The 138465-nt window shown below is 42.9% G+C and overlaps 2 protein-coding genes, 1 long non-coding RNA gene and 1 pseudogene across 6 annotated transcripts in view; 2 read left to right on the top strand and 2 right to left on the bottom strand.

Annotated features, from left to right (window-relative positions):
- The first annotated feature begins 17191 nt into the window (after positions 1 to 17191).
- On the top strand, positions 17192 to 98141 carry Fbxo11 (F-box protein 11). 3 transcript variants are annotated; one of them, XM_052746520.1, is made up of 23 exons: positions 17192 to 17321; positions 68842 to 68966; positions 69082 to 69163; positions 70066 to 70207; positions 72738 to 72867; positions 73954 to 74037; positions 74276 to 74408; positions 76109 to 76215; positions 76298 to 76409; positions 76501 to 76607; positions 76684 to 76821; positions 84698 to 84915; positions 86684 to 86769; positions 88039 to 88133; positions 90482 to 90604; positions 90717 to 90802; positions 91786 to 91862; positions 91949 to 92092; positions 94554 to 94664; positions 95820 to 95927; positions 96134 to 96242; positions 96644 to 96742; positions 96820 to 98141. In XM_052746520.1, the coding sequence occupies exons 2-23, from the start codon at positions 68859 to 68861 to the stop codon at positions 96947 to 96949; spliced, it is 2529 nt and encodes an 842-aa protein (XP_052602480.1). In that variant the 5' UTR covers positions 17192 to 17321; positions 68842 to 68858; the 3' UTR covers positions 96950 to 98141. The 3 variants fall into 3 exon arrangements, with proteins under 3 accessions (XP_052602480.1, XP_052602479.1, XP_052602481.1); XM_052746519.1 differs by having other exon boundaries at positions 17193 to 17321; positions 70063 to 70207; XM_052746521.1 differs by lacking the exon at positions 17192 to 17321 and adding an exon at positions 17601 to 17712 and having other exon boundaries at positions 70063 to 70207.
- On the top strand, positions 58283 to 61920 carry LOC128115638 (40S ribosomal protein S17-like; annotated as a pseudogene).
- Positions 98108 to 116302, bottom strand: Msh6 (mutS homolog 6). Of its 2 annotated transcripts, XM_052746517.1 has the most exons (10): positions 115932 to 116299; positions 110465 to 110664; positions 106612 to 106781; positions 102983 to 105539; positions 100637 to 100905; positions 100059 to 100176; positions 99797 to 99886; positions 98644 to 98798; positions 98362 to 98561; positions 98108 to 98265 (listed from the first exon to the last, which is right to left on the bottom strand). In XM_052746517.1, the coding sequence occupies exons 1-10, from the start codon at positions 116216 to 116218 to the stop codon at positions 98184 to 98186; spliced, it is 4128 nt and encodes a 1375-aa protein (XP_052602477.1). In that variant the 5' UTR covers positions 116219 to 116299; the 3' UTR covers positions 98108 to 98183. The 2 variants fall into 2 exon arrangements, with proteins under 2 accessions (XP_052602477.1, XP_052602478.1); XM_052746518.1 differs by lacking the exon at positions 98108 to 98265 and having other exon boundaries at positions 98384 to 98548; positions 115932 to 116302.
- Positions 116303 to 131083: 14781 nt separating this feature from the next.
- Positions 131084 to 138465, bottom strand: part of LOC128115190 (uncharacterized) — an 8604-nt gene continuing 1222 nt past the window's right edge. Inside the window, exons 2-3 of the long non-coding RNA XR_008220036.1 lie at positions 138419 to 138465; positions 131084 to 132548 (exon numbers count right to left, since the gene is read on the bottom strand). The exon at positions 138419 to 138465 is cut by the window's right edge and continues 132 nt beyond it. This is a non-coding gene — a long non-coding RNA (uncharacterized LOC128115190). The remainder of the gene's footprint in view (positions 132549 to 138418) is intronic.

Genomic DNA, 138465 nt, shown 5'->3' with positions numbered 1-138465 from the left:
TGTAATGACTGGAGAGCTCTGGCTCCCTCTTGTTAGGACAAGATAGTTTCCGGGTAGTATCCTACTCACTCCCAAATCACATGCTTCTGCGCTAAAAGCGGTCCACCTTGATGAGTATCTCTGTTTATGGTCTAGCTAAGGGGTTTTAACGCAGGCTATTAGAACACGGGGAGGTGTTTAATCTGCCCATCTGTTTGTTCTCAGAAGTCTGACTCCCTTCATTTGTGGTCCGAGGTAAGTAGAAGCTTGAAGGGTTTCCCCTGTACACAAAAGATCAGCTCCCTAATTGTCCATTTCCATAATTTTTTAGTGTGTGTGTGTGGGGAGGTGGTCTTGAAATGGGGGAGCAGAAGTTATCAGGATGAACTGAGATTCCCCGCTGCTTGTAGTATAGGTTGCTGCCTTTTCTCAGTTCTTACCTTCATCCTCCTCTCTGCCCCCACCGCGCCTCTGAATTTTCAGGAGGAGCCTTGAAAGAAAAGAACTGTGTCACACTGAGCGGCCAGTCACACAAAGTAAGCAGCAGTAGCTAGACTGTAGGGTGACAGAAAAGATTGGTTAAAGGCACATGGGAGGGAGCTGTGGGTGAAGGAATACTCAGGCACCCCTTCATCCTTTAGATGGCTGAGGACAGAGAGAAATTCATTTTCTCATGATATAAAGTGTACAGCTCTTTATGGTTAAAATAATGTATTACACTCACTGACTAGAGTAATATTGCCATTGCTTTGGAATAGTCTCTCAGTTCACACTTTTTCTATCACTGGAATAGCAATAGTTACTCACCAAGCAGGGAGGCCATTTACAGTCGAAAAATCTTACTCAAACTGTATTTATAAGGGCTGGAGACATGGCTCAGTGGTTAAGAGCACTGGCTGCTCTTACAGAGTTCGCAGGTTCAATTCCCAGTACCGCATGGCTGCTTGCACCCAGCTGTAACTCTGGGTCCAGGGGATCTGATGCCCTCTTCTGACATCTGCAGGTACCAGGCATTCACATGGTACACACTCACAGGTAAAACCCTCATACACATAAAATAATATAGACATACATACATACGTTTTGCTAGTTTTCATGTCATAAAAACAGTTCTACAGGGCTAGAGAGATGGCTCAGAGGTTAAGAGCACTGGCTGCTCTCCCAGAGATCCTGAGTTCAATTCACAGCAACCACATGGTGGCTCACAACCATCTATAGTGAGATCTGGGACCCTCTTCTGGTGCGCAGACATACATTCAGACAGAACACTATTCAAAATAAAGAAATTTAAAAAAAAAGTTCTAACTTTTTCAAAGCTCTCATTCTTTCTTGATTTTTCTCTGGAGAATTTGTGAGCTGGACAACCTCTTGCAAGACATTTCCACAGCTTTCAAATGCAGAAAATAACCAGGTGAGGTACATACCTGTAATTCCAGCATTTGGGAGTGGAGGCAGGATCATCAGGGGCTCAAGGCCAGTCTAGGCTACTTAAGACCCTGTCCCCAAAGACGGAGAGATGGGGCCAGGAAGATGACTCAGCCAGTGTCTTGGTCACTGTCCTATTGCTGTGAAGAGACACCATGACCAAGGATACTCTTATGAAAGAAAGCATGTAATTAGGGCTTGCTCACAGTTTCAGAGGGTTAGTTTCATCCTCATCATGGTGGGGCATGAAGGCAGGCACTGGAGCAGGCTGAGAGCTACATCCCTATTCATAGGCAGAGAGAGACTCTGGGTTTGGGATGGGCTTATTTTATCCTCAAAGCCCACCCCCAGTGACACACAAAGCCCACCCCTGGTGACACACTTCCTCCAACCAGGCACACCTCTTAATCCCTTCTAAAGGGAAAATTCCACTCCCTGGTAACTAAGCACTCAATGGTGTGACCCTGTGGGGCCATTCCCTGGAAAACATGAGATCCTGAGTTCAATCTCCAGAACCCAGAGTGGAAGGAGAGAGCCAGATTCCCAACATTATCCTCTGACTTCCACATGTTTGCTGACAAGCACATGTGTGCAGTGCATGTGTGCACACACACACACACAAACACACACACACAACATACACACACACACACACAACATACACACACAACACACCAAACACACATACACCATACACACACCATACACACACCCACAAAACACACATACCATACACACACATACATACAATACACACAACACACACATACACACACACCAGATACACACACATACCACCACACACACACACAGCACACCACACACATACAACATACACATACCGTACACACAACACTAATAATAAATTAAATAAATGCAAAAAAAAAAAAAAAAAGATGGCAGGAAATAACCCACCCACCCCCCAAAAGTATTTGAACTTTGTAGTGAAGTTCCCAACCCGGACCCTATCAGGACCATTTCTCTCACTTGATCTCCCTGAGGAGTGAACACACCTGGTCCGTCCCAAGGAGAGCCCTGCGCCATTTTATTGGTACGAGCTGACAAACACCTGGATTTAAACTGAATCTTGGAGTCAGAGTCTCCAATTCTAAAACAAAAATCTTGGGACTCCTCTCAGGTGAGCCAGAAGAGTCCGAAGATAAGGTCAAGACTCAAGTGGAGTGGTCCCAACAGCCAAGCTGTAAGTCTACCTACCCTTCCTCAGGCCGGAATGACACTGGCTAGCCAGAGCCATGGGACTGGAAGCAGGGAGGGGCAAGAGGAGGAGGCCATCTTGCCTCGCCAGCTCCTGTCCCTAGATTTGCGCTGTGTGTGTGTGTGTGTGTGTGTGTGTGTGTGTTTCTGTAAGAAAGTCTGAGACATTTTCTTGTGGGAGTTCACGGCCAACAGTGGGTGATGCCACCTGAGGCAGGTGGTTGGTCCTGGGCTGTGTAAGAAAGCGTGCCATGGGATCAAGTCAGTAATCAGCATCCCACCATGACCTCTGCTTCCGCTCCTGCCTCCAGGAAGTCAGGTTCCTGCCCTGACTTCCTTCAGTGGTGGACAGTGACTGGGTTGTGAAAGCCAAATAAGCCCTTTCTTTCCCAAGTTGCTTTTGGTCATGATGTCTTTATCACAGCAACAGAAAGTGACTAGGATACCAGACTAGTACCTTTTTTTTCTAGTAAGAGTGCAGACGAGTGGCTGAGGTTTGGATGAATGTTTTCTGTCTCATGTGCTTTAGCAGAAATGTTGAGAGTCACACCAACCTTCCTAGGCGTCATTATTTTTAACAACTGAATTTGACTAAGTCCTCGTCACAGAGGACTGTCCAGCTAAGAGAGATTAACAGCCCCCTCGGTGCTTACCACTGGTTCTCACTGTCTCTTCCCGGGACCAAAGACCTATAAAGTTAAGCCATCCCTCTGAAGATACTCTATAATGGACCGTTATGGCGTCTAACGGGTCATTAATCAGCTTAACTTCAAGGCTATCCTACACCCTGGGATACATCCTCACTTTCTGGGTCTGTTTCCCATTTGAAATTACAACTAATCACAGTGTCCAAAATCTGTCAGCAGAGAAAAATACTTTCAAAAGTCCAAATAAAACAACAGCGGGGAAAAAAAAATGGCTGAGAATTGAACAACATGAAAGCCTTTCCCACTGGTAAATTCCCAGGAAAAGTCAATCCATAGTGAATTCCTCGTCTATCGTAAGCCGAACTCACTTGAAACGCATACGCCTCTCCTTGTTTGCTTTTCCAGTCTCATCAGATAGCTCACCCTCAAAAGTCTGGGGGCGTGCAGTCCTGCAGGGGCCCCCAAGTCTTCCTCCATCATAACAGCATTTCTGTTACTTTCACAATTAATCTACCCAGATCTCATGTCTCGTAGAAGTAGAAACAGTCTCTACAATAATAGCGGGATGCTGTTCTAGAACCCATGGAAGAGCCTTGTAACATTACCCATCAAAGACGATGGCCGCCCTTAGCATTCTATGGGGAACGGGAATCACATGGGGCGAGGAAGAGAAAGATGTCTCCCTACCTCCTTCCAGGGTGCCTGTGCGTCATTTGACATTCAGTGTGCCTTTCTCCCCATGGGGTTAGCACGTGACGCTATCCATTCCAAGGGCCTAGCTGACTTCCTGCATTAGTTATTTTTCTCATTGTGACAAACCACGTCACAAAAGCAACTCTAAGGACGGGTTTAGTCTGACTTGTGGCTTAAGAAGGGTGTGCTGGCTAGTTTTTGTAGCACTTTGACCACAAGCTAGATGCCTCTGAGAGGAGGCAGCCTCAGTGGAGAAAACGCCTCCGCTAAGATCAGCTGCAGGCAAGCTTGGAGGGCATTTTCTTAACTAGGGATTGATGGCGGAGGGCCCAGCCCATGGTGGGAATGGTGCCACCCCTGGCCTAGTGGTCCTGGGTTCTATAAGAAAGCAGGTTGAACAAGGCTCAAAGAGCAAGCCTGTAAGCAGCACCCCTCTACGGCCTCTTCAATAGCTCCTGACTCAGAGTTCCTGTCCTATTTGAATTCTGCCCTGACTTCCTTCAGTGATTTACCATGAGGAAATGTAAGGAGCATAAACCCTTTCCTCCCCAAGTGGCTTTTGGTCATGGTGTTTTGCCGCAGCACTAGAAACTTGACTAAGACAAAGGGATACAGCCAAACAGCCCGCGGAGGAACGGGAGGTAGCAGAGGTGAGGTCACATTGGTCACACTGCAGTCTGCAGGCAGGAAAAAGAAAATGGACGGGAAGAGGGGCGGGGTTATAAACCCGCAGAGCCCAATCCCATTCATCCCTTTCCTACAAAGAGGCCCCATCTCCTAAAGTTTCCATAACCTCTCAAAACATCACCACCACTTGAGAACGAAATGTTTAAACACATCATCTGTGGGATGTATTTCACTTTTCTTTCCTGGCCACCACAGGCTTAAGCCATGTCATAATGCAAATACATTCATTTCCATTTTTAAGTTCTTACATAGTCTTTGTAAGAAATTAATTAAATTTTATTTATTTATTTACTTTGTGTGTGTGTGTGTACCTCTGTGTGTGTGTGTGTGTGTCTGTGTGTGTATGTGACAGTGCACATGTGGAGGGCAGAGAACTTGTAGGAGTTGGTCTTTTCCTTGTACCATGTGAGTCCTGGGGATTGAATCAGGTCCTCAGCCTGAAGGTCATCTCACTGGCCCCATGCCTTTTAACAGTCCCTACACTTCAAAAATCCAAAGTCCGAGTCTCCTCTGACATTCAAGGTAATTTCTTAGCTGTGTGCCCCTTTAAAAGAAAATGAGCCCGTTTGCGGTGGCGCACGACTTTAATCCCAGCACTCGGGAGGCAGAGCCAGGCGGATCTCTGTGAGTTCGAGGCCAGCCTGGTCTACAGAGTGAGATCCAGGACAGGCACCAAAACTACACAGAGAAACCCTGTCTCAAAAAAAAAAAAAAAAAAAAAAAAAAGAAAGAAAATGAAAAAAATTACATTCTTCCAATATACAATGACACAGAGCACAGAGCAATCATTTCCATTCCAAAAGGGAGGAACAGGGGCATAGCAAGTTAAGATGAGACCAAAGCAAGACTGAAATCCAGCAAGGAAAACACCAAATCGTATAGCCCTGTGTCTGGTCCAAAGCCTGGTCCCCGGGGCCCCAATGGTTTGCACACTCCCACCACTCCAGATCTGCTGCCTACAGCACATGTGAACACTCAAGGCTGCTCAGCTCTGCCCCTAGCTTTCCTTGGCAGATGTCCCATAGTCCCGGCACCTCTAATATCCCGGGGCCACTTCTGACACTTAGATTTCACCTCCCAGCTCTATGTACTGGCCTCTCAGGGCCTCTCAGGGAATTCAAACCCTGCCACACATTGCCTGCCCTCGGCGGCTTTCTGGAACGTTGGCATGAGTCTCCACGATCCCCTCACTTGTGCATATTTAATGCACCGTGTAAGTGATGCTGCCAAGTTCTGCAGGTGCAGGCTTGAGATACAGCTGACCCTCTTGGACCACAGCTGGAGTGGTTTCTCTGTACCTTGGTGGCTGAATCTAAGAAAACACTTCCATAGTTGGCCATTTGGGATCAGGGACTCCTTTCAGCGGTATTCTCAGTTCAAGCCCCCTCTTTTCAAGTAGACTTGTAGTTTCACAAGCTAGAGCCTTTCTCTGTAGGTAGAGTCTTGCCTTCAGTACATCTAGCCTTCTGTCCCAGTGAAGAGCACTGGTTTTCTCTGTGATGGTGTTATCCTTCAATAATATCTGCTTTTGCATCCACCTTGTCTGCAACTTTAGTTATTTTTATTGTTTTTACACATAAACACACATACACACATACACACACACATACACACACACAGAGGGAGAGAGGGAGAGAGAGAGAGAGAAAGAGAGAGAGAGAGAGAGAGGCTTGTTTTTGCCAGCTTGACACAAACCAAAGGAATCTTAATTGAGAAAATGCATCCACAAGACTAGCCTGTAGACAAGTCTGTGAAGTACTTTCTTGATTAAGGATTGATGTGGGAGGGCCCAGCCCATTGTGGGTGGTGCCATCTCTGGGCAGGTGGTCTTTGATGGTCTAAGAAAGCAGGCTGAGCAAGCCATGAGGAGCAAGCCAGTAAGCAGCACTCCTCCATGGCCTCTGCATCAGCTCCTGCCTTCAGGTTCCTGCCTTGAGTTCCTGTCCTGACTTCCCTTGATAACGGACAATGATGTGGAAGTATATGCTAAAATAAACCCTTCCCTCCCCAAATGGCTTTTGTTCACTGTATTTTATCTCGGCAATAGACATTCCAACACACACACACAGACTTGCATGGGATGGTAGATGTGTGGAGGTCAGAGGACAACTTGCTGTAGTCATTTTTCTCTTATCATGTGGGTTCTGGGGACTGAATTCAGGTCGTGGGGCTTGGCAGCAAAGGCCTTACCAGCAGCACTCCATCACAGGCCTTTGTCTGCAACTTTAAATCTCCTTCTGTTTTCTTCACCAAACTGCAGGATTCTCTTATCTTTCCACTCTATGTCTTTCTTCCATAGACCTAGATAAGAGCAGGAGCAATAACCATGGCACCGCCTGAGTTATCCTACCTTTAGTTTTTCTCCACCAAACAAACTAGTCCATTACTTTTTAATTTTTTGTTTGTTTGTTTGTTTGTTTTTGTTTTGAGACAGGGTCTCTCTATATAGCCCTGAAAATCCTGGAACTCACTGTACAGTTGAGGCCGGCCTTGAGCTCTCAGAAATCCACATGCCTCTGCCTCCCAAGAGCTCAGATTAAAAGGTTTTGCCACCACACCTGGCTTTAGTCCTTTACTTTTGAAGCCAGCCTCACTCAAAATTTCAGGACATGGGCAGAACACTGAAAGATTCTTTGCCAGAATGTAACATGACGGCTTCTAACCCAGTTCCCAACAGAGTCCTTATTCCCTCCTGAAACCTCATGAGCTACATCTCTACTGTTTCCATTCTTCTAGAGCAGTGTTCTCAACCCTCCTAACACTACGACCCTTTAATACAGTTCCTCATGTTGTAGTAACCCCCAACCATAAAATTATTTTCGTTGCTACTTCATAACTCCTATTATGAATTGTAATGTAAATATCGGTGTTTTCTGAGGGTCTTAGGCGACCTCTGTGAAAGGGTCCATTGACCCAAAGAGGTCAAGACCCACAGGTTGAGAATCACCTTTCTAGGCATTCTGTCTTTCAAATTCCCACCCGAGTGGCCCATTAAGCTCTGCTTGCAGCCTTCTAGGACTTCACTAGCCCACAGCTCCAAACTCTTCTGTATCCCTCCCTCAGAACAGTTGCAAAGGCTTAAAATCCACAGTGAGCTTTGTCACTGGAACTCCTGGCTCCTGGTACTACTTCTCTATATTAGTTTCTTTCTTCACTGCTGTGGCACAGTTTAAGAAAAGCCGAGGCTATATCTCATGCTTGCCTAGCATGCACGAAGTTCTGTGTTCAAGTCTTCAACACGGTTTAAAAAGAAAAAGGAAGAAAGAGAGAAAAAGCAGCTTGAGGGGCTGAAGAGACGACTCAGCAGTTATGGTGTGCTTGCTTCTCTTTCCGACAACTGGAGTTTGGTTGTCGTCACCTGTAACATCAGCCCCCGGGGACCCAACACCCTCTTTTTGCCTTCACAGGCACCCACGCTTGAACATACCCACATAAATAAGAATATTTTTGAAGAAGAGAAGCCAGCAGGGTGTGGTGGCGCACACCTTCAGTCTCAGCGCTCGGGAGGCAGAGGCAGGCAGCTATCTATGAATCAGGCAGATAGATATTGGTGAACTCAAGGCCAGCCTGGTCTGCATAGTGAATTCGAAGCCAGGTAGAGTTACACAGTGAGACCCTGTCCCAACTCCCATCTCCCCCTCCCCCTAAAAAAAAATCAATGTAAGGAAGAGTTATTTGTTTCTTTATTATATTCTAACCTCAGTTTCCACTCCCTCGTCTGTTCCCAGATCCTCCTACCTGCCTACCCTTGTGATTCTATGCCTTCTTTCTCTCTCTTTAGGAAACAAACAAAAAACAATAAAACAAAACAAACAGTAAAAAAAAAAAAACAAAGAAAAAGCATATGCAGTACACACACCCACCCACCCACACACACACACACCATAAAAGCACAAAAAAACAGAAACCATAGAGTAGAAGCCAATGACCAGTAAAGCAAAAAACACCCAGGCAAAGCATTATGAGACAAAAATTCTCCAAAAATATCACTGAGTTCGTTTCCAGTTGGCTGTCTTCTGTTGGGCATGGGGCCCGACCTTAAGTGTGGTTTGTGTACCCAGTGAGTAAGGAGGTTTGTCTGGCCCGTCCATCATGGTGGGGAAGGCATGGTTCTGCCCTCAGAGAGAAGCTAGCAGGCAGACAGGCAGTAAGGCCAGGCTGTAAATCTTCAAGGCCCACACCTACTGACCCACTTCTTTCATCCAGACCCCCCTCTTAAAGGCTCTAGAATCTTCCAAAACAGCACTTCCCACTGGAGACCAAGTGTTTCACCATTTCACATTCAAGCCATTGCACTTTTAATACAACATCTTCCCTCTTCACCTCCCTAGACCCCAGCTCCAAACACTTCCATATTCCTCCCTCAAAACAGTGGCAAAGGCCCCAGAGCGACAGTCAGTAACCACCCCACTTCTGATACTATTCTATATTAGCTACTTTTCATGACTCTGACAAAAATATCCGACAAAGACTTTAAAATAGCTTCCGTTCTTCTTCTAAAGGCCTCCATCTCTTCATCCATTTCATTCCATAGGAAGATCAAGAGCCCGTCTGATTGGTCTGAGGCAATTCCCTCTCCTTTGCCAGAGATCAAGAACTGTCATGAAGACAGTGATGGATGTGAGGGTTTCGTCTGGTAGCATTTCAATGTCTAGCTCATTCTCTAGCCTCCTTTTCCCCCCTTGGAATCCTCTCCATATCTTGAATGCTTATTTCCCTTTTCCCTTTCAGCCTGGTGTTTCTGGCATGGAAACACAACGTTGAACTTATTCTGGTTTCTGCCCAATGACATGACTTCTCCCACATGTGAATCCAGCACTCCACGTTTACAGTAGTCAACTCTACAATCCATGCTTACAGCCCGACCGCTGATTTTTCCAGGATGTGCCCATTTCCAAAAAGAACTGGAGACTTTTTCAACTGCAGGGCATAGCTGCTGCCACCGTTTCTTTTTCTAGACGGCTGTGTTAACCCTGTTTCCAAGGCCTCTTTCCGACAGTGTGTCCTAGCGGCACAGATCCTGAATCTGGTTACCACTTCAAACGGCCATAATCACAGGAACACAGTCGGGGGGGGGGGGGGGGGGGGGGGTAGGGGGTGGAGGTAGGGTTAGGGGTGGGGGCTGACATGTCTGTGTTTGAGTGTGAATGACTTAGCTCACGAAGACATATGCTTGTCTCCAAACAGCCTTCTTCTGTTAGTTGTTAGACCCTTGTGTGCGTTCATTTCTGCCTCTTTTCTTCTCCTGTTGCATTTTTTCTATCATTTTCTACTCTCGATGGGGCTGAATTAGAGTTTTGTTGTGGTGGTATCTTGAAGAGACAGGATCTTGTTCTGTAGCTTGCCTAGAACTGGATATACAGACCCAGGTGGCTTCCAAATCAAAGATCCTCCAGTCTCTGCCTCATGAGTGCTGCTGGGACTGAAGTCATGCACCATCTTGCTAGGATGAGTATGCAGATTTTAACCTGCTACTTAAGTGGGTCCAATTCTCCCTCTAACACAAATAAACCTTCAACTGCTACCCCCCCCACCCCCACACCCCAGCCCTATTTGCTTCTTGACCTTGACCTGTCCCCAGCAGTTCATCCTTCATCTCCAGGTCCAGGTATTGCTTGAGTGGAGAAACCCTTCACAGGATTCTCCTCTCATCAATTTCAATCTGTGTCAAGTTCATGCCTATAGCCAAACAAAGTTGCCCTGCCTCTTTCTTTTGTGTGTTTCTTGAACCTTAAAAAAGTTCTCGTAACATTCATTTTCTTGGCACATTTCCTTACAAGAGCATACCTGCTCCCCTATGCCCCTCCACAAAAAACGGACCTTCACATTGATCAGATAATGTGTGAAGTAAATTCATCGCCAGCAGCAGCAAGCACCAGAATGGCCCACCATGGACTGGACTTCTACTAGGCATTAGGCACGGGTTTAAGCATAGACGCTTTGTTTTTATAGACACTGATTTCTTTAGTCCTGGTGATGAGCCTGCACAATGAGAACTATTATCATAACTCCCCACCCCCACTTTGTAGATGTAGAAACAAACCCAGAGAGGCCAAGGAATTTGCCCAAGGTCATCCAGCCAGGGACTGCACTTCCTGCGGCCTTCTCCCTCACAGCTCCTTATGCTTCTGTCGCCTCCCAGGCCCTCCATAGGACAACTTCCACACAGTACTTTGGACTAGTCTTCTCAACACTGAGCAATTGGGTTCTCCCTTTTAAAAGCAAAATATAAAGATATATAAATATGGACCATCATCCACCTTAAATCTTGAATATAGTTCATTTCTTCTACTGTGTTGGCTGCGTTATTCTATGGGGAAGGGTATTAAAGTTACTCTGCAATTCTTTAACGATGACCTCTAGTGTAAGTATAGCTGTATGGAGGTCACCAGGCTTTTCCATGTAGACATACACTTCAAGCCTTAGTTCCGAGTTAATTTTCACTACCTGATAAAGTATTATCTGAGCATGTGCTAAAGAATGACTTTCTGGAATTTAGCGAGATAAGTCATTCATACTCCAACACGGATATCTTAAACAGAGCTGGTTATTCCTGTAGGGGAACTATATTCAGATCAAACTAATTTCTTAAATGACATAAAAGGAGCGTGAGGCTTTGAGGTGTCTTATGTAACTGACTGAGTGCTGACGGCTTGGGACTAGATGGTAGCTGACAGGGAAGCTGAATCTTAGAAATGGCAGAAATTATAATCTAAAAATTACAATAAATATCACCTGCCAGGTATTAAAATGATTAAAGGGCTTATTTTTCTACACTCCTATTGTGGTAGGTTTCATAAGCAAATAATTTTAAAAACACTAACCTGTTAAGCACTAGTAATTAGTTGAGAAAAACAAACACAAACGTTCTTGAAGATGAGTGAACCCTGAGGGAATTCAGTCCTCTGAAATTATACTAAGTGTTACTGAAGTAATTCTTGAAGACTGCTACCCCAGATGAAAACCCCCTTTACATTTTCTTCTGTTTCCCGTCATCTAACACCAATGTCTGGAAAAACAAAATCAAAAACCAACCAAACAAACAAACAAGCATCCCAGGGGATTTGGCTCAGTAGGTAAGAGTGCTGAGCAAAAATGAGAAGCAGCATCCATGTAAATAGTTGGGTTCATGTCACTCACCCACGTGTAGCCCCGGGGACATGGGAGGCAGGCACAGCCGTCAGAGCACTTGGGCCTGCTGGCCACCAGCCTGGCTCCAGGTGAAGTGAGAGACCCCGCCTCAAAGAAGATGTGATAAAGCTCAGGTGATAAAGCAGGACACCTGGCGTCTTTCTCAGGCCTTTGCATGTGCACGCTGGTGCACAGCATACCTGCCTACGCCCCCCCAACACACACACACACACACACACACACACACACACACACACAAAACAGGGTCTTTCTGTAGCCCAGACTCTCCTAGAAATCAGTATGGAGCTCATGATGGTCTTGAACTCACAACAATCCTCCTACCTCAGCTTTCCGAGTTGAGATTACAGGTGTGAGCTACCATGCCCACACTCATCGACAATTTCTATGGCAGCTGTCAGGATCAGCTGCTAATCTAGGCGGGTCTGGTGATGGATGAAAACCCTTTGGAATGTTTTGGGTTTTCACCAGAAGCATTAAATGTTTGTGAATGGAAGGACATTGGACTGGCAGACAGTGGCTGTTACTGAGTAGTTAATGGGATATGGTTTTGTCATCTCATGTCTCTGAACTTTGGTTTTGCAGCCTGTCAGATACAGAAATGAGATGAAATGGTCTCCAAAGCCCACCCTAAAATCTCCGAGTTCCACAATTTTAAGACGTTTTTGAACACTGTTGCACAAACAAGACTCTAAGGCTTAATTCCATGAAATAAACTAAAAATACGTCTAAACCAGTGACATGGGAATAGGATATTTAAAAAAATATCTCCCCAAAGATCTATTATTGTTAAACTAGTTTCTCTCTCACTCTCTGTCCCTTCACCCAAGAAACAGAGCAGAGCAGATGCCATTTCAAGGAGGAAGAGGCACCTGTGTTCTCAGTAATGCAGGAAGGATGTAAGTTCAAGGCCAGCCTGAATACAACATAGATCATATCTTTAAAAAAAAAAAAAAAAAAAAAGAATGTAGTACGTAAGGGATGTTTCCAAAAGAAAAGAAATCCATCCTTTGTTGGCCCTGGAGGACGAGGGAAAGAAGACAGGGGACAGGGAAGAGCTGATTTACTTTCCATGCCCTCCCATGGTGGAAAGGGAAGTTGGAAGTAGGCCGCTGACAGACTCACATACATAGGGAGACATTCAGGGAGCCTGAGATAAAGGGTTGCTTTTTTGGGCATGCCTGTGAAAGGCCAAGGCCTCTCTCTGAGTGCGCTTGCAGCCTTAAAGCATGTTCAACGCGACTCAGGGAGAACAGGGCAGCATTGGGAGAGAGGTGGCCCTGGAAGTGCAAAGCAAGTCCCCTACCTCATCAAGACCTGCATGGGGGATTCCGGAAGTCCAGAAGTAAGGGTGTGCTTCAGTGAGAAGACAAAGTGTCACTCTGAGGATGGACCTGGAGACTTGAGTTCCATACAGACACTGGGGTGTGGGGGAGGGGAGAAAGGAGACAAATACCTCCAAATGAATTACCATGAAAGGAAATCGCATAATATCTCAAAAATGATAGAAATGACCAGTTTTACCTTTGGGGTTAGTGCTCCTTCTGAAACACAGTAGGGACCACACTAGAGAACAATACATGGCGTGGCGTTTGTGGCTCAGACATCCTTTCCTCCTGCCTGCCGTGAAAACCTCCCTATCCCTCAGTCACTGTTATTAGAAAAGGGTGTTCCTGGGTGAGCAGTATACGGCACATGGCCTTAGTATTTGGGAGACAGAAGCAGATAGATCTTTGTGAGTTCAAGACCGGCCTGGTTTTACATGGTAAGGTTCCAGGTCATCCAAGACCACATAGTGAGACCCTGTCTGGAAGGAAGAAGGGGTGTTTCTTTTCTTAGAACACTTAATTTTTATGTATTGGGAAACTGTCATAAGAAAACAAGAAATGCTATGTTATAAACAAGGCACGTTGCCCTCACTGGCCAGATAACAGTCACAGTTGATTCAGAAATCTAGGATATGCAGAAGACAGCCTCCGTAACTTTATTCCCAAACATACTTTGAAATAAGCAAATTGTGAAACAAAATCTAAACGACGGTATTTATGTAGAAGATGGAGAGATGCATGGAGCTGAGGGTAAAACGGACAGGAAACAGGGATGAGTTTGGTCCTCAGAACCCATGACAGCAGAGGACCAACTCTGCCTGGGAGTTGTCCTTTGACCAGGCCATTGCACACATGTGCTCACACACATACACATCTACGCACACAAACTAAGAGGAAATAAGCTACCGTTTCTCTCTACATCTGATTAATATGAACAAATCTTCAATTCTACTACATCAGAATTCAAACTCATCACGGCTAAGGTTTGGTCTTTGGTGTTTTTCTGTAGTACCTTACGTACTATGCTTACATCAGAGGAACTCGTGTGTACTTGTTGAGCCCCATATTTTTTCTTTCTTGAGACAGGGTTTCTGTGTAATAGCCCCGGCTGTCCTAGAACTAGCTCTGTAGACCAGGCTGGCCTCAGACTCACAGAGACTTGCCTGCCTCTGCTTCCTTAATGCTGGGATCAAAGGTGTGCGCCACCACTGCCTGCCTCTCTTCCCTCAATTTTTATTTTCGCTAAATACTAATGCTTATTTTTACCTAGTTAACCATAACATTTTTAGTATTTATTTATGTATTTACTTAGAGATGGGCCTTGTTATGCAGTCCAGGATGGCCTAGAACTTGCCATTCTTTTGCTTCAAGCTTCAAAATTCTGAGGTTATAGGCTGAACTTCTCATGAACAACTCAAGTTGTTTTTTTTTTTAATAAAAAAAAGTTTAAGAGTATAGATGTTTTGCCTGCATGTCTGTGTACCACGTGCATCCTAGTGCTTTCAGAGGCCAGAAGAGGGTGGGTGACAGGTGCCCTGAAATTGGAGTTACAGACAGTTGTGATCTGCCATGTCGATGTCGTGAACAGAACCTGGGTCCTCTGGAAGGGCAGTCAGTTCTCTTAAGGGTTGAGCCATCTTTCTAGCTCCTCAAGACATTTTTCAAACAGCTGTCTTCACATAAGAGGTTTTGAAAGGATTATGTTCAGGAGTCTCCATTTTCCAGACTAACAAGAGAGCATCTCAAAAATCACACGATCCAAACAATAAAGAAAAACAACAATGGTATATCATATGGTAGTTTTATTTAAATGGCAGGAGAGATGTCTGATATTCAGAAAGGTGACCTGCCTAGAGTCACATAAGAAGTCTGGGTCTCACACGGCACAATATTGGCTCCTCTCCTTGAGTTTATCTCAGAATTCACTTTTCTCGCTCTCGCTCTTATCAAGCTTTGTAATGTCTTATCTATCTTAAGCCTAGAAAGTAATCAATGAAATTCAAGTAGGAAATCACTGAAAGCTCTGAAAATAAGGGAATCCAGATGTAAACTACTAGCTATGCCGTAATGAATAAATAGTGAGAAGAGTACATTCTCAGCCATCACAACGGCAGCCAGGGAATAGAAACACGATTTCCTTGGGGAGAGATTATGCTAAGGGGACCAGATACAGATACAAAAGATAATTCCTCTTGGGAGTTTCTCTTTTTTGAGTGTGTGGGACCTAAAAAAACAATGAAATAGTCAATCACGAACACAATCTTCACACATTTATTTCTTCCGGAACATCATGTAGCTCACTCCCCCCCCCCAAAAAAAAAAAAAAAAAACAAACAACCAAAGCCAACTAACTGGCCAAGATCTAAAACGTTCGGTTTGGGCGACAGAAACTGGAACCGACTCTAAACTTCCAAGCTTTCAGCTCCGTCCGAGCAGATCTCTAAGGTTTTTTACCCCCAGCTGGGCTAAAGGGCACAGAGCCTGTGGCGCTCCCTACAGCTCAGAGTTAGAACCTCCCCGAGCACAGAAATGCCGAGTTACCAAAGACGGACTCCCTCACTCCACTTTCCGTTTAAGAAAACCAGGTGAAGGTTGGGGTGGAGGGAGGCTGAAACGGCAACATACAGGATTAATCACTTCTCCCAATTACATCAGCAGCCCCCGCCCTTTCTTCCGAGCACCTCCTCTCCTCGAATCTTCGCTACGTACTGGCGCTCCTTCGCCTCCCCCCAGCTCCATTATATGCCCCGATACCTCCCCATTATCACCCGCCCTGCCACACTCCCCCTTTCCTCTTTCCTCCTCCTCCTCCGCGGGGGAAGGAGGAAACCCGAGAGAGGAAACAGGGCGTTGGAGGAAGGGACTTCGTGATAAGAGAGGAGGCCCCATTGGCCCGCGGACTGTACGGGCGCTCCCCATTGGTCAGGCCCGGCCGGAATCCCCGCCCCTCCGGCCCCGCCCCCTCCGCCCCTCCCCCGCCGGCCCCCCGGCCCTCCCCCCCGCGCCCCCCGGCCAGCCCCACGGCGGGGAGGGACCGACTCGGCTCGAGTGGAGGCTCCGGCGGTGTCAATGGCTCCTCCTGCCACGGAGCAGCAGCAGCAGCAGCAGCAGCGGCGGCAGCAGCGGCGGCGGCGGCGCTGGGGCTGAGGAGGAAAGGTTCCTTTAAGGAGGAGGAACGACGACGCCTCTTTTTGCCCCTATCTCCTCCCTTTACACTCATTTCCCCTTCGCTGAGGAGGAGGGGGGGGGCGGAGGAGAGAGAGAGGGAGAGAGAAGAGGCCGAAGAAAGAGAAAAATTCCTCGCAGGGCGCTCTTTCAGGGGGTGTGGGGGGAGGAAGAGGAACGGAGGAGCCGGGCGCCCCCCGCGCGCTCCCGCCCCGCTCGCCCTCTCCGAGATCGCCCGCCCGCCCGCCCGCCCACTCCCCCCCGCCGCCGCCGCCGGAGACGCCGCTCGGGAGTCGGCGGGCCCGGCTCGTCTGCTCGGCCGCAGACGCCGCCGCGCTTCGCCTCGGGCTCGCCAGGCGGACGGACGCCCTTTCTTTCTTTCTCTCGCCCGGCCCCGTCTTTTCTGTCTGCGTCCCTCGCGGCCGCCCCGCCCGGCGGCCTCGGCCTTGCCCGTGCGCCAGGCCCGGCCGGCCGGCCTCGCTCGAGCTCCGGCTGTGTACCCCGGCCTTCCCCGCGGCCCCGGGGGCTCACGCCCGTCCCGGGCCCTCCCCTCCTGTGTCCCCCTCGTGTGTCGTCCTCCCCCCCCCCCCCACCACCGCCACCCCACCCCGGCCGCCCCTGCTCCTTCCCGCTCCCCACCCCCTTCCCCGGCCCCCGGAGCTCGCGGTGCGTGTGCGCGTGAGTGTGTGTGTGTGTGTGTGTCCCTCCGCCAACGCCGCCACCTCAGCCCGGCAAATGAACTCCGTCCGAGCCGCCAACCGGAGACCCAGGCGAGTGTCGCGGCCGCGCCCGGTGCAGCAACAGCAGCAGCAGCCCCCGCAGCAGCAGCCGCCGCCGCCGCAGCCGCCTCAGCAGCCCCAGCCGCCGCAGCCGCCCCAGCAGCCGCAGCCGCCGCAGCAGCAGCAGCAGGCGCCGCCGCCGCCGCCGCAGCAGCAGCAGCAGCCCCCGCCGCCGCCACAGCAGCAGCCTCCGCCGCCGCCGCCACCGCCGCCGCCGCCGCCGCCTCAGGAGCGGAACAACGCCGGCGAGAGGGGTAAGGCCGCGCTCGGGGCCGGGCCGGGCGGGCGGGCGAGCGGGCGGGGAGGCCGGGCGGGGGCGGCGGCGGCGGCGGCGGCGGCGCGCCCGGGGTGGGAGACGGAGGCCGAGCGGAGGCGGGTCCCACCGTGCCGCAGTGTTCGCTTGGGGCCCGGCCTGGCCCGGCCTGGCCGGCAGGAAAAGCCGCGGCTGCGCGATTCGCCCGGGCTGCGGCTCAGGCCGCGCTTTGTTTGGTTTCGGGGCCGGCACCCTCCGTCCCCACCCCTCCTTGGGCTTCCCGGCTGGCTCACCCACCCCACGGGAGTCTGTTGGCGGCCGGGGACGGGCAGAGGGTGGGATTTCCCCCCCTTGCTGCCGCCGGGCTCGGTCTGGGCTCCCCCTTTCTCGTGGTAGGTGGGGGGGGACGGCCGGCAGCGTGGGGCGGTGAGGCTGGCTGGGGAACTTGTTTTCCCCTTCTCTGTGGACTCCCCCTTGCCCTGGAGGAGGGGGAGAGGGGCACCCGAGTGGTCCGCGGCTCTGGCTAGGGAACTTGTGCTGCTCCCCCCCCACCCCCACCCCCAGGTCACGGGGCAGGGGGAGCAGCGGCTCCTCTCCCAACCCCACGATGTTTGCTGCGCAGTTTGCCTTTAGTTACAGAGCCCCTGGGAAGGACCCGTTAAATCAATACCTTTAAATAAATAAATATAGAAGCCATCGGCCATTTCCAGCCCCCTCCCTCGTGTGCGGTGCAGTTACCCTTCCTCTGTGTCGTCCCCCTCACCTCTCCTCCCCACTACGCCGCGGTGCTCCCCTCTATCGCCTGGTGGGTTTGAGCACCCCTGTCGTAGAACCGGCCCCTTGGGATCGTGTGTGTATCTGTATGTAGACTCGCGCGCGCGCGTGTGTGTTGTGACCAAGGCCTAGTGAAATGTGTCATTTGGACCCAACTGTGCTGCGCTGTCTGGTAACCACCATTGTCTAAGGGCTGAGGCTCCCTGGGGTTGGATTCCTGCTTTAGCAAAAATAATGTTCGGCTTTGCCTGGATGATGTGGTTATTTGGAGAGGTTTGTGAGATGAGAGTGTTGCACCTTGATCTCCGAACATAACTAGTCTATTAATGAGCTGCTTTCAGTGGGTGTAAGTCAGCACGGTATTTTTGTGTATGGTTGTTTAAAGGAGACTTGTTAGGAGACATTTTGCGTGTTTTGGTTGGCGGATTAAGGTTAATTTTTCATGCGTTGCGTTGGTTGTCACACCTCCTTTGATTAAGTAGACTGCGTTTAAATGTATTTTTTAGATTGTACATTCTTTCCTTAACTGTTTCATTGTATTTGATCAAAATATTGATTAGGTGAAGGAAATTGTTAGTTTGAAAAACAAATGTAAAAGGTTTGCATTAGTCACTGTTACAATAGTCTTTGAGAAAGCAGTTTGCTGTATGTTGTTTGAGAGAAGGGGATGTTTCCAGCCAACTAGAGGTCTTTTGCAACATGGTTGGTAAAAATGTTTTAGCGATTCTTTGATACGTTTACCAATTTTTGACAAATTTAAAAAAAAAAATTGTATCTCATCGTTACCATTCAGTTATACATACCAGAGTTGTACCGTGTTCCATTCAGATAATTACTATGTCTTCTAGAATTGACATTAGGGGAAACAAGCAAAATTGAAATGTTACGTGTTTAATGTTAAGGATTCTGTCGTTACAGTAAGCCTGATGTCCTGATCTGTTAATAGCAGATCACTGAAAGTGTCAGCCACACTCAATTCACTCCCATTGTGTATTTTTAAACGTTTATTCTGCATTCCCGGCTCACCACTTGTTCTAGTTTCCAATCTAGTTGAGGTAGACCCTGGGCATTGTCTTCATTTATTCTAAATTATTAGTTACCAAAGTCTATTTCTACTTGCATCTTGGTCATTGATGGTCACATGCCAGAGTGTCAGTTTTCTTTTTATTGTTGTTCAAACACTGACAAAGATGTTCTTGAATCGTGGCTTCATTATGTACTTAACCAAACAGTAATTGAAGTGCACTGGGCTTGTTGCTGTGTTGTAGGAGTAGGAACTGTTCTTGAGGTTCAGTATTGGTACAGAGGGGATATTGCTGATTAGCCTTGGGGGAGACTGGTGTGAGTCTTTCAGTAGGCAAATATATGGCCTCAAAATGAATAAAACATTAAGATAAATTAAGACTAAAATAGTGAAGATTTTGCTAGGCTTGTGCAAAAATAATATTCTTTGAAACATTAGCATTTTTATTACATTTTTAAATGTACGTAAAAGTTTTAGAGAGTATACAGATGATTTCTAGTTTAAGAATATATCCACACTCATTTAGGAATATACTGTAATTAGTAATTTTATAAGGGGGCTAGAAAAATGGTTCAGTGGATAAAGGAGCTTGTCACTAAGCCTTGATGACCTACCTGAGTGTTCCATTCTGAGACCCACATGATGGAAGGAGAGGACCAACTCCTTTGGGTGATTTTCTGACCTTATATACCACCATAGACATACGCACATTAAATAAACGAATAATAAAATTATAAATGATTTTATAAGGGAATTAGGGAACTAAAGCAATGTGTTTATGGTTATTTTTCTTTAAGTCTTGATGAGTATGTAACTTATATTAGTCTTGGTTAGAGTTACATAATAGTGGTTCAGGTAGTAAATCAAAGTGAGAATTAGTTTTTAGACAAATTAGTTAAATCTGTGTACAATTAACTTCATAGGAAGATGTACTGTAAGCTTTTTAGTTGGAATACAGTTAAAGATATTTTTCCAACAAAAATTCCTTCAGATTGTTTTTTAGTTGCTTTTTTATCCACAAGTTTAACTAGAATACAAAGTTCTTGGCAGTGTTATTAAATATGTATCTACAAATATTTGTTTGTCTCTTTTGTACACACACATTTTCTCTTGTATGTAATGACTAGTATTTGAAGGGCAGTAGAAACTTGGGTGGCATCTTAGCAGGATTCTATGCCAGACCTGGAGAATTTTTAATAGGCTACACTGCGAGAGGGAGTTGGTGTTGGATTTTGTGTTTGGTTTGTTCATCTATTTTACTTGTTTGCTTAATTTATTTAGCGGTTCTCCTTTGTAACTCTGACAGGCCTGGAACTCACTATGTAGACCAGGCTGACCACCTACTCACAGAGATCCACTTGCCACTGACTCCCGATTCTGGGATTAAAGGCATGCACCACCATACTAGGCTATATCATATATTCATATATATATATATATATATATATATATTTAGCTTAATTTTATGTTCATTGGTGTGAAGGTGTCAGATCCCCTGGAACTGGAGTTACAGATAGTTGTGAGCTGCCATGTGGGTGCTCGGAATTGAACCCAGGTCCTCTAGAAGAGCAGTCAGTGCTTTTAACCGCTGAACCATCTCCACACCTTATACTTGTAATTTACATATTTATAGGATACTCAGTTTTAGTATGTGTATATGTCATGTGTAAAGTTCAGATCAGGATAAGCATCAAATATATCTCTCCTTGAATATTTATAATTTCTTTCTGATTAAAAACAGACCTTCTAGTTTTTTGAGATCCATAATACATTGCTGTTCTCTGTAGTCACCCTACTATAACAGTGGAGCACCAGTGCTCAGTTCTCTTCCTGTGTCAGATTGTTGACCCACCTTCCTCACCCTCCTCCCTCCAGCTCTCCTGGTGTCACGGATTCTGCAGCAGTGAGGTCAACTTTTGAAGTTCCACATATCTGTTTGTCTTTCTGTGCTTGGGTTGTCTCACTTAGCATCATAAAAACAGCAGATTTCATCCCCCTTTCTCTCTGAGAAATGTGTATGCGTGGGTATGTACGTACCTGGTGTTCATCAGTTGATAGGTTCTTGAGTTGTTTGCATCTCCTGACTCCTAAGAACAGTGAACGAACGAGGCAGTGGAGGTTTAGCATACTGAATTTAACTTCCTTTGTTTATGCATGCATGTTTGTTCTAAAATTCTAAAAAGGACTTAGCTTTTGCAACCTGTCCCACAGATTTCATCCTCTTTATCCTTAGAACTTATTTTCTACTTTTTCTAGAAATATAGGGAAAACAAATCTGCAGATGTGCTATATAGATATTCTAACTAGTAGTTTTTTTAAAAAAAATTTTAATAACATTTCTCTGTGTGTAGGTATGTGTGTCTGTATGTGTGTATATGTCTGTATATGGGTTATGTACATGTATGAGTACAGAAGAGGGTGTCAGATCCTCAGGAGTAGGTACTGGTAGTTATGAGCCACTTAACATGGGTTCTGGGAATAGAACTTGGGTCCTCAAGAGTAGCAAGTGCTCTTAACGGCTGAGCCATCTCTCTAGCCCTTTTTTTTTTTTTTTTTTTTTTTTTAAACAGTCTCATTATGTAGCCTTGGATGGACTGGGACTCGCAGATACCTGCCTGCCACTAGCTCCCAAGCACTGGGATCCAGGGTGTGTACCACCATGCTCAGTTTCTTAGTTACTTTTCTGTTACTATGGTAAGGTATGATGACCAAGGCAACTTACAAAAGCGTTTATTTGGGGCTTATAGCTTCAGAGGGTTAGAGTCCATGACAGTCATGGGTGATATTGCAGCAGGCAGGGCACTAGAGCAATAGCTGAGCACTTACATCTTGTCTACAAACACCAGGCAGAGAGAGCTAACTGGGGATGGTGTGGGCTTTTGAAACCTCAAAGCTGGGCTCCCATGACATACTTCCTCCAGCAAGGCTCCACCTCCTAATCATTCTCAGACAGTTCCACCAACTAGGGACTAAGCTTTGAAACATGAGCCTATGGGGGGCATTCTAATTCAAACCACCATACCTGGTTAACCAGTACTTTTTTAGATGCTAAAATTATTTTTTTAACTGGATATGACTGACTCATTCTTATAGTCCCAGCTGTAGGGAGGCAGACACAGGATCATGATTTGTAGGCTTGCCTGGGCTACAAAGCAAGACTCAAATAAAAATAGTTAATACATGTGCACAGTTTAAAATTCAATTCCTTTTTTATTAAATGTTTTTATTTATTTGGGTTTACATGTAAATGTCTGTATGAGGTCAGAAGGGTGTCAGATCCCCCCAGAGCTGGAGAAACAAGCAGTTGTGAACTGCCTGATGTAGGTGCTGGGAACTGAACTTGGGTTCTCTGCAAGAACAATATGTGCTCTTAGCTACTGAGCCGTCCAGCCAGCCCTGAAAGTCCCTTTTTATATGTGCCTTCACCTACTAAATTCTACTTGCAATCAGTCACTCTTCCTAGCTTCTCCATCATGATGTTACAAGAGAATTTGAGTTGTGTAAATATATTTATATAGAAGTTTCTGAAAGTAGTGGTAATATCTAGTATGTAGGAAAGAACGTGACCATTTTAGGTGCTGAAATTTTAACTATAAAGTATTATTCAAGAAATGTACTAATTCTGTATATTAGTAGATGTTGCTATTTATCATCTGAAATAAGTTCATAGCACAAAAGTTTAGTCTTAGCCTGGTGGTGGTGACACATGCCTTTAATCCCAGCACTTGGGAGGCAGAGGCAGGTGGATCTCTTGAGTTTGAGGCCAGCCTGGTCTACAGAGCGAGTTCCTGGACAGGCTCCAAAGCTTCACAGAGAAACCCTGTCTTGAAAAACCAAAAAAGAAAAGAAAGAAAGGAAGGAAAAATTATTGTTTATCCTCATACTTGCATGATAAAAATCTCATCTGTGACTGTGGGCTCTGGTCATGTGTGCTGGGTGTACATTCTCTTTCACTGTTTTGGCTTATAGAAGGAGCCTCTGAGACCTATTTTTGGATCCAAAGTATGATTTTCCTTTTTTGAGGAATTAAGTGCCCTGGGACACTATCTAGTGACATAATCCTCACCAAAGCTCCCATGAGAGGAGTGTTGTTCTTTATTCCTTTCTTAAGGGAGACTGTTTTCCCAAAGCTTAGACATTGAGGGGTACCAAACGGTAATGTTAAAGTTGTGCTGGTGAGGCCTCAAGGCTGTCACTGCAGTTCTTTTTTCTTTCTTTGACGCTCTTTGAGACCCTGGCAAACCCAAGGAAAGGCCACCTAGCTTGGGAACCCCTTGGGTAGACAAGAAGCACCAGCAGCAGGTGCTGTCCAGTAGTGAAGCCTGCCTTCCACACCTCACATTTGGCAGAATTCAAGGTGCATCCTGCAGTATCCTGAGGGAGCGGGGCTAGTTGTAAGACCCTATACCAAAATCTGGGTCCTAAAGTTTCTTCTACAAAATGGCCTAGTACAGAATCTGCATATAAACTTGACATATCCTTCCGCAGACAAGAAGTTGTCTCTGGGTTACTCATAATAATGCCAGTGAAGTGCTGTGCAGACTGCCACACTGTTATCTGGAATAGTAATAAGGAAAGGCTTCTATATACGACAGTTTTCAGTGTGGATGCAGTTTCCTCTCCAGATAAAACAATCTGTTTTGTTGAAATAGGGCCTTATTATGTGGCTCTGGCAATCGTGGAACTTACTATGCAGGTTGGTCATTTGGGGGACTTAGTTTTTTTCTTAGTGTTGGAAATAGCTTACTTAAGGTCTGGCATGGTAGCTTCGTATGCCTTTAATGTTAGCACTCAGGAGGCAGAGGCAGGCTGATCTCAGGGTTCCTGCCAGGCAGTTTTATACTGAAACCGGATCTTTAAAACAAAAGAAGGAAGGAAAATAACCAGCCTGTGGGTTATTTCAGTGTAAGAGTTCTTGACTTCCTGTTTCTCTGTCACTAATAAGTGACTCTTAATTTGTATATAATTTGTACAAATCTGTTGTACCTGTCTCTGAAGAATTCTGATTTTTACTTTCCATTTCACTTTATTAGCTTGAATTACATTCTTCCAAATGAGTAACTCAGATTAGTGACAAGGTGGTACTCCTCAAATTGCATTTGTTGTCCATTGGAAACAAAATTAGGGAAACATAAAATAGAAGGGGTGTGACAGATAGCAGCATAGTGTGACACGATTAGCTGTTGGAGGGCAAGCAGCACACTGCTGTGCCTTACTTTATAGTCTGAAGAGAGGGGAGTGTAAGAATGAAGATACAGAGGACCTATGATACGTACATATGATAATCGCTCAGTAGTGACAACTCTTTCAAATAATTTTTAAAAAGAAGAGGTTCTGATCAGTTGTCAAAATTAGATGCAAGAAAATAAGTGCCTGTGAAACATTAAAGACTTTAGTAGATCCAAAAGTTTTGATCTACATGATTTGGTATAAACTGAGCAACACTGATTTCTTTTTTAAGCTATTCTTTTTTTTTTTTTAATAGATGTATTTATTTGGCCTACATGTATGTATGTGCACTATGTGCGTGCTTGATGTCTATGAAAGTTAGAAGAGGGCATTAAATCTCCTGGAACTGAAGTGACAGATGGCTGTAAGCTGCTATGTGGGTGCTGGTAATCGAACCTGGGTTCTCTGCAAGAGCAAGAAGTGCTCTTAACTGCTAAGCCCGTCTCTTCAGCCCCAGTTACACTGTTTTTTTTTAAATTGTAAATAAGTAATCCTAAATATAGTGAATTGAATTAGTTTTTAAGATTTATTTTTTATTATATGTAGATGTGTCTTCATGTAGGTGTGTACACATGAGTGCAGGCGCTGAGGCCAGTGGCATTGGGTTCCTTGGATGTAGAGTTAACAGCTGGCTGTAAACCTCCTGACATGGGTACTGGGAATTGAACTTGAGTCCTCAGGGAGAGCAGCAAGTACTCTTAACCACTGAGTCATCTCTCCAGCCCCAGGTTGTTTTTGTTTGTTGTTTTTAAGTAGGAAACAAGCAATAGGGATTGAACAATAAACATTAACTTTCTGCTGTGCACTAATCTACAGGCACGTACATAATACTGTCTCATTGAACTGTTCATTCAGCAAGTCTGGAAAGTACATTTCATTATTCATTTTTCAACAAAACAACCAGGAATCAACATTTCCATGCATAGGAAGTAACAAAAAAGGAATTTCTCGATTGACTTTTGTCACCGACTCCATATAAAGGGAAATGGCCAGAACATGTGTGGTTGAATGCCCCCATCATGTTGAGAGGAGGGTTGACCTAGCCCTACAGCAGATCGCCCTTTATCTAATCTCACCTAGTTTTTCCAGGTCAGTATGTTAGTTTTGTACTGTTAATGCATCACGTAGCTTCACATGTTCCCAAATAACCTAATGATAACTTGTCTCATTTGTGGACTAGTTAGTAAGGTGCTGTTCTGCTTGACCAACATGGCTTTTTTTTTCTTCCCAACATGTTGATGACAACACTAACAATTACTGTACAAAGAAGTGTCGATTTTCTCTGAATTTCATATAACTTAAGAGTAAAAGATTTCAAGCCGTTTTAGCTCTTGGTTGCAGGAGCTAAATATTTCAGGAGGGGAAAAATGTGAGTTAAATAATAGTGTTAGACAGTAATTTTAACTGGTTTATGAACTGGACATGCTTTCCTTACCAGAGGATTTTTGTTTTGTTTTAATTTTTGGTTATTATAATAGATGTACTTAAACTTAATGTTAGAGAACAAAGAAATGAAATTAACTAACTTCCTTCATATAATTTACTTGGTTTTAGGCAGATTCCCAAAATAATTTGTTTCATTGGTTTTACTTTAAAGTGGACACTAATTGCGTTTATTTATTTTAAAACACTTTGAATGAGATATGTTAAAGCGAGTGTAGGTTCTGTATGATTATTGCTTACCTCTCAGTTTCTAAAACTTCACTTTCAAACGGTCTGTTCTTTAACACGTAGGACACTGAAAAGTTGGCGATTAAAAGGAGTGAAGGAGCCGGGCGGTGGTGGCGCACGCCTTTAATCCCAGCACTCGGGAGGCAGAGCCAGGCGGATCTCTGTGAGTTCGAGGCCAGCCTGGGCTACCAAGTGAGTTCCAGGAAAGGCGCAAAGCTACACAGAGAAACCCTGTCTCGAAAAACCAAAAAAAAAAAAAAAAAAAAAAAGGAGTGAAGGAAAGATTACTAAAAGCTGTTTTATTTGGTGACTAAACATTAAAAAAACGATTACTGCTACTATATTATGAGAAAAGAAGGACTATTTAAATCTTTTTCTTTGTTTCATGAGAAGAAAGATTACAGAGTTTGTTTTTTTTATATGTATGAAAGTTTTGTCTGTATGTATGTATGTGCACTTTGTGTGTGTGCCTATGAATGGTTGTGAGCCACAGTGTGGGTGCTGGGAATTGAACTCAGGTCCTCTGCAAGAACAGCAAGTGCTCATGACTACTAAGCTATCTCTCTAGCCCAGATTCTAGTTTTTTTCAAGTGTAAAATTTGAAGGGTAGAACTAGAGTTAGGAACTTGTGCTTTAAACTATTCTTCAATAGTAATGGTAACCTTAGGTTCACTATTTCCTGATTGAACAACACTGTTTTCCAGATGGCTGAGTTGGATTGTGGCAGAATCTATGTTGAAGGTTTTTCTTTGATCTGGAATTAACTGGCTATGATGTGGGTTCAACCCTTTACGTTACTTCTTTAGTATTCTGATACACCCATCTGATTTGAATTAGATTAGTCTGCTAGTTGGCCAGCTCCACTTGGGTTTAGATGCTTTCTTGCCTGGTGTTCAGAGTTTATGAAATTCTGTTTTCTGTGCCTAAGCATTGATTTTATATCTTGTACACATAATATATAACAGTGCATGCATATAGGGGCATGTTGTTTTTAAGAAACTATCATCTGGGGCTGGAGAGATGGCTCAGTGCTTAAGAGCATGTGGTACAGAGACAAATAAAACACCTATAACACATAAAATGATAATTTTTAAGAAAGGATTTATATCTAAGAGGAAGTAGCTGGAGAAAGGAAGAACATAAAACCTTTTAATGCACTTTTTTAAAAGTTCCTTTATTTTATTTTTTATGTGTATGAGGGTTTGCCTGCTTGTATGTGTGTGTGTGTGTGTGTGCCATGTGCATATGTGTTGCCCATGGAGACTAGAAGAGTGTGTTCACCTTCAGTGATCACCTGAACTTGGAGTTGCACATGGTTATGACCTCCCATGTGGTGCTGGGAATTGAACCCTGATCCTCTCCTAACCATCACTTGTTATGTTTTGAGATGGACAGAATTAGTATAAATGTGTCACTAGTAATTATTTCTTCCCACGTAACTGGTCATATACCATTTTGAAAAGAGAAAGAAAACAAAACAGAAAACCCACTTTAAAAAGTGAGTTTAAGCCGGGCATAGTGGTGCATGCCTCTAATCCCAGCTCTCAGAAGCCATAAAGAAAGGCAGGTGGATCTCTGAGTTGGGGCCAGCCTGGGCTACACAGTGAGTTCTAGGACAGCCAGAACTACATAGTGAAACTCCCCAACCCCCCAAAAAAAAGTAAAGGTGAGTTTAATTTAACAAATGAAAACTAGGGGTCTGTACAAACTTGTATCTTCCAGCTAAGAAAGATCAAGGATTTATTTGAATGAGACAGAAAGAAAAGACTTTTGAATCTGTTTTAACAACGTGGTTTTATAGTATAAGAAATTGTGAAAACATTTGTTTCTTCTTTTTACATGCTCTACATTACTACGTTAACGCAGCCATTGAATTAACTCACAGTTGTGTGGGAATGACTGATAACGCTCTGAGGGCATTTACATTTAAAGATCTTGAATACTGGGTACTTTAGTATTTTACGCCCAGGTTGAAGCAGAAAGTTAAATTCAGTGATCGGAGGAAGGGAGAGTGGAAAAGTCGTGCAAGCACATTCCACTCGGCTTTTCTGAATGCCCTTTGACTTTAGCTCTTAAGGTTTCCCTCTCTGAAACTAATTTTAGTTTAAGCATTGGGATTTGTAATAGGTGGCAGTGATAGTACATATGGATGAGTCATTTGAACCAGTAAAGGACATTTGGATCAAGAGTCTTTTTTAAGTAATTTATTTTTATGTTATGTGCATTGGTGTTTTGTTACGTTCCAGGATGTCAGATTCCCTGGAACTAGAGTTTCAGACAGTTGTGAGCTGCCATGTGGTGCTAGAAATTGAACCCAGGGTCCTCTGGTAGAGTGCTCTTATCCGCTGAGCCATCTCCCCAACCCCATTAGAGTCTATTCTACACACACACACACACACACACACACACACACACACACACACACACACACACGGGGTGGGGGGGGAAAGGAGAGAGAATATACATTACAGAAATGATTTTTGTTAATTAAAAAAAAAAAAGTCTTGTGCCAGGTGGTAGTGGCACATGCTTTTTACCCTAGCACTCAGGAGGCAGAGGCAGGCGGATCTCTGAGTTGAAGGCCAGCCTGGTCTGCAGATCGAGTTTCAGGACAGCCAGGACTACACAGAGACACCCTGTCTCAGAAAACAACCCCCCAAAAAACAAACAAAAAATCAGACTTGTAATCAAAGTCTGTTAAATGCACAAATAGTGTCCAGTTTGATGCCTCCTGACAAGTGTGTAAGGAGGTGATAACACCTACATGAAGAAATAAACACTACTGGCATCCTAGAAGTTCCTTTAAGGTCTGTCTGTCTACTCCCAACTCTTTCTAATTCTTTGGATTACTTGCACGTGTTTTTAACTTATGTAAATAAAATGACCCTGTGTGCACTCCTTTGTTCCTTACTACTTGCCTCTAGTATCTGGGTTTCATCCCTGTGCCGTTAGCCTGTTCATTCTTATTACATTGTTTAAATATGTTGCAACGTATCCGTTCTACAGTTCAACCTAGAGACAAACATAGAAACTGTTTTTGTATTTAGATGTCAGTGAACGTTATTATGTGTATCATTTAGTACACATACGTTCACAAACCAGGGCCAACAATATATGTCAACATATATTGTTGCATTTTCCCAAAGAAATTGACAAGAAATGGAAGATAGGACATTTTGAAGACAAGTAAACCTTCTCATGATTGTCACTAAAACCTTATCATTTCAATCTGAGGCGGATAATCCAAAAATATAGTGGAGGAGAATGCTCTGTCCTGTTTTCATTTTTGCAGGTGGCAAAATTATTAAAAAATTTAATATTAAAATATTAAAGGTATTAAAATAAAATAGCTGAGTTATGCCAGAGACATTACTATAAACATGTTGGTGCTTGTTCCCCACCACCACCTTCTTTTTGTTTGATTTTGTGAAACAGGGTTTCCTCTGTCTAGCTGTGACTGTCCTGTCCTGGAACTCTGGAACTCACTCTGAGACCAGGCTGGCCTTGAACTCAGAGATCTGCCTGCTTCTGCCTTCCAAGTGCTGGGATTAAAGGTGTGCACCACCACCAACCCAAGTGACTTTTTCCCCCTCTCTTACATTACATCCTGACTGCAGTTTCCCTGCCTCCACTCTTCCTTCTCCCTTCCCCCACCTCCACTCTCCTTCAGATCCATTCCTCTTCTGTTTCTCTTCAAAAGAGGAAGAAAAAAAAGGAACAGGCCTCCCAGGGATATCCACTGAATATGACCTAACAAGTTACACTAAGACTCATCCCCTCATATCAAGGTTTGGCAAGGTGACCCAATAGGTGGAAAAGGGCCCCAAGCACAGGCAGAAGAGTCAGAGACACCCCCCCCACTCCCCCTGTTAGGAGTCCCACAAGAACATCAAGCTATACAACCATAAGCTATATACAGAGGACCTAGCTCAAACCCATACAGGGTCCCTATTTGTCGCTTCAGTTTCTGTGAGTCCTGTTTAGTTGATTCTGTGGGCTAGGTTGTCCTGGTGTCCTCAACTCTTCTGGCTCCTACAATCCTTCCTCCCCCTCTTCTGCGGGGTTCCCCTGATTCTACCTAGTGTTTGGCTGTGGATCTCTGCATCTGCTCCCATCAGCTGCTAGAGGAAGCCTCTTTGATGACAACTGAACTAGGCTCTGATGTATGAGTGTAGCAGAATATCATTAGAAATCATTTCATTGACCTTTTTTTGAAGAGGGGGGTGCTGTCATGTTTGGTTTTATCCTAGCTCCTTCTGGGCTGTCCTGCCTCGGGGTCCAGGCAGTGTCAGGTATGGGCTCCCTCTCAGTCCTCCTGGCTTTTTTTTTTTTTCCTTAAGGGTTAGGGATCACTATGAAATCTGCTTGGCAAGGTTTGGCCATGAATTCTTGGGCTCAAGCAATCCTCCTTCAGCCTCTTAAGTAGCTGGGATTTAACATTTGTGCACTACTGTGCCTACTTTGTGTGTGTGTATGGGTGTGTCTGTGTGTGTGCATGAATGCATGCACATACATTTTTATGTGTGAACGTGGGTGCATGCATGCCATAGCATGTGTGTGGAGGTCAGAGGATATTCTTGAATGCCAGTCTTCACCTCCACCTTGTTAGAGACAGTGTCTTTTTGTGGTTTTTCCCAGTTATACACACCACCTAGCTGCAAGCTTCAGAGATTGATTTGTGTCCACCTCCATTTTCCTGTAGGAATGCTGGGACTACAGGTGCTCAGGGTACTTGTCCAGCTTTCACCTGGGTTCTGGGAATTGTAACTCAGGCTTTTACCCACTACGCTCTTTTCTAGTGCATAAGAACTGCATTGTCACAGAGTTTACCTATCAGTGCCTGAAATTCCATTTACTTGGGAGGCTGAGGCAGGAGGATTATAAATTTTAGGTCACCCTGGGCAATTTGGGGAGTTTCTATCTGAAAATACAACTTTGTAAAGAGAATTGGAGATATGTCTCAGTAGTCCTGAGTTTAATTCCCAGTACTGTTTTCCCCTCTCTCCAAAAAATTTACCTACAAAAGTAAATAAACTTCATGTTCCACTCATAAATTACAGGTTTAAGTGGTTGCGGGAGAGCGTCTTTTTATCTTTAGAAATTTAAAAATATTGTAGACTTTGACGTGATTTTTAAGTACTCACCCAAGAACTAATGGCTACTGAAGTGGTACTGAGTATTTTTGTTTTCACATTAAAGTTTGAAACATGTTTCTAGCTGCTTTTAAGCTTATCCTTTTTAATGGCTTTCAAGTGTCTTGCATTGGACAGGTACCACATGTGGAGGCCGAAGGATTGAGTTCAACACCAGCCTGGGCACAGAATTGAGTTCCAGACCAACTTGGACTATATAGTGAGAAACAACCCCCTCCTCCGCCCCGCCCCCCAGGATAGTCTTAAGTAGCCCTGGTTGGTCTGGAACTCAGTGCTGGGATTAAAGGCATCACACCCAGCAAAGAAGCACTTTTCTTTTATCTGGCTTTCTGCTTGTTCTTAATTGCTCTTTATTGTCTTATAATCAGCATATACTAAGAATTGTAGAAAGTTGGGGCTGGAGTGATGACTCAGCAGTTAGCAACACTGGCTGTTCTTCCAGAGGACCTGGGTTTGGTTCTCAGCACTCACAGGGTGCTTCACAACCGTCTGTGCTCTGCCTCTGTGGGTACCAGACATACACAGTGTGCAGAGACATGTGTGCAAGCAAAAGACCCGTACACATCAATAAATCCTAAAATATTTTTGTAAAGAATTCTGAACTTTTTTGGTTTTTCGAGGCAGGGTTTCACTGTAGCCCTAGCTGTCCTGGAACTCACTCTATAGACCAGGCTGGCCTTGAACTCAGAGATCAGCCTGCCTCCCTCATGCTGGGATTAAAGGTGTGTACCACCATTGCCTGGCTAAGAATTTTAAACTTTAACCGAAAAAATGAGGCATATTTTGCTATCTGTTTTTCTAGTCCTTGACCTTATCATTCCTGACATACAGGGAAAAGGTGAAAATCAACATCCTTGGTAAGTTCCCAGGTAAAAGCTTGTGCTAAGTGACTTGTAAGCTTGTGTCCCCTAAGATACAGGTGTCCCCTAAGAATGACTACTTGATTGAAATGGACAATATGATAGCCTTAGATAACAAAGGAGAAGGGGTTATAAAAGTCTATTTTTACTTGGCAGGCTGAGGCAGGAGGATTATCTAAAAGCATCTAACAGTCTGTCTTATTTTTTGCCAGTCTAAGCTGAGGTTATCTTTCTTGCCCACAAGAGCAGGTTAGAAAGGATTGCTATCTTCCTTTCCTGGACTTACTTTTTTCCAGACAGGGTCTTACCTTCTTTGTTTCTATTTGCTTGTTTGTTTTACTGAGCTGTGTTTTGTAAATGTTGCCTAAAAAATTTGGAGATAAGAATCTTCCCCACCCCCCAAGAATAATTTCTTCTTTACATTTACTCTTTTTCTTTCTTTTTTTTGGAGGGGGGGGAGGGAGGGGGCGGTGATCTCATTTGTAGATCAGGCTGGTCTCATATTTCTGGCAGTTTCAATCCCTGGAATTCTAGGATTACAGGTATGAATCATCACGTCCTACTGAGAAGGATTTCTTAATTAGGGGCTTTTTGAAGAGAAGGATTTCTGAGACCTCTTAAAATTCTTTGTGTAGTTTTTTAGTTACTAATATAAGTCAGTGGGGTTTTAATTTATTAGTCATTATTATGTATACATAATTCTTGCCTTACGAAACTTAAGGTTGAGTTAAGAAGGTGACTTTAAAATAAAATACAGGATCAAGATGGACTGTAAATAAAGATATTGCTTTCAGATAGGGACTTACTGTGTAGCCCTGGCTGGCTATGAACTCAGAGATCTACCTGCCTCTGCTTCCCAAGTGCTGGGATTAAAAGCTTGCACCACCACTGTCCTGCTTTTTACTTGTGTCAACCCATATTTTTCTGCTTAAATCAGATACATATACATTTTTGAGTATGGTGACTGATGTAGAGTCTGTGTGTGTCTTCAGTTCTGTGGGGGGGGGTCTATTGGGACCCCTGCTGTCTAGTAATATTTTTGCCTTTTAATGGCCTTTGTGCCATATTTCAAAAGTTGTTTTAGGGCCGGGCGGTGGTGGCGCACACCTTTAATCCCAGCACTCGGGAGGCAGAGCCAGGCGGATCTCTGTGAGTTCGAGGCCAGCCTGGGCTACCAAGTGAGCTCCAGGAAAAGGCGCAAAGCTACACAGAGAAACCCTGTCTCAAAAAAAAAAAAAAAAAAAAAAGTTGTTTTAACCTAACAATTAAATTTTAGGGGTTCTGTGTATATACATTGTTTTTTTTTTTTTAAAGTATACCAGCTAAGGAAATGCCTACAGAATTAGAGTCACTCACTTTATTTTCATGGTATTATCCTTTTTTATTATACTTTCTTTGATCTTATTTAGGAATTAAAGGTAGGAAGATGGGTTTAAATTAAATTGTATGTTGCAAGAGTTCAAATACCTCAACTGCAAAGATTAAAAAAACACTTGAGGTTCCTCACATATGAAATAGTAGTTAACCTCCCAGGGCCTTTATGGAGCTTTTGGATTTCACAGGAAACCTTTGCTTTATTTCTGAGTTATTGATTTGGAAGTTTACTTGGAATCACTAAGAGTTGAAAAACTAAAAACTAAAATGTCAGGAACTTGAACCAAAGCTGCTACATAAAAACTCTGGGTTTAGGGGGCTAGAAAAATTCCACATACCTATTATAGACATGTTTTAACATAGAAACAGAAGCTGAGAAATATGCATTCTTTTTATTTTATTTTATTTTTTGGTTTTTCAAGACAGTGTTTCTCTGTGTAGCTTTGGAGCCTGTCCTGGAACTCACTCTGTAGCCCAGGCTGGCCTCAAACTCACAGAGAGCTTCCTGCCTCTGCCTCCTAGTGCTGCGATTAAGGGCGTGTGCCACCACCACCCGGCAAAGTGTGCATTCTTGAGTTGATAAACTATCTGAAATGTTTTAATGAGAAACTTGGTAAGAAGTCATGATGGTAGAGGTGGAATACCTTGTTACTCTTTTACATTTATTTTTCAGGTAGTATATATGTAACCTAAAGAGAAGGAATCTGTGTGACACTGGTTTTGTCATCATAGATAAGACAGCAAAAGTGAAAGTAAATGTAATACTACATCAGATTAAAAGGCTTCTGCATGCCAAGAGACTGAAAAAAGTCTATGAAATGGGAAAAAAATATTTGCTTAACATTTATCTGATAGGCAGTTAATTCCCAAAATATATAAAGTATTACTACAACTTGATAGCAGAAAAACTAGTAACTGTACTAGAAATGGGCAGAGGACTGAAGAGGTTTCTCCAGAGAAGACATACAAATTAGCAAGCAAGTTGGTGAAAAAAGACGATGTCTCTAGCCCTCAGGGAAATACGAGTCAAAACTGATGGTTTCTCACCTCTGCTATTTGAAACAACAGCAGCAAAAATGAGGGGGCTGGAAAGGTGGCTCAGTGGGCTAGGAGTGCTCACTGCTCTTGCAAATGACCCGACCCCAACCTTTCTGTCACCCATGTGGCAACTGACAACTTGCCACTCTAGTTCCAGGTTATCTGATGCCTTCTTCTGACCTATGAGGACTCCTGCATGCATGTGGTGCACATAAACTCATGCAAGCTTGTATACATTAGAAAAGAAAATAGACAAGGCTACAAGGGTAGCTCAGTGGTAGAGTACTTGGCTAGCCTGTGCAAGGCCCTGTATGCAGTCCTTAGCACCTCATTCCCTAAAAGACAAGTAGTGGGGAGTGGGGGCGTGTAGAGGACTGGAGCCTTATTAATCACTGTTCTTAGAATGTAAAATAGTGCCGTCTTGTAGAAGACAACAGGCCAGAGGTTTCCAAAAAGTAGAACTAGTGTGTTACCCAGAAATTCTACTTCTGGTTGTTGACTCAGAAGAGGGTTGAAACCAATACCTCCCCTCCGCTCTCATACTGGGAGTTATACCCAGAGTCTCTTGCCCAGCAGGCAAGCACTTTCCAGATGAACTCTTTCTCAGCCACAGACAGCCTCGGTATCTTGAAGAGATGCTGACTTTCTTGTGTTCATAGCAGTAATGATCCATAGTAAGGAAGGTATGAAAACAGTCCACCTTTTATTGACAAGTGAATGGAGAAACAATGTATACACACACAGAGGAATGTTATTCAACCTTAAAGAAAGATACTGTGCAATATGCAATGACATTGATATACTGTGAGAATATTAGCCAGTCACAGAAGATAAGCACTGCCTAATTTCATTTTATATATATTTATATGAAGTATCTAAAATAGTTTCCTAGAATCAACAAGTCTTGGAATGGGCTTGCCAGAAAATACGGGAGGGTTCGTGGAGAGTTAGTATCAACAGACATAACGTTTCAGTTCAGCAGTACAAGTAAGTGCTGGAACTCTGTGTGTCCTCAGCACAGATTAAAACAACAAAACTCACCTCAAGTGATCTTGACCAAATAAAAGGAACTATACAGGAAGTTGTGATTTAGTAGGTTTTGTTTTTTTTTTTTTTTTTGAGACAGGCTCTATGTAGCTGAGTCTGTTCTGGAACTCCCAGTGTAGACCAGGCTGACCTAGAACTCAAAAACAGCCTCCTGCCTCTAGGCCTCCTGAGTGCCGAGATTAAAGGCATGCACTACCACACCTGGCCAGTGTTTTTGATTATGATATGAAGTCACACTACTTGGTTAGTTGTGTAATCCTCAATATAATTCTTTTTAAATTAGAAAAGCTTTATATTTTTCAGCACAGTTTTAAATACTTACTAATTTATGAACAGTTTTGGTATTTGTAACCACAGTAACTTTACAGTGGCAATTGGCTAAAGTTATTGTGATTAGGAACTGAGTAGAACTAATACCAGAAACCTAGTTGAGAATTTAAAGATTAAATATTTGGGACTTTGAGCAGACATCTCTTTCCAGAGTAAACTTGGTGAGTGTAGCATAAAAATCTTTTTGTATCAATTAGATTATGATAGCAAATACAAAGAAATTTAGTTTCTAATTAAACTGAATGGTTTGAAAGGAAAATGTATTTTTGTTACAATAATTGACTTTCTTTCCCTAGATACCAGTGATATAGATGGTGCTTTTCATAAAACTGGGTTTGACTCTAGAGAAATTAATGACTACCAGTTCATGAGGTTTTGAAACAGATTGATAAAAGAAATTGTTTTGTCATCAATTTACACACACACACTCACACACACACACACACACACACACACACACACACACACACTCACACACGCATGTACCCTTTTTTGTGCGTGTGTATGTTGTATGTGCATACTAGACCATGTCTGAGGTGGTCAGAGGACAGACAGCCTTGGGTGTTGGTCCTTGCAGCCTCCTTTGAGACAGGGTTCTTGTTCACTCTGTATACCAGGCCTGCTGGTTCCACAAGCTTCCACAGGTTGTTCTGTGTCTGTCTCTCATCTCCCTTAGAGCACTGGTGGACAGATTAGAACTACAGCACCTAGATTTATGTGGATTCTGGGAATACAGCCAGAGATCCTCCTTCTTGTTACCTGCTGAGCTGTCTCTGTAGCATGCCCCTTACTTCTGGTTGGTGAGACCTAGCCTGGTTGAGAATAAGTAACCATTTCAATAAAATAAGGGCCTTTGAAATAGAATAAGTCACTAGATTTTTTTAAAAATCTTTTACTTATTTTTATTATATCATGTGCTTTGCTGTTTTGCCTGCATGTATGTTTGTGTGTGTTAGGTCCCTTGGAACTGAAGTTACAGACAGTTGTGAGCTACCATGTGGGTGCTGAGAATTGAACCTGGATCCTCTGGAAGAGAAGCTGGTGCTTTTAACCACTGAGCCATCTCTCCAGCCCCTCACTAGATTTTTTTTTAATTGATTCATATATTCAATTATCTGTAGGATTAATTATCTCTAGGATTCTTTTTTGTTTGTTTTGTTTTTTGAGACAGGGTTTCTCCATGTAGTTTTGGTGCCTGTCCTGGATCTTGCTCTGTAGACCAGGCTGGCCTCGAACTCACAGAGATCCGCCTGGCTCTGCCTCCTGAGTGCTGGGATTAAAGGTGTGCGCCACCACCGCCCAGCGTAGGATTCTTACGAACCTAGACCAATAGAAAACAAGCACTTACCTGTTTTAAATACACTAGATACCTACCAAAAGTAGTGAAAGATGTTTGTCTTAAAATAAAGGTTAATGACCTGGGAATGTAGCTTAGTGATGGACTACTTGTAGAGCATGCTCAAGTGCTAAGTTTAATAATTAGTAACATTAAAAACTTAAGTAGCTAGACGTCGTGGAGCACACGTGCGGATCTCTGTGAGTTCCAGACTAGCCAGATCTACATGATACCCTGTCTGAAGAAAAAAAATTAGAGGCCACTGATTGATTTAGGAAAAATCATTAAGAGTAGATTCTAGGTAATAATTTATATGGGTATAAACTTGATGTGTTTCTCTGAAACTTTTTTTTTTTTTTGCCAAAAAATTAGTAAGAGAAACAAATTCAAATAAAATTTTTATGAAACAGTTATATTTGTTTTTTTTGTTTTTTCAGTTGCAGGAAACTTCTAAAAGTGTTTTTAGGAAAGCTATAACTTAAAAGTAATGCTAGCATTTGCAGCAGATACTTAGATTGTTTTCCTTTCACTTCCGTCTCCGGACCCAGCTTTGTTCATATAATTCCTGATTTACACTACTGAACATTTTGAGTATATACTAGATAACAAATTTGAAATTTTGTTCTTGAAGAAAACAAGAAATCAAAGTATTTGTTATTTTTAAGACAAATATACTTTTGATGTGTACAAGCAAAAAAGTAGATTCAGAAACTATCTGGAGAGAACTAAGTATTGCAGATACGGCTCCAGGTAAAGGTAGAGAGCGAGTATGCGCTCGAGCACAGACAGGCCATTACAGCAGTAAGTTTGCAGATTTTTTCATGTCCTGACTGGGTATGGAGCTCTGTTACAGTGTATGCCAGCACCTGCACAGCCCTGGGTGTGATGTCCAGCGTCCTGTAAAGTAGGCAGGGTGGTACATCCTTGACACTAGTACTGCAGCCTTGGGAAGGCAGGAGGACCCAAGTTCACAGTCATCCTCAGCTGTCCATGGAGTTCGAGGACACCCTGGAGTACATAAGGTCCTATCTATCTCAGAAAACGAAAGTTGGATGCAGGGATGAATGCCTCTGCTCTCAGCACTCAAGAGGTTAATGGAGGATTCCAAGTTTTCGGTTTGAGTGTTTATGATTGCTTTCCTATTTCATTTAAAAAGAAGCCACAAGCTACACAGGAATTAGTTGGTGATTTAAGTTTTGCTTTTTAGTTAAGATACCCAGGATATTCATTCCTCCATATCCATCACTCATGCTTTTTTAAAAGTTGCTGAGTAGCCTATATAAATACACTGTATTTATTAGAATATTTTTCTACTAATAGATACTTAAGTCTTTAATTTTTGCCTTTATTATTGAACTGTAGCAATTAACCTTATGCCAGTATCTTTGCATGTTTTATGTCACAATCTCAGGAAACAGATTCATAAAATTGGGTCAAAAGGACCTGGGAGGCAGAGGCAGGCAGATCTCAGTGAGTTTGAGGCCAGCTTGGACTACAAAGTGAGGTCCAGGACAGCCAGGGTTACACAGAGAAACCTTGCCTCAAAAAAAAAAAAAACCCAAAAAAACAAAAAAAGGGGGGTGAGGGGAGTCGGTGTACAATTTATAATTCCCATTAATGTAAAAGATTAAATATAATTGAATGAATTAATACATCAGATACTTAGGGAACAGCTAGGCCTGGGGTTGAAATGATTTCCCAAGTTGCTCAGAGAAAGTGGATAAAGTAGATTTGCTGGTTTGGGATTGGTTCGGTTTGGCTGGATACTAGGTTTAGTAGGGTGGTCCTTCTGTCTTCACTTCCCAAATCCTGGGATTATAGGCCACCCCTTCTGGCAAGTAAATTTTGAAGAATGAGTATATACCACAGATAGAGGAAAGAGAAAAAGAAATTTAAGGAAAAAAAAAAAAAACAACCAAAAAATCTCTGTTAGTGAGAGGATATGGGTAAAATGTAGAGATTAGGAGAGTTACCAATACTGTCTTTTCACTTTGTTATGCTCTGTTAATTTCTCGGTTCACTTTTATGGGTACTTTCTTGTCTTCATGGTTTTTGCTACATGGAACATCTAAATACTTCAAACCAGAACTCAAAGTCTTCCATTGCTTTCATGGGATTCTTCCCTAAGTAGACCATTCATTTATACATTGTTCTTAAGTGAACCACAAAGATGGCAACTGACATTCTTTCGGTACTGCTGGAAGATTTTTAACTCAGTAGTCATCTTCATAGTAGGTACTCATATCACAACCTCAGGTACTTACTGTCCCATAGAAGGATCGTTTTGTTCACTGTCTTGAGTATGCCCTCTTACATAATCGTAAAGTCCAGAGAGCTCTGAACTCAAAACTTTTGTGTTAGCTTGTGTTGTTACTCAAAAATTTAAGATTTCTGACCCTTTGGAATTCTGGGTTTTTGGAATAGCAGTGTTGAGTTGGTAATGCCGGCAGGTAGAAGTCAGAAATTTGTGGTGACTGTAGTGAGTGGTGCATGCTTATGATCCCAGAACCTGGTAGGTAGGGGCAGGAGGAGCTGGCATGCAGAATCATCAAGACCAGCCTCTACCTCTAATGAATATTCCAGATAGTTTGAGACCTTATCTCGAAAAGAACTTGAGGGTTGGAGGAGCCAAACTCTTATCCCAAGCATTTCAGATAAAGATTTCTGCCAGGCCATGGTAGCATGCCTTTTATCGCAACAGAGGCAGGTAGATCTCTGAGTTTAAGGTCAGCCTGGTCTATATAGAGAGTTTAAGGACTACAGAGAGAGATCCTGTCTTGGAAGAACAACAACAAAAGATTTCTAAGCAGTAATGCTGTTTGATAATTAAGTTGATAAATATTTAACTGGAGTATATTTTCCTTGTTTAAAAGTGTATAATATCAATGCCTGGACTTGTAATACCCAATAGAAACCGTATAGTTTCTGTTAAGTGTGATAAGATTGTTTGGAAGTATTTTTGTGTGTTCCAGTTATTTAACTTGACACATGGGAAAACAAAGTAGAAATTTTCTAATAATGGTAACAAACACTACTTATAGCAGTAATGATAACCATTACTTATTGGTCATTGTTCTATGGAAGCACTAAATGCGTCTTGTAACAGCCCTCATTAGACAGATAGTATTTTATACAGTTTACATTTAACAGACAGAAGTTTAGGAAATGTAAAGGAATTAAAAACTGTGCCTGTCTTTCTGATTAAACAGCCTGGGTAAACCTTTAGTTGCTATATTATACTGTACCAGTAATGATTATCTCATGTAAAAGATATAAAAATATTTCTAAGAAATGTAGTCTTTTTGTTACATAAAATTTATCACTAATTATGCTGCAGTTACTTGCCTTTTTCTGAAAGGCAGAGAAATTATCACATCACTTGGGAGGCAGAGACAGGCGGATCTCCGAGTTCGAGGCCAACCTGGTCAACAGATTGAGTTCCAGGATTGCCAAGACTACACAGAGAAACCCTGTCTCAAAAAACCAGGGGGGGGGGGGGGCGGGGTAAAAAAATTAGATGCTTACAATTTTTTTTTTAATTCAGAATGTTTAAAAATTGAAAAATTGCAGCAATTTAACAAACTAGAAGAAAGCTGTACTCCTTTCATTTGGTAAAAGTAAATATCTGAAACATAGAAATATGTAAAATTGTGTCTACTAGAGTCATTTAATGTTTACTTTCATATTGCTATTTATTTTCCCACTATAAATGTACATGCATATGTATTCTTTCAAGATATTTTTGTTTTGGTTTTGGTGGTTTTCAAGACAGACTGCTCTGTGTGGCCCTCGATGTCCTGGAACTCCCTTTGTAGACCAGGCTGGCCTCAGACTCACAGAGATCCACCTGGCTCTGCCTCCCAAGTACTGGGATTGAAGGCATGGGCCACCACTCCCTGGTTGGAAACGATTCTTAATGGGTTCTTCATAATCCTTTACATGTATACTGAAGCTCATGTTGTCACTAGACCTGTGAATGACCATTACTTCTGCATTTGAAGTTGTGCTGTAGCTAGAAGGAGACCAAAAGAATAGTGCTGTGGATTCAACGCTGTCTCAACAGAGTGTTGACAAATGAAGCTTTCACAGCTAACAGTCTTCTGGAACAAATAACAGCTGCCTTTGCTGTGTCTTTTTTTCTCTAGAAATTCTAAAAAGGAAAGAGTGAGAAAAACCTTAACCTTCATTCTCAGTGAAACTAAAGATTATGATTATTAAAGGCTATCAGAAGTGTCTGAGAAGGGCAGAAGCTGTAAGCCTAAGTGTATTTGCTAAAGGGGAGGCTTCACCTTGAAGTTATTTGTGATGAGAGAGTTAGTGGCAGAAATCTCTGGTTTGGTTTAAGAAGGAAGAGAAAATACAGCAATACAGAAGCATACACAGCCCCAGGTTCACAAACAGTCATTCTCTGGTTTGCATTGGAACATCTGCCTCCTTCCCACCTACTGCCTGCCCTGCCTAGTCACTAGGAACCAGTATGTTCGTGTCAAAATGGTAGCAGAAATTTACCAGAGCACAAAAGGACACATTAGGAAAGCGTTCTACAGAGCGTGTGTGTGTGTGTGTGTGTGTGTGTGTGTGTGTGTGTGTGTGTGTGTTTGCGTGCGCGCACTCGCACGTGCATACATGTGTATGTGAGTGCGGAATTGAGGATCTTACTTTACCACCATGTCTGGCTCCTCATCCTCACCCCAAATCCATTTTGATTTTTGAGACAAAGTCCTCACTGTATACCCTGGATGTCTTGAAATTCACTATGCAAACCAGACTGTCCTCAAATTTGGAGTGGTCCTCTTGGCCTTTGCCTCACAAGAGCTAGGATTATAGGTGTACACAGCTGTGCCTGGTTTGTTTTTGAGTTGAAAACGCTGTAAAAAGTTCTACCAAAGATGACCAAAGATCAAGAATACAGGAACTCAGGGAAAAAATGGTAAACTAACAAAGAGATGGAATTGAGAAAGCTTAGAAAAGAGTTTGAAAAGGCAAAAATCCAGAAATTCACTTGGAATTAGAAAGGAGATAGCCTTGAAAAGCAGTAAAGAGATAAGCAGATAAAAATAAGAGAAGCTGGGCTTGGCAGCACATTCTAGCATTTGGGAGGTGGAAGCAGAAGATCATGAGCTCAGCATCATCCTTAGTTCCACAGTGAGTTTAAGGCCAGCTTGAGCTCTCCCAGACCATGTCTCAGAAGGGAGAGGAGGAGAGCTAATGGAAGGAAAGATAAATGATGGTCCTTGTCTATAATCCCAGTATGCCTGTAATCTCCATTATGTGATAAAGAAGGAAGATTGTAAATTTGAGGTCAATCTGAGCTGTGAAGTGAATTCCAAGACAGCCTTAGCTGTGAGACAAAATAGTATAAAAAAGAGATGTTAACAGTTGTAAAAGATGATCAGAAACTCTGGATATACTGTATACCCAGCACTGAGAAGCAGGATTTGAGGCCATCTTGGGCAGCATACAAACATGTCTCAAAAAGCAAAACAAAACAGATAGAAAATAAAACTGATAGAAACCGCTGTAGATCCAATACTTAATCGGAACCTCTGTCGAGAACCAAGAAAGTCCAACAAGATGACTGGTGAGAGATAAGGCTGAAGAGAAGCTAACTGACTGAAATGTATACATTAAAGACTGTCTGTGCCGAGAAAAACTGATCATCTTATAGCAGGTAGATAGCCACATCTCCACAAATCTGCCCAAGTAATATATAAGCTGTTGAAATTAGGCTGGCCTTCTGTAACACTGAATAAATTGTAAAGCTACATTTATAACATACAGGAGGAGTAGGGTAGGAACTAAAGATTTCTCATGTCCAATCACATTGTTCTTGAAGTAACACACGGAGCTCAAAGAACAGTGTTTTTGGTTTTTTTTCGAGACAGGGTTTCTCTGTATAGTTTTGGTGCCTGTCCTCTGTAGACCAGGCTGGCCTCAAACTCACAGAGATTCTCCTGGCTCTGCCTCCCAAGTGCTGGGACTAAAGGCATGTGCCACCACCGCTGGGCAAGAACACTGTTTTTTGTTGCTTGTTTGGTTGAGTTTTTGGAGACAGGATTTCTCTGTGTAGCCCTGGCTGTCCTGGAACTCGCTCTGTAGACCAGGCTGGTCTCAAATTCAGAGATCCGCCTGCCTCTGTCTCCTGAGTGCTGGGATTAAAGGCATGCACCACTATGTCCAGCCAAGAACACTGTATGAACCCTTCTGCAGAAGCACAGGACAAACTTGAACTAACAGACATCTGGAAGAAACTTTGGTGGTAAGTATTGAATGTAGATACACTCCTAAGGACTCAGAAATACAGAGGCCGCAATGGCAGAACGGCCATATAATCCTGAAGGTGACTAGTCTTGTCAGAACATGATGTTGATGTTATGGAACTCAGTAAGACAGAAATGATAGAAATAGTAAAACACAGGCCTGTAATCCCCCAGCTACTCTGGAGTCTGGGGCAAGAGGATCACAAATTCAAGGCTGCCTAGACAGACCACAGAGAAAAAAGAAGGCCTTATCAGAATAACTGATAACCAAAAAGATAAAGATCACAAATCAAGTAATAAATTCAGTCAGTGGAAGTATAAACATACAAAAGAAACATTAAAGATACCCACAATTAAATGTTATTAAACCAGTGGATGGATAGGGGAACATCCTAGTTTTAACTTTGTCCTGTTGAATTGAGAAATATAGGTGAATTATGGAAATTAGTTAATCATGCGCCATATAAGATTATAACCTGGTGGTACTGCACATGACTGTTATTTCCCTAATCCATGGGCAGAACTAGTTTTGCCTGGAAAATGTAACCTCAGAATATTTCTCTTGTTAAGACTAAGTCCACTACCTGTTCTGTTTGAGTTTTTCAGCAAGGGGATTGAATCCAGGCCTTCCAGCATGCTAGACAAGTTAGACAATGAGCTAACCTCACTCAATCAAGCCCTTTGTGTTTTCTTTCTTATTAGTAAGGCGGCATGCAGGGGTCATAAGACTCCATGTTTTGCTCCATGTACAGTTGCATGTAAATTTTCTTTCACTAGATTTTAATGGATTTTTGGTTCTTTCAATATTAAAGAAAGCTTATATTTTTGTTCTGAAAGTTTAATTTAACAGTTCTGAGTCACCTAACTAGGATATTTCCTAAGAAATGTGTTATTAGGCAATTTTGGTGCATGGACATCACGTGTTCTTCCATGTCCTCACAAAACAAGCTTTGAACAAATGAGGGAACATACTGTTTTTTGGAATGGCAAAGTGACATCAAAGATAGCAGTTCTCATTGAGGAGCTTTGTATAAATTAATTTTAAATAATAGACATGCTATTTTCCAAAGTATAAGAGGAAAATGAATTGAATGTTGTTTTTTCATAAGATCCACATGGATCATTGTATGCCTCTAATCCCAGCACTCAGGAGGCAGAGGCAGGTGGATCTCTGTGAGTTCGAGAGCAGCCTGGTCTACAGACTAAGTTCCAGGACAGCCAGGACTACATAGAGAAACCCTGTCCTGAACAACAACAACAACAAAAGAGCCACAAAAAAAACAAACAAAAACATGGAATCATGTAGAATAAATACTCATGCATAAAATAAATTTAAAAAATTTAAAAATACATGGAAATGTCTTTTTATAATCTTAGTAAGGGAAAGCATTTAAGTGATCTGAGCTAGGTATAGGTTGGTGGTAGAGTGCCTCTTTAGCCTGCACAAGATTCTGGTGCTATCCCAGAACCAACAAACCAACCACCTCAATTAAGAAGTAATAAATTAACAAGTGTGTACAGAAAGTAAATACATTTTAAAAAATAAATAAAAGAGCACTGCTCTTCCGGAGGCTCTGGCTTCAGTTCCCAGCACCTAATGATGCCTCACAACCCTCTGTCACTCCCACCCCAGGGAGTCTGATGCCCCCTTCTGGAGATGCCTCTGTGGGCAATGCATGCATGTGGTGGTCAGACACACATGCTGGCAGAACTCTTGTACACATCAAATGACAAGTACTAAAGCAATTAACATGGTTTACTACATTAAAAGTGCTCTTGCAGCTGGTGAGATGGCTCAGCATGTGAAGGTGCTTGCTGTGCAGATCTTGTGACCTGAGTTTGATTCCCAGATCCCAGGTAAGGGTGAAAGGAGAGAATGGATTCCACAGTTGTCCACTCCTTCACATGCTCCCCACCTTATCATTTGTATATACACACAATAATAATACATTTAAAAACACGCACTATTTTTTTAAAGCAACTGTTGCAATCCCAGCACTTGGGAGGCAGAGGCAGGAGAAACTGCAAGGCCAGGGTGGGTAGGAATCTTATTTCCAAAGAACAAAAACTAAAGGCAAGCTGGCTCAGTGGTTAAGAGCACTGACAGCTCTTCCAAAGGTCATGAGTTCAGTTCCCAGCAACCACATGGTGGCTCACAACCACCTGCAATGAGATCTGGTGCCCTCTTCTGGCCTGCAGGGACACATGCAGGCAGAATGCTGTATACTTAATAAATCTTAAAAAACAAAAAACAAAAAACTAAAGGCAAACAGATGCCTGTCTGAATGGATAAGGAAGATGTGGTTTGTGTATTGTGTAATACTCAGCTTTCCAACCTTTAAGAAGCGTGGGACACACTAGGAATAAAGCTTGAAGATGCTGTGCTGACCAAGCCACTCATAAATTGGCAGATACTGCTGAGCATCTTGGTATAGTGAGAGGCCACAATGGAAGGAGTGCTGTGAGTTCCAGGCCAGCCTGGGTTGCATAGCAAGGCACAGTCTCCAAATTTAAAAAAAAAAAAAAAAAAGACAAATACTGGGCAGGGTTTACTTAACTGAGTAGAATGCTTGTCTATTGTGTTCAGTTGGTTTATGATTGCATTTGTACCAGGTATCTTGATTAGAATTAGTTACTCATAGAAAGCAGAATGGTTATTGTTGGGTTGTTCAGTATATATGGATTTTTAGCAAAAATATATTTGCATCCTAAAACTTACAATTAAAAGTGAATGGACTGGGTGGTGATGGTGTATACCTTTAATCCCAGCACTCGGGAGTCAGAGGCAGCGCGGCTGTGAGAGTTCAGGGCTAGCCTGGTCTACGGAGCTAGTTCCAGGATGACCAGGGCTACACAGAGAAACCCTGTTTTGAAAAAACAACAACAAAAAGTAAATAAATCATATCATAGTCATATACAGTGCGTCTCCAGACAGTGGGTAATAATTCAAATAGGTAGTTCTTAGGAGATTAAGTTGTTTTTAAGTATATGAGAAGTTGCCAGTCTCATTCACAGAAAGAAAAATTAAATTTACAATGTTAGAGTTTACTTAGGCCTAAACATAAAGGTTGGGTGACATGTTCTGCTGGTTGTGGTGGAAATGGTGTGTACAGTGTAATGTATGCATTACGGAATATTCAGCCTTTAGAAGATTGGCTTCAAACCCAGAGATCAACCTTGTCTTTGCCTCCAGAGTGCTGAGATTTAAGACATGCACCACTATGCCCAGCTTATGAGTCTTAATATTATATCCTATATGAATTTTATCAAGAGAACTCATCAGTGGGCAAGGTTGTTCTGATGAATGAATTTCCTTTTTGAGACAGAGTCTCACTATGTGAACAAGATTGGCCTTAGACTCAGAGAAATATGGAGTTATATTCTGGAATTACAGACTTGTACCACCATACCCATCCCACACAATATGTCTCTAAGGATAAAAATAAAATAATCTACTTAGTCATTCAGAAATATTTGCAAAATAAACCCCAGCCATCTCTGAAGAGAAAAGATGTCATGAGAGTGCCCTTGCACTTTATATGATGTTGTGTGCAAAACTTTACCAGAGACTTGTTATGCTTAAATCCTTCCTACTAACATTTACAGCCAAGCATAGTGCCAAATGCCTAGAATCTCAGTCATCAGGAGGCTGAGACAGCTAGACTGAGTTTGAGGCTAGTTTAGGCTTCATAGTTGAGATTTTATCTCAGAAAAGATAAAGGGGAAAAAAATAAAGATCATTTTGTACTTTCCCTTTATTTTTCTTTATAAAATGATAGAAAACCTTTCCTGAGGAGGACCATTTGCGAACACATAGTAAACGATATGCTGAGGCAAAAGTATGAGGAACGTTGGAAGAGAGACAGTAGGAAGTTTAAAAGGATAGTTGTAACAAGGTAGTAGAAATACACTCAGTCACAATTAATGGACTAGCAGTGTGAATTTAAGATCACGGTCTTCACACCTAAGATGGTGACTGAAGTGGGAAGTGTGTATATGAAAAGGTGAAAATCCTAGTGCCTTAATGGTCACCCAGTTAAATACTAGGTTTCTAGGTTTGTCTCTTTCTTTGTTTTTTTTTTTTTTTTTTTTGGTTTGGTTGGTTTTTTGTTTTTTGTTTTTGTTTTCGAGACAGAGTTTCTCTGTGTAGCTTTGAGCCTCTCCTGGAACTCACTCTGTAGCCCAGACTGGCCTTGAACTCACAGAGATCCGCCTGGCTCTGCCTCCCGAGTGCTGGGATTAAAGGCGTGCGCCACCACCACCCGGCTTTAGATTTGTCTTTCAAAGATGACATGTCTTCCTACCATGACATTGAAAGAGATAAGTTGAGGGGTTGGCAATTTAGTTCAGTGGTAGAGCTTGCAAGGCTCTGGGTTCGGTCCTCAGCTCCAGGAGAAAAAAAAAAAGAGGTAAGTTGAGCTGTCTAGAAACAATGTGAGAGCTGTGGATGTACTTCAGTATTAGAGCATTTGCCTACCATACACACAGCCCTGGAGTCGGTCTGTAGTACCCTACAATATCCTCTCCGTAAACACTAGGAAGGTGATAAACTTGCCAGTGTTTGTCCTGAAACTTCATTATGACCCTGTTTTATTACTCTGCAGTAGCACTATCAAGCTTTTCTATGTCAAGACTTGTAATTATCTCAGTTATCAAGGTACCCCTAGTAAAATTCAAGTGTTGATATAACAGCTGTAGCATAAAACAAGGGCAAGCAAGGTGGCTCAGTGGCTAGTGGCACCTGTCACCAAGCTCATCAGGTTAGATCCCCAGGTCCCACATGGTAGGAGGAGGGGGTGAATGACTTGCAGATTGTCCTCTGACCTTCACACACATGCTGTAGAATGAAGCACACAAATACAAAAACAGAAGCATACAAACAAAAGAACAATATTTTTTTAGAAACTATAACAATAAACTTAGGTGTCAACATGGTATACTTTCTATGAAAAGTAATGCTTTGAGTCTAAAATTTCTCCTACAGGATTGTGTACTCACTGAGGGCTCCGTTCTCAGCCTGTGGCACTGTTTTGGAATACCGTGGAGCTTTTTGGAAGTGCAACTGGGCTGTCTGAAGGTATAGCCCAGCCCTAGTTTCCATCTGGCTTTTCTCAAAGATGTGACATGAGCAAGCATGTGCCACATGTTCTTTCTGCCACAGAGATATTTCACCCCAGCTTCCCTACCATTATGAGCTGTGTACCCTTTGAAGTCACAGCCCAAACAAATCTTTCCCCATAAGTTTTGTATGTTAGGTTTTTTTTGGTCATGGTAATGAGAAAATAAGTAATACACTAACTTCTCCACTAATACATTTATAGTAACATTGTTTAATAGTCTTGTGAATCACTATCCAACTTAACAAATACTTAATTTAATACCTGCTTCTGTATTTTTGTTTCTCTTATTATCAAGTATGTGTGTATTTATACATGTATTTATTATTAAGGAACTGGCTCATGTAGTTATGTGGTCTGTGGCATTTAAAATCTGTGTATAGTCCAGCAGGCTTCGGACTCATGAAAGTTGATGGTACAGATGAAGGCTGGAGGCTGGAGATCTTTTTGTTCCTGGGATGAAACCCACTCAGCACTTATGGAGAGCTATTTATTTACTCAAGAGTTTGCTGGTTTAATTTTCATCTTACCCCAAGACACTCTCCAAATTAATACATTGGCACCCAAATTTATTTTCTTAAGACATACATAATGTCTGACTGTCCTGGAACTCACAGAAATCCACCTGCTTCTGCTTCCTGAGTGCTGGGATCAAAGGAATGTGCCACCACACCCACCCAACATAAATCAGCGTGATTTATTTATTTATTTGTTTGTTTGTTTGTTTATTTTTAAGTCAGGACATGTAGGCAGGGTGGTGTACACTTTTAATACAAGCACTAGGGGGACAGAGGCAGCTGGATCTCTGAGGTCCAGGCCATACTGGTTCCAGGACAGCCAGAGCTGCATAGAAGACCTTACCTCAGAACAAAAAAAAAAAAAAAACAGGGAATGAGCTATAGTTCAGTGGTAGTGTGTTTATCTTGCATGTCTTGAGTTCAGTCTACTCACCACCCTCCCCAAAGGACCATATATGTTTCTCTCACACACACACACACACACACACACACACACACACACACACACACACACGAGAAAGAAATACTTCATTTCTGTAACTACTTAGATGATTATAGCTGCTGCTCATACCAGTTTCCTTTTTGCTGCTTATTCTGTATTCTCTTGGCTTTTAGCAAGCGCTAGGTGTCATTCTTTCTGATTTCTGAAGGATCTGGGCTATTTGTAGTCCTGATTAATTGGGTCATGGTTTTCTGTTGACTTTGATTACATGAACAGTGATACTGGGATATAACCTGGGGAATCTCCTACATGCCAGACATGCTCTTTCTTTTTCCCTTGTGAGTGAGTAGTAACAGACCAATTGCCTCTCAGTAGTCCAGGTAAAATACTCAGGCAGCCTAATAACTCCATTGCTTTTTGATTCAGATATATGAGTGTTTGGAATGGCCAGATGGCAATGGTAACTTGCATTTCAGTGGAATATTTCATCTCCTGATGGAAGCCTTCCTTCCTTTGGAGCTAAGATCTCCAGGCTGGGAGAGTATGTGACATACTCACAGTGACACAAAGCAAAAGTGTTGTTAGTGTGTCACTAAAAGCAAAAGAGGTATCACTCTTGTTTCTCTCTTAATTCTTAGGCCTGTCGATTCTGACTACTGAAGAAACAGTACCATGTGTTAAACACTGATGCAGGGAATACATAGTTGCTTGTAGATCATCATCCCATCCCTACAAAGTATTAACCTAACAACCTTCAAAAGCCTATTATTCTATGAAGCCAAGCTGTCTTAGGATGGTATATTCAGTGAATTTCAAAAGCATTTGCTGGGTTGTGTCTAAGGCAGATAAGATGCTGCTCTTCCATTATGAAAGTGCTCCAATGATACTCAGACTTGAGTGACCTTAACCTTCTACTGTAGGAAACTGCCACGTCAAGTCTAAGTATCGATCTCCACTGTGGACAGACTAGGCACTCAACAGTAGCCTTCCTTCTCCCCTCTAAGCCCAAGTATAACCTCCATCCTTGCTACTTGCTTAGTGGACACTTTATTCGTGAGTCCATGATCACTAACAGGGAAAGCCACCACTTGAATATTTATTAAAAATCCTTCTCTCTTGATGCCACTTTTGGTGGCATTTATCTACATGTTAACACAAATATCTTGGGGTTTGCCCACTTGGGTTTAGCTGCATACCTGTCCCCCAGGTTTCTTCATCCCCAACTTTAAGTCGCATATCTCCAAGTTGCTGATCATCTAGCCATTGACCACAGCCCATGGATTGGTTGGTATATAATTGTGTATCTGGCTGTATTCTTCATCACTGCCCCTCAGTGGGTGGCCCAGAATAGAGTTGCAGTGCTGTATCTATCCACCCAGAACTGATTTCTGTATGTTATACAGGAACATCCTATAAAGTAAGCCCTCGCTTCCTCTGTCAGCTGATGAAGCGACTTCCCGCTGGGGTCACGTGTGCAGGTGATGGCAGTGGCGGGGGTGACGGTGGGAGTAAGAATCATCGTGAGACATTTCATCTAAGTTGTTTGCACCCTAGGGCCTGGTTGGGCACAATCCTAACAGTGTCACTTCCATTTGATGACAGAACCTTGCTGCTCTTGCCCTTTCATCTGCCACTCTCTGGGCCACTGTCATTGGCCCATATAAGCAGTTCTGGCCAAAGATCTGTGAATGGACATCTGTTTGTCAGTTCCAGTCTATCAATTAGTTTCAGTGTGAGACTTTGAGAGCTCTCTTCTTTTGTTGCTCCTTCAGCTAGCAATTAGCAGTGCTAAGGAGTGTGTGCTTGCACGTGTGTGTGTGTGTGTGTGTGTGTGTGTATGTATGCGCGTGCGTGCCTGCGTGTGTGCGCGTGTGTGCGCACATCACCCACATCACCCACAGGCTGAAGAGAGTGTCAGCTCCCTTGCAAGTGGACTTACAGATGCTCATGCCCTGCCCCCCTGGGAACTGGGGACTGAACTTGGGTGTTTGCAAGAGCGGCAAGTTTTCTTAACCACTGACCCATCTCTCCAAGTCCTGTTTTTAGCTTTTAAAATGACTTGGTTTTTTGAGACAGGGTTTCTCTGGGTAACAGCCCGAGCTGCCTGGAACTCACTATGTAGACCAGGCTGACCTTGAACTCACAGAGATCCACCTGCCTCTGTCTCACAAGTGCTGGGATTATTGGCCTGCACCACCACCACCACCACCCAGCCAACAGGTCTACTTTCGAGCTAATTTAACAAGAGCTTGGTTTGGATTATATTTCCTAGATTGCAACAGACTTCAGTGCAGCACAAATCCTTGTATTTGAAACTGTTAAGTCTTTGAACCAATTGTTTTAGATTTGTCATAGTTACTAATTAGGAGTCGTATGTCTGGTACTGTGATAATTGATGTTAAAGGAGAATCCAAAAGAAAGAATTATACATTGTGCATGTTTTGAGGTTTGGACTTGAATTGTTATTCTTTGCCCTGTAGATTAGGTTTTGATTTTCACTATTCCTTTTTAGTTACTCCACGTTACTCCACTTTGCTGAATTCCTCTAATAACGTGGGGTTTCATGTTATTACTCCTTGTTTTATATCATGAATGGTGGAACACTTTCAAAATTCAAGGTGCTTTTGGATGTAAATTCAATTAAACTCAGTGTTTTAAAAATAAGAAATATTTCATACAGCAAGTTTTATTTCTGATTTTCCACAGTTGTATCTTTGCCCTTGTTGGTTTGTCAACCTGGCATTCTGGTTGGGTGTCCTCAAAGAGTAGGATGATTACCTACTGTAGACAGTACAGCACTCACCTGTTTTGTTTTGTTTTTCCCCGAGACAGGGTTTCTCTGTGTAGTTTTGGTGCCCTCCTGGATCTTGCTCTGTAGACCAGGCTGGCCTCGAACTCACAGAGATCCACCTGGCTCTGCCTCCAAGTGCAGGGATTAAAGGTGTGCGCCACCACCGCCTGGCACTCAACCTGTTTTTGATTCTGTTAGCAGGAATAAAAAGAACACTGCTATCTTACAACCTTCCTCTTCTCTTCCAAAAAATAAACAAATGCTGCATAGGATCAGCTTGGGCTTGCCTACCCTGAAATAGATGTACATCTGCCGTGGGAGGTGGGTGTGTGAAATCAGGTATAGTGGCTAGTCATGTTTTTACAGAGTCTGCAGGTGACTCAGGCTTAGAAATGGGGTGCGGACCCCTCATTTTCCAGTGGAGCAAAGTGACTCTGTGTGATGGTGTATCATACCTTTTTTAAGTCTTTTCTGACATATCTTGGCTTTTTCATGGGTGGGGGCAGGACCACAAGTGGAGGTCAACAACTTCCTGCAGCTGTGTCTCTCATGCCACCTTTATGTGGATCCCGGCGTCAAAGCTCCGATCTCCAGGCTTGTTCAGCAGTGTTTTAGCTACTGAGGACCCCAAGGCCCAAGTTTTTAGATTAGTGTTGGTTAGAGTCCAGGGTAAAATGTTTAATTAAAGATGAGGATTGAAATCTTACATTCACAATTGCCATTTACATTTACTAGCCATCAATATGAAATAGTTAATGCCCTGGTTGTGATTTCTGGCAAGAACTAACCAGTTGGAACAGTGGTGGGAGTTCTCTAAGTGTGTGTGTGTGTGTGTGTGTGTGTGTGTGTGTGTGTTTGTGCTCGCGCATGTGGGTGTCTGCATGCACAAGTGCACATGGGCCATGTGCTTGTGGAGGTCAGACCTCTTCGTGGGTCTCAGGGATCAGATTGAGATCTGAGTTTGCCAGGCTTGCATAGCAAGTGCCTTTAGCTGCCTAGCCCTCTGCTGCCCCAGAAAACACTGTAATTATTTGAAATGCAGTACTCAAATTCCATAATACTAAGAAATAGAAGTAATAAGACTTCTGTGCAACCTAACATAGTTTTAAACGCTGTGTACTTTATTATTGGGAGTGGGGAGCACAAAGTTTCCCATTACGTGTGTGTTTACTTTAAAAATAGATATAGATGTTTTGTTTTGTTGGTTTATTAGAAAAAAGATATTCTGTACTGTTGGTGGACAGCTAGAAAAATTGACAGCATGACAGCAAGAAAAGGAGAACCCCAGCACTTAGGAGACGGGGAGTAACTAGTGAGGCCCTCTCTTACGGTGTTTCAGCACCACGTGAAAACTTGCATGGTTATTGTTCTAACTTACATTCTTCAGTTTTACTAGGATGGGTCCTGGCTCCACCTCCTGCCTTTGCCTTCCGTTAATCATGAATTCATTTGTAGTTACCCCAAAGCAGTATTTTTATTGACATTTTGGCGCCATCTGCTGTTCTTTAATGTGATGCTCCATTTACTTTGGTAAAACTTGTAAGAGGTTAAAATATGTTATTTGTTTTTGCTCATATAAACACAAAATGGAATTTAAGAAGAGAATATGCTTTATCTGCCTTGATTTCTATATCCCGTCTGACATGACTGTGGACTTGAGTAAAAATATTTTTGTACTCTTGCCTCTGTTGGTTTGGCATGTTCAACCAGTGCCTTTTAAGTTCCCCTTTTTTTGTTGTTTTGTTTTTTGAGACGGAGTTTCTCAGTGTATCCCTAGCTGTTCTTTAACTTGATCTATATAGGTGAGGCTGGCCTTGAACTCAGAGATTCAACTGCCTCTGTCTCCCAGGTGCTGGGATTAAAGGCATGTGCCACCACCACCTGCTTACATTTACTTCTTAACACCTTTCTCCAACCCCCAAACAGGGTTTTCTTTTTTGCTTAATTTTTTTATTGATTTAATTTTTTTTTTTTTTTTGGTTTTTTTCGAGACAGGGTTTCTCTGTGTAGCTTTGCGCCTTTCCTGGAACTCGATTTGGAGACCAGGCTGGCCTCGAACTCACAGAGATCCGCCTGGCTCTGCCTCCCGAGTGCTGGGATTAAAGGCGTGCGCCACCACCGCCCGGCTGATTTAATTATTTTTGTTTTATGTGTGTGTGTTGCTTACAAGTATATGTGCACCATGTGCATGCTTGGTGCCCACAAAGATCAGAAGAGATCCCCTGGAACTGGAGTAACATGGTTGTGAACCACCATGTAGGTTCTGGGAATTGAATCCAGTAGTCTGCAAGAGCAGCAGGTCTCTTAACTTATCTGAGTCAGCTCTCCAGACCTTGGAAACAGGGTTTTCATTTAGCTCAGGCTAGCTTCCAATCTAACTATGTAGCTGAGACTAGCCTTAACTCCTAATCATCCTTCCTTCTCTTCTGTGATAGCATATGCCTGTGTATAGCTTCTTTTATATAAATCATTTCTACTACAAATGCAGCATCTTATTTTATATTCATAGTCTTTTAACTGTCTTACATGATCTGGTTCCTTGTCTAATGTAGCAGTTTGTATATATGGGAATATAAATGACTATTCCAGGTATGTCTTTTCTTTCTCAACAGATGTCTCCGTGTCTATATGAGTATAGGTGCCTTCAGTGACTAGAGGAATGTTGTGAGTAACTAGATGTGGATGTTAGGAATGAACTCAGAACCTCTGCAAAAGCAGTACACACCCTTAACTGCTGTGCAGTTTCTGTGGCTCCCTAGTTTTGTAATCTCTACAAAGTAAATCTGCTTGTACTATTAGGTATGTAGGTTTATGCATAAAGACAGATGGCTACAAGTGGTAGCTTTTGAGTAACGTAGATCATTTGGCCATTCAGAGCTCATTCAGTCAGCTCTATGTTACTTTGAGATGTTGTCTTTTGAGTTCTGCTGTGGTGATCAACTTAATTCCCATAAACCTTTTGGTTGATAGCTATAGATCCTGTCTTTAGTACAATGATGACATTCTCAGTTCTTGCTTTTCATTGAAACACTGTCCTAGATAAGTTCTGCATTTGCATTGTACTGGCTGGTTTTGTGTCGACTTGATACAAGCTAGAGTCATAAGAGAGGAAGGAACCTGGGTTGAGGAAATGCCTCCATGAGACCCACCTGTAAAGCATTATCTCAATTAGTGATCAGTTGGGGAAGGCCCAGCCTATTGTGGTGGTGCCATCCCTGGGCTGGTGGTCCTGGGTTCTGTAAGAAAGCAGGCTGAGCAAGCCGTGGGAAGTACCTCCATGACCTCTAGGTTCTGACCCTGCCTCTAGGTTCTGACCCTGCTTGAGTTCCTGTTCTGACTTCCTCCAGTGATGGACTATGATCTGGAAGTGTAAGCTAAATAAGCCTTTTCCTCCTCAACTTGCTTTTTGGTTATGCTATTTCATTGCAGCAATAGAAGCCCTGAGACATGTATTTTGAAGGTTAAGAATGTCTATATTGGGGACTGGAGAGATGACTCAGAGGTTAAAAGCACCAGCTGCTCTTCCAAAAGACCCGGGTTCAATTCCCAGCGCCCACATAGTAGCTCATAAATGTTTATAACTTTGGTCCCAGGGGATCTGGCTGGCTCGCGCACGTGCGCACGCGCGCACACACACACACACACACACACACACACACACACACACAAATAAATGCGGGTAAAACCCCAATGTACATTAAAAAGTAAATAAGTAAATCTAAAAAAAGAGTGTCTATATTGGTAATATGTACAAACTTTAAGTTTTTCAGTAAATTGTGTGTGCATTGAGTGTAGAAGCTAAAAATACACTTGTGTTCACCTTATGAATATGGATGTATGTAATACTTCTGTAACACTAAATATGTACCAGAAGTGTATTTTCTTTTCCAGTACATAGTATTACCTATCTCTGGGCCACTCCAAAGGGATTCTTCCCAGTTACGTTGATGGGCTGTTGTTTTCTGTATATGAGTGTTTTGCCTGTGTGTATGCATTTACACCTACACCACTTTACATGCCTGAAGCCCTCAGAGGCCAGTAGAATGTGTCAGATCTCCTGGGGCCAGAGTTGCAAAAATGTATGAGCTACTCTGTGGCTACTGAGAATTGAACCCGAGTCCTTTGGAACAGCAGCCCGTGCTTTAACAAACTCTGAGCCATTGCTTCAGCCCCAATGGACTGTCTTTAAGTCTGTGTGTTGCTTTTACCATTTTATCTAACACTCCTGGAAAAACATTGTTTGATTCTTCTTTGAAGACAGAGTGGCTACTGTTTATCTTGGAGCTTTTTTCCTCTCTGGCTTCTTCAGTAAGGTGACTGCGTTACCTCCTGGATACTGTGTCCTCGTCTGACTGCTGTATTTACTCTTCAGTTTGGCTGAAATAGGTCTGCATGTCTGGAATATTTTTTATTCTCTCTTCCCTGTGTTTGATAGTTCAGTGAAGAGGCATTGCTTCCTTTGTGACCTACAATGAAGGCCATTGTTTTGACATTCACTGTGACAGTTGTCCTTTGTTGTATTTGTGCTTTTATAATGAATAAATAAATAAATACATACATACATACATACATACATACATACATACATACACTAACTGGCAACATTGTTGACCTTTTTACAGCTTATAAACAAACAAATAAATAAATAAATACACTAACTGGCAACATTGTTGACCATTTTACAGCTTTACCAAATGCCTTACGTTGTTGACTATTCTACAACCTTACAAAATGACTGCTGGAGTTAAAGGAGACAATGTTTGTTTTTACCTGTAGTCAGCCCTTGGCCTTTATCAATTTAACTCTATAAATTTTGCTCTTTGAGACCTAATGAGATGTATTTTGTAATCATTATTTCTGCCACATAGAATTTTCCAAATATTAGATGGAGTAATTTTTAAAAAAAATTTTTTCCCTGGGATTTGAAATAAATTTTGAATACATTTTGTAACTTACAGTGTCTCATCTCAGTTATGATAATAATAGCTGATACTGAGATGTTGTCTTCATCAGGTACTAACTGATCAGTCATTGCAACAAATCCTAAGGTGGACAACCCTGACACGTCTCCACTTTTTAAAATTTCAGATGATTTGTGGTGTGTGATGTATGTGACTGAGTGAGTAGAGGTGTGCAGGTGGTCAGGACATCTTTCAGTAGTTCTTCCATCCTGGGCTTTGGGCATTAAACTCGGGTTGTCAGCCTTGTACAGTGAGTCCTTTCACCTAATGAACTGTCTTGCTGGCCTGCTTACTTATCTCCATTTTGTAGATGAACTGAAAGTCAGTAAAGGAAGTTGAAGTTTAAAAGTGAGAAACTGGCTGGGCGGTGGTGGCGCACGCCTTTAACCCCAGCACTTGGGAGGCAGAGGCAGGCGGATCTTTGTGAGTTCGAGGCCAGCCTGGTCTAGAGAGCGAGATCCAGGAAAGGCACAAAGCTGCACAGAGAAACCCTGTCTCGAAAAACCTAAAAAAAAAAAAAAAAGTGAGAAACTGAGGCCAGGGAGGTGCCTCGGTTGGTTAAGGTACTTTACCATGTAAGCATGAAGACCTAAGTTCAGATCTTCAGTAGCCATACCAATCAACTAGGCCCAGCAGCATGTATGTGTAAGCCCAGTATTGGAGAGGCAGAGATGGGGACCCCAAGGCTTACTGTAAGGCCAGCTAGGCTAGACAACCAGGGAGCTTCAAGGTCAGTGAGAGACACTGTCACACATTTTTTAAAAATAATTTAAAAAAGAGTGCCGGGCGGTGGTGGCGCACGCCTTTAATCCCAGCACTCGGGAGGCAGAGCCAGGCGGATCTCTGTGAGTTCGAGGCCAGCCTGGGCTACCAAGTGAGTCCCAGGAAAGGCACAAAGCTACACAGAGAAACCCTGTCTCGAAAAACCAAAAAAAAAAAAAAAAAAAAAAAAGAGTAGAAAAGCCATTCCATATATCATGTGTGTACACACACACACACACACACACACACACACACACACACACGGCACTTTCTGAACAGAACAGGGCTAATACTGAGTGCTAAACAAAAGCCAGTCTGTCTGGAACTCTTGTATCTTTACATTGTACTGTACTGTCCCCACTTAATGTTGATACTCTTTTACTAAATGAAAATATCTAAGGAACTACTTCTTTAGAAAATGATTAAAAGGTGTGTGTACCACCGCATTGTATTTTCTACAAGCCTCTAAAATACTGGTAACAAGTATACTTAATTATACTAGTACAAACAATTGGTATTTAGATAGTGCCTTAGTTAGCAATATAAGCTGTAAAACCTCAGCTGGTCATGAACTGATTATCTTCCTGCCTTAGCCATCTGAGTGCTGAAGCACGAGTGTGGCCTTGTGCTCCTATGACTGCCTTGCTAGGGGATACTGGTGTTTTGGTTTTTGTTTTGTGTCATTTGTAGAAACATTACTAGACATTGTTCTATAATTATAGTTTACTATAATACTATGGAAAGAAGAACTGATCCTGCCTCTTCCCATTCGCTTTTCTTCTTCCAAATAAAGTAGTTGTCTTAGTGGCATTCACAAAGCAGAGGTGATATATTTCTGTGTACCACTTGTGTGTGTGCCCGGTCTCAAGGAGGCCAAAAGGAGGATCTGGAGTTACAGATGCTTGAGAGCTGCGGTGTGGGTGCTGGGAATCAAATCTGGGTCCTCTGTAAGAACAGCAAGTGCTCTTAACCGCCGAGCCCTCTCTCCAGCCTGGGGTAAATAGTTAATGCTTGTAAGAGTAAAATAGGAGCCAGACAGATGGCTCAGCGCTCAAGAGCATTTGTTGTTCACGAAGAGGATCTGAGTTCTGTTCCTAGCAACCACATCCTTCATAACCCTGTGTACCTCTAATTTCAGGGGCTCCCCAACCTTTTCTGATCTCAATAGGTTAGCGTACATACCACAACACCCACACATACACTTAATAAATCTTAAAAACAATAAAAGAAATCTTCTTGCTCTTCCTACTTTGCTGCTCTTGGTTATTCTTTCTCCAGTAAATACAAACCAATAAAAGATCATTTCTAGAAATTTCTAAACTTAATGTGGAAATAAAATTAGGGACAGGCTAACTGTTTTTCCCTTAAGCTGTATGCTAAGATTGAGCTCATTGTTAATTTGGAGCAACGGTCATTCTAATGATAAATTTGATACTTAGTCACATCAGCTTCCACACAGCTGTAACACTGCTTTTAATTACCTTGTTAACTAGTTAATATTGAACTTGGAGATAATTAAAATATACACAAGTTGCTGGACATGGTGGTTTGCACCTTTAATCTCAGCACTAAGGAAGGAGAGACAGGAGGAACTCTGTGAGTTCAAGGCTAGCCTTGGCTACATAGTGAGTTCCAGGCCAGCCTAGGCTACGTAATGAGACATTGTCTCAAAACAACCTTAGAAAAGTCACTAACTTTAAAAATACTTTCTTGTTCAATAGAATAGGAATATATTTATGAATGTTGACAGTTGGGGTGATGAAGATTCAAAACTGAATGAACAGTATAAAAGGAGAAGAAGTCCTGTTTCCTCTTTTACCGGAACCCGTCAACATGGCCGCGTTCGCACCAGGACTGTGAAGAAGGCGGCCCGGGTCATCATCGAGAAGTACTACACGTGCCTGGGTAATGACTTCCACACCAACAGCACGTGTGCGAGGAGATGGCCATTTTCCCCAGCAAGAAACTCCGCAACAAGATAGCCGGCTATGTCACGCAGCTGATGAAGAGGAGTCAGAGAGGCCCTGTGAGAGGTGTCTCTGTCAAGTTGCAGGAAGAAGAGAGAGAAAGGAGAGAGAATTATGTTCCTGAGGTCTCAGCCCTGGATCAGGAGATCATTGAGGTAGATCCTGACACCAAGGACATGCTGAAGCTTCTGGACTTCGGCAGCCTCTCTAACCTGCAGGTTACCCAGCCTACAGTTGGGATGAATTTCAAAACACCACGTGGAGCCATTTGAATCTATTCTGTCATAGTTTCAATAAACCTGAAAACAACAACAACAAAAAAAAAAAAAAGGAGAAGAAACCTCTTTTGAAAGAAAGAATTTTAGGCTTGCAAGATGGCTTGGCAGGTTAAAATGCTTACCACGGAAGGAAACCTGATAGTTTGAGTTCAGTCCCTGGAACCCATGTTAGAAGGAGGGAACCAGCTCTCAAAAGTTCTCAAAAGACATACACTAAGAAATAAAAATAAATCCAAGAATTTTTATGATGTTCATTTTACAGAGAAGGGGCTGTTGTACACTCTTCTCCCTCAAAGCCTAAGAGGTTGTGGTATGTAACAGGGAAGAGCTGAGTTGTTCCCAAGGAAATGTAAACTTGGATTAGTAGTTGTCAAAAATTGAGAGATTTTATTTTTCAATTTAAGGCTATAAAATTTAATCAGTTCTGGAACAGAGGTTTTCTTTATAGACACTATCAGTAATTTTGACATAAAAATAATAAGACTAGTCCATTGAGCATAAATACTCTTTATCACTTATAATGCAGTTTTCTCATGAATTGGATGACACATCATATGTGAAACATCAATGTTGTGCTATACAACAGACTGCAGGCATGCTGCAGTGTATCTTCAGGTTGACAAAATGCAGCAGTAGCAGCAGCAGCCGCAGCCGCAGCCGCAGCTTCTTTGGTAGCACACACTTGTCTCGCCTTAGGTCTGGCTGTTTTTGGACTATAGCTAGCACCAGGCGTGGCACAGCCGTTCCTTCTTCCACTCGTTCAGCAGAGACTTGTTAGTAAACCATGCTTTGTGCTGCTGTGCACTTCACCACAGAAAGTTGTGAACTCTGCAGGAGAGATGAATCCTCATGGGGTCTCTGATAGTCATAACAGCGACGATTGGGCGGCTCTAAGTTGGTAGAAAGTAGCCCAAGTGTGTGTGTTTTTATCTTTTTTTAAGAAGGGTTCAGCTAATCTCTACAGTTACGTGATGGTGAAATTTAATAGACATATGTACCTGTTTATATAAATAAATATATTACTGCAGGGTGTCAAGTAGCATTGTATCAAATAGTTAAATGTTGAGAATTTGTAGCCTAAGTATAACCAAGATCTGATTACATTATACGGCAGGTCAAGCTTTGTAAAACGAACTTAACATACTTATTTTTAGATTCTCTATCTTAAAATACCTCTGCTTTAGGTAAAAATATTAAATTAAAGAATATTTAAAATAAGTGTGCTCTTGATTTCAATGTATTCATGGATAGGTTTAATTGGAAAAAGCAGTAGTGTTTCCCAACTGTGTTAGAAACAGTTGTCAGGTGGTAGTGCTTTGCACTGTGAGACTCGGAGCTGTTCTAAACACACGGTTGTTAGCAGCACAGCCCTCACTGCTGCCATCCAGTCTGGGTCTCTTTAAGTAGTCTGTGTGTGTGGAGGGGATGACTCCTGTACATTAATCTCCATAAACTACATTCTGCAAACCTTTGAGATGGCCACAAATATATATAAAAATCAAGGTGTTCTAGCCTCAGACTGGAGAGACACCAGATTGTTACTTGCATCCTAATACATTTTCATTGCTACTTAATTATAAAGTTGTTAAATATTTACTTTTAAATTAAGAAACCTATTTATTTTCTGAGGGCCTTCCTTATCCTAGTGGTTCCAATTCATAGTGAAAATTCTAGAATATACATACATACATACACACACACACACACACACACACACACACACACATACACACACACACACATATATATATATATATATATATATAGGATTTGAAGGAAAGTCTAGAAATGTAAAAATAAAATTTGATTACGTGTGTATATATATATTATATATGTACATGTAGCTTTCTGTTGAATTGCATATTAACATTTTGTTGCTGTTCTTACTTTTGAGATTACATGTATATCTAAGTGGAGGGTTACATAGCAAAGTCCTAATTGAATTAGTCACTCGGTATTTGGTAGTTACCATAACCATTGGCTTTATATATTGTTTTGCTTATTTATATAATAAATCATATTTTATCTATTCTTGTATGCCAGATCTGTCTTGGGGAATGCTTCTCTATAATTTTAGGAAGGAACAAAAAATAATGTAAAAAAAAAAATTGTAAATCTGAAAAAACAAAAAGTTAAGTCAGTTCCTATCTGTTCATTCTTCAGTAAAGATCATTATAGTTCTTATTAGTTGTGGAAATTAAGTCTTCTCTATGGAGAGGAATCAACATTTACTGAGTCTTTATAGGTACTAAGCTGAAACAGTGCAGGTATAACCCTCAGAGGTAATAATTTTGTTAAAATACGATATAGCAAAGGTAAAAATAATTAAGGCAACTGTCTTAGTCACTGTTCTATTGCTGTGAAGAAAAACATCACCAAGGCTACTTCTTTGTTTTTGGTTGTTTTGTTTTTTTGGTTGTTTTGTTTTGTTTTAAAGACAGGGTTTCTCTATGGATCCCTAGCTGTTCTGGAACTCACTCTGTAAACCAGGCTGGCCTCAAGCTCAAAGATCTGCCTGCCTCTGCCTCCCAAGTGCTGGGATTAAAGACTCACCACCACACCTGGTTCCAAGGCAACTCTTCGGAAAGAAAGCATTTAATTGGGCGTTTGCTTATGGTTTCAGAGGTTTAGCCAGTTATCATCATGGTGGGGAGCATGGTGTCATGCAGATGTGATACTAGAGAAGCAGCTGAGAACTGCATCCTGATCTGCAAGCAGAGTGAGAGATGCACTGGGCCTGGCTTTTGAACTTTCAAAGCCCACTCCCAGTGACACACTTCCTCCAAGAAGGCCACACCTCCTAATCCTTCTAATCCTATCAAAGAGTTCCTCTCCCTGGTAACTAAACAGTCAAGTATATGAGCCTCTGGTGGTAATCTTATTCAAACCACCACAGCAACTATACTATAGTGAGGAAGATGTACATGATCCTTCAAAGACAAAATAGAGAGACATTGATGACTAGAAAACAAAGTTGATACTGTAGCTGGAAGTTTCCCTGTGTCCCTCCCAGTCCTGCAGCTGCTCAGACCAAGTAAACACACAGAGGCTTCCATCAGTTACAAACTGGATGGCCTATGGCTCAAGCTTCTTGCTAGCTAGCTCTTATATCTTAAATTAACCCATTTCTATTAATCTATAAGTTGCCACGCAGCTGTGGCTGACCGGTATTTTCACATCTTGTTTCTCTTGCTGGTGGCTGGCAGCGTCTCCTTCCTCTCCTTCCTCTCCTTCCTCTCCTTCCTCTCCTTTCTCCTCCCACTATCTCTCTAGGATTTTCCCACCTGGCTCCATCCTGCCCCGCCATAGGCCAATGCAGCTTTATTTATCAACCAATCAGAGCATCACATATTCACAGCATACAGAAAGATATCCCACGGCATGATACTGTATTTTGAGTGTTCAGAACATTACTCTGAAGCATGACTAAACTAAGCTGATAGAAATACCAGTCCAGTGTGTGCATAGACTGAAACATAGCAGAGTGACGTCACAGAACTGTAGCTGAACCCCAAGGAAGGAGGAGGGGAGTCATGGGTGCTGGAAATGAGAGGACCCCAAGGCAATGAGTAGGAGAGAGTGCTACGATACGGTAGCACAGGGTCTTGTGTGGTCCTGGCTGTCCATTCTATGACACTCAGGTAGAACTCTAGTACACACATGGGGTTAAGCAGACTTGTTGCTCTTGAAGAGAACCTGGGTTCAATTCCAAGCTCACAGCCATCTCCAGTTCCATGATATCCAAAGCCGCCTTCTGACTTCCATAGACACCAGACATGCACATAGTGCACATACATTTATGCAAGTAAGACATTTCATGCACACAAAAAATAAGTATTTTTAACTGTGACATTGGGACTTTTTAAAACAGCTTGCACAGACCCAGATATTTGGCCTAGAAAGTGAAAAAAATCCCTAATTTTTCGTAGTGACTAGAAAAAGAACCTACTAGGCCAACACTCAAGAACAAACTCAATGATAGAGAGAACTTAAAGATAATATAAAACGTTTATGAAGTAATTAGGAGGGGTGAGATGGTGAAGGACTTGGTGTACAAGCCTGACATGGGTTCAGGAACTCATGGTGGATGGGATAACTCCTGTGAATTCATGTACAATAAGAAACAAAATTAAACCAAAAATAAGTATTCTAAGAGATTAAAGGAAATAAAGCATGATGAAAGTTTTAACAGACCAGTGTGAAAAGGTAAGCCAAATCAACTTTCAAAAATTTAGGTTGATAGTGTATGCCTTTAACCATAGGGAGGAATGGGTGGGAGGGTCATCCCAAGTTTGAGGCCAACCTGGTCTACATCACTAGTTCCAAGGATATGTGGCTATATAACACAACCCTGTCTCAGAAAGGGTGGTGGTATAGCCTGAGACAATCCTTATATTAGGATGCTTGTCTATATTTTTATGAAAAGAATAAAGAGAGCTATCACATAATGATAAGTTGAATAATTCACCAGGAATTAGTAACCTTGATCTGTATTCAGTTAACATCTTGGAGTATAAAATAAAGGTTTATAGGTTAAATAGACTACCTAGTGATGCAATGGGAGGTTTTAGTGTATTTCTTTCTGAAGCCAGTAGATAACCATATTAGTTCTACTCACAAGAAAGGACAGATAGACTATTTAAACAACATATTAAAAACTTGCTTTTTAGAGATTTTAAAATTGTATTGTAAAATGTAACTATATTGTACTCTAAAATGTAGGCTCTAGGGGCTGGAGATAACCTCAGTTGAGAGAGTTCCTGCCTGATATGTCTCAAAGCTTGTTTAAAAGACAAAAGACTATACATGTTCCTTTTAGACACAGATAAACTCACCACACTAAAGCACAAAAGAATGGCTCCACACATACCTAGTAAGTCACATTTGCTGTATTTTCTGACTCCAGTGCAAAACTTGGTTTTCAGAGTTTTATTTGAAAATGGTGTTAAAAGAACACTTTGCTGGGCGGTGATGGCACACACCTTTAATCCCAGCACTCGGAAGCAGAGGCAGGTGGATCTCTGTGTTCAAAGTCAGCCTGGTCTACAAAGTGAGTTCCAGGACAGCTAGGACCACACAGAGAACCCTGTCTCGAAAAACAGAAACAAAAACAACAGAAACGACATCTGTATCCCAGAGAAGCCTCAAACTCTTGATCTTCTAGCTTTAGCCCCCTGCATGCTAAGGTAATAAGCATGTGCCTGAGACCCAGCTAAAAACAATGTTTAAGTGAAATAATAACAGCTAAGCTTTCAGCTCAATTTGGTGCTCTTTCCCAGGCTTCTATTCTTTCTGGAGGAAATATAAAATCTGGTTTCTCTTTTAGTTATACTAGGGATGATTGATGTTCAGTGTCTAAGTCTGTTAACATTAAGAATTGCAAAGTAGTGATTCTGCAGTTTTATTATTTTCTTCTGGAGTGTGTGTCTGTAGGGGAGCCATTTTTTGTCTGTTGGTCATTTGATGGTTCAGGTTAAGCCAAGAAGAAAGAGTTTTTTATTTTTATAAATTTGAGTATTTTGTCTGCATGTATGTCTATGCACCACACGCATGCCTAGTGCCTGAAAAAGCCAGAAGGTGCCAGATCACCTGAAACTGGAGTTGATAACCCTGTGTAGGTGCTAGGAATTGAACCTGAGTCATCTGGAAGAGTAGCCAGTGTTCTTAACCACTGAGCCATCGCTCCAATCACATCTTCTCTTTAGCCAATAAGAGCCTCTTCAAGTTGACTCTCTGTCCCATGGAGAGTATGTGTGTTCCCTGAACAAGTTCCACATGTACATAGATGTACAGGGTTTATGTTTGGTTGTTTGTTTTTTTAATTGTTTTGTCTGAGTTTTGCAGTTTGGGCCTTGTACATAATAGACACTCTTAGTAAGCTACAATCCCCAGCCCTGATTTGTTTATTTGTTGTTTTTTGTTTTGAGTTTTTATTTGTTTTTGTTTTTTTCAAACAGGGTTTCTCTGTGTAGCTCTAGCTGTCCTGGAACTCACTCTTTTATACCAGTCTGGCCTTGAACTCACAGAGATCTGCCTGCCTCTGCCCCCTCTCCCCCGAGTGCTGGCAGCCCTGATTTGTATGCCAACTTGTACATTGGGGGTAGTGCTTCATCACACTGTATAGAATCTCTTTATGTTTGTAGCAGCCACACATTAGTCCATCGTGAGCTGGCCTGCAGTAGGACAGCTACTGTGGTGACTGTCTTGGTACATGCTACTGCTTTGCTGTGCGTGATGACAGCTGCAGGGTCAGCTGTCAGAAATGGATAGCTAAGTTACAGTGTGCCACACTGCCTTCGGAAAGCAGTGAAGAGTCTTTCCTCTTAGCCTTGATGGCTCTAGTATGCAGATTGTCTTTTGTGGTTTTTGTAATGTGGTAGATAAACAAAAATTATCAGCCGTGTGGTGGCAGAAGCATGCCTTTAGGCAGAGAGGCAGGTGGATCTCTGAGTTCAAGGCCAGCCTGGTCTACAGAGTGAGTTCCAGGATAGCCTGGAATACACAGAGAAACCCTGTCTTGAAATCCTGTCTGTGTGTGTGTGCGCGTGTGTTATATTTATTCATTTATCTTACCTTTTTTTGTTTTTTTCCGAGACAGGGTTTCTCTGTGTAGCTTTGGTGCCTGTCTGCATCTCGGCTCTGTAGACCAGGCTGGCCTCGAACTCACAGAGATCCGCCTGCCTCTGCCTCCCGAGTGCTGGGATTAAAGGCGTGCGCCGCCGCCCATCTCTTACTGTTGTTTTTATTTGTATTTCCTTAATTTAGAACTGTCTGTGTACATCTTATGTACCACCACATGATTGTGTACCACCATAAATCATGTATTGATTTGTGAACAAATTGCCCCTTTTGTTATTGCAGTCATTTTTTCCTGTCTATCTTCTTTTGGCTTGTTTGGATTGAAATTTTTAAGATTTTTTTTTTTTTAAACCCAAACTTAGAGAATGAGCTGTAGTAGAGGTCCCCAGTACTTTAAACGTTAAATTACCTTTTTATGTCCTACCTAGTGAGTATCTGTGTCCTACAAACAAGACTCTCCTAAAGAAGTATGGAATTAACACGAGCACATCCTGCTTTCCAGTCTCTAGGTTTCAGGTCTCAGTAATGGGTGGGGGTGGGAAGGTAGTGTTCTTTGCACAAGAGCCACGGGTTGATTTAGTTGTCCTATCTCTTTGAATCCTACAGAACAACTTCTTCCTCTCTGTTCTAACAGAAACCATTTTACTTCACAGAACAAATCTGGGCTTGTTTGATTCTTCGTAATTCAGTTCATGTTATGCATCTTTGTACGGGATATCATAGAAATTCTGTTAAATGCTATTGGGTGGGGCAGTTTCAGTTTGTCTTCCTAATGACCTGAACTTCGAGCTCTCAACACAGTTGGCATCCTGTTTCACTCCTTAATCTCTAGGGAAATAACTTTAAGTACTTGTCATCATACTCTTCAGTGTATTTATATATATCAGGGTTTATTTATGGAGTATACCTTTGCTTTGGTTACTTCTTTCCATGCTCCAGCATAATTTGCCTTTTCAAGCTCACTTCTACCTTATTTTATATGACCTCATCATTTTTGAGTACTTTGGTTCTGCCACAAGATATTCTAGGCTTATTTTGTACTTTTCCTGCCCGAGCCCTGGGATCTATCATTTTTCCAATGAGTATGAAAACTTTCTTTTATTAAAAATGTTAATCAGAAGCAAGATCCAAATATTAGTCATGCTCATTACTTTGAGAAGCTTTGTATTCTTGGATGTGGAGAGAGCTAAGGATGATAAGCACATTTTCCATGAACATCTAAATATTTACATCTGTATTTCTATATCTGTGGTTGAAAATCATGAGTTCACACTTTATACCTTTAACTCCAGTCTCGACATCAGAGGGCTTACCCGTGCTTTCTGTTTGTGTATTTATAGCTGTTTCGTTGAACAGAAATACAGCTTCCATTATCCTGTGTACTTATTTGGCCATCGTGTCACTCCGTTGTTACATGTAATCCATCTCTGCCATCACCTCCACTGTGTGAGACTCAGCCTCTCCCTTCCCCCTCCTGGCAGATTTCTTTCGTGTTCTTACTCTCTAGCACCAGATCACAGACCACCCTCTGTGGGTGTCCATTCCACCCTAGTGTGTCTAGTCCACAGTACTGACCTGCCTCTCTTCAGAGGTGACACCTCCCCTTCTCTGCTTTGCGATGGCACCCTTGCCAGTCTGCTGGCCTCACCTCACTCTTCGATCCTGCTCCTCTCCTTGACTAGGTGTCTCTTCACTTTCTTTCCCTTTCTTTTTTAGTGTATTCCAAGCTTTATAAGACGTCTAACATCTGTCAGATAGTCATCTAGTTGGCTGGAATTCCACATAAAAATTTGGTTGTTCTTTTCTCTTGCCAAATTTGAATTTTTTTTAAATAATTTATTCAACTTTTATTTTATTTTACAGCTGTCTTGTGAGCTGCCATGTGGGTACTGGGAATTGAACCTGGGTCCTCTGGAAGAGCAGCCAGTGCTCCTAACCACTGAGCCATTTCCCCAGCCCCTGAAATTTTTATTAAAAAGATGGGTATCATTTTTCTTTTATCTTTTACAGATGATGTTCCTGCAGATATGGTTGCAGAAGAATCAGGTCCTGGTGCACAAAATAGTCCATACCAACTTCGTAGAAAAACTCTTTTGCCAAAAAGAACAGCGTGTCCTACAAAGAACAGTATGGAGGTCAGTTCACTGTGATGGTTTTTGTAATGAGAGAATTGGGGGGGGGGCAGTTTTTGAGAGGTAATTATATAGTGTAGAAATACTTGATGGATGAGTTTTCTCTCTGGTTTTCAAGGGTGCCTCAACTTCAACTACAGAAAACTTTGGTCATCGAGCAAAGCGCGCAAGAGTGTCCGGGAAGTCACAGGATCTATCAGGTATTTTGAATGGAAAGCGAAGGAGTAAGAAACAGTGAGTTTTAAAACTTACATTTGAGCCCACAAATAGTGGCGCACGCCTTTAATTCCAGCACTCAAGAGGCAGAAGCAGGTGGATCACTGTGAGTTCAAAGCCATCCTGGTCTACATAGAGGTTTCCAGGACAGCCGAGGCTACATAAGAGACATGAATGAATGAATGAATGAATGAATGAATGAATGAATAAATTTGATGCCAAAAATTTAAATTAAATATTATCTGAATATGTTAAGAGTAGCTACTATTAAAAATATATTAGGACCCTAACCTTTCCCTCTTTAACTTTTTTTTAAGATTTATTTTTTTATTTTTAATTATGGGTGTGTGTGTTTCCATGGGGAGGGTATTAAAATTGCCTGAATGGGCTAGAAGAAGGCATCAGATTTCCTGGAGCTGGATTTCCAGGAGTTGTGAGCTTCTGGTTATGGGTGCTGAGAACCAAACATGGGTCCTCTGCAAGAGCAGTACCAACCCTTAAATGCTAAGCCATCTCTCCAGCCCCTTTCTTATTTGTATATAAAAGTACTTTTTTTATAGCCAGGCCAAGTGGTATAACCATAAACCCAAGCTACTTCGGAGGCTAATAAGGGCGTGTGTGGATGTTAGAGGGTTGGAAAATTAAGTGCCTGCCTAAGTTAATGAGTTCAAGGCCAGCCTAGGAAACTTTTCAAGTCTGCCTTTAACATAAAACAAACAAAAAACCATTTTGTGTGTGTGTGTGTGTACACATATATGTAAGATAAAAGGAAAACATAACTCATCAAAAAATACAAGCTATTTGTTAGATAAAATATTCTTTAATGATGAAGTCATTGCTTGATAATGAATTGTTTACATTTTGTTTGTTAATTTCTTTTTAGCAGCACCTGCTGAACAGTATCTTCAGGAGAAACTGCCAGATGAAGTAGTTTTAAAAATCTTCTCTTATTTGCTGGAACAGGATCTTTGTAGAGCCGCTTGTGTGTGTAAACGCTTCAGTGAACTTGCTAATGATCCAATTTTGTGGTAAGTGAACACCTTGTTATCTTGAAATATAGTATGTGATACCTAAAATGCCAAGTAAAAGTGTAAAATTCTAGTTACAGCTAAGTAGTTAAAATTAAAATGTTTGTAAATTCTGTTACCTGAATATCATAAATGTGGAGGACTTGTCAATCCAAGAAATATTTATAGACCAGTAAATGAAATTTGTTTCTGCTATTTACAAGTTGATAACAGTTGAGTGATTTGGGAGGAAATGTTTTATTTGTGGAGTCTGGTGGGGTGTTGAAGACAGAATCTTGTGTAGCTGAGGCTGCCCTTGAACTCCTGGTCCTCCTGTTCCAGCCTGGGATGCAGGTATATGCCACCACACCTAACTCATTTCATTTTACCTTTTTTTTTCCTTTAATGAAGCAGTTAGGGTTTAACAAAGATATTTTGGTATAGACTTAAGTACCAGGGTCAGGAAAGATGCTCACAGAGATCTGCCTGCCTCTGCCTCCTGAGTGCTGGGATTAAAGGCGTGCGCTACCACTGCCTGGCCAGCCTGGTCTACAGTGAGTTCCAGGACAACCAAGGCTACATAGAGAAACCCTGTCTCCAAACACACACACACACACACACACACACACACACACACACACACACACACACACACACACAGAGAGAGAGATGCTCAGAAGACATAAAGACATACCCAAGTGTTCGTACAGACTCCTCAAAGAAGTGTTGCCTGGTTTTTGAAAGCAGGGCAGGCAGAGTTCAAGGCCAGTTTGGTCTTCAAATAGAATTCCAGGCCAGCAAAAGAAAAAAGGTCAGCTGGGCAGTGGTGGTGCACGCTTTTTATCCCAGCTCTCAGGAGGCAGAGGCAGGTGGATCTCTGTAAGTTCGAGGCCAGCCTGGTCTACAGAGTGAGTTCCAGGACAGCCAGGGCTACACGGGAAAACTGTGTCAAAAACTGAAATTTAAAATAGTTCCTTAAATCTTATAGTTCAGTGAGTGAGTGAGTGAGTGAGTGAGAGAGAGAGATACACATACCTGAAAAATGATTATATTCGTAAACTTTAAACACACATTCCCTTTGGCCCAGTCATTCTGTCTATGAAAATGTTTTCACTTTTGCACACTTTTTCCTAACAACATGTAGTTAATGAGTAGGGAACTGGAGGTCATTTCCTTCCAGCAGTAAGGAAATGAGGTAAGGGCTACAGCGCTCACCCTCCTCTCAGAGGACCTGGTTGGGTGCCGGCACCACTCTGGTGCACATACAAAACTCATGCAAGTAAGTCACCCCAGCACACCTTCTGCAAGAAGGAAGAAGTGAGTGAGCTGTCTGTATAATGTCTGGTTGGGATATTGAGACCGGTCGCCAACAGTGACTTTGACTTTAGAAAAAGCCAGGGGTTGTACACCCCTGAAATTTTAGCACTTGGGTGGTAGAGGCAAGAGACTCAGTTCCCCAGCTACCTAGGAGATGTGAGGTTACATGTGACTCTGTCCAAAAGAAAGAGGGAAAAACCAAAGGAAAGGACACGAAACAAAAAGTGAACTGAGCAGGGTAAGCTTGTTACCCCAAGCTGCTGCTGAGACGGCTCAGACGGGAAGACGCTTACCACCAGGCCGCACCGCTTCATTTGATCTCCAGAACCCACGTGGTGGAAGGAGGGAGCTGGCTTCCACAAATTGTGTTTGACCTCCACATGTACATGACATGTACACACTCCCTCCAACCCACACAACAATAAATCAAATTTATAAAACCTTTAAAAAAAAGATGCTTTATGCTGATTAATCAAAGTAAACGAATGATCTGTAGATAAAAAGACTGGAAGGAAAATACATCAAACCATCAATAACAAGTACATTGAAGCTATGTACTATCTTTTATGCTGTGTTTTATGGAGAGGGGGAGGAGAGAGTGTAGGCAGGATCTTTTTTGGTGTTTTGAGATTGAATTTCCCTGTGTAGCAGCATTGGCTGTCCTGATCTCACTCTGTAGACCAGGCTGGCCTCGAACTCACACAGATCTACCTGCCTCTGCCTCCCGAGTACTTGAATTAAAGGCGTATGTCACCACTGCCGGCTTTTTTAAATTAACAATTTTTTTAAATTATACTTTGTCAGCTAGATGTAGTGGCACATGCTTTAAATCCCAGCACTTGGGAGGCAGAGGCAGGTGGATCTTTCATTCATTCCAGCCTGCTCTATAGAGTAAGTTCCAGGACAGCCAGGGCTACATAGTAGACCCTGTCTTGAAGGAAAAAAGGAAGATACTTTGTCTGCACGATGGTACATGTCTGTGGTCCCAGCTACTCAGAAGGGTAAGAAGGCAGGAGGTTCCTTTGAGCCCAGGAGTTTGGAGCCAGCCTGGACAACAGAGAAGCCCTGCGCCTCCAGTACCATCTCAGGAACTAATCAGTTAATTGATTTCTATATTTTGATATTTAAGTCATCTGTCCTTATTGAAATTTTGGTCATTCAGATAACATTTAATATTTTATTAATATAGAGAGTATTTTTATAAGGAAATCTTTAATTCCTTTTTTCCCTTCAGGAAACGATTATATATGGAAGTATTTGAATATACCCGCCCTATGATGCATCCTGAACCTGGTAAATTCTACCAGATTAATCCAGAAGAATACGAACATCCAAATCCATGGAAAGAGAGTTTTCAGCAGTTGGTATGAAATACAGAAAATACAGATTTATGTTATGTATCTGTAAATACATTTCTTTATAAAAATTAAATAAATCCAGAACTAAAGTGATGGTTCAGGGTTAGAGCATGTACTACTTTTCTAAAGGACCTGAGTTTGAATCCTACCACCCACATAGGCAGCGGCGCACAGCTTCCTGTAACTCCAGCTCCAGGGGATCTGGTGCCCTCTTCTGGACTACTGAGCCAACTGCACTCACATACACATACCCACACACAACTATGCATTAGAGCTTTTAATTGAATAAATAAATGTATTCAAGAATAGATTGTGAACTGGACACGGTGGTGCATGCACACACCTGAAATCCCAGTGCTCAGGATGCTCAGGAAGGAGGATCCTAAATTGAAGGGCAGCCTCTGTCACAGAGTAAGACTGTCTCAAAGGGAAGAAAATATAAACAGCAGAAAGCATCAGTAGCATAAACAGTTATGACTCCAATGGATCTGCTTACATTTGTACATAGATTAGTAGGTTTTAGTCATTTTAAAATTCCATGTAAGACCTTACTTTTCTTGTTTTTTTAACTGGGGTCTTGCTGTGTCGTCCTGGCTGGCCTAGAACTCTCAAAGATCCACCTGTCTCTATCTCCACTTGTGCTGGGATTAAAGGCATACGCCACACCACACCCTTCATATTTCAGTTTTCTTACAGTCCATTCTGAGTGGTTCCCAGCTGGGGGTGATTGCTTTCTCAGATGTCAGGGAACATGTGGCAGTCTTGAGATGCTTTGTCAGAGCAGAAGAGGGCACTTACCTTTGGTGTCGAGTGTGGTAGAGGTTTCAGATGTTACTGAACAGCCTCTGCTTCAGGGGACAGCTCCCATCTCAAAGAATTCTGTAGCCCCAAATAATAGTAGTGGTGAAATTGAAAGTCGGCCTATCTTACTAGGTAGTAATGAATAGCCTCTTCATTCTACTGTATGACTGAAAATTAGTTGAGATAGTTGAGAGTTGTTTTATATTTAGTAAATGTTACACTGGTACATTGACTTAAAATACTATGTTTCTATGACAGTAGACAATGTTTGTCTTGTTTTTGACATCTTAGTATAAAGGTGCACATGTAAAGCCGGGATTTGCGGAACATTTCTATAGTAACCCTGCAAGATACAAAGGAAGAGAAAATATGTTGGTATGTTTGTTTTTATCTTTTAATTGGCATGTGGGGTTTTGCTACAGTGTTTTCAAATAGAATGTGTTTCTGTTGACCTCCCCCCTTGTCTCCCTTTCCATTGTTTCGTGACATCTGGTCTGTGCTACTGTGAACAGGCCTAGTCCTATCTAGTTTGTATTTTTATGACTTTAGATAGTAACTTTCTGTTCTGTATGATAGTAACTGTTCTGTACTGATACTTTTATTTTTTTTCTAGTATTATGATACTATTGAAGATGCCCTTGGTGGAGTACAGGAAGCACATTTTGATGGGCTTATCTTTGTTCATTCTGGAATATATACTGATGAATGGATATATATTGAATCTCCAATCACTATGATTGGTGCAGGTATTTTGAAACTCATTATTGTTAGCATTTTGTTCATATTCTTTAACTTACGTGTTGGCTTTTTTTAGTGCTAGTGACTTAAAATCCACTTTACCTTTGTTAACGTATCTTAATGGTAGGAAAGCACAGCAGTGAAGATACTTTGAATACTCTATATGCCAGGGAAAGGGAAACGAAAGCAGGAAAGGTTATGTTACAAATGTGTATGTTTTGATGTCACTGGTTCTTCCAGTTGCCGTCAGTTACTCAGTGAAAGAGAAAACATAGTTATGTGATTTTTTTTTTCCTTTGAAAACAAGCATGCTGGGTGTTTGGGGTTTTTTGTTTTGGTTTTTTGTTTTGGTTTTCTGCTGGGGCTCAAACTCCAGACCTTGCTAATACTCATTCTGCAAGTGTTTACCACTGAGTTACCTCCCTAACACCAATGCTTACGTTTTTATTGCTGTGCTATTTTATATTTAGATTTATTTATCTTATTTTGTGTGTTCCTGTATGTATGTATATATGTGCACCACGTACATACCTGGTGCCTGCAGAGGTCAGAAGAGGCTATCAGATCCTCTGAAGCTGGAGTTAGAAATGGTTGTGAGCCTCATGTGAGTGCTGGGACCTGGACCCAAGTCACCTGCAAGGGCTTTTAACCACTGAGCCACCTGCAAGGGCTTTTAACCACTGAGCCATCTCCCTATCTCTTGCACCCATTGCTGGATTTTTAAAGAAACAAATTACAGATTTTAAATGCTTTGTGTACTAGTCAAGTTTCTAACACTAAATGCAATAAGGGTTTTATTTAAAATACTAATGAGTTTTTTCAAGATTTGACTCCATCTTTGATTTTCATTTTTGGGAATGCAGTTGGTAGACCACGTTAACCCCTCTGCTTCCCTCCATCTCCATCATAAAGAAGAGGAGGGTGGAGAGTATAGTGTTCGTCTAGCATGTGTGAGGACCTGTTGAAGCCCTAACCACAGCACCACCACCCCCAAAAAGAGAGAAGCTTTGCTCCTTTTAGCTTTAAACTTAGAACTTTAAAAGCTGAGGTCCCCATTGAAAATTAATTGAAAGAAGAGATCTTTTCTCCCGCTCTGGGCTGCTGCTTCTGCCACTGCTGCTGGTGGTGACTGTTTATTTCTTAATATTTACTGCATTTGATATTTATACTGGTTATAGTTGAATCTTACCAGAAGTATTACTATTCATGAGTTTGGGTGTAGTGTTAATCAAACAGTATCTCAAATAGATATGATTATTTGTCATAAATACTAATGAAGCATGTAACTAAAAGATCACTATTAGTCTTGCTGCTTAATATTGATATCTTTTTAATTCATGTACTCATATTTGTGTGTTTGAGTACGGGCATGTGTGTATGGAGTTTAGAAGAGAGGGCCAGATCCCTGGAGCTGGAGTCACAGGCAGTTGTGAGCCACCTGGTGTGGGAACTGGGAATTGAACTTGGGTCCTCTATAAGAGCATGAAGTACTCTTAACCACTGAGCTGTTTCTCCAGTTCAATACTAAAAGTCCCCTCTCAGCTGGACATGGTGATGTAGGCGTGTCCTGAGCACTTGGGAAGAGGAATTGGGAGTTTGAGGCTGTCCTGAGCTAGACACTGAGGGCTTGCCCTGGTGGGGTATCCTCTACACAAACACCTCACTGGTTGAATAGAATAAAGCTGTGTGCTTCAAATGTCTTCTACAGCGCCTGGGAAAGTTGCAGACAAAGTTATCATTGAAAACACTAGAGATTCAACTTTTGTTTTTATGGAAGGTTCTGAAGATGCTTATGTTGGATATATGACAATAAGAGTAAGACATTTTTCATCTTGAAATATTTTTTGAATTAGGTAATGCAGTAGCTGTTATTTCAATTACAATGTCTACTTTTCAGTTCAACCCCGATGACAAATCTGCTCAGCACCACAATGCACACCACTGCTTAGAGATCACAGTAAACTGTAGCCCTATTATTGACCACTGCATCATCCGAAGTACTTGCACAGGTTTGTGTTTCTTTATACAGGTTTTGTATAAAATGGAGCCATTGTCTTGTCCCTCAGGAGGGTTTTAATGAATCAATAATTTTTCTTACAGTTGGTTCTGCAGTATGTGTTAGTGGTCAAGGAGCATGTCCCACTATCAAGCATTGTAACATCAGTGACTGTGAAAATGTTGGACTTTATATAACAGATCATGCACAGGTATTTTTGTAGTTTGAACTTCTTTTTTAATTAATTTTTTTGAAACTGCACTAATGCTTGTTTCTCATTGTTGTAGGGAATATATGAAGATAATGAAATTTCTAATAATGCATTAGCTGGGATTTGGGTTAAAAATCATGGAAATCCAATTATTAGACGGAATCACATTCATCATGGACGTGATGTTGGTGTGTTCACATTCGATCATGGCATGGTAAGGTTTATCTTTAAGATAAAAAGCTGGCTCTGCCAATTAACATTTCATACGTCAGCATTATTTTTCATCAGATTATTTGAGTTGAAGAGTATCATTATATTCTTAAAGTCATACAGTATTCATTCTGTAAATTCATGTACCCAGAAAAATATGTTTGTGATAGAGTGTATCAAGAATTGATGTGCTCTTTGAAGTTTAATCCAGTAGTTAGTTCTCAAGTCTGAATGCAGGTAAATGGGAACCTATGGGGTTTTTTTGTTGTTGTTGAGGGTGTGTGTGTGTGTGTGTGTTTGTTTGTGAATTTCTGTGCCCACATCAGGTACAATAACGATTTCCAAAAATGAAGCCAAAGAAAAGCAGTTTTGATCAGCAGCAGAGTGAGTCTAATACAGCTTATCTGTAATGTGTTTACTTTGGAAACAGTCTCACTTGTTTAGGTTTGTTTGTTTGTTTATAGGGAGCAGTGTTGGGGTCAAACCTGGGACATGGGTAATAGTAGTAGGCAAGTTTTCTACACAGCCTCTCATTGTTAATTTGGTTTCCATTTTATTTCTCAAAAAAAAAAAAATTGTTAGGCAGTGTATATACCATAGACCGATATCCCATAATCCCAACCTTGCAAGGCAAAGCAGTGGGTTCTGGAGTCAAGGCCCACCTTGGATACATTAGAACAGAGCTAGGGAAGAAGAAAAAACACCCACAAAACCATCTTTCAACTTTCATACATTCACAGCCAATATAAATAACAGGATATCAGTTCTAAAACAGGCAGAAATTACTGAGCATCTAAATTTGGCTCTTTATTTTACATAATTTTCTAGACTTGACTTTTGAGTTCTCTAAGGTCATTACTCCAAAATAGTGTTAATAGCAGACTGATGTAATGGCACATGCCTGTAATCCCAACACTGTGGAAGCAGGAGGATCACCACAAGTTTTAAGACCAGCCTGGGCCGTATAGCAAGTTCCAAGCAGGTCAGGGCTACACAGTAAGACTGTTTCAGTAGACAACAACAGCGACAAATACTTAGAGATATTCCTTTAGATGTGCTTTTGATTAGTGTCTTGAGGTAATTTTCAGGTTCTCGGGCAAGCATTGCCAACAGTTTGTATTGTAGGCATCAGAGAAATTGGAGAAAAGTGGTGACAAATAGAACTATATTGAGATTTGATTACTGTTAGGTATAATTAAACTACCTGAGAACATTGGGTTCATAGATACATATTGTCTATGGCAAAGAAAAATTGTCTTTGCTTATACCTGACACCCTAATACAGATCCCAGATGAATTAAGCCAGGATGAGTGACATTTTTCAAATGCTGGTTAGTCCTAAAGTGTTTAGTTCAGAAGCTAAGTTCCTCGATCAGTTTATCCATTTTACTACTATAGTCTGAGAAAACTGATCCACTTATAATTCAGGCTGTGGCTGGAGTCTGTATATAAGAAATAAAAGTAGAGTCCAGTCATGGTGGTGCAAGCCTTTCATCCCAGCACTTGGGGGGCAGAGGCAGACTGATCTCTGTGAGTTCAAGGACAGCCTGGTCTACAGAGTGAGTTCCAGGACAACCAGGGTTACCCAGAGAAACTCTGTCTTGGGAAGAAAAGAAAGAAAAGTAGAATGGGGAGGGTACAGTGGGGCACACCTATGTCAGCACTCAGGAGGAAGAAGCAGGAGGGTCACAGACTTGAGGCCAGCCTGCACGTCATAGCAACTCCCTAACTGGAAAAAGAGATAACAGTTTTACTGAATAATGTAGCTCTTTTACTGACAGATGAGAGAGTGAAGGACATTGAAACAAGACTATTAGGAAGTTGTTCTCCCTTGGAGAGACATATTGGTAATAAGTCCTAAATAGAATTCTTCATTTTGTAATGGAACTAACTGTGTGCTGATAGTTTTGCCTGTGTTTTCTTCAGGCTGTGTCCAGAAGTTATATACAATTCAAGTATCATATTTATGAATACTTATGTCTCATTCACAAATGATTAGAGGTACAAAGGTAATTTAGCCTGAGTACAAGTTCCTCATTTATGAAGCATCTATGGTGATAGTTAACTAAAGCTCACTTTAGTAATTTACTCCACAGCTTATACCCCGTAGGCAGGTTTTTGAGGTGTTTACATATTTGGGTTTACAAGTATTATAACAGCATTTTAAATTGATTGGTAGTTCCATTAGGGTTAATGAGAGGTTTTCTAAATAATCAAATTTGTGAGGGAAAAGCAGTGTATCTTTGCCATCATATCTTTGGGTTAGTTTGAGTACTGCAACACAATCTAAAATCCTTTGGAGCTGTGCTCCTCCGGTCCAGTTCTGTTGTCTTGTTGGCAAGCTCATAATTGTTGGTCACCTCCTATTCCAGGTACCTTTTCTATAGAGCTCCAAAGAACATCGCAATAAACATTTAAACCACCTCCTGGGCTGTCCCTTACCTTTGAATACATTCATATTTAGTGTTCGTTTTTGAAGTGTCTATTGCATTCCTAGAATTTAAATCCCTCTATTCCTAAAATGAGTCACAAGAGATGTTAAGGGCTGGGGAGACGGTTCAGTGTGTAAAGTGCATGCTGCACGAGCTTGAGTTTGGATCCCTGAACCCATCTAAAACTGGGGACTGCATTACTTGCCTGTAATCCCAGTCCTGGGGAGGCAGAGACAGGGTGGCAGCAGAGGCTCACTAGGCAGCCAGTGTCCGAATCTGTGAGCTCTGAGTTCAGTGAGAGGGCTGGAGAGATGGCTCTGAGGTGAGTGTATTCTGCTCTCACAGCTGGCTTCCCAGCCCCTGTCTACAGCTCGTAACCTGCAACTCCAGCTCGAGAGAGACCCAATGCTGCAGGCTTCCAAGAGCACCTGCACTCAAGTGTACATGCCCCACACTGATACACATAATAAAAACACATCTTTTTTCTTTAAAAAGGTGACATAAATTGAGGAAAACACCCATAGTGACTCTAGCCTACACATATGTACACAAACATGTGCTTACTACCCCTGCACATGTGTGTGCTTAATTTACCTGACACATACAAAAGCCCTAAGGATTTTCTATTTTTGACTTGAAAAAAAAATGTTTCTTTAAACTTTGGCTTAAAAGAAAATAGAAAGATTTATGAAAACTTTTGCTACAACTTCAGAGTTTGTCATTGTTAGTTGTATGTTTGAGCTCCCCTATTTTGAAAAAAAAAAAAACCAAACTTTTCAACTATAGCTTCATCCTATCACTCTTAAATCTTTGTGGGATTTGTTTGGTTTGGTTTTTTGAAACGGCATCACTAGCCCTGGCTGGCTCGAAACTCACTCTGTAGACCAGGCTGGCCCTTAAACTCACAGAGATCCGCCTGCCTCTGACTCCTGAGCACTGGGATTAAAGTGGTACACCAACATGCCTAGCCCTTTTTTTTTTTTTAATGTATATAGGTGTTTTGTCCTTGTGTATCACGTGTGCAGTGCTCACCTAGGCCAGAAGAGGGCATCAACCTATGGAATTGGAGTTACAGCCGGTTATGAGCCACCATGTGGGTGCTGGGAATTGAACTCTTGTCCTCTGCAGGAACAGCCAGTGCTCTTAATGGATGAGCTGTCTCTCCAACCTTATAAATTCTTTTGTAAATGCTGAAAACATTTGTGTTCTTACAGTTGCTGGTTTGTATTTACTTGTATTTGTTTATCATATTCTCCCCGTGTCCCATGACTCCCCATTCCTGAATTTTACATTCTGGTTCATTATTGATATGTGTCTGGGTTTTGTCAGCTAGGCTTTTTTTCCCCCTTCCTTCATTCTTAGAAGAACCTAAAGGTTTGGAGTTTGAATTTCTGCCCCTTGAAAATACCTGTTGGTTACCTTTGGACTTAGCTGAGTCTGCAAAGTGGTGTGACTTTCTGGAATCTGCAGTCCCTTCATTGTTTTGTAGGATTCTGGTTCTTTATTTTGTGGTTTTTATTTTTAATTTTGAATATTTTTTTAAATGAAACAATTGTAAAATACACAGAGGTAGAGAAAATAATGTAATGAATCCTGATGTGATCTCTCAGAACCAGTTTTGGTTCTCACTGCCTCCTTGTTTACACTGTGTTCCTTTCCTTACATTCTGGATTATTTTGAAACAGAATTGAGCATTACTGGGATTAATAAAATCCATACAGCATTATTGTGTAAATATTTTAGCATTTATCTTTCAAAAGCTAGGATTCTGGGGCTGGGATTTAAGTGGTCGAACACGTGAAACCCTGGGTTTTTCCCCAGCATCAGAAAGTGGGGGACCTTTGTTCTCTTCCAGAGCTCCAGTCAGTGTTCCTCTTAGGACAGTGAGATGGCTCAGTCGGTAGTGAGCACTTGCTGGGCAGGCCTGAGGACTTGAGCATGCTCCCAGTGTCTGTTTTAAATTTTAAATAGAGCAAGTGTAGTGGTGACGTGGTAACCCATGCTAGGTACTCTCGGTCCTCAGGACGAAGAGGCAGGAGGACCCTGGGGGCTCTGACCAGCCAGACTAGACACGGGTCCCAGTGAGAGACCCTGCCTCAAAAAAGGAGATGGTTGTTTGTGCAGCACACGCATACAAACAGATTTTTTTTTTTTTTTTTTTTTAAAGAGTTATTTATTTATTTATTATGTGTACAGCATATGTGACTGCAGGCCAGAAGAGGGCACCAGATCTCATTACAGGTGGTTGTGAGCCACCATGTGGTTGCTGGGAATTGAACTCAGGACCTCTGGAAGAGCAGACAGTGCTCTTAACCTCTGAGCCATCTCTCCAGTCCCAAACAGATTTTTAAAAAGAATAAATAAGAATAATTCCTTCATGCCTTCAAATCTATTAATGATGTTCACAATTTGAGGGTGTTTTCCCTTTTGTCCTATATTCAGTGCATTGAAGAATGTTAACTTAATTGTTTGTCTGGACTCTCCATATAGACCAGGTTGGCCTTGAACATGCAAAAATCTGCACGATGGAGTTAGAATGAAAAGTATGCATCTCCATGTCCAGTTTGAAGACTGTTCCTTTTTGTAAGATAATGATTATGGAGAGGTGTCAAATTGTTAATAGAATTCCAAAACATTTCTTCCAAATTCTGAACTTAACCCGTGATAGATTGAGTCTGTATTTCCTAAATTTGACTTTCACCCTTTCGTTTCTTACCACTTTAAATAGGAAGCCTAAATTTATTTATTATTGTGTGTGTGCACAGTATAGATGTGCTGCAGAGAGTGTATGTGTATGTGCGCGAGCATGTGTAAGTCAGAGGACAGTTTGTTTGTTTGAAATAATTCTCATGTATCCCAAACTGGCCTCAAACTCACTATATAGCCAAGGATGACCTTAGATGTCTGAATTTTTTTTTTTCCTACTTTCCGAGTCCTGGAGTTTTACATTTGGGTGTTGGTGGTGCTGGGGTATAAACTCGAGGCCTCAAACATGCTAAATGGCTACACTACTGCTGAGCTATGCTCAAACCCCTGGAAGTATAAGGTTATTTTGGTTTGGGGTTTGTTTGTTTTTCGGGAGACAGGGTTTTTCTGTATAATAATCCTGGCTGTCCTGGAACTCAACTTTGTAAACCAGGCTAGCCTCAAACTCAGAGATTCGCCTCCCGAGTGTTGAGATTAAAGGCGTGTGCTACTGCCACCCAGCCAGAAGTGTAAGTTTTAACCCAGAAAGAATCACTTCTTAGTTTCCTACTTCAGATTTACATTTTAAGCATAAATTGTTTCTGTTAACTGTCACTGTAGGTTGTGGGAATGGTGATGCATACCTTTAACCCGAGCACTCAGGCGACTGGGGTACATACCCATCTCAAGTTCAAGGGCCAGCCATGCCCCTAAAAACATGAATAAAAAAAGCTGAAGCAACAAAATAATACTTGGATAAAATTATTACTTACCTTCCTGTCCTATTTGTCCATTTATCCTGTTTGTACTAGCCTGCTTTATGTTGCCGGGAACATAATTACACAGTCTATTATAGCAGAAGCTTGTTCTCACTCAGGGTTCTGGCCCAGGATGAAGTTGCTGCATTTGGTGACAGCCTTCTTGGGCAGAAATCCAAAATGACCCAGAGTATAATGTGGCCCAAAACCATGAATGTTTCTACCCTCCTCTTTGCCTTTTCTTATCAAGCAGCCTGTATTCGGTTGTAGAAGCTCCACTTGGTGGTCCTAGCTATCCTAACCACTTTCCAGAGACCATGCCTCTAAACACAGCTGCCTGAAGGTCCGACATATCTGGAGGGCTTGGTCTGGGGAAGAGAAGTGTTGTTTGGTTTTGATATTTTTGGGTTGGGTTGGTTTTGGTGCATACATGAGAGAGGAACACTCTACCTGTGAACAGGATCAGCAGCTCATTTCCCCCTAAACAACCCCCTTCATTTCAGTTACATGTATGTCTGTACCACATGTGTGCAGTGCCCATGGAGCCCAGAAGGATGTTAGATCCCCTTACAGTTGTAAGCCACCATGTTGGTGCTGGGAATCAAACATGAGGCCTTTAGAAGAGCAGCCAGTACTCTTAGCTGCCCAGCCATTTCTCCAGCCCATTAAGTCTTACTGCCGGCCAGTGGGAGTTTTAGAAAGACAAAGTGTCTTCTGATTGGAGTACCATTAGATTTTATAAGTTCAGTAGCTGTGTACTCAGTTTAGGAACATTCGTTACTTTGAGCAGAACTATATTTATATTCCAAGAACATTCTGAGGTAGCGTTAGTTTAGTATCTTCTTTATCCAGAGTATGCAACATTTGGCACATGTTTTATAAATTATAATTTGGGTTATGGATGTTGATTTCAATGACAACAGCCTTTTTCTTTTTCTTTTTTCCTCCAGTTTTACTTATTTACTTAAAGGCAGTATTCCACTATGTAGCATAGGCTAGCTTTGAACTCAAGACCGATCCTCCTGCCTTCTTCTTCTGAGGGTTGGGATTCAAAGCTTGCACCACTGTACTTTGGTGGTTCTTTTAATTTGGAGAGGCCTCATGTGAGTCTCTTGTACTTCTTTCTTTGTGGTAATAAAGATGATTTTACATCAAAAATTATAATTAGGGCTTTTGTGGTTTTATGTTACAAAACTGTTCTGTACAAATTCATTTTACAGTTTGGCTTTACTGAAGCACTTTATGTTTATACTGGAGTTGTATCTTAAAAACAGATGCATTTCTTTTTTTTTTTTTTTTCTTTTTTCTTTTTTGGATTTTCGAGACAGGGTTTCTCTGTGTAGTTTTGGTGCCTGTCCTAGATTTCACTCTGTAGACCAGACTGGCCTCTAACTCACAGAGATCCGCCTGGCTCTGCCTCCCAAGTGCTGGGATTAAAGGCGTACACCACTGCTGCCCGGCAGATGCATTTCTTTACACTGTATTTTAAAGCAAAAATGGCTAGTTCCATTGGGTTAGGATGAATGAATCTTCTGTTTTTTTCTAATGCTTTTTGAGACAGGGTCTCATATATATATAGCCCAGGCTGATCTCAAATGTCTTATGTAGCCAAGGCCAGCCTTGAACTCTCCATCCTTTCTCTGCCTACCAAGTGCTAGAGTCACAGACCTCCATACTTAACGGTTGTTTTAGGTCAATATTTTGTTCATTAATACTGGTTTTGAGACTAGGCTTCTCCGATGCAGGCTAGCCAGAACTGCTAGGATCAGATCGTGTAATCCTCTTGCATGAGCCTCCAAAGTAGTTAGGGTTGGATGCTGGGCCCATTACACCTAACTGCAGGTCATCTTCTAGAAGGTTGGGCCCATTGAATGCATTTACAATAATTAAGACAGTTCATATTGTTGCTGTATTGTCATTTGAACTTTAATGTGAATTTTTCATTTCTATTTAGGAAGTAGCCTTTACATATAGATTTTAACTCTTTTTTTTTTTTTTTTTTCAGGGTTACTTTGAAAGTTGCAACATACACAGGAACAGGATAGCAGGCTTCGAAGTAAAAGCCTATGCTAACCCCACGGTGGTTCGGTGTGAAATCCACCATGGGCAGACTGGAGGAATATATGTCCATGAAAAAGGAAGAGGACAATTTATCGAGAATAAAATCTATGCAAACAACTTCGCAGGTGTATGGATTACCTCAAATAGTGACCCAACAATAAGGTATTTGTATAATTACAGATACAGGATTTTTTTTTTTTTTTCTGAGAAAAGAGGCTGAACTTTAACTCTTAAACATTATTTTTCATTTTGTTGTTTGGTGCGGGGATTGGGGGATGTAGGAGGGTTTGGGGGCAGGACTTCTCTGTGTCCTGGCTGTCCTGTAGACCAGGCTGGCCTCGAACTCACAGAGATCTGCCTGCCTCTGCCTCCTGAGTGCTGGGATTAAAGGTGTGAGCTACCACCACCTGGCTTAAAATATTTTTTGTGTGTGTGGTACTGGAGAGATGGCTCAGTGGTTATAGCATTGGCCATTCTTCCAGAAGACCCAGATTCAAGTTTCAGCACCTACATGGCAGCTCACAATTGTCTGTAATTCCAGCTCCAGGGAATTCAACACCTTCACACAGACACACATGTAGGCAAAACACACATTTATAGGGTGTTAACACAGGTTATTCGTGACCCATTTATAGGTCATTAAATAGGTCTGTAACCTTCTTCGAACATGCCTTTGTCCTTTTTTTTTTTTTTTTTTTTTTACATTTTATTTTTTATTTTATGTGCACTGGTGTTTATGCTTGCATGTGTGTCTGTGTGAAGGTGTCAGAACTCCTGGAGTTGCAATTACAGGCAGTGGTGAGCTGCCATGTGGGTGCTGGGAATGGAACCCAGGTCCTCTGAAGAGCAGCCAGTGCTCTTAACTGCTGAGCCATCTCTCCAGCCCCCGCCTTTGTCCTTTTTTTGTTTCTCTCTCTCTCTCTCTCTCTCTCTCTCTCTCTCTCTCTCTCTCTTTCTCTCTTTTATGAAAGCAAATAGTGTAACTGAGGAAGGTGATTCTCTCAAAGATCCTAGGACAAAGAGACTAAGAATATCTTAAGTCTTTTGCCCACTCTGGTCACAGTAAGAAAGCAAGAAAATGTAAAGCAAGTCTTTTGTTGTTGTTGTTGTTGTTTCTCTGTGTAGTTTTGGAGCCTGTCCTGGATCTCGCTCTGTAGCATCATTGGTCAGTCCTATAGTACAGAGCTATTATAATTTAATCAGAGCATAAAGGTTTTCTGTTTTGTTTATTAAATGGGGTCTCTGGTCTCCTTGTATGTTTGGCTGACCTCAAACTATGTAGACCAGGCTGGCCTTGAACTCACAGAGATCCACCTGCCTCTGCCTCCTGGTATTGGGATTCAAGGCTTGTACTAGCATGCCTAGCTGATTTAGTTTTAATTATCAAGTTGTCTGTTGGCTTTATGAAAAAAATATTTCTAATATTCATCATATGTTTCTAAGTCAGCTAAAAGAAATTGTTTTCAGGGTTTCAGGGGAATGTTTAAAAAAACTATTTTGGAGTTGGGTCTGGTAGCAAACACCTGTATTACCATCACTTGGGATTCAGAGGATGGAAAAGCCCCACAAGTTTGGGGCCAACCTGTCTGCATATGAGACTATTTGAAAAACTGAAACCAATCAAAACAGCAAAAAGAACATTATTTGGGATCTGCTGATAGAGCTCAGAGCTTACCCAGCAATATAGAAGGCCCTAGATTAGTTCAGCACTGCAAAATAAACATAAATAAATAAATGCTTTTTCATCTTAAAGAATAAAAGAATTTAGAAATACCTAATCAGGCAGCATTTTTTTGCAAATTAACAAACTTTAGGCCCATAGAAGCTAGATGATTTTTTATTAAATTACCATGAATGATCTTATAGATATAGTTGTCTAAAACCAGCTTTGTTTAGTATATGATTTTTTAAAAATCAATTCACATTATAGGGGGAATTCTATATTTAATGGAAATCAAGGAGGAGTTTACATCTTTGGTGATGGAAGAGGCCTTATTGAAGGAAATGACATTTATGGTAAGCATATGATTTGTTGTATAAAACTTAACACATTAGCTTGTCTTTTTTTCGTGTGTGTGTGTGTGTGTGTGTGTGTGTGTGTGTGTACATTGGACACATACAGATTTATTGAATGAAGGAGGGTACGGGTAAGGCAGGCTCGGTTTTTGGCCTCTACTCTCCTCATGGCTACCTGTACATTGCTCAACTCCTCTTGTTTCCTCTGGCTGTGTGTCCCACCTTCTTGATGGACTTGAGTGAGTACCTGCTTGTCCTTGGAGATCTTGAGCAATTCCATGTGAAGTCACATACCTCCCAGATCATGTCCTGTATAAACTTGGTGTGTTTGGTGAGGTGCCCCGGAACCAGATGTGCCTCAACTTGCCGTACACACTATCACTTTGTGGCCTTGTGGAGGCCACAGCCATAGTGCAGTGTTGATCTGTGGCTCTTGCTCTTCTGCATGGCCATGACAGTAAGACTAGCCTGACTTCTTCATGTTAGTAATAGACGATTCTGAAATTGTCTAAGTGAGAGGACTGATCTAGTTCCTTTAAAGTCTCAATACAGGGGCTAGGGAGATGGCTCAGCGGTTTAGAGCACTTGTTCTTGAGAGGACCCAGGTTCAAGTCCCAGCACCTACAGCCATCTGTAACTCCATATTTAGAGTGTGTATGATACACAAACATTCATGAAAACAAAATACACACACACACACCAAAGAAACCCAATCGTTTTAAAAAGAGTAAGTTCTTAAAGGTTATTCTCTGGTACTTAAACATTCAGTGCTCTATATGCAAGGCACTGTGCCAAATACCACAGGAAAAGAGAAATAAGACTTAAGAAATAAGTCTTAAGGAGTATGTATGATTTTTTTTTTACATTCACTAAATGTCTAATAATAAATTAGGAGCTCAGTAGAGAAGGGAAGTACTCCTCTCTAAAGCTTTAATTCAGCAAACCGATTAAATATCAGACACATGCTATTCACATCAGTTCTGTGTGATACCTATTATTAAATATCTCTAGTTGTTAATCAGAAAACAGGCATGAAGAGTCTAAAATACCAGTTCAGAATCACATTGGAAATAAATCCTTGGCAACCTGGCTTGATCTCTCTAATCTAACTGCAACATTTCTACATCTACTTATACTCTAGTCTTCTTGGTGTTGTCTTGTAATGCTCGCTAAAATTCTGGTACATGAATTGTTACTATTGCTTGATGTAAAATCCTTACTGTGTACTAGGCTCAAAACATTGATATTGTGAATTTTATTTTTAAATAGGCAATGCGTTAGCAGGAATTCAAATTCGGACAAACAGTTGTCCTATTGTTCGTCATAACAAAATTCATGATGGACAACATGGTGGGATTTATGTGGTAAGTTAATGAGTATGGTTATGTAAATGTATGCATGAAATCAAGGCCCATGGCTAGATGCCTCATTGGTAGAGTGCTTAGCTGGAGTAGGTTCAGTTCCCACTACCACTTAAACCTGGCCTAGTGGCCCAAGTCTATAATCCCAGGATTTGGAAGAGGCGGGAGGACCAGAAAGAAGTTCAAGATGTAATTGTCAGCTGAATAAGCAAATTCAAGGTTAGCCTAGACAACATGAGACCTGCCTCAGAAAATAGGGAAATAAGGAGAAAACTACAAAACGTGACTCATCAAAGCCTACAGGCATGCTCTTGGGTGCATCTTCCTAAGCATCCCTGTTTCTCTTAACTGTTGTGTTCAAGCCTTACATGAAAATACTATTAAAGTCCCATCCCTTTCATTTAAAAAACAGAAACGAAAAAGTGGGGCAACTTGGATATGTTGGCCTGTAATTCCAGCACAGAGCTAGGGTGGGAGAATCACAGGCTGAGAACAGGGCTGCACGGTGACTGGGGTGACTGCACGGTGGCGGTGGTGGCAGTGCACTTGCCATTCAAGCGTGAGGATGTGAGTTTGAACTCCAGAACCCACTAAAAAACAAAAAGGTGTGATGACTTGTGGTTGTAATCCCACTGCTGGGGAGTCAGACAGGAAGAATCCCTGGGGTGAGTAGGGGATCAATACCTGAAGTGGAAAAATAAACTTGAGGCTAGCCTTGCTCCATACTAAAACTGACTGAAATGAAACCAGAAACCCCTGTGAGGGACTCAGGCAGGGTTGAGAAGACTACATTCACCTTTTGGATTATGAATTTGTACCTTTAATATGTAGACAGTAAATACTAGTCTTGTTCTTTTTTTGTATATATGAATAACTTCTAGATGTGATGTGTAAGTAATATAGGGGATAGAACCTTCTTTAATTAATTTATGGGGGGCAGGTGTGTACCACTCCTCAAATGGAGAGGTCAGAAAACAAGTAAAGGAGTTGCTTCTTTCCGTCCACCATGTGGGTCTCAGGCATCACATTCAAATCAAGCTTCAGAACCAAGTGCCTGTACTGGCTTAGCCATCTCACCCACCTTTAAAGGCAGAATTACTGGGAGTGAGTAGTGTGTTCTAAAATTGTAGCAACTGGTTGGCAGTCAGTCTGTTTTGTTAACCTGGAATTTTGTTAGTGTGACTACTTTGTGAATCTGAAATTCTATACAAGCAATATTTAAACTCTAACCACTGCTGCCACCCCCAGAATTAGAGCCTTAAAATGAAATGGCCACCTGGGTCTTCAATTTTTTCTAACAGTGGTAAAATTTCTGGTAACATTGAGACCATAACATTTTGGAGAAATTTCACAGCAGAAGTTGGTAGTAACTTTGCTAAATGAGACATTTTTAGTATGTTACATGTCTTAGAAGTGTTCCTTTCTTTTTTAAAAAATTTTTTTTTCCTCTTACTGTGATAGATTTTAAAGTACAAATCTATATAAAGAATGTTTTAAAAACTTTGGAAGATTAAACACAAGTAGAATCTACATTTAAAAAAAATGTTATGGTGGTGTGTGAACCCAATTTAGAAGAGTGAGGTAGGAAGACTGAAAGTTGGAGGACAGCCTATCTTTAAAAAGGGGTTAAAGAGCACTGACTGCTCTTCTAGAGGACTTGGGTTCAATTCCCAGCAACCACATGGTAGTTAACAACTTGGAGTTATAGCTCCAAGATCTGACACCCTCACACAGACATACAGGCAAAACACCAATGCATATAAAATAAAATTTTTTAAAAAATTAAAAGGAGCTAAAAATATTGTTTTAAAAAGCCATGTTGGGCCAGGCATGGCTGTTCACACCTTTAATCCCAGCACTCAGAAGGCAGAGGCAGGTGGATCTCTGAGATCAGCCTAGTTTACTTTCGGAACTGGACTACATATTGAGGCCATGTAAGCAGGAAGGGCAGTTTGGGGCCTGCACAGTGAGATGGTGCAGCAGGGAAAGCCTGTGGCATAGCTGAGCACACGAGCCAGACACCTGAGTTCGCTCCCTAGAGCCGGCCGTGTAAGGGAGAACGGGAGAGCTGACTCCACAGAGTTGTTTTCTGACCACCCCGCTGTGCCATGGCATGTGCAAACCCTCACACATCATGCACACCCACAATAAAGAATGAAAGGAGATAGTCCTAACCCTCGCGAGTCCTGGGTTCGGTTACCAGCTCTAGAAAAGGAAAAGGTGTCTTCGTTTCCTTACCTAGCTGAAAAGGACAAAGCCTGCGGCTGTTGGCAGAACTGTTTCGGGGAGGGTCCCACTTAGGACTTTTGCTATAGACAATATATACTGTAACCAGTTTAACTTCTGTTCAGCATGAAAAGGGACAAGGTGTAATAGAAGAGAATGAAGTTTACAGCAACACTCTGGCTGGAGTCTGGGTGACAACTGGCAGCACACCAGTACTGAGAAGAAACCGGATACACAGTGGCAAGCAGGCAAGATCACTTCCTTGGTCTTCTTTGGGTCATTAATGTTTGTTTTGGTTTGTTTTGTTTAAAAAGTTATCATGTGAAAAAAAGTTGTTCTTTTCTTTCCCTTCAAATTTAGGTTGGTGTTTATTTTTATGACAATGGACATGGTGTGCTAGAAGATAACGACATCTACAATCATATGTATTCAGGGGTTCAGATAAGGTAAATGTTTTCTTGGCTTTCTTTTGCAAAGGACGTAGGAGTATGTAGACTGTGAAAAATTGCTATTCTGCTCTGTATATTCATACTTTCTTTGCACTTGTAGCTTTTCTTGGTCAGGAGTTAATAACATATACCCGAAGAGCTAGCTTATTTCACTGCTCTGCCATCTAGAGTAGCTCAGCCGCTACCTGATCTTAACTGCGCCTGGCATGTCATTAGCATTCTGTAAACCAGAAACTTCTGCTTTTATGCTGTGTATGTTAAACAACCACTTTGACTCGCTATGTAGACCAGTTTGGTCTAGAACTAACAGAGATCTGCTTACCTCTGCCTCCACAGTGCTAGTGCTGGGATTCAATACATGCACCACCATGTCCAGCATGAATAACTTTTTACATCTCATTTTCTAATATTTTATGGAATTATAAGTCTTCGGGAGTGGTTGACTTTGGTTTTTGTGACAGTGTCTCTGTGTAGATCATGCTGGTTTCAAACCCACAAGATCTGCCTCCCAAATTCTGAGATTAAAGGTATATACCACTCACCACACCTAGCCCAAGAATCCTAAGAGTCTTAATGATTATAAATTCAACCTTTAACTTCATTCATGTATGAAATGTAAACTTCAGTTTAGCTTAGCTGTAGAGCTCTATATTGAAAGTCTATAGCAAAATAATACAAGGAGTGGTTCTCTGGGAAAACAGGACTAATCATTTATTTACAAAGATTTTTACTTTGTGTGTGCATGTGAGCAGGTATATGTACAAAGGCACAGATGTGGAGTTCAGAGAATAACTTTTAACCCAGTTCTCCTTCCACAATGTGGTTTTAGGCCATCAGCCATGTTTGTTGGGTGCTGAGCCATGTAACTGGTCCTATGTAGTTAATTCTTGTCATGATTAGTGTTGCTTGTAGTTAGAAAAGATGAATTATCGAACAAAAATGAGTGATTGAAATGGGATTACTTTCTTTCTTACCCACAGGACTGGAAGCAACCCTAAAATTAGACGCAACAAAATTTGGGGAGGACAGAATGGTGGAATTCTAGTTTATAATTCTGGTATGTTTAATCCATCATCTTTTTCTGTGTTAATAAACTTTAGCAATATGCCTTCTAAATAATGTACCTAAATTTTACATTTATAGGACTAGGCTGTATAGAAGACAATGAAATATTTGACAATGCAATGGCTGGAGTCTGGATTAAGACAGATAGTAATCCTACACTAAGAAGAAATAAAATCCATGATGGAAGAGATGGTGGCATCTGTATATTTAATGGGGGTCGAGGTATTGTTGTTAAGTTTGCATTAGTAAAAAACCCAGTTTTCTGTTGTTCTTCTATATCTTTAATGATCAGTGACACTGCCAACTAAAATGTTACAAATGGATGAACCTTTTTCCTTACCACATCCTTTGATGGTTTAGAAAATTAGTGCCTAGAATTAAACACATGAACAAGTATTTCCATTTTTTGTAACTACCTTGCTTCTGCCAGTTGTCAGTAAAGCATTTTGAAGGTAGAGTTGCACATCCTCACTCTGGTCCTTTTATTATTCTAATAAACATTACAGTCAAGTTACAGAAGTAGATGTGGCAAATAAATGAGCGTGTGAAATTCATGCAACTCTTTATAGCAAACAAGTGTTGATTTTGTAACTGTTGAAGAACTAAATTAACAAAGCCAGCCCAGTTTGCCTTGAGGCGTAAGTCCTACAGTGATTGTCCTTTGCAGATAAACTGTTCATAGATTGAGAGACAGTGCGGAAAGCACCCAACAGCACCCAACACCCAGAATTCTGGATTACCCCACATGAAAGAAACACACCAGTACTTACGGTCATTTACTGTAGCAGAGCAGTGATGCTAGAGACTCTCAACGAGGTTAGCTTTTTAAGAACTCAACGTGTACATAGCTGAGAGGACAAGCCAACTGTGGCAGCTCCCACCTCTATCTCAGCACTTGAAGTCTGAATTAGAAACGCCCCAAGCCTAAGTCCAGCTTTGGCTCCATGTGAGACTGTCTCCAAAAAAATAAAGACAAGTACAGAGGGGTTGGTTGTAATTGCAGGGTGTTGAGCAAAGGTTCCTACAGTAAAATAACTTGAGCTATGTCTCAATATTCAACTTTTGGAGGGCTTTCCAAGTATAATTGTTTGCCTTTGACTTATTTTGTAGTGCCTGATTGAACATCTATGTACCAACCACTGGTAGAGATAGCTAAAGAGCATAAATAAAAAAATCTACAATTAAATGGAGTGGCACATTGTTAACAAAATCTGAGGGAAACTGAAAATGGTTTTGAAGGTGCAAGAAGTGAAGGAAGCTGAAGCTGGCTAAGGGGTTTTCTATGTGCAGTGAGGGGTTTTAACTGTCTTAATAGCATCAGAGGGCCCTGAGATGGCTCAGTGTATAGAGGTGCTTGTGCACAGGCCTCAGGACCTGAATTTAGTTCCCACAAGACAGCCAGAGACCTCCACACACACACCTGGTTCATGTTCATATTCAGTAAATGAGAGTGAGGAAGACAAGCAAGCTGGTTAGAAGTAGGGACTTGGTATAATGTGGGCAAGAAGTTATGAGTAGTACATCAACAAAAGTTACAAGGGCTGTATGTCTAAAAGGGTAGGAATGGGACAGGAGAGATGGTTCAGTGATTTATACTGCCTGTTCCTGCAGAAGACCTGGGTTCAAGTCCCAGCATCTACATGGTGGCTCGTAATCTCTGTTAACTCCAGTCACAGGGAATCTTAATGTCCCCTTTAGGCCTCTCTGAGCACCAGGCTTGTACATGGTACACAGACAAACATGCAGGCAAAGTAAAATAGGTGGGAACATTCTGGGGCTGATGTTCAATTATAGATTGGGTCCTTAACATTGCAAGGGAAAGATGAGAGAACAATCCAATGAGTTACAATGCAATACCTAGAAATACTAGAGGTCAAATGTCTGCTTTCTGGAAACAGAGAAACACCAGTGTATATTATTTACTGCATCAAAAAAGTTTTGTTTTGTTTTTTTAATTGTTGTTAAATATGTAAGTCTGCACACCACTTGCAAGCCTGATAATCTAGAGAGGCCAGAAGAGGGCTTTGGATCCCCTGAAACCGAAGTTACAAGTGGTTATAAGCCACCACGTGGTGCTGGGAATCAAACCCAAGTCCTCTGGAAAAGCAGCTAGCGTTCTTAACCACTGAGTCATCTCTTCAACTAAAAACAGGTTGTCTGTGTAATAGCTGTTACTTACTAGTATACTTTACCATGAAAGTAATTCACCCACTCATAGCTAGTGATAGAAATATTTGAAGGATTGAAGGAAGTCTTGATTCCTTGGCACACTTTCACAGCTGGTCTAAGGGTGAAAACCTCACAGAGGAAGTGACAATATGAAAGAGTGCAAGGCATTCCAGGAATAATATGAAGCCAGGGTTCACAAATGCACAGTAATGTAGTCAGACGAGTACTCTCTTAAGACTTCAAATGCAAGTTAATTTCAAACCACTCAAAAATGAGTTTTATGAGCAGAAAATGATCAGAATTCTGCAAATTACTTTCTTTGGAGCTGAAAAGGGGCTAATTTATAATGTAGTTATTAAGAAACAGGAAGCCAGATATCACAGGGTGCTAGCCAAGTTGGCCCAGGTGTGCTCCAGGTGTGCTGAACTCAGGAGGCCAGCCTTGGGCCACATAGAGCCTGCTTCAACAATGTTCGCTGTATGCATTAGCTTTAATCTAAGTATTTTAATTATAGGTCTCCTTGAAGAAAATGATATTTTCAGGAATGCTCAAGCAGGTGTTCTTATCAGCACTAATAGTCATCCAGTCTTAAGGAAAAACAGAATATTTGATGGATTTGCTGCAGGTTTGTATTCTTTATCTGTAACTTGTTTACAGCCTGTAACTCTAAGGTTTTCTTGGAGAGTATTTTATTTGACTGGGAGAGAACCTATTCAAAGTTCTGGCTCCCTCTACTCTAGGCCAACCTTTCTCTGTAACCCTGGCTATCATGGAACTCTGTAGACTATGCTGCCCTCAAATTCAAGAGATCTGCACCCATTAGGCATGTGCCACCACCGCCTGGTTTCAAGGAACTACTCTGTAATGTTTGAACATTAACTGGAATAAATTTGTAGGCAGATTGGGAATTTACAGATAAACTTGAGTCTTTTGACTTCTCAGTGTTTAAAAGGGTAAAAATGGTTACTTTAATTACTTAAAATAACCATTTAGTGTGGTGGTAGTGTACGCCTTTAATCCCAGCACTTGGGAGGCAGAGCCAGGCGGATCTCTTGAGTTCCAGGAAAGGCGCAAAGCTACACAGAGAAATCCTGTCTTGGGGAAAAAAAAAAAACAAAAAATAAAACACTTAGCAGCTTTTCTTTTTTTTTTTTTTTTTTTTGGTTTTTCGAGACAGGGTTTCTCTGTGTAGATTGGCGCCTTTCCTGGAACTCACTTGGTAGTCCAGGCTGGCCTCGAACTCACAGAGATCCGCCTGGCTCTGCCTCCCGAGTGCTGGGATTAAAGGCGTGCGCCACCACCGCCCGGCAGCTTTTCTTTTAATATGAAAACTATTTCAGCATACTTCTGGGTACTCTCCCCTTTATTAGCTCCATCCTTTATTCCAGTCTCTGTTACACTTTCTGGTAAGTTTTTGCAAGCTCTTAAGCCCTTTCTCTTGTAACAGTATTCCCCCAGTTTACTTTTCCTGTCTGACTAGATCACTTGCAATTTGTTCTTTAGATAGTAAGCAAACTAATGTAAAAGTACCAGCTTACATCCTTCCCAATTTGGAGATTCTTTTAAGAACAGTGTAAAGTGGCTGGTGGTGCATGCCTTTAATCCCAGCACTCAGGAGGCAGAGGCAGGCAGATCTCAATGAGTTTGAAGTCAGCCTGGTCTACAAAGTGCGAGTTCCAAGACAGCCAAGGGTACACAGAGAAGCCCTGTCTCAAAAAAACAAAACAAGCAAACAGTACAAAGTGATGCTGCATCTACTTGTTTGTGAATTTCGCTTCAGGTATTGAAATTACAAATCACGCAACTGCAACACTAGAAGGCAATCAGATTTTTAACAACCGATTTGGAGGCTTATTTTTAGCGTCTGGTGTTAATGTGACAATGAAAGGTACGTTGAAATCTGTATTTTTAACTACTCTAAAATTTGCAGTCGGAAGTCACTTTCCAAGTTAGCAAGTTTAAATGACCAGTTTTGAGTTTGGCTTATTCTGAGAGTGGGGATGTTTTACACAAGGAAAACCTATTTCTGTTCTTAGTTTCTTATATATAATTGTATCCTTGGCTAGCTGTTGAAAATACCTTTTGTTTTTACAGATAACAAAATAATGAACAATCAAGATGCCATAGAAAAGGCTGTTAGTAGAGGACAATGTTTATATAAAATATCAAGTTATACCAGCTATCCCATGCATGACTTCTACAGGTACATGTCTAAATTACTGAATACAGAAAAGTGGAGGTTAATGATACCGCCGGATATCTTTGGTTCTGTTGTAGAATCAGACTATAAATACTGGGGGGAGGGGGATGCACTACTATTAACTGATGTCAATTAAAATTGTACAGGCTGGCCTTGAACTTACAGACATCTACCTGTCTCTGTTCTCATGTACTGGGACTAAAGGCATGGCCTGGCCTATTTTGTTTTGGAAAAAAAAAAAAAACCACAGGTTGTTCCATTTTTCCTAAGATGACACATAATACTCTAGTTTCCTTTCTGTCTAGACTTAGCCAGCCACAAAATTTCAGTTAAAGGCCATAGAGTACTATAACGCATGTTTTAAATTCCTGACAAGTTCAATAACACAATGTTTTGATTTTTAGATGTCATACTTGTAACACCACAGATCGAAATGCCATATGTGTGAACTGCATTAAGAAGTGCCATCAGGGACATGATGTAGAATTTATTAGACATGATAGGTACGTGATATACTTGTTGTTATATTGCCCAGTTACTTCCCTTCACTTGCTAATGTTTGGATTTTCATTTGCTTTAGGTTTTTCTGTGACTGTGGTGCTGGAACACTGTCCAATCCTTGTACCTTAGCTGGTGAGCCTACACATGATACAGACACATTATATGACTCTGCTCCCCCTATAGAATCGAACACGTTGCAGCACAACTGAATTCTTTCCCTAAGAGAAAAGTCCTGCCATTCTAACATCTTAACTTAAAACATTTTTTGGAAGAGTTAAAATACTTGCCCATGCTACAGAAAGAGACTGTAATGAAAATGGATACACAAGGTCAGTTGACACTATGAAGCTCAAGCTACCAAAAAGACAGTGGCAATATATTGACTCAGGATCTCAAAGCTGGGTGTTTTAGCATTACTGTGTAAAGACTTTTGAAGGGACAGAAGTGAAGACAGTAAGCTGCAATTTTGTACAGATACCAACTTCTGAAAAAGCTGGTGTTTTTACAACTAGCATTGAATGCAGTCCGATTTGCAGTAGTAATCTTCACTAGACAAGCAGCTTTGTTGCTGCCTTTATGGACATGGGTACCAATTGCTTTTGTAATATGGTAAAAATGTGAGCTAGCACTTCTGCATTGATTTTTTTAACATGTATTCAGACTGAGAATATGATTTTAATGCTTTACTCTCATGTAGTTTGTTTTTAATTTCAAGCAATCTTACTGTACTTGAATGTGCCCTGTTTTGTTAGCACACCTAGACTTGCTGTAACTGTACTCATGTCCCAGTATGTACGTTCTTTCTATGAAAGAGAAAACACTAATCTTAAATTATATCCAGCAATGTTTCTGGTATCCTTTAAGAAAAGTTAAGACTATTATTTCCTTCCCTCTCCTGTGCAGCATTCAAAAAAAAAAAAAAAAAAATCACCCCTAGAAAAAAGTGAGTGTTTTAATGAGACTTCCTAGGAAGGGATGCACTGTAAAGCAAAAGTATTCTTGTATCTCAGTTTTGTGAAAGGTAAAAACTACTATGTTTTAAAGTTCACTTTAGAAAGTCTCTTCAAAACAGGCCTGTATTTGAATTCTGTTCATAGTTTTTATTTGAACAGTTTAGACAAAACGGCTGGAAATTAAAGCAATTTCCTGCATAAGCTGAGACCAGTATATATACAGCCCTATACAGTTTCATAGCTCCCTCCCCCCATTTATGTGTATTGGTGACAGTGGGTATAAACAGCCTGAAAGTGTATGCATGTACCATAACATCTAGACTTAATATATTGTGGAGTATTCAATAACCATTATGTAGAAGGTAGATGAGAATTAAAAGGGTTTAATTTCCTAGAAAGAAAATGGAAAAATGGTCATTTTTAAAAAATAAAGTTTATTAGATCATAATGTTGTCTGAATTTACCACCTTTGTCCAAAGTCCAATGTAGTCTACAATTCCTCAATCAAAGCCAGCAGCCTATGGATAGCTTCAGCATCTATAGTCGGCCTTTCACTAGCCATACAAACTTCCCTTAAAAAAGAAAAAAAAAAATTATTTGTCTCTGTACCAGCCTTCCAACTCTATTTAAAAAGTCAGCTATAGGAAAATGATACTCCAAATAATTACCGAAATAGTCGTAATGACTGATTCATCTTCTCAAATTCTCTTGCTTTTCTGTGTCCCTTTTGAATAACTTCCTCCGGAAGATTTGCAAGCCTTGCTGCGTTAAAGCCATAACTCTTGGGACAAGCTCCCTCAATGAACTTATAGAGGAAGGTAATAGTCTCCTGGCTGGGATCCTCACATTCATTTTCTACCATGCAAGCCTTTAAGAAAGAGAAACTGTTTTATTACAGCTCTACTATGTATTTGCTGCCCATAGGAAAATGCCCAATTGGTTCCACATACCATGTGTCCTAGGCGCACAGAAACATTTTTAGAATAGTCTTCTACTAATGAATGATAGTGTGTAGAGAACAATGTTCGACACCTTATTGTTTCAGCAAGTTCTTTAACAACTGCATTGGCTATCGCTGTCCCATCAAAAGTTGCAGTACCTCTTCCTGTGAAAGTGAAATGTGACAAGAGATATCACAGTGATAAACACAGAAGTTTAACCTGTGCGGTATAGAAAAAGGGAACACCTATCCTCCATCTCCAATGAGTAAAATCAGTAACTCAGTAGTCCCATGCAGCAAGTCCCCAGAACCAGGAAAGGGAGCTGACAGGTAATTTCATTTTAGCAAGGTTAAAAAATTTAAAGCTCTCACACAAGCTTGACCAAAGCTATCTCAGGAGTTCAAGGCCAACCTGGACAACTTAGTAAGGCAGTCAAAAATTACCAGTAGGCATTTGCCACTAAGCCTGATTGACCTCTGGGTACGACTCGTAGAACCGGACAACTTCCTCGGTTGTCCTCTGACTGCCACAGGTGTGGCCACGGAACACATCCCACCCCCCACACAAATGATGTAACAAGTTTTAAGATGCTCAGCATTTAAGAGGATCACTCTAGTGTAGTGGCACACCTTTAATCTCAGCACTCGGGAGGCAGAGGCAGGTAAATCTCTGTGAGTTCAAGACCAGCCTGATCTACAGAGTGAGTTCCAGGACAGCCAGAGCTACACAGAGAAACCCTGTCTTGAAAATCTATACACAGTCTGGGAGACCTTTTATGAGCACTTGCATGCACATGGTGTAGACATACATGCACATACATGATTATTTTAACCTGGAACTGGATAAACATGCAATTGTGAGCTGCCTGATGAGTGCTAGGATTGAATTCCTGTCCTATGTAAGAGCAATACATGTTCTTAACTGATGAACACGTATGCAAAGAAAGGAGATGGGGAATGTACCTCAGCAGTACAGCTCCTGCTGCCCAGGAGACCCAGGTTCAGTCCCAGTACCGCCAGAAGGGATAAAAAATGTCATAGTAGCTGACGGGAAATGGATCTTCCATTCTAAGGGCATTCTTTACATAGCCTTCAGATCTTCATCTAGAAAGAACTACTTCCAGTGTTTTTAAGATGGCATTCTAACAATAATGGCTGCTTACCTAATTCATCCACAAGCACCAAAGAATGTGCTGTTGCGTGCCTAAGTATGCTAGCAGTTTCACTCAACTCAACAAAAAACGTACTTTCACCTAAAAAAGGAAACAGGATTGTGTTAACAGCAGATTGGCAAGCAAGAGGTGAAACTACAAAATTTGTAAAAAGTTTTGAGTTTTATATAATGCCAAGTTGGGAGGCAGATGTCTTTATCCCTGCCAGCTGAACTGTAAAAGCCTTAGGGGTGGAGGAGAAAGAGCGACTCACCTGACATTATCCTATCTGAGGCCCCAAGTCTGGTAAACACTCTGTCTACTGGTGTGAGCCGACACACTTCAGCAGGTACATAACAACCCATCTGGGCCATTACAGCCAGTAGACCAGCCTGTGAGTGTAGGAGGAAAGGGATGTTAGGACTGGTATTCAAAGAACCTGTCCACATGTGACTCAAGAACCCTTACACAGGAATCTGGAACTCCATCTAAGTAACACCTAACAAATACTGTATCTAAAGGGCAGGATCAACATGAAGCTCCTTAGCACTAAAACTAGAATGCCTAGAACCAACCCTGGATACATAACCCCTATACTATACTTAAGCCTTCCCTCCCTGCCTTTACCAGTCACGAAAATCAAAGCCAGGGTCTTCTCACACATCTAATTGTGTTTCCTACCATAGAGCATTACTACCTCAACATTAGCTAAGAGAACAACTAATTAATTATACAAGGAGTTTCCCTCTGCTTTCCTTATGTGGCTTTGTGCTATCTGGAAAATGGACTTGGGTCTACTTGCCCCTCCCTTACAATTACTGTCCAATTAGTAGAGCGTGAAGGATAAATTACCTGTCTTATGAGTGTAGATTTGCCCCCCATATTTGGTCCAGTAACAAGCACACAATAGGCTTGGCCATTTTCTTCTGCTTCTTCCTCACAGCCTATTAGAATGTCATTGGGAATAAAATCATCTCCAAAAAAAGTCTTTGTAATGCAGGGATGCCTTGACCCTTTAAGCTCTAGGAAAGGGTGTGTGTCTTCTCTTGGTAACACAATTACTGGTCGACACATAGGACCATCGCCTCCTTGACTATAGTTAGCCAGGCACAGTAAGACATCTGTCAAAAGAATATAAAAGTAAAGCATCATTTTGTTAATTGCTTGCTGGGTATACTGTCATACCCACTACATAGATAGTACTTGTTCCAGCTTTTATAAAATGTCTTTTTAAAAATAGGCAGCAAGATGGCCAAGCAGCCCAAAGGTGCTTGCCACCAAGTCCAATGACCAAAGTTCAATCCCCAGAATCAGCATAGTGGAAAGAGACAGCTAATTCCCACTAAGCTGTCCTCTTACCCCACAGGAACTGTTATATGCCCAACCCCCAACACACATACAAAAGTATTGTACTAAGTAAAGGCAGTGTGTTCTATTTTGTTCTAAAATGCTCTTAGTGCCAGGCAGGGTAGCGAAAACCTTTAATCCCAGCAACTGGAAAGCCAAGGTATCTCTGTGAGCTCCAGGCCAGCCAAGGCCACACAGTGAGAGCCTGTCTCAGAACAAAGTGCTGTTTCTGAAGACAAGTTATTGGTGTGGGTGTTTTCCATGTCTTCACTGTAACATGTCAGTGACAGGAGAAATAAGTCTCCATTTCAGCAGTCCTCTCCTCCACATCTCCATGGGGGTCGAGTGCTTATAGACTACAGAAACACACCATGTGCCTGAGGTGATAGGAACAGCCAGAGAGCCAGACAAATGGACCAACTTAGAAGAGGACCTCTGCTGAGAAAGGATTTTACTGTTCCAGTCCATTTGATAACTGTGTTCAGAGGGGGGTTCTGTGTTACAATCTCAGTCGAGGGTTACTGTGGGGCATTGGACAAGCATGTGCTTGAAGCACTAGCTAGGTTCAATCCCCGACACCAGCAAAACTAAGGTGGGGAGGAACCTGCAACAAATTTTGGTTTCCGTATTTTATAAAAACTGATGTTCAAATGGTTCCAGATACACTAGCCCTAATATTTAAAGAGTACCAAATTAAGCCGGGCGGTGGTGGCGCACGCCTTTAATCCCAGCACTCGGGAGGCAGAGCCAGGTGGATCTCTGTGAGTTCGAGGCCAGCCTGGGCTACCAAGTGAGTTCCAGGAAAGGCTCCAAAGCTACAGAGAAACCCTGTCTCGAAAAGGCAAAGATACTGTGGTGGAAGAGCTAGAGGTACAGATTACATAAAGCCTAGACTCTGATTTCCATTCAAATTTGATTCAAGGAAATACAGAAGGAAGAACTGCGAAGAATAAAACCAAATTTACACTCTCTCTGCTTTTTTTTTGGTTTCTCGAGACAGGGTTTCTCTGTGTAGCTTTGCGCCTTTTCCTGGAACTCACTTGGTAGCCCAGGCTGGCCTTGAACTCACAGAGATCCGCCTGGCTCTGCCTCCCGAGTGCTGGGATTAAAGGCGTGCGCCACCACCGCCCGGCTCTCTCTGCTTTTTAAAAAAAAAACAACAAAAATAAAACCTCAATTACAACAGCAATTTGGGCTCAAGAATTGGCCCAGGGCAGTGTTTGATCCGTAGCATAGCAAATTAAATTATAAAAGTTAGGGAATAGGGGCTGGAGAGATGGCTCAGAGGTTAAGAGCACCGACTGCTCTTCCAGAGGTCCTGAGTTCAATTCCCAGCAACCACATGGTGGCTCACAACCACCTGCAATGAGATCTGGTGCCCTCTTCAGGCCTGCAAGGACACGTGCAGACAGAACACTGTATACATAATTAATAAATAAAATCTTAAAAAAAAAAAAGCTAGGGAATAGCAGCTTACTCCTCTAAGTAATCCTAGCAGTTGGGGAGCTGAGACAGGAGGATTGCCAGGAGTTCAAGGAGAGCTTGTGCTAGAGATTCTGTCTCAAACAAAAAAAGAAATGACATACTACCAATTTTTAAAAATCTGGAAAAAAAAAATCTTTGTTCAATAATACAATTCAACTATTCCAAGAATGAAGAAAAAAAATGTCACATGGCTAAAAACCAAGTTTCAGTTATTTAAATTACCTTGTGCAATATATATTGCAGTTTGACCCAAAACAAGCATGTATGCATACATGTCAATACACACACCCATGTTTAGAGATGTATAGCTGAGACACAAAGATTTATCAGTCAAAGCCTGGGGAACAGAGCTGTTTAAAGCCTTACCCAACACTGCAATGCACTCTACAGCAGACTGCCAGTCCTTGTAATTTTTATCAAAGTTATAGAATAGCCGCCTCATGCAGTCCTTCAAAGATGTGTCCCTACGTTCTTCCGCATTTATAAGATTAGCTAATTTCTTCTCAATTGTTTTGGTCCAGTATCGTTTACAGCCCTTCCTAGTAGATTTCAACTCATATTCTTCCGGTAGGTTACGGGTAGTAAAACTGTCTGGAATCTCCAACTGGTAACGGTTCCTACCAATTCCCCAGTAGACTATGGTCCTGCAGCCAATCCGACTACGCTGTTTTTCTAAGTACTCCAGGAGGCCCTGTTCATTCTCTCGTATGTCAGCAAGTGCTTGGTCATAATCAGAGTCAAACCCTGCCTTTGGAGTAATGAGTCCAGTCTTTCGAGCCTTCTCATGGTCAAAAGCAGTATACCATCGGTCCAGTTCTTCGGTCAGATCAGGAAAGCGGCCTTCAGGGCTCTTTGACTGTGGAGTAACAACCTGCTTAAGGGTTTTGGACTTAAAATCATCAGTGACATCCTCCATAAGCCCTATAATCTTACTTATTACTTTGAATCCTTCTAGAGCAGAAAGAAAATCAATGATCTTTTTTTTGCTGTATGTGGTTTCTTCGTACATTATAGCCCTGCTGTCTGGGTGGTTTTGGTTCCTTAGGGGAGAGCCAATATTATGGATCTTACTCAGTAGCCTCTCAAGATCTGGTAGCTTCTTTAGGAGGTCTGCAACTTCAGTGATTTTGTCAGGCAAAGCCATCAGGTCTTCCACAGCATCTAAGCGATCACTGATGGCACCAGGGCTGCAGAGGGGGGCACAAAGCCATTGTTTTAGGAGCCGCTTGCCAAAGGGAGTATGGCAAGTATCAAGCCTCTCTAGCAAAGTCCCTTCAGTAGAACCATTTGTCCCATTCAGGAAAATCTCCAAGTTGTTTAACGTCACTGCATCTAGCACCATTCGCTGACTGGCACTCGTGAAGAGAGCACCAGGTCTTACTGTGGTGACCATGTCAGAATCCAAGGGAAAATAGTCTTCAAAATTGGCCATGGACAGAAGCTCCTGATCGATCAGGCATTTTTTGAGGTAAAAAACACAACCACCTAGAGCAGAGAGGGCCAATTCACTCTTCTCTCCTGGGGTCAGCCCGACGGAATCCGACTCCGAGGTCATACTCTTAAGCACCCGGGGCAGTACTGCACCTGCACCGCTGTCTTCGCCTACCCTCCCAGTGAAATAGCCGTCTTCAAGGAGTGTTCTCAGCGTCTTAGTGGCGTCCCAAAACTGGGAACCTGGTATCAGACCCTCCTGAAGACAAGAGGACAATGAACCCTTCAGGACTGTTTTGGTTTCTGTTGAGAGATTTCCTTTCTCAAACAAAATCTGTACTGGAGGATAGTGTGCCACAAGAGTTCTAAATCTGGAACAATGGCGATCATCCGAAAACTGACCCACGAAAAACTTGCCCAGTGAAGTGTCCACGAAGCACACACCATATACACGGCTGTGACCAGAAGAATCCTCCTCTTTCTCTTTAAGGCTAAGAAGATACCTACTGTGGTTCTCGGAGGGCTCACCTTCCAGCACCCCATACGTCTGTGTGCCCTTGGTAATGATCCTACACACCTCCCTCTTCACCACTCTGTCAAACTTGGACACATGTGCCATCTTTCGGCATCGTGCCTCCATCATCTCTGGAGTCTCAGTCTGTTCCACTCGGGCTACTTTATAACCCTTCTGCACCAGGGAGTCTGAAAACCGGCCAAAGGCAATCTCCGGGAAACCAGAGTGGGCCCAGTTGCCCTTCATGAAGACCAGCCCCAGCTCACTGACTCCAATGATAGCATCCATGTGATACAATTCGTAAAACTTGCCCACCTTATAAAAGATGACAAGATCAAAGTTCTGAGACTTAATCTGCCACCACTTCCTCATCCCTGGAGTACAAGTATTAAGGAAATCTTCAGGCACATACAGTGTGCAAGGATTAAAATCGGGGTGATCAGGCCGTCTCCTGTGCTCATCTCTTCTCTTTTCTGGCTTAAGCCACTCTAAAGTCTCATGGTACCAGATAGTGGGTCCACTACTGTCATCTCCCCCACTGACATGGGTTTGGGATTCAGAATTTGGAGGGGCAGAGAAAGCATTCAAGGTGCTCTTGGTTTCTGACAAAAGTCGAGTTGCTCGCTTGGTGGCTGAGGGGGTTTCCTTCTTTGAAGTCTTCCTTTTCAGTGCACTGTGACCAGCCACTGTCCTCTTCCGCTTTGGAGCACCTTTGGCAATGGTGCCCAGGCCTTCGCTATCGCTGTCTCCAGCCCCACTGCTCATTTCGTCGTCGTCGCTGCTTCCGTCCTGCTTCGAGTCTGGCTTGAATTCCACATCGGAGCCCCCGATGTCACTCTCGGAATCCGAGAGGACCCTGCGCTTTTTCACTTGCCGGCTGCTTCGCCTCGGCCCCTGCACCTTAGGCTGTACTTCTTCTTCGCTTTCATTTGGATGATTATCCTCTTCACTCTTATCAGACACAGAAGCTGTGTACACCTGCCGGACAAAGAGAAAAAAAAATTTAAATAAAACAAAGGCCCTAAGTTCAATCTCTGGCACTACAAATAAATAAAAAATTTAAAAACAAAAAATCTGGAAAATACTTGAGTAGAACCCATTTGCTATGACTCAGGCTCATAATCCCAGCACTTGGGAGGCTGAGGCACAAAGATTACTGGAATAGTGAGGCCAGCATGGGGCAGGGTGTAGCTCGCTTCACTAACATGTAGATTCCAGGGTTTGACCCCAATAATCCATACACCAGGAATGTTGGCATACACTGCAATTCCAGCACTTGGGGGTGGAAGCAGGAGACTCACTAAAGTCATGCCCCGCTACATGTGAGTTCAAAGCCAGCCTAGGATACACAAGAGCCTGTCTCAAAGAACCAAAAGCAATACTGCTGTGCGTATGCTGCAATGTCACACACCCTGAGAAAGTGTTCTTTCTTAAAGCTATTTCAGTTTAGCCTAACTTTAAACATAAACTAAACCTGATACCACAGGTCTGTAATCCAATTTCTTGTGAGGTTGAACCAGGAGTTCTAGGCCGGCCTGTCTCAAATAAAAATAGCCTTTTTCTCTGAAGGAGGTGGGTGGACTAAATGGAAGAGCACAGTGTATGAGGGCCTGGGGTCAATCCCCAGGACTGGGAGACAACACATATAACAGCCTGTAATCCCAATATTTGAAAGGCAGGAAGTCAGAAGATTCTGAGCTTGAGGCTAGTTTCAGCTACAAAGACTGTCTCAAAAAAGGGGGAAGAAACTGTTGAAATTCTAAATAAGCTAACGTAACTTCCAATCTAGGGAAGTACAGACGTATGCATGTATAAGCACTGGACATTCACATAAAATTGCCTTTTTTTTTGAGGCAGGGTTTCTCAGTGTAGCCCTGTCTGTCCTGGAACTCACTCTGTAGATCAGGCCAGCCTGGAGATCCACCTGCCTCTGCCTCCCAAGTGCTGGGATTAAAGGCGCACACCACCACCGCCCAGCTTAATATTTTTTGTTATCTTTCATCACATATCATTTTCCCCATCACCCCCTTAAAGAGAACTGAAGCCTGACCTCTGTCTCTTCTTCCTCTTCTGGCTCTGAAGGCTCATCACACACTGCCAACTCAAGCCTCTTAATCTTGTCTTTACTTAAGGCTTCATCTGCACGTTGCATTGCTCTGAGTATTTCAGACTTTGAACTGTAGAAATGACCTCCCTTTTGGGCTTCCTTGGACTTTGAACCTAGAAATATATTTACAATAAGAACATGGTAGGTGGATAGTTGGCCAAATTACAACATGAACAAGAATGGTTATAATCAGCTATAATTTTTAATGTCCCATTTTTTCATATACATGGATCAAAAGCTTATAGGAAGGAATTTTCAGGGAAAGGTAGCAATGAAACTGGAATCACCAATTTTACTTCTTTGAATTTGCCCTGTCCAATCATCTAGGCCACTCTTCTCATGTCTCAGAATCACGGGCCAAGGTATGACAAGCCTCACAGTGAAGCAGACACAAATGTGATTTCAGATTTATTTTCTAAGTAACTTGATAACCGGGCTGAATTAACTCAACTGTTAGAGTGCTTGCCTAGCATGTATGAGGCCCTGAGTCGTTACCCCAGCACCATGTAAACCAGAAGCGGCAATACTAAATGTAATCTCTAGCACTTAGGAGACAGACAGCAGTCAGGAGCTCAATCCATGTTCAGCTACAGAGCTGGTGCCCAACCTAGGCTTTAGGAAAACAGAACCATACTGCATTTCTTTAACAAGGGGCCTACCAGTTAAATGGTTTTTTCCCTCTGAATAACACCAAAATGCAACATTCAAAGACCTCTGCTTTAAAATAAAACTCTTCATTTAAAATCTATTTCCTGGAAATGGAATGCAATGGTTGGATACTGGCCTATCATGAACCCTGGGTTCAATCCCTAGAACTTGTTTTTCATCATCTTAAATGAGAACACGTCTATCCAACAAAAATTTAGCATCACAAATGTAATGTTAAAATTACTTTTCTAAGACAGTCACTAGCTGAACTGTTCTGCTGAAATATAACCATGATTGGAAAAGAAAACCAAATGTCTAAGTGAAATAGATCCAAAGCATTCTCTTACCTTCTTTCTGCACATGGAAAACAGGACTACTTAAACTTCAGTGGAACTAACAACTTTTTTGGACCATCTACGACAAACTGAAGGTACACCTTTACCCTTTCCCTAAAGAGCAAAAGCTATAACCTGCAACAAGAATTATCAACTGTGAGGTGGGTCTAAACTTAAAAGTGCCAGTGTAGCTTGACTACACACCATACCTCACAACACTTGATCCAGTAACTACAATACACAATTTCAACAAAAGAAGCCTCTCCCTCCATGCTCTTGGCTAATGTATTAAAAACAAGCATTTTGCCAGGTGGTGGTGGTGCACGCCTTTAATCCCAGCACTCGGGAGGCAGAGTCAGGAGGATCTCTGTGAGTTCGAGGCCAGCCTGGTCTACAGAGCGAGATCCAGGACAGGCACCAAAAACTACACGGAGAAACCCTGTCTCAAAAAAACCAAAAACAAGCACTTCAATTTTTTTTTTAATTAAAGAAACTATGTGCTTGCTGGAACCTAACCTAGTGGTGGGATTGTAATCCCAACTCAAGGAGAAACTGAAGGGGAGAAATCCAAATTCAAAGCGAACAGACTGTGGGGGCACACACCTTTAATCTTAGCACAGGAAAGCAGAGACAGGCAGGTCTGAGTCCAGACTGGTCTACACAGTAAGTTCCAGAACAGCCAGGGCTACATAAAGACACCTTGTCTCAAAATAAAAAAAAAAAAAAAAAAAAAAAATTAAAAGCCAGCCTAGGCTACAAAGGGAGTTGAAGGTAGCCTGTACAATTTAGTCTCGGAAGTAAAAAAGGCCCTACTACTCCCTTAATCTCAGTGTGAGTCTGAGAAAATGCTGAAGAGCCCAGACTCAAATAGTGTGCAAGAACAAAGAGGATTTAGTATTCCAGCATGCGGGGGTCGACACTTGCATAAAATGGCGACCCCCGAGAGCTAAGGCAAGTTTCCAGGTCATACATAACTGGTTAAGCAGACAGCAGTTACATTAGTACACTGTTAATTGGCCGAGGCTTAGTCTTATCATTTTTGGACACGTCTGCACAAGCTTGGCCGTGACTCAGAAGGGGGCTGCTGGGTTTGTCCTTGAGATACCGTGACGCTGACTTAGATCCTGTGTGTTTGTTCTCTCCCTCCACCCTGAATGTAAGGACTTGTAGATAAATGGCCCTTTGTTGGGAGAGACACCTGTTTGTCCTTCTCAGAGGACTGGAACCTAAATTCAGTTGTGAAAGTGAGCAGAGCTGAACCCCTTTACCAGTACTATGAAATGGAAGCAGAGGCAAGTGGAGCTCTTGTGAGTTTGAGGCTAGCCTTGTCAACATAACAATATCCAGGACAACCAGGGCTAGTTTCCCCAACACTAGAAGGAAAAACTTGTGCACATTCTGGGCAAGGGCTCCATCACCAAAATATACCCTCAGCCCAACAAATGGGAATTTAAAAGAACAAGGATAAAATGTTAAAGACCTAGACACAACATTTCATTTACACAATGACAACATTTCCTAATCTCTTATTTTGCCCAGGCAGTTTTAATATATAAAAATCCTGAAGATCAGGGCTGTGGTGGTACAAAACTTTAATCTCAGCACTCAGGAGGCAGAGGCAGGCAGAGCTCTGTGAGTTGGAGGCCAGCCTGGTCTACAGAGTGAGTTCCAGGACAGGGCTGTTACATCAGAGAAACTCTATCTCGAAAAGCCAAAAAAAAAAAAAATAATAATAATAATAATAATAATCCTGAAGGACTCATTTATCATCTACTGCTGTAAGAAGTCATTTTATATAAGAGTAACAGTATCACTCAGCAAGATTATGCAGCAGGTAAGCAGAAGAGTAGAATCAACTTCCTGGTTCTCTTTCCATTCTGACAGTGTGTTTTTCAGTAAACCTACCTTTCGCAGGACAAGCACGACAAGCACACTAGTCAAAAGGGTTAGTTCTTCAGAAGAGTTCTGGAGCTGGCCCTGTTGTATCTATCACACCCCAAAGAGTTCAATGTGCTGGCCTGGGATGGGTGCCTGAGAATACAGGATGTGGCATCCCGCAGTTACACCGTGTGTGCACTGCCTAGAACTCCAGCAACAAGAGATGCCTGGCCGAGGTGGGGTCAGACGTGCAGCACTGCTGGCGACTGCGCAGATAAAGCTGGGCTTATAAAGAGTTCTGGTGTGTTGGGGCTGGAGAGATGGCTCAGTGGTTAAGAGCACCTACTGCTCTTCCAGAGGTCCTGAGTTCAATTCCCAGCAACCACATGGTGGCTCACAACCATCTGTAATGAGATCTGGTGCCCTCTTCTGGCCTGCAGGGACACATGCAGGCAGAATACTGTATATAAAATAAATAAATAAATCTTTAAAAAAAAAAAAAGAGTTCTGGTGTGAAACACAACTCAAATGCACTCATAGATTATCGTTCTGGAGGCCATGTGGTATGCACCTCTGCACTGAGAATGTCACCGATCCATGCTATCATCCTGCTTACATTACCTACTTATTCCTTCAAAACAGAACTAACGTTCAATTAACTAACTCCCATCAAGAGACAAGTTTTCCTTGAAGGGCATTAATTACTATAAGCAATCAAAAGACAAAAATAAAAATCCCATACAAAACGAAGTATCTAAGACCAGCTGCATCCTGTTTCTCTTTATCATGTCAGAAACCTTACAACTGCTATTTCTGCAATTTGCTGAGAGGTGTGTGCTCTCTCATGCATGCACACACACACGCACGCACGCACGCACACTCCCTGTGGAACGAAGAATCAGTCTCTCCTTTCCCACTCACCCGGTATCTCTTACCTGTATATGGCTTCAACAGCCTTTTGCTAACCCAGCCCCTTGTTGGACTGTCATCAAAAAACTGTACATGAACACGGACTGTTTTCCCTTTCTTCCGGATGAATGTTCCATCAAAAGGGTGATCATAAACCAGGCAAGGCCACCAGGGGTAACCTTCCATCTTAGCCCAAACCAAATCACCTGGTGAGAAGTCACAAGAACTGTTGCCAAAAAGAAATACAAAATTCGGTTAATATTTGGCTACCTTACTTCAAAGACAATTACCCACAAATAAACAGTTTTAAGGAAGCCCTCATTAAGACTCCTTTACAGCCTGGCGGTGGTGGCGCACGCCTTTAATCCCAGCACTCGGGAGGCAGAAGCAGGCGGATCTCTGTGAGTTCCAGGCCAGCCTGGGCTACAGAGTGAGTTCCAGGACAGGCTCCAAAGCTACACAGAGAAACGCTGTCTCGAAAAAAAGACTCCTTTAGAAACTTCTGGCAAGTCAGAAGGTTCAAGTAACTTTTATAAAGTAAGCAAGCTAATACAATGTTTATTTAACAAGACAATAATAAACTAGTACTAGATAAGCAACTGTTTCACAGGTTTTAAAATAGCGAAATTCAGACAGTGTCCTGTCAGTCACAAAAGACAGTGAGTCATACCTATACTGCAATTCAGTGCACCAGACAGACATAATCCACAAGACCTGAAGACATAATGATTATCAGCTTGCTAATTATATTATTATCATCTAATTCATTAAATTTAGCCTGGAATTGTTCCAGCTAGGATCCTATGTACTCTCAACATTCCAAAAGCTGTTTCACCTTATCAAACTAGTCTTGTCAACATGGGCCTATGGCCATCTGTGGTGGCCCAGGCCTTTAATCCCAGCACTCGGGAGGCAGAGAGAGAGGCTCTCCCTGACTTTGAGGCCAACCTGGTCTATAGCACTAGTTCCAGGACAGCAAGGCTGTCTCAAAAGCACCCCGTCTCAAAAGACCAGAGACAGAGAGAATACACATGCCTATAGGATTTCTTTTTTCAAAGGTTCATCCTTCACAAAACTTGATTAGGCCAAAACGACTCTGAGATACCACCTTACACCTGTCAGAATGGCTATGATCAAAACCACTAATGACAGTCTATATTGGAGAGGATGCGGAGCAAAGGGAACACTCCTCCACTGTTTGTGGGGTTGCAAACTTGTAAAACCACTGTGGAAATCAGTATGGTGGTTTCTCAGAAAATTGGGAGTGCATTATACAGCAATAGTCTCTAGGCCCTTGGAAAAGGTTCTCAGCACCTACAATATTAAAATAAGCAAACTGGCCGGGCGGTGGTAGCGCACGCCTTTAATCCCAGCACTCGGGAGGCAGAGCCAGGTGGATCTCTGTGAGTTCGAGGCCAGCCTGGGCTACCAAGTGAGTTCCAGGAAAGGCGCAAAGCTACACAGAGAAACCCTGTCTCGAAAAAAAACAAAAAACAAAACAAAACAAAAAACCGTAAAAAAAAAAAAAAAATAAGCAAACTACTACAATAAGAATACTTCAGACATTTCCAGAGTATTCGGTTGAAGTCAACTGAGTTAGACCCAATCATGAAGCATTGTTTCTTAAAAAAACATTAATATTCCCAACCAGGCATGATGGCACATGCCTGTAGTCCCAGCACATAAGGCTGATATCTCTCTCTACCTTTAAGGACTGGCTCTCAATTTCTTGTTTGTTTGTTTGTTTTCAAACAGGGTTTCTCTGTGTAGCTCTAGCTGTTCTAGAACTCACTCTGTAGACGAGACTGGCCTTGAACTCAAGAGATCTGCCTGCCTCTGCCTCCTGAGTGCTGGGATTAAAGGCGTGCACCACCATTACAGTGACCAGTACAAGTTTATGCATATCACCTCAGGCTCACTACATGGTCATCATTCAGAAGCTGTACCTGCACAATTCAGTTAAATAACTGTTTTCTAACCTGATCTGCCCAGCAAGTCTTTCTTCAGTGACACATTTCCAAAAGGAAGAACCAGGGGATCAAAAAATAAAGATAGGAAAATTGGGGTCAGGAGGTCTTGCATAAGCTATGCCTTATGCCAAACACATTTATGAAGTATAGCATCTAATCTACAGCTTGGAGATGGAGGGAATGGGACAAAGTCAGCAGGAAGCTAATCACACAATGTTGTAAAAAGGGAATACAGGCTATCTCAAGTGCACCCAGCTGCTTTGGGGACTGAACACCATAGCACTTGGTGGCCAGGGTGGGCGTAGGGTGTTTCCAGGAGCCTGAAACTTCCCCCAAAGCCCTGTCCCCAGGCTATTACTGACCTTGCCAAGCAGGTACCAGGTTTTAAACAAGGAACTAGTAAATTCCCTCTCCATATATCAGGGCCTCAGGGAAAAGCCTAGCCCTCAACACTAACCCCTCTACAGGAACAAGTAGGAACTGGCTTTCAAGCCTTGCATGCCTTCCCTTCACTCAGGCAATTTGACCACTTAACCACAAAGCCTATCATATCACATCTGGAAAGCCAAGTTCTATAAAATCTTTTTTTTTTTTAACTTTGTTTTCCAGTTAGTTAAAAGGACATAAGTACTATTCTCAGCACCCACATTGGGCAGCTCACAACCACATCTTCACTCCAGCTTCGGGTTATCTAATTAATGCCTCTGGCTTCCATGGGCACCTGCATTCATGTGCACATACCAACACACATTGAAGGGTCCAGGAATATAGAAATATTGTAAACCTAAAAAAAAAAAAAAAAAAAAAAAAAAAAAAGCTCAACAGCCTGGGGTTAACTTTTAGCCCCCTTACCCCTTATAGCCAACAACTGCCTGGACCAAAGTTAACTTTTTTTTTTTTTTTTTTTTGATTTATTTGTTTATTATGTATACAGTGTTCTGTCTGCACATATCCCTGCAGGCCAGAAGAGGGCGCCAGATCTCATTACAGATGGTTGTGAGCCACCATGTGGTTGCTGGGAATTGAACTCAGGACCTTTGGAAGAGCAAGCAGTGCTCTTAACCTCTGAGCCATATCTCCAGCCCCCAAAGTTAACTTTTAATAGATGTTTCTACCTGACTCCTAGCGTGCACCCCATGCTTGATGCTTTCCCCTCTTAACTATAAAAAGGGGGCCAGAACCTGCCTCCATTCCAACAGCCTCAGAATCCCAAACACTGGCTGTGGTCTCAGCTAACTGATAAGCTTTTGTGCCCCATGGTGATTTTTCCCCCCCTTTGGTTTTTTTCTGGAATAAAGTTTGCTTCTGGTTTAATAGACTTTGGTGGTCTGTCCCCCATTATTTCGTGACCCCAGACCCAACAACAAATACACGATTAAAAATGTTTTCAAGTTAAATTATAATTTAAAAGTTGGGATTGGGGGGAGGAAAGAGGGGAAATGCTATATTTCAATTAAGATAACCAAAAATTAAAAAAAAAAAATTAAAGTGAAACATGGAAAAAAGATAGGCATTATACCCTGAGTCAAGCATGGCATATGCCTTTAATCCCAGCACTCAGGATGCTGAGGCAAGCGGACCTCTGAGTTCACCATCAGCCTGGTCTATATAGGTAGTTTAGTTCCTGGACAGACAAGGCTACACTGTGAGAGTGTCTCCAGACAAAAAAGAGGGCCAGAGCTGAAAGGACAACACAGAAAGGAAGAACCCATTTGCATTACACATAACTGACACAGAACCAGCAAACAAGCTTCAGCACAAAAGGAAATCCTAACAGCAAACAGCTCAGTTACTTTCAGCTTCCATCCCACACTTCCAAGTCCAAATGTCTTTGGACCTATCAGCCCAGTGACTGGACCATTACATTCTCCTGCAAGTTGTCCTCTGACTCCCTTCCATTTTTCCAGTTTGCAGGTTCTCTTCCAGAACCAGAAACCACTCAAATCTGACTAGCTCTGAGTCCTTTTAGTCTGTTTACAGAGCTGAAAAAGCCTAGCTTGAACCACACCGTCTCCTTCCTCCAAAGCACAAAAAACCCATATTCTACTTTGGAATCAGTTTTTTACTCAGGATACATTAAAATACATAAAGTAACTTACAGTAAAGTAAATGCAACCCTTTATTTTGGATGCCACAAAATCAATTCACAACCAAGTAAATATGCATTCCTCACCAGATGCTAGCTTGTTTTGTTTTGTTTTCGAGACAGGGTTTCTCTGTGTAGCTTTGGAGCCTGTCCTGGAACTCAATCTGTAGACTAGGCTGGCCTCGAACTCATAGAGATCCGCCTGCCTCTGCCTCCCAAGTGCTGGGAATAAAGTTAAAGTCGTGCGTCACCACAGCCCGGCAGATGTTTTTTAGCAGGCTTTGAGATCTGACCTAGCCAGGACCTTAAACACACTACAGCAAGCGCTCTGAGTTATATATAACCTCCAATCCTAGACTATTCAAGTGGCCTTTTCTGATCATTTGAACACACAACTGCGGCTTGCCGTGGAAGCTCAGTGGTACATACAGCATGCAAAGTCCTACGCTCCAGGCCCAGTAACACAAAACACCCCCACGTATCAAAGAGACTGCCTCTACAATTAAACTTTGAAAAATCCAACAATTCCTGTAGACACCTTGAACACAGAGCATCAGAAATCGCTGCAAAGAACCACTGGCTAGCGATTTGATCTGATTTTTTTTTTTTTTTGAGTCTCCATGTCATCACTGGCTTAAACAGCCACCATTACATTATATGTTTAAAACAGTAAAAGTGAGCTTTCCAAAAATGTCCCTAATTGTCCCTACAAAAGACAGCCAGCCAGGCCCCAGCACTCGGGAGGCAGAGGCAGGCGGATCTCTGTGAGTTCCAGGTCAGCCTGGTCTACAAAGCGAGTTCCAGGACAGGCTCCAGAGCCTGAGAAACCCTGTCTCGAAAAACCAAAAAGAAAAAAAAAAAAAAAAAAAAAAAAAAAAACAAGGCAAATTCACAAAGAGCTACGACAACCCCCAGGCAGACTTCCCCAGCAAATGTTCTTGCCCAGGGCGCTACTCCCCACTACTTCCAAGGCCCACCAACTCCGAAAACCCTTCCGCACCCTTCCCTCGTGTGGAAGGAAACGTGCGTTTAAAAGCTGCGTCGTCCCGAACCGGAACACCTCTGCCAGCAGAGACAAACTTCCACCTTGCCACCCCAACTTCCCTGGCGTCTTCCCCGGTAGGCACACTCCGGTGATGTGCTCCCCGCCCCGGCCCGCCCCCTCAAGACACACCTCCGCCCGCGGTGCTCCCCACCCCGGCCAATGCGGGGGGGATGGGGGGGAAGGGAGGGCGACTCGGACGCCAGAGCCTCCGGACCCACCCCACCCCACCCCCAAGGTGGGAATGCGCCTCCAGCGTCCCCCCGAAAGTCCCCGGCACTAGTCCCGCTCCTCCCGGGCCAGCCGCCCCTCCTCCGGCCGCCGGCCTGGCCCTGCGCCGCCTCCCCCTCCTTCCGGCCGCTCCGCGCGTGCCGCCTGAGCCCCAAGCCGGCTACCTGGCGGGGACGGCCGGCGAGGCCGACCTCCGCGGCCGTCCGTTGAGGTTCTTGGCCTCGGGCGACGGGGTGGCCACCGCCGCGGGCCGGGACTCAGCTCCAGCCTCGCTCCAGGCCGCATCCCCGCCGCGGGAAGCGCAGGCCCCGGAGGAGGCGGAGGCGGCGGCGGCGGCGGCGGCGGCGGCGGGGGCGCCGCCTTCGCACGAGGCCCCGGCCGCGGCCTTCTTGGTGTCACCGAGCGCCGGGGACTTAGAGAAGAAGCTGTACAGGGTGCTTTGTCGCGACATGGTGGAGGATGGCGAGCCCGACCGTTCCGCCACTCGGAGCGCCTACCGGGACAGCCTCCGCCGCGCGGCAGCCGCTGGCGGGAAAGCCGGGGGGAGGGGCGTCCGGCCCGAGCACCCGGAGCCCGCCAGCCAATCCGCAGGCGCCTCGGCCTGCGCGGTGGGCGGGGCCCCACCTCGGACGTGCCCCGGCGTCGGTGGGCGGAGTCTCGCCGCTCCGCCGCCCCGCCCTCAAGCCCGGGGCTGGCGGGCCTTGCAACTCCGGGCCGGGAAGTTGGGGTTGCGGTGGCCACCTTGGGAAGTCCACCCGCTGGGACGGAAGTGGCGAGCGCGGTTACCTGGGCCTACGCTGGGGCGGCGGGGCTCACCCTGCGGGAGGCCGCATACACCCTACCCCGGAAACACCTGGCGCTGCGGGCGGTGCTGCGGTTGGACGGATCGGAGCCCAGGAATTGACTGTTAACCGTTTCCCTTGGACGGTGCATGCCTCCGCAGAGCATGCGGAGTGCAGAGTGACACTCGTGAATGCCAAGTGCAAAGCCCTTGTATTTCAAACCAGCTATCCACAAAACTTTCCTTCATTGCTTCAACTAGTTTATGCCTCATAATCTATCAAGTAGACTGCTAAGGTTCACAGCCTTGTATCAGAGCCCTTTGGCATAGGTGTGCAGAATTTTTTGGATTTTAGAAACTGAGAATGTTACCGTAACGCTTGGAGTCGAAATCTGGGCCCAAGCAACCCTAACATGCTCACCCATCCTCAATAATTGAATAAAAGAGACAAATAACAAAAACCAGAGAAAGATTTGTTCAGTGGGGCCACATTAAGAAGAAAAGTTCAGAGACCCCCTCCAAATTCATCTTTGGGGTACTGACATGAGGTTTAGGTTTAAACAGGGCAACAGGAACTAGAACCGTAGGGGTATTCTGGCCCAGCGTGGTCTCTGCTCCAGTCTGTCCTGTAAGGTGATTCAACAAGGTTCAGAAACGTGAAATCTTTCAGGAAACAAGTTCTTACTCCGGCTAACACCAGGCTTCCCGTCACCTCTCCCCACCTGGAAATTACAGTTCCTTGGGATCCATTGTTTCAATTGCCTGATGGACAAAGGGAAGGTGTTTAAGTTTCTCTCCTCAGAAGGTCTTCCTTCCTGCCAGGCTGGTTACAAGACTTTTAGGAAATGAAAGCTCCTATTCAAAGTCAAGAAAGATACTGGAGCTGGGTGTAATCCCAACAACCCAGGAGGTAGAAGCCGGTGGATCTCTGTGAGTTCAAGGCCAGCCTGGTCTACTAAGTGAGTTTAAGGACAGCCAGGACTCTGTTACACAGAGAAATCTTGTCTCAAAAAACCAAACCAAAAAAGAAAGGAAGGAAGGAAGAAAGGAAGAAAGGAAGGAAAGAAAAAGAAAGAAATTGGGAGACTAATGATCCTGTGATCCCTTAATCCAGCTCTAATAAGTATGGAATCAGCCCCAACTAGCAACAGCTTCACGTTGGCAAAGGGGTAATAATGAGATTTGCTCTGAGCCAGTCTACCTGGAACTTGCTCTGCAGACCAGGCTGCCTGCCTCTGCCTTCCGAGTACAGGAATCAAAGGCATGTGCCACTACTGCCCAGCAAAGCACACCGTTTTTAAAAGTGGAAATCACATTCTGGCATCTTGCTCAGCAGCTGTCATTCTTCGGTGAGGATCCTGTTCCTGATCCGGGAGATCAGAAATAAAGAAGACAGGAGTGTTGTTGGGATCAGGTCTGCATGAACTGAAGATGTGTGCCAGCAAGTTTATTAAGTACAGCATCGTATATATTGTTTTGTTTTGTTTTCTTTTTCTTTTTTTTTTTTTTTTTTTGGAGCTGAGGATCAAACCCAGGGCCTTGCGCTTGCTAGGCAAGCACTCTACCACTGAGCTAAATCCCCAACCCCATGTATATATTGTTTTTGAGGGAAACATTGGACAGTCAGCAGAAAACCATCACACAGTGGGATGAGGTCCACAGGAAGCTAATAAGGGGTGCTTGCAGAAAGGACACAGGTTTTATCCAGTGCATTACACACCCAACTCACATCATACTTGGGACTAATAACATAACCTGTAGCTGGAAAGACTTGAGTTCCAGAATCAAAGCTCTCCCAATGTCCTGACCCCAGATCATTAGTGTTCCTGGTTTTAGACAAGGAAATATATTCCTTCTCCAAATATCCCAGCCTCAGGGAAAGGCTTGGGTTGGCCTGACCCCCAATAGCTTGACAACAGCTCCCCTCCTTTCACAGATACTCTATCCTACAGAGACACTGAGTCCTTAGCTAACTTGACTTCTCAGGGCTGTGACATCTCACTTGGGAAATGAGTTTACATCCAAGGGGTACCACTTCCTGTGTTTACCCCCTTCCCTGCCTCTTGTCTAGTTCCAGCTCTTGCTGTGAAATCATCCCCAGAGAAGTAGCTATAAGAGGCTCTCTTCTTTGACAAAGATGCTTTGGTTCTTTTTTTTTTTTTTTTGGTTTTTCGAGACAGGGTTTCTCTGTGTAGCTTTGCGCCTTTCCTGGAACTCACTTGGTAGTCCAGGCTGGCCTCGAACTCACAGAGCTCCGCCTGGTTCTGCCTCCCGAGTGCTGGGATTAAAGGCGTGCACCACCACCGCCCGGCTTGCTTTGGTTCTCTTAAGAGACGCCCCCACCATGCTGTCTGTCTCTGGTCCTGGGGCCTGAACTCTCCTCAAAGACCTTGCCATGCCATTGTCGCTCATTCTGTCTGTCTACGGCATTAACTCTGCCTCACTTTCCTCTTAAATAAACCCTATCCAAAACCTAACACATCCTGTTAATCCCAAAGATGGGAAGAAAAAGACCACCAACCCAAATCATCATGGCCAAATAAATTAAACCAAAGCTTTTTTATTTGTGCTGCCTCCCCGTGAGGTGGGCTTTAAGAGGTCAGCCTTGAGCAGGCTGGGGGCACAGGCCTTTGATCCCAGCACTTGGGAGGCAGAGGCAAGCAGATCTGGATCTCTGAGTTTGAGGCCAGCCTGGGCTACAGAGTGAGTTCCAAGACAGCCAGGGCTACACGGAGAAACCCTGTCCTGAAAACAAAGCAAAAACAAATGAACAAAAGGAGAGGTCAGCCTTGGATGTGAGAAGACAAGCTCGGGGCAGGGGGTTTCCAGATGGGGAAGTTGGCCAGCAAAACAGGCGGCTTACAGGAGCGGATGTCGCAAGATATTTGATCACACTGTGAGATTGCGTTACTGACTGAAAAAACCTGTTTCTAGTGTGGTGTGGCTCAGCCCTAGCACACACCTTTAATCCAAGAGCTTTCTGCTTGAATATTGTAAATGGGATTGAATAAAGTCAACCATAGGTCAAGATGGGAGCACTCAACCAGGTGACAGGAAATGAACATAGAAATCAACCATAGAGAGTAAGAGGGAGTCAGGAAAAAGGATAGAGAGACTAAACTAGAGGAAGTAGAAGGGAGGGACTTTTGAGTTAGAGAGGTTTGTTTGAGATGGTGCAGATGGAGGATTCTGAGACTTTGGCTGGAAAAGGAAGGTCAGCTGGGTGCTGTCTCTGCCTCTCTGAGCTAGCAGGCTTTGCACCCCAGCATCTGGCTCCAGAGTCTTTAGTGGTAAAAACTACTGATTGGGATTTTGTTAAAAACAACAGCAGAAATATAAGCACGACAAGTTAGTCCCTCCTGAAACAAAGACATGGTTGCAGAAATGGGCATACCAAGACTGTCACAGGTGGTCATGTAAGCTTTTGAACCAAAGGGAGGGTTGCAAGACGTTCTAAACAACCATTTGGGACAAAGACATGGTCACCATTCCTGGAACCCGCAGTACAGAACCATTTGTAGTTATGGTTGCAATTTAGGGCAGAGCCCACTCCTTGAAAAACAGAGGTTTAATCATAACAGGAATGAACCTAGTGTGTCTTACTATCAGATGGCTTTTAAGCCTAAAATACAGGCAAGCTAGTTCTTCAGTCCAAGGTTGTCCTCCATTCTCCAAACACACACACAGAGAGAGAGAGAGAGAGAGAGAGAGAGAGAGAGAGAGTATCCACACACATTTCATACACAAAATGTACCAACTATACACGTATGTGATCCCTCATTGTTTCTGGGATGAAACACTTTATGATAAAATAAGGATTGTGCTTCCACATGAGTTACACAGTTTTACACCATTATAAGAGCTTTAGTTATGGGTGACAGAGGGTACAAGAAAAGATGTTTATATGATTAAGCAGGCTTCAACCCAAAAGATATTTATAGAGTTTTTCTAAGATCAAGAAATGATGTGCATTGCTGCACTGAGGCAGGACAGACAGACAGACAGGGAACGGCATGAGGGTATGAAGAGGGAAAGAAGCCCCTCACCCTGGAGCCAAAATGAAGCCTCCACCAACAGAGAAACAAGAAGCCGTGCAGAACTAGCATTTGCTATCAAGGCCGCCAACGTGGAGTTAGCGCTGCTTTCATATACAGAGGCGGTCGTCCTCCTTTTCTGGAGAGATCAGAACAAGAATACAGAACTGCTAATGAGCTATGATTATGCTAAAAGCTGAAGATTCTTTTTTTTTTTTTCCAAGACAAGGTTTCTCTGTGTAGCTTTGCGCCTTTCCTGGAACTCACTCTGTAGACCAGGCTGGCCTCGAACTCACAGAGATCCACCTGTCTCTGCCTCCCGAGTGCTGGGATTAAAGGTGTGCACCACTGCCACCCAGCTAAACTGAAGGTTCTTAAATACTGCCCCACCCTTCTTCACCCGTGAGGCACTATAATGCACCACACCAACCACCCTGCAACTTTGCTCACCAAAGGGAATTCTTTTTTTTTAAAAACAAGGTTTTTTTGTGGGTTTTGTTTTTGTTTTTTGATTTATTTATTATGTATACAGTGTTCTGTCTGCAGGCCAGAAGAGGGCACCAGATCCCATTACAGATGGTTGTGAGCCACCATGTGGTTGCTGGGAATTGAACTCAGGACCTCAGGAAGAGCAGTCAGTGCTCTTAACCGCTGAGCCATCTCTCCAGCCCCCACCAAAGGGAATTCTTTAAGAGAAAAACCAGTTTATATTTTTCACTTAAAATTTTTACTGAATTTAATTTTCACTTACTTGTTTGTTTATTTATGTTTGACACAGGGTCTATGCATCCTCGCTTAGCTTGGAACTCGATCTGTAGACCAGGCTGTCTTCAACTCACAGAGATCCCCCTGCCTCTGCTTACCAAGAGCTGAAATCAAAGGTGTGCGCCACCCAGCCTGGCCTTTACTTATTTGTTTGTTTTAAGGCAAGTTCTTGTCAGCCCAGGTTGGCATCACCCTGGATACGCAGCAGAGGATGACCTCGAACTCCCGTTCCTCAAGTACGGACATTACATGAGTACACTGCTGCACCTGAAGAGGCCTGGCTTAACGTTAGTGCGGCCATGACAGGCTGCAGACTAACAATACTGGGACTAGGCCTCACCCTTACAACAACCAGGAAAAGCCACACACTGTGCCCTGCAGAGAACCAGTCAGAACTGAGACAAACAAGTACTAGATAGAACATTAAGGATAGCTTACATCACTTGTATACAAGTTGCCAATTTTCTTGCAACAACGCCAGTACCAATCCCTGTTTGACAAAACTTCTGTGCCCCACTCCTGCCCGATCAGGAGTTCAACCCCATCTGAATCCAGAATTCCCCTACCTCAAGTCCTTTACTCCTTAAAAACCCAGCCATAACTGAGCTCAGGGCTCTCCCTGATCCCACCACTGAAATGGACGGAGAGCCCAAGCTCGATCGAACTTGCAATAAAGGTCCTTTGCTTTTGCATACAAACTCAGACTCCAGGTGGTCTCTGCAGGGCTCATGACTCATAACTTGTACAGTTCCATAGATCAGAGGGCTTGGTGCATCCTGCCAACTGAGCCAAATCCCTAGTGTACTTTTCTTTTCTTTCTCCCCCCTCACACCCTCTCTCTTCAGTCAGGGTATCACTGTGTATCCCTGACTGTTCTGGAACTTGCTCTCTAGACCAGGCTAGCCTCAGACCCACAGAAATGCCTACCTCTTGAGTGTTGGGACTAAAGGCATTTGCCAACACTTCTAGTTCCAGGGCCTGTATTTCTTTTTTTTTTTTTTTTTTTTTTTTTTTTTTTTTTTTTTTGGTTTTTTGAGACAGGGTTTCTCTGTGTAGCTTTGCGCCTTTCCTGGAACTCGCTTTGGAGACCAGGCTGGCCTCGAACTCACAGAGATCCGCCTGGCTCTGCCTCCCGAGTGCTGGGATTAAAGGCGTGCGCCACCACCGCCCGGCTAGGGCCTGTATTTCTAAACTTCGTTTGTTGCCTAATTTGGACAAAAATTGTGTGTGTGTATGAATGAATTTTTAGCTGGGTATGGTGATGTACACCTTTAATGCCAGCACTCAGGAGACAGAGGCAAGTGGATCTCTGTGAGCCCCAGGATATCCTGGTCTACATATGGAGTTCCAGGATGGCCAGAGCTGTTTAATAGAGAGACCTTGTCTTAAAAAAAAAAAAAAAAAAGTAGATCGTTTGTATGAGTACTCCTGAAAAAGTGTGAAGGACGGAGAGAAGTTATAGAGAGTCACCTATCCTTTCAGTGAGTGAGATATCTGATATCTTCTCAATGTAGGCCTCACTTGCCTCCTGTCAATGGTATTTCTTTTTTTATTAATTTATTTATTTTTCTGTTACCAGCTTGATACAGTATAAAATTTTATCTTAATAGTGAAATGTTTCATTCAGGCTTGCTCAGTAATTGAGTAAAACCAAAACTTATTATAGGCCACAGTCATCCTAGGGTCCCCCCTGCTATGTAGCCTCCCTGGTTCTGTGGGCTGTAGTCTGATTGTTCTTTGCTTTATATCTAGTATCCACTTATGAGTGAGTACATACCATGTTTGTCCTTCTGGGTTTGGGTTGCCTCACTCAGGATGATATTTTCTAGTCCATCCATTTGCCTGCAAATTTCATGCTGTCATTGTTTTTCTCTACTGAGTAGTACTCCATTGTGCATATGTACCACATTTTCTTAATCTCAATGGTATTTCTTTCAGGCACAAAGCATTTGGCTTTTTTTTTTTTTTTTTTGACATGGTCTTTCAAGCAGGCAGTGCTGGTACACACCTTTAATACCAGCACTCGGGAGGCAGAGTCAGGTGGATCTCTGTGAGTTCGAGGTCAGCCTGGTCTACAGATCGAGATCCAGGACAGGAACCAAAACTACACAGGCCGGGCGGTGGTGGCGCACGCCTTTAATCCCAGCACTCGGGAGGCAGAGCCAGGTGGATCTCCGTGAGTTCGAGGCCAGCCTGGGCTACCAAGTGAGTCCCAGGAGAGGCGCAAAGCTACACAGAGAAACCCTGTCTCGAAAAACAAAAAAAAAACAAACAAACAAACAAAACTACACAGAGAAACCTTGTCTCTAAAAACCAAAAAAAAAAAAAAAAAAAAAATGATGTAGACCAGATTGGCCTCAACCTCTCAGAAGTTCAACCTCTCAGAAGTTCTTCTACCTGTGCCTCCCGAGTGCTGAGATTAAAGACATGTAATGTCACACCTGGCCTTTGGTTCCTTCTGATATACCTGGCTCTCATATGCTTGATGGGATCTATGTAATGTTGTAGGTGGGCTGCTCTCACCCAAGACAATAATCTGAAGTGGGTTTGTTTTTTTTTTTAAAGATTTTAATTTGTTTATTACATGTACAGTGTTCCGGCTACACATATGCATGGCTGAAGAGGGCACCAGATCTCATTACAGATGGTAGTGAGCCACCATGTGGTTGCTGGGAATTGAACTCAGGACCTCTGGAGGAGGAGCCAGTGCTCTTTTTTTTTTTTTTTTTTTGGTTTTTTCGAGACAGGGTTTCTCTGTGTAGCTTTGCGCCTTTCCTGGAACTCGATTTGGAGACCAGGCTGGCCTCGAACTCACAGAGATCCGCCTGGCTCTGCCTCCCGAGTGCTGGGATTAAAGGCGTGCGCCACCACCGCCCGGCCGCCAGTGCTCTTAATATGAATCTGAAGTTTTTATTGAGCCACACAGGCCCCGCTTGTACTCTTGTGTCCACAGGTCTAAGGACGCAGCCTCCAGCTGACTGAGCAGGGGTTATAAAGGGGAAGAAGCCACAAATTTGGTTCCTTCCGTTAATGCAGGTGCTGTTAGCAAGCGTGAGAGCACGTGAACTTTTTCTTTTTTTTTTTTTTTTTTTCGGTTTTTTGAGACAGGGTTTCTCTGTGTAGCTTTGCGCCTCTCCTGGAACTCACTTGGTAGCCCAGGCTGGCCTCGAACTCATAGAGATCCGCCTGGCTCTGCCTCCCAAGTGCTGGGATTACAGGCGTGCGCCACCACCGCCTGGCTTTTAATAAGAGTAGGGCACAGGGGCGTCACCCTGTTCGATCAGGGAGCAGAAAGCCTTGTGGTTAGAAAAGGAGAACAGGGCAGGTTCGCGGAAGTGCCTTTGAGTACCGTCTGCGCCTGAGGGTCAGGCTGACTTCAGCGTTAGCCCGAGGTCGGGTCAGCACTTGGCAAACATGTTTTTCTCTCTCCAGTACCAAGTCAAGCACTAGACAGCCAAACCGAGGACAGTGGCCAAGTCCTCAGGGTTGAGGAACGGGGAAGAAAAGGAAGAGTGCAGCTGGACCTACATTTAGGATCTCTCCTGTGAAAATGGAATGATGGGGGCCAGCAAGATGGCTCGGGATGGAAGGGGTGCCTGCTGCCAAGCCCGACACTCTGAGTTCAATGCCTGGGACCCCCGTGGTGGAAGGTGAGAACTGGCTCCTCAAGGTCGTCTTCCCACTTTGGATATGTTAAATACCCGGGTTTGGAACCTAACAACCTCCACATGCATGTAGTAGCATGCACGTGTGAACACACACACACACACACACACACACACACACACACACACACACACCCCATATAGATAGCCTTGGCAGTTTGGAATAAACTTCGCCTTTTCCTCCCACGAGCGGCCATTTCAGAGGTCTCTTACTTAACCTGACCTACCAAACTCCACTGTTTCTGACTCCACCTTACTTCTTTCCTTTTGAGTTCTGAATTCTCCTGAGTCTTTCCCCACATAGTTTACCTTAGATCCCAGACACTAGTCCGACCACTGAACAAAACAAAGACATTCCTTCCTAAGCAACAGAGACCTTCTTGGCGCCCACATAGCTCTACATGGTTGATCCTTAGACAATGGCCCAAGATAATGATCAGCCAGACCACAGCCAGACCAGAGAGCCTGGCCTGCTATGTGGAAACCCCCAACCCTTGTTTCTCTTTCCAGGATCATGCCGACTCAGCTACAAGCACTTTGAAGATGGAACTAACCAGCAGACACCCTCCCCTCAGGGCTCAGGGCTCTCCACTGAAGAGGAGGCAGAAAGATTGTAAGAGCCAGAGGGGATGGAGGACACCAAGGAAACAAGGCCCTCTAAAATCAACAAGATCTGCACACACAGGAACTCAGAGCCCGAGGCAGCATGCACAGGGCCTGCCCCGGTCTGCACTGTCCTCTGAGTATATATTATGGCTTCTAGTTTAGTGGGTTTGTTTGTTTGTTTGTTTTGGTTTTTCGAGACAGGGTTTCTCTGTGTAGCTTTGCGCCTTTCCTGGAACTCACTCTGTAGCCCAGGCTGGCCTCGAACTCACAGAGATCCACCTGCCTCTGCCTCCTGAGTGCTGGGATTAAAGGCATGCACCACCACCGCCCAGCTTAGTTTAGTGTTTTTTTTTTTTTTTTTTTTTTGGTTTTTCGAGACAGGGTTTCTCTGTGTAGCTTTGCGCCTTTCCTGGAACTCACTTGGTAGCCCAGGCTGGCCTCGAACTCACAGAGATCCGCCTGGCTCTGCCTCCCGAGTGCTGGGATTAAAGGCGTGCGCCACCACCGCCTTGCGGTTTAGTGTTTTTATGAGATTTGTGAGTGTGAGAACAAGTGGGTCCTGTCCCTTAGAAGCCTGTTTGTTTTCTAATGAGAGACAGAAAGGAACTGGATCCGGAGCGGAGGCAGGTGGGGAGGAACTGAGATGAACAGAGGGAGGGGACACCTTAACCAGGATATATTATGTGAGGGGGAAAAAAGAGAGAAAAGAAAGAATATGCAAAACTGAGTGGTGGAACAGTTCTAGAATCCCAGGGCTTGGGAGGCAGGGGCAGGAAAACAGGGCGTTCAAGTTCAGCTAGTCTAGGCCATGAGACTATCCCCAAAACTAAAAAAGGTCAATTAATTCAATAAAAATCCCATTTGCCAGTTTCCTACAGACTCATTAAGTACTAGTTGTTTCTTATTTGTTTTTGTGTCATATGATAATTAAATACTATTTTAATTTAATAATAAATTAAACAATAATAACAGGTATGAGTTGGAACTTTTGTTTTGCTTTGTTTTTCGAGACAGGGTTTCTCTGTGTAGCCCTGGCTGTCCTGGAACTCTCTCTGTAGACCAGGCTGGCCTCGAACTCAGAGGTCTGCCTGTCTCTGCCTCCTAAACGCTGGGATTCAAGGTGTGTGCCCACCACCTGGCTTGGAACCACTGGCAGCCCCAGCAAACTGGATCTGACCCACAGCTCCTAACATCCCAGTTAGAGACAAATACCACTTAGGGGCAGAGAAAGGAGACTTCTTCAATCCAGTGATGCCCAGATCCATCTGACAGTCTGACGAGTGTGAGAAGGAATCTTAGAGCAGTTTTGATTTGTGTTTCTCTGATGGCTAGGGATGTTGAACATTTCTTTAAGCGTTTCTCAGTACCCTATTTTGAGAGTTCTGTGTTTAGATAATTTTTTAGTTGGGTTATTTGTTTTCTTGATAACTATAATCTCTAGAGTTCTTTATATATTTTGGATATTAGCCCTCTGTCAGATGGGGAGTTGGTAAAAATCTTATCCCATTCCATGGGCTACTGCTTTGTCTGAATGACAGTGTCCTTTGCCTTACAGATGCTTTTCAGTTTCACGAGGCCCCGTTTATTAATTGTTGATCTTAGTGACTGTGCTATTGGTGTTCTGTTCAGGAAGTTTTCCTGTGCCAATGAGTTCAAGGCTCTTCCCCACTTTCTCTTCTATCCGGTCCAGTGTATCTGGTTTCATGTTGATCCATTTGGAGTATTTTGTGCAGGGTGTTACGTATGAATCTATTTGGATTCTTTTACGTGCATCCAGCACAATTTGTTGAAGGATGCTGTCTTTTTTTCAGTGTATATTTCTGACTTCTTTTTTTTTCTTTTTTTTAAGGTTTATTTATTACGTGTTCTGTCTCCAGGCCAGAAGGGGGCACCAGATATTACAGATGATTGTGAGCCACCATGTGGTTGCTGGGAATTGAACTCAGGACCTCTGGGAGAGCAGCCAGTGCCCTTAACCACTGGGCCATTTCTCCAGCCCCATGGCTTCTTAATCAAAAATCGGGTGTCCATAGGTGTGTGAATTTATGCCTGGGTCTTCAATTAAATTCCATTGATTGGTGTGTGTGTGTGTGTGTGTGTGTGTGTGTGTGTGTGTGTGTGTGTGTGTTTGTGCCAATACCATGCTGCTTTTATTACTATAGCTTTGTAGTACAACTTTGAAACTGGGGATGGTAATGCCTCTCACGGTTCTTTTATTATTCAGGATTATTTTAGCTAACCTAGTTTGTTGTTGTTGTTTTGTGTTCCTATATGAAGTTGAAAATGGTCCTTTCAAGGTCTGTGAAAAATTGTGATGGGGAATGCATTGAATCTGTAGATTGCTTTTGGTAGGATGGTCTTTTTTACTATATTAATACTCCTGATCTGTGAGCATGGGAGATCTTTCCATCTTCTCATATCTTTTCCTCCTCTTCTTCTAATGTGTGTCTTTTAAGACAGGGTCTATCTTCCTTTCCTGAATCCAGACTAGTCTGGGACACACTATGTAATCTTGGCCTCAAACTCATATGACAGGCCCCCAGACCTTAGTAGGCCTCCAGAGGTTAGCACGACTGACTCCATGATGGCAGTACCATCCAGGCTATAAAACTCAGGATGTAGACAGCACCACCTGCCAAAGTGAAAACGAAGACCGAATCCATCAAAGCCCATAGTTCTGGGAAAGTCCACTAACTTCGCCTTTTGGCTTCTGTAGTTCTGCTTCTGGCTAACTGTTCTTGTTAACTAGTCTTTCTCCTCTTAAAATCTAAAGGCGCCTACTGGCCATGGTGACCAGGAATGCCAGGAAAAGAATGGAGACCCAGTACTGTGCTGGAAAAGCACTGCCTGGGGCTGATGAAGTGGCTCAGAGGTTAAGAGCACTGACTGCTCTTCCAGAGGTCCTGAGTTCAATTCCCAGCAACCACATGGTGGCTCACAACCATTGATAATGAGATCTGGCACCCTTTTCTGGCCTGTAGGCAACATGCAGGAGGAATATTGTATACATAATAAATAAATAAACAAATCTTTAATTTTTTTTTAAAAAAAAGCTCTGCCTATTCTCTGAAAGGATGTGAACAGTCCTCTTTTCTGACCTTTCTCCCTTTTTATTCCTGTCCTGGCTCTGTGACCCTCAACCCCCTAGAGTTAGAATCTGATGTGTGAGCAAAGGTCTCGCTTCTCCATTCTTTGACCCTTCTACATCTCCAACATGGATCTTCCAGATGTCGAGTCCTGTGGGGTGAGCCTCCAGATGCCGGTTCCTGTGGGGTGAGTGTCCAGACCTGGTTCAGGGACACTTTGATATCCACAGACCTCTTGTCAGTTAGGAAACTGAAGCAAGGGAATTACAAGTTTGAAGCCACCCTGTCTCAACAAAACAAATCAAAAACACCCAGTCGGGCTATGCCTCTGCATTAGACCTTTCCAGTGGATTCCATCACATTGGAGTACAAGCTGAGCTCATCCACTGTGATGGCTATTCTTGGTTGTCAACATGACTACATCTGAAATTAACTAAAACTCAGGTGGTTGGGCACATCTGTGGGGGACGTTTTCTTTTCTTAATTAAATCATTTGAAGTAGGAAAATCCACTTCTAATCTGGACCACACCTCTGCTGGCAGCCTGTATAAAGGACATAGAAGAAGGAAGTTGTTTCTCTGGGCCTGTTTGCTCTTGCTATGGAGTCCGTTCCTTCACTAGCATTAGAGCCTTCTTCTTCTTCTTCTTCTTCTTCTTCTTCTTCTTCTTCTTCTTCTTCTTCTTCTTCTTCTTCTTCTTCTTGTTTTTTGAGACAGGGTTTCTCTGTGTAGTTTTGGTGCCTGGCCTAGATCTCGCTCTGTAGACCAGGCTGGCCTTGAACTCACGGAGATCCGCCTGACTCTGCCTCCCAAGTGCTGGGATTAAAGGTGTGAGCCACCACTGCCCGGCTTAGAGCCTACTTCTTTGGGGTTCCAGTGTACATTGAAGACCAGCTGAGACATCCAGCCTCTTGGACTGAACAACTACTGGATTCTTGGACCCTCCATTGGTACTGTTTGATCAGCTGGACCACTGCCTGTAACCATTCTAATAAACCCCTTTCTCTCTATATAGATTCATTCCTTCAGTTCTGCTCCTCTGGAGCAGTGGTTCTCAACCTTCCTAATGCCTAGAAGGTTCTCAACCCTTTAATAGAGTTCCTCTTGTTGTAGTTGACCCCCAACCTTAAAATTAAAAATTATTTTCATTGTTAGTTCATAACTATAATTTTGCTACTGTTATGAATTGTAATGTAAATGTCTGTGTTTTTTGATGGTCTTAGGCAACCTCTATGAAAGGGTCATTCAACGCCCCCGCCAAAGGGGTTGTGACCCACAGTTTGAGAATCATTGCTCTAGAGACCCCGACCAATATATCCACATATATAACTACATGAGTAAAACAATTTGGTAGTCTATCTTTGTCTTAGTTATTTTTCTATTGCTGTTCAAACACCATGATCAAAGCAATTGATACAAGAAAGAGTTTATTGGGACTATAGTTTCAGAGTGTTAAGAGTCCAGAGGGCGGTGGTGGCACAAACCTTTAATCCCAGCACTTGGGAGGCAGAGCCAGGCAGATCTCTGTGAGTTCAAGGCCAGCCTGGTCTACAGAGCCAGATACAAGACAGGCACCAAAACTACACAGAGAAACCCTGTCTCCAAAAACCAAAGAGAGAGAGAGAGAGCAAGAGAGAGAGAGAGAGAGAGAGAGAGAGAGAGAGAGAGAGAGAGAGCATGGCCATTACAGCTGGGAGCACGGGAGCAGGCAGGCAGCCTGTTTCCTGGAGCAGTTAGCTGAGAGCTTATGTCCTGATCCACGTGCGCTAGGCAGAGAGAGAAAGAGAGCTAACTAGAAATGGTGTGGCTTTTGAAACCTCAGGGCCCACCCCTAGTGGTATGCCTCCTCCAACAAGACCACACCTCCTAATCCTTCCCAAACAGTTCCATCAACTGGGGCATCAGGTATTGAAATAGATTAGTCTACGGGGGTTGTCCTCATCCAAACTACTGTGGTCTTGGTTTTGCCAAGTTAATTTGTAGGCTCCCAGAACATGAACGAAGAAGGCAGAAGAAAAGATTTTCCCTCTCCAAAAGCTTGTGGTGGTTGTTTCTGGCAGTGATGGAGATGCAACTCAGAACTCGTGAATGCTAGCCAAGCATTCTACCACTGAGATACAGCCTCATCACCATTAAAACAAAACAAAACACAACTGTGTGTGTATGGTGCTGGGGATTGACCCAGGGCCTTATGCATGCTAGGCACATGCTCTACCAGTCAGCTCCATTCTCATCCTCCTACAGCTCTAAATGTCTGGACCAACTGTTACAGACAGAGAAACTGAAATTCATCAACCCAGGGAGGGATTGAGAATTTGGTTCTTAGCTCAGTGGTAGAGCATTTGTCTAGAGTGTGTAAGGCCCTGGGGTTGATCCTTGATACCATGAAGAGAAGAAAAAAAAGTTGGACCTTTGGAGACCAGCTTTACCCCTCACCAGCTCTGATGATTGTGCTCACCTGTCAGCTCTGTGGAATTGAGAATCACCTCAGGGCATGCCTGTGAGGGCATGGTCAGAAAGGATGTCTTGCATGGTATTAGGGGGACCAGCCTTAATATTATACATCCCAGGGGCTCAGGAGAGAGAACTACTAACGGCGAGGACTATTTTTGGGAAATAGAATCTCAGCACACTGAGCTCTTAGTCGAGTCATTTATTCTTCTAAATCTTCCTCTTCATCCTTCCGTACCCTGGGAGTCCCGGTTTATATACACTTACAAGCAGTCATCCCTTGGCAGTGCAAAGCCAGGCTTCCAGGGTCAAACGGAGGGGTGATAAGATTCACATAGAGGGGCAGTAATTGTTAATAATCATTTGCAACCCAAAAGGGAAGTGACTAATGAATTAACTAAAGGCTAAATTCAGGTAATATCTAAGAAGAGGGTTCTTATGTGCTCAACTATTATCTTAAACGTGATTGGTAGAAAATGTTAAGAATCTGTAAGTTGCTAGGTCACTGGGAGAAAATACAAGTGCCTTCTTTTTTCCTGTGGCTCCTATCTGTCCAAGCTATCTGCTGTTTTTCTGCAGGGTGGGGGGAAGGGTGCTCGGTCGCTAGGCAACCTGTGTACAGCTAGATGCCTCTGGTGATAGTTAAAGGGAGATCTGGAACTAGAGGAAAGATTTGGGAAAGGAGGAAGTTAAGCTTAATTGGCACATCTGCCAGGCCTTCTCAAACAGGTAGTCTGAATGCTTAAGTCTGTTCTAGAGGCTACAGAGGTATCTCTGATAAGGTACTTTCCTCCGGATGGACCTGGCCGGATGCTGCCAATGATGATAATTACAGGGAGGCTTGAATTGGTGGGGTTCTGGCTATGCACAGTGTCAGCGCACAAGGTTATCTAAATATTCCTTTAGTAGAGGGGAAATGGTGTCCAAAAAATGATGGTAAAGCTACAAGAGCACACGAGAAACCCATAGCAGAAAACAGCTCATAATCAAAAACCAAATATCACCAAGGCTCCGTGAGCCTCAGCGTGACCTCTGGAAGGCCCTTGGCTTCTTTCAGGTATTAGCTTCGTCATAATCAGCTAAACTCCTACTCTGTATATTTTTGCGGCTTGTAGCAAGGATGAACTGAGAGAAGATGACCTGCCCCCCCAAGTGGGCGGCTCCTTCCAGCTGGCAGCCCAGATTCAGAGAGGTTGGAGCAGAGTGGCCTGCTGCCTTTGCTTCTTCCTGAGTGACAGGTCTATGGCTGCCGCCATCTTCTTTCGACATTAGGTCCCGGGGTCTCCGCCCTCCATTGCAGCTGAATGTCAGCAATGTCCTAAGGACCTTCCAGGCCTTCAGCACCATTTGGGACCACCGAGGCATTCAGCTGTGTGGTTCTCTGCCTCTCCAGCCTGCAGAGAGACAATTACCCAGTGTTGTAGAATATTATTTTAAGGTGTGTCACATCATTTTTATGCTCCGGAACGTTTGTTTAATGATGCGAAAATGTGTTGCATTCTTTTATGCTGCATTTGTTTAACTCTGTGAAGCTGTGTTACTGTGTCTGTCTCAAACGCCTGATGGTCTAATAAAGAGCTGAATGGCCAATAGCCAGGCAGGAGAAAGGACAGGTGGGACTGGTAGACGGAGAATAAACAGAAGGAGAAATCTGAAGAAGGAGCGCGCCAGGGGCCAGCCAGCCAGCCAGTCAGCCACAGAGTAAGAGTGAAAGTAAGATATACAGAAGTAAGAAAAGGAAAAAGCCCACAGGCAAAAAGTAGTCGAGATAATTTAAGAAAAGCTGGTTAGAAATAAGCCAAGCTAAGCAATAATTTATAAGTAGTAATAAGTCTCCGTGTGATTTATTTGGGAGCTGGGTGGCAGGCCCCCCAAAGAGCAAAGAGTGAAAAGCTTAAGAGTAAAAAATGACCAACAACCACCCAGCCCCGATCATGTAAACCAATCTAATAAATCCCTTTAGAGCATCTATGCATGCGATGGGTTCTGTTCCCCTAGATAACCCTGGCTCATAGGCTGGCTGTGTGACCTTGTGCAGATGACTAAACCTTTCTGTGCTTGAAAGAGGCATCTCTAAGGATTAGGGTGCAGCTCAGTTGCAGAGCATGCGCTTAGCAAGCATGAGGCCTGGGTTGCCAGCACAGTCCTCCTCACCAAAGGCCACCATTGGGCAGATAATACTACTTATCCCACAGGATTGCCGACACAGCTCAGTGAATGGCTCCCTCATAAGGTGCTCAGAACTGTCCAGCACAAAAGTACCATTTAATATTTATTTGGGAAAGGCAAGGCATTTACTCAAGGGCCCTCAGTTAATTGCTAATGATCAGAAATGAAATAAAAACACTTTTCCTGTCTCATGGTTCCAGGTTCATACTAAGTAAAAATAACTCAACAGTTTGCTTTAGGAAGTACCTACTCCTAAGAAGTAAACTACAAACCATGTGATTTAGCCATGGAGGCCAGCCGCTTGCCAGCACCGTATCATGTACCTGAGGTCCCAGCTGCTTGAAAGGTTTGGAAGGTTGGGGGAGGGGAGGCAAGTCACTGGAGAACAGGCGTTTTTTAGAGCGACATGAGAGATGTGGTAAGAGCACTAGCCTGGGGTGTATGAGCCGGGGTCACCAGCTGCAGGAGTGTGAGCCCAGGTCACCAGCTGCTGATGCTGTTCTGAGACGTTGTGGAGTCTCTTGAAGGTGGAGCCTAGCCACAGAAGAGTGCCTGGGGGCAGGCCTTGAGGTCTATATCCTGTCCCCACTTCCTGTCCCCTTCCTGCTCCCTAGTTTACCTGGACATGAGCAAGTAGCTGCCTCATATTCCTGCCACTAAGGAGCCATCTACCGTCACGCCTTCCTTTTCTAGCTTGGCTTTGTGTTGCTGTGATAGAACATCAAACAAAAGCAACTTGGGGGGCGGGGAGAGAGGGTTTATTTGACTTGTGGTTATAGCTCATCACTGAGGGAAGTCAGGGCAGGGACTGAGGTGCAGCCCACGAGGAAACACTGCTTACTCTCTCGTTTCTGCTGGCTTGCTCAGCCACCTCCTTATGTAATTCAGGACCACCTGGCTAGGGATGGTGCCGCCCACAGTGGACTCGGCCCTCCTCCATCAATTAGTAATCAGAGAAATGCCCTACAGACATGCTCACAGGCCAATATGACGAAGGCAATCCTTCAGTTGAGCCTCCCTCTTTTCCTAGTTACAGCTAAGCTGGCATCAAGTCAACAACCGCTAACCAGCACCCTTGCCCACCATGATGGACCGTATTCCCTCAATACCATGACCTCAAACTAACCTCTCCGGGGCTGGAGAGATGGCTCAGGGCTTAAGAACACTGGCTGTTCTTCCAGAGGTCCTGAGTTCAATTCCCAGCAACCACATGGTGGCTCACAACCCTCTGTAATGAGATCTGGTGCCCTCTTCTGGCCTGCAGGGACACATGCAGACAGAACACTGTATATGTAATAAATAAATACAACTTAAAAAAAACAAAACTGTAGCGGGAATCTTAAATGGTCTTATTAATAAGATCAAACCTGAGGCCAGTTATTGGGGTGAAGCTGGGAGATCAGAGAGACAGAACAAGCCACAGCTAACCTCACCTGGCCAACTTCTCAGCTGATCTTGTTTCCTCAGACTAGAAGCTTCTGTGTCCTCATCCCAATGGCTCTCAGCTGAACTGTGCTGCTCAAAACCTAAAAGCTTAACCAGCCAAATGCTTTACCAGCCAAATGCTTCTAGTTTCTGGTTCTCATGCCTTATATACCTTTCTGCTTTCTACCATCACTCCCTGGGATTAAAGGCTCACTTCTTGGGATTAAAGGCCTGTGTCACCATGCGTGGCTGTTTCCAGTGTGGCCTTGAACTCACAGATCCAGAGGGATTTCTACCTCTGGAATGCTAGGATTAAAGGTGTGAGTGCCACCATTTTCTATCCTTTGTATCTAGTGGCTGTTCTGCCTCTGACCCCAGATAAGTTTATTAGGGTGCACAATATTTTGGGGAACACAATACCACCACACAAAACAAAACAAAAAAAACCCTCTCCTCCTGATATGGCTTCTTGTCAGGTATTTGATATCAGAGAATGAGGTCGTTCAATAACTACCTGACCATGTGGGGTTTTTGTTATTTTATTTTATTTTTTTCAGATAGGGTCTCTCTATGTAGCCCTGGCTGCCCTGGAACTCACTATGTAGACTAAGCTGGCCTTGAACTCACAGAGATCTGCCTGCCTCTGCCTCTTGAGTGCTGGGATTAACAGCCTGTACCATCAAGTCTGGCTGACCATGTGGATTGTGAACTTCTGGAAATGGTTTGCAGGAGGCTTTTAAGAGTTTGGATCTGTGAACCAGAGAGTCCCTGTAGTGCTGTAAGAAGAGCTGAATGGATCGTTCTGGAAGGACCACAGAGGACTAGAGAGCTGATCGTGATGAGGAGGGTGAAAGCCAGGCTCCTGGAGTTTCAGAAGGGAACAAGGACGCTACCAGGGACTGGATTAGAGGCTGTTCATGTTATATTCTGGAGAAGAATCCTGCAGGGTTTCCTTTGTATTCTGAGAAGCCAGTCGGCTGAATTAGAAGGCGATGGACTGGGTGGTTTGTGGAGGATAACATTTAGGTTGTGGTGTGGTTCTTCTTACTGCATTTACCCAGATGACAGAGAGAGAAAGTGTGTAAAAATCACATAGCAGAAAGCAGAGGAGCAAAACCCACAGACTCTCTGCTGTCTCCACTTTTAAGATGGAGTTTCTGTTACGTTTCCCACCCGGTCATGAACTTGTGGGCTCAAGTGATACTCCCACCACAGACTCGGTTTGTCAAGTTCTTTTTTCATCCATCTACTCATGAGGGCAGAACCCTTAGGGTCCATTACCTTCCCCCAAAGCCCATTCCGTAACACTGGTGTTTGGGGGATGAAGTTTCCAGCCAGTGGATTTGAAGGGTGTACATGCAAACCAAAGCACCATGTGTGATTTATCAGACAACATCACTATCAGAATGGAAAACTGTGATACAGTCCTTGATGTTTCCGATATTAAAGATTCTTTCCAAGTTCAGTAGAGAAATGTGGTGAGATGGATTTCAGGTGATCAGGCTCTTCAATAATGCCTGGTACTCATACCTTGGGGAGACTGGGCGACCCAATAGTAACCCACAGAACAGAGGAAATTTATTATAATCACAGACTTTAGAGCGTAGAGGTTTCTGAGCTTAGCGGGGAAGGATTTCTGAATTTAGCAGATGACTGAAGACAGACAGGATGAGACAGTAGTGTGGGAAGCTGGTGCCATCGTCCCGCCCAACCTGCTGTTACATGCTAGGAGTTTTAGCCGTTTAGGGACACTATAGACAGGATGTAAGGCATGATTGATCCGCCTCCCCAGGGGCAACCTCTGTGATTTAATATTCATTTGTTGGTTGAATACTGATGGGGCTGTAGACAGTAGAGCAGGTGACGTGGGTGATTTCTTTGCACCTTAGGGATTTCCCTTTCCTCGCATTCCATCTGAAGTGTTTCCTGAGGGTGTCAGCTGTGCGGCTTTCTCTGCCTAGGCAGGAAGTGTGGAATTGATGGGATCACTCGAGAACGGAGGCTCTAGGTCTAGGGTGAATCCTACAGCCGCTGCCTACATTATTTTCTTGCCCTGTGTATCTGAGGCAGACAGACACTCTGATAACAACTTAGAGGCCCATCCCTGCACCAACAAAGCACTTAGCAGCCTGGGTCCCCGTCTTAGTGAGGACGACGATGGCTGTGAAAAAACGCCCTGACCAAAACCAGCCTGGAGAGGACAGGATTTATTTCGTTTACACCTCCATATCACTGTTCATCATCATCAACGGTCAGGGCAGGAACTCACACAGGGCAGGAACCTGGACATAGGACCCGATGCAGAGACCATGGAGGAGTGCTGCTTACTGGCTTGCTCCTCATGGCTTGCTCAGCCTGCTTTCTTATAGAACCCAGGGCCACAAGCCCCGGAGTGCCCCACCCACAGCAGGCTAGGCCCTCCCACATCAATCACTAATTAAGAGAATGCCCTACAGGCCTGCCTACAGCCCCATTTTATGGAGGCATTTTCTCGTTTGAGGTTCCTTTCTCTCAGATGACTATAGCTTGTGTCAAGTTGACATAAAACTAGGAAGCACAGATCCTCACCAGCGTCACAGCCTGAAGTGGCGAAGCAAGGCTTCAGGCCCCCAAACGGCTTCACTAGGAGAGCTGGCCTTCACAGACAGTGCCGCCGATGTCTTGAAGGGGGAAAGACAGTTTCACAACACAAAGGGAATTTTTCTGTCTCATAGGTTTTGGAGTGGAGCAGTGTGTCCCATAGCATGTAACCTGGCCTATGTGCCAGAACTCTCAGAGAAAGGCACAGTGTAAGAGTGAAGCTGGAGCTGAGAGATGGCTCAGTGGTTACGGCACTGGCTGCTCCTCTAGAAGACCTGGGTTCAATTCCCAGCATCCACATGGTGGCGGCTCACAACCATCTGTAAATGCAGGGGCTCCAGTGTCTTCTGGCCGCCTCAGGCACCAGGCACATCCATGGTGCATGGATACACATGCAGGCAAAGCACCCATTCTCAGAAAATAATAAAGCATTTATTTATTTATTAGGTTTTTCAAGACAGGGTTTCTCTGTATAGCTTTGTCGGTCCTGAAACTCACTCTGTAGATCAAGCTGGCCTCAAACTCAGAGATTCACTGTAAGCCCCTAAGCTAACCTGTAAGCCCCACCTGCCCAAGGACCAGCTAGCTTCCTAGAATGCTGGAAGTTGTACAAAGCTTTATAGGAAATATGGCAGTCACATAGGTTTGTCCTTAAAAGTCCCTACAACATGTCTCAGGGCCACTCACTGGGAATTCCAGGACGTGGTCCTGACCAAAATCCATCCCGGTTGGCATTTAATTAAAGCTTGCTTCAAATTTGTGGAATTGGTTTTTCTTTTGCAAATCTCAGGATTAACACCACCTACTTCTGCTGGGATCAAAGGCATGCACAAGCACAGCCTGGCTTTTTATTTTTATTTTTTTTTTAAGTTATAGGGCTCAGCAGATACGAGCAGTCGCTGCCCTTCAAGAGGACCTGAGTTTGGTTCTCAGCACCCTCACTGGGCAGCTCTCAACCACCTGTGACTGCAGCCCCGAAGGATCCGATGCCCTCCTCTTCTGGCACACACAGACACACCCACAAATAAAAACACATCTTAAAAAAAAAAGAGTAAAAATTATAATTCAAGGCTGTCTTGGGCTTACTCACAGCTGCAAGTCCATGGCACACAGGTTACTAGATTTCTATGCGATTGA

The sequence above is a fragment of the Peromyscus californicus genome, unplaced genomic scaffold, assembly GCF_007827085.1.
Source record: "Peromyscus californicus insignis strain IS unplaced genomic scaffold, ASM782708v3 Scaffold_1__1_contigs__length_55948999, whole genome shotgun sequence".
Taxonomy (NCBI): Eukaryota; Metazoa; Chordata; class Mammalia; order Rodentia; family Cricetidae; genus Peromyscus; species Peromyscus californicus.
Note: the sequence above shows the minus strand (reverse complement) of the source record. Positions and strands in the feature narration are given on the sequence as shown.

Coding starts and splice junctions, on each gene's coding strand:
- Fbxo11 (XM_052746519.1), top strand. CDS start 68,859: ATGGTTGCAGAAGAATCAGGTCCTGGTGCACAAAATAGTCCATACCAA. Junction 72,868..73,953: donor AAGAGAGTTTTCAGCAGTTG/GTATGAAATACA, acceptor TTGACATCTTAG/TATAAAGGTGCACATGTAAA. Junction 90,605..90,716: donor GGATACACAGTGGCAAGCAG/GCAAGATCACTT, acceptor CTTCAAATTTAG/GTTGGTGTTTATTTTTATGA.
- Msh6 (XM_052746517.1), bottom strand. CDS start 116,218: ATGTCGCGACAAAGCACCCTGTACAGCTTCTTCTCTAAGTCCCCGGCG. Junction 105,540..106,611: donor AAGAGGAAGAAGAGACAGAG/GTCAGGCTTCAG, acceptor TTTGTCCGGCAG/GTGTACACAGCTTCTGTGTC. Junction 98,562..98,643: donor CTGTGCGCCTAGGACACATG/GTATGTGGAACC, acceptor TCTTTCTTAAAG/GCTTGCATGGTAGAAAATGA.